Source organism: Pleurodeles waltl, chromosome 1_1 (assembly GCF_031143425.1).
Source record: "Pleurodeles waltl isolate 20211129_DDA chromosome 1_1, aPleWal1.hap1.20221129, whole genome shotgun sequence".
Lineage (NCBI taxonomy): Eukaryota > Metazoa > Chordata > Amphibia > Caudata > Salamandridae > Pleurodeles > Pleurodeles waltl.
The window spans coordinates 592,689,479-592,833,657 of NC_090436.1; positions in this window are offsets into that span (position 1 = coordinate 592,689,479).

Here is a 144,179-nt window from a genome sequence, read left to right on the forward strand (position 1 = left end):
AATGTCCCTCCCACCAACCCTGATGACAGAATGTTAGAGAGGGAACTCAATAAGTTGAGAGTGGAACAAACCAGACTGAAGCTTAAAAAGCAACAGCTGGATTTGGATAGACAGTCTTTTGAACTAGAGAAAGAAAGACAGAAGTTGGGTTTAGATACCCATGGTGGCAGCAGCAGTATTCCCCATAGTCATCCTGCAAAAGAGCATGATTCCAGGAATCTGCATAAGATAGTTCCCCCTTATAAGGAGGGGGATGACATTAACAAGTGGTTTGCTGCACTTGAGAGGGCCTGTGTTGTACAGGATGTCCCTCAAAGGCAGTGGGCTGCTATCCTATGGCTATCATTTAGTGGAAAAGGTAGGGATAGGCTCCTTACTGTGAAAGAAAATGATGCTAATAATTTCCAAGTTCTTAAGAATGCACTCCTGGATGGTTATGGCTTAACCTCTGAACAGTACAGGATAAAGTTCAGAGAGACCAAAAAGGAGTCTTCACAAGACTGGGTTGATTTAATTGACCATTCAGTGAAGGCCTTGGAGGGGTGGTTACATGGCAGTAAAGTTACTGATTATGAAAGCCTGTATAACACAATCCTGAGAGGGCATATACTTAATAATTGTGTGTCTGATTTGTTGCACCAGTACCTGGTAGACTCTGATCTGACCTCTCCCCAAGAATTGGGAAAGAAGGCAGACAAATGGGTCAGAACAAGGGTGAACAGAAAAGTTCATACAGGGGGTGACAAAGATGGCAATAAGAAGAAAGATGGTGAAAAATCTCAAGATAAGCATGGGGATAAGGGTAAAACCAAAGATCCCACTTCAAATCTTAAACACTCTTCAGAGGGTGGGGATAAAACAAATTCTTCCTCTTCTTCCCAACCTGCACACATTAAAAAGCCTTGGTGCTTTGTGTGTAAAAACAGAGGCCATAGGCCAGGGGATAAGTCCTATCCAGGTAAACCCCCCGAGCCTACCACCACTAATACATCAAGCTCTAGTGCCCCTAGCAGTAGTGGTACTAGTGGTGGACTGCTGGCAACAGTCAAGCAAAGGGTGTAGTTGGGTTCACTTATGGGTCCATCATAGAAACTGGGGTAGTCAGTCCCAAGACAGTTTCTGTCACACCTAGTGGCATTGGCCTTGCCACACTGGCTGCTTGTCCCCTTACAATGGATAAGTACAGGCAGACAGTTTCAATAAATGGTGTTGAGGCCTTGGCCTACAGGGACACAGGTGCCAGTATCACCTTGGTGACTGAAAACCTAGTGCACCCTGATCAACACATCATTGGACAACAGTATAAGATTATTGATGTCCATAACTCTACTAAGTTTCTTCCCTTAGCTATAATTCAGTTTAGTTGGGGTGGAGTTACTGGCCCTAAGCAGGTGGTGGTATCACCTAGCTTACCTGTAGACTGTCTCTTAGGTAATGACCTAGAGGCCTCAGGTTGGGCTGATGTAGAGTTTTATGCCCATGCAGCCATGCTGGGCATCCCAGAGGAATTGTTCCCTCTCATTTCTACAGAAATGAAAAAGCAAAGGAGAGAAGGCCTGAAAACTCAGGATCCCTCTCCATCAACAGGTAAAAAGGGTATCACAGTATCCCCTAACCACCCTACCATTCAGGATACCATTCCTGTGGTGGGAGAAACCTCTCCTGGGGTGGCACCTGTTCCAAGGGAATCATCAGCTGGCAAAGCTGAACTCCCTGAGGTAGAAGTACCTCTCTGTGGGATAACTAACATTGGTGACAAAAAGAGCACCATTTTAGTTAACATGTAGCATCCCTCCAACCCTCCCAGAGAAACTTTAGTGCAGAAACCCTGCACTGCCTCACAACACGTAGGACAGCATCCCTGCCCTAGTGTGGAGCTCATAGGACAGCATCCCTGCCCTGCTCCAACTCAAGAGAAACAGCATCCCTGTTCTCTCTTCCAGCCATATGGACAAAGTTTTTGCCCAGCTATGGCTTTTCTGAGACAGCATCCCTGTCTGGCATTTCCATCACTACAAATAGGTTCAGTGGACAATTCCCACTGCTCTAAACTAAAACTTACTGATAGAAACTCTGAAAATACATCTTCACATTGTTGCTTAGCTAAAAAACTTCAAACAGGGTGGTTTACATCCCCACAGGGAAGTAACCATAGAGTGGATGATAAAGGGAGTAACCAGTCTATTGCAGAGCTACTCTCTACTTATCACCACTTAGACAATAAAGTCTCAACTGGCCAAGGTTAGCCTTATTGTCCTTCGTTTGGGGGGGGGTTGTGTGAGAAAGTAGCCTCTTTCTAGCCTTGTTACCCCCACTTTTGGCCTGTTTGTGAGTGTATGTCAGGGTGTTTTCACTGTCTCACTGGGATCGTGCTAGCCAGGGCCCAGTGCTCATAGTGAAAACCCTATGTTTTCAGTATGTTTGTTATGTGTCACTGGGACCCTGCTAGTCAGGACCCCAGTGCTCATAAGTTTGTGGCCTATATGTATGTGTTCCCTGTGTGGTGCCTAACTGTCTCACTGAGGCTCTGCTAACCAGAACCTCAGTGGTTATGCTCTCTCATTTATTTCAAATTGTCACTAACAGGCTAGTGACCAATTTTACCAATTTACATTGGCTTACTTGAACACCCTTATAATTCCCTAGTAAATGGTACTGAGGTACCCAGGGTATTGGGGTTCCAGGAGATCCCTATGGGCTGCAGCATTTCTTTTGCCACCCATAGGGAGCTCTGACAATTCTTACACAGGCCTGCCACTGCAGCCTGAGTGAAATAACGTCCACGTTATTTCACAGCCATTTTACACTGCACTTAAGTAACTTATAAGTCACCTATATGTCTAACCTTTACCTGGTAAAGGTTAGGTGCAAAGTTACTTAGTGTGAGGGCACCCTGGCACTAGCCAAGGTGCCCCCACATTGTTCAGAGCCAATTCCCTGAACTTTGTGAGTGCGGGGACACCATTACACGCGTGCACTACATATAGGTCACTACCTATATGTAGCTTCACAATGGTAACTCCGAATATGGCCATGTAACATGTCTAAGATCATGGAATTGCCCCCTCTATGCCATCCTGGCATTGTTGGCACAATTCCATGATCCCAGTGGTCTGTAGCACAGACCCTGGTACTGCCAAACTGCCCTTCCTGGGGTTTCACTGCAGCTGCTGCTGCTGCCAACCCCTCAGACAGGCATCTGCCCTCCTGGGGTCCAGCCAGGCCTGGCCCAGGATGGCAGAACAAAGAACTTCCTCTGAGAGAGAGTGTGACACCCTCTCCCTTTGGAAAATGGTGTGAAGGCAGGGGAGGAGTAGCCTCCCCCAGCCTCTGGAAATGCTTTGTTGGGCACAGATGTGCCCAATTCTGCATAAGCCAGTCTACACCTGTTCAGGGGACCCCTTAGCCCTGCTCTGGCGCGAAACTGGACAAAGGAAAGGGGAGTGACCACTCCCCTGACCTGCACCTCCCCTGGGAGGTGTCCAGAGCTCCTCCAGTGTGCTCCAGACCTCTGCCATCTTGGAAACAGAGGTGCTGCTGGCACACTGGACTGCTCTGAGTGGCCAGTGCCACCAGGTGATGTCAGAGACTCCTTGTGATAGGCTCCTTCAGGTGTTGCTAGCCTATCCTCTCTCCTAAGTAGCCAAACCCTCTTTTCTGGCTATTTAGGGTCTCTGTCTCTGGAGAAACTTTAGATAACCAATGCAAGAGCTCAGCCGAGTTCCTCTGCATCTCTCTCTTCACCTTCTGATAAGGAATCGACTGCTGACCGCGCTGGAAGCCTGCAAACCTGCAACAAAGTAGCTAAGACGACTACTGCAACTCTGTAACGCTGATCCTGCCGCCTTCTCGACTGTTTTCCTGTCTGTGCATGCTGTGGGGGTAGTCTGCCTCCTCTCTGCACCAGAAGCTCCGAAGAAATCTCCTGTGGGTCGACGGAATCTTCCCCCTGCAACCGCAGGCACCAAACAGCTGCATTACCGGTCCCTTGGGTCTCCTCTCAGCACGACTAGCGAGGTCCCTCGAATCCAGTAACTCTGTCCAAGTGGCCCCCACAGTCCAGTGACTCTTCAGTCCAAGTTTGGTGGAGGTAAGTCCTTGCCTCACCTCGCTAGACTGCATTACTGGGAACCGCGACTTTTGCAGCTACTCCGGCCTCGTGCACTTCCGGCAGAAATCCTTTGTGCACAGTCCAGCCTGGGTCCACGGCACTCTAACCTGCATTGCACGACCTCCTAAGTTGTTCTCCGGCGACGTGGGACTTCTTTGTGCGACTTCGGGTGAGCACCATTTCATGCATCTTTGTAGTGCCTGTTTCTGGCACTTCTCCGGGTGCTACCTGCTGCTGAGAGGGCTCCTTGTCTTGCTCGATGTCCCCTCTCTCTCTGGGTCCAATTTGCGACCTCCTGGTCCCTCCAGGGCTACAGCAGCGTCCAAAAACTGTAACCGCACGATTTGCAGCTAGCAAGGCTTGTTGGCGTTCTTTCGGCGGGAAAACACTTCTGCACACCTCTCCACGGCGAGAGGGATCCGTCCACCAAAGGGGAAGTCTCTAGCCCTTTTCGTTCCTGCAGAAACCTCAGCTTCTTCTGTCCAGTAGAAGCTTCTTTGCACCCGCAGCTGGCATTTCCGGGGCATCTGCCCATCTCCGACTTGCTTGTGACTTTTGGACTTGGTCCCCTTGTTCCACACGTACCCTAGATTGGAAATCCACAGTTGTTGCATTGTTGGTTTGTGTCTTTCCTGCATTATTCCTCTAACACGTCTCCTTTGTCCTTAGGGGAACTTTAGTGCACTTTGCACTCCTTTTCAGGGTCCTGGGGAGGGTTATTTTTCTAACTCTCACTATTTTCTAATAGTCCCAGCGACCCTCTACAAGGTCACATAGGTTTGGGGTCCATTCGTGGTTCGCATTCCACTTTTGGAGTATATGGTTTGTGTTGCCCCTATCCCTATGTTTCCCCATTGCATCCTATTGTAACTATACATTGTTTGCACTGTTTTCTAAGACTATACTGCATATTTTTGCTATTGTGTATATATATCTTGTGTATATTTCCTATCCTCTCACTGAGGGTACACTCTAAGATACTTTGGCATATTGTCATAAAAATAAAGTACCTTTATTTTTAGTATAACTGTGTATTGTGTTTTCTTATGATATTGTGCATATGACACTAAGTGGTACTGTAGTAGCTTCACACGTCTCCTAGTTCAGCCTAAGCTGCTCTGCTAAGCTACCATTATCTATCAGCCTAAGCTGCTAGACACCCTATACACTAATAAGGGATAACTGGGCCTGGTGCAAGGTGCAAGTCCCCCATGGTACTCACTACAAGCCAGTCCAGCCTCCTACAGTAATATCCAAAGGTAACGTAAAGTTGAGCAGTGCGCTGCCTTGCTGTACTTTGCATCAAGGAGGCGTTCCATTGGTGGTGCATGGCCATTCCCATTTAACTAACTGCTTATAGATTTCCATTCAAATTCCTATCAACAAAGAATTGTAGACAAAACTCCTGCGCCTTTTGAGGCAGGCGTAATGGGGACTAATGTTTTCATTTCCCCTTGTTTTTCCTACTTTGCATGCATAATGAATTGAACAGCACACATACAAAATGAGACAACCCTTAAAGAATAGTTTTGTACTGGAACAGACACCTTCCAGTACAAAACCTAGGCTTTAGAAAATGCAGGTAATCTTGCACTATGGCACAAGGGTGTTTACATTGGTACATGACTGTCAAAAGTCTCCCTGCACAGGGAGAGAGTAGAAAAAGGCGACATCTTAGTAGATATGGCACTGTTCTGTTTTCTTCTTTTCACACAATGCAGTGCAGTCCAAGTATTTTAGTTAGATGTGCTACATTGCATGACTTCTTAGTAAACATGGCCCTTTATAAGCAGCTTTTCAGAGGGAACGTGCTTCTATGTGTTCTTACACAGTGTTTGCATCAGTGCAAAATGTGGAGGAAAATGGACATGACTATTTCGAGGCACAGAATTGCGCCAACAAAAAGCAGTGCCCAGCTGTTACTGTCATTTCATCTTTCTCAACATTCCCATATCATGGGGAATACAAAATTAATTATAGATTGATAATAGAATTGGATATTGTATCAACAGAACACAACCAAGTCGCCACCAGACCACCAATGTGGAGGGACCGCCGCATCCGGTGGCAGGCAGGATGAGGCTGTTTTCCACGACCCTATTATGAGGCTGTACACAGGCGGGATTTCCAGGGCAGAGGTGCCTGAGTGAAGGAAATGCCCACCCTCCTGGGTGAGTGGGCACGGGCAACTGGGTGGGAAGCTACAGGGAGAGTGGTGCTGGAAAGTGGGGTGGCAGACAAGCAAGGTGCTGCATGGTCACAGATGGGTCCACCGCCTCCAGGGAGCTGTCATCGGAGGAGTAATCTGAGGATGGTATTATCGATCCTGTCTCCCCTGTGGCACTCCCCTCTGTCCCACTGGTCCCTTTGGCTCTGCTGGATTGAGCCCCCTAGTTCCTGTGGGATGCAGCTACCCCACTCGCCGGTGCTCCTTCCCCTTCACCAGATGATGCTGATGCACACAAAGACAAAAAAGGAGATGGAGGGAGGGAGAGACAGGGTGCAATGGGTCAAGGCCAGCTCAACAGTCTCACAGAATAACAACATCATCGTCTGCTGCCATGCCATTGCACGCCATGCCCTTACAAATATATGCTACAACAGTGGGACACCATGGGGGAAACTAGAGCTATGCTGATGTCAAATGCTAATGGTGGTACAATTGTACTCATGTACTTGAGGTGAGTCATACTAATCACACTTGCACAGTACTTGGCAACTACACATTGTCGTTTAGGTAAACAATTCCTGTACTCCTGAATCAAATTAATCCTGCATGGGTAGGTAGCATGGACAATTAGCACAGTGATATCTTAGTCCACTGTGCCTCATTACACATACAGTAGATGCCAGCAGACTGAGTTCTCACTGATATCCCCTGGCACAGTGGTAGGCAAATACAGATGTCAATGCCCTGACATCTCAGGTGTACTGATGACGTAGCCAGGATATGGGTTCAGAATACTAGTTTGAGGGTGACCACACATATTACTCATTGGAGGTAATTGCCCTCATAAATCATTCTCGGCATGGTATGGGATCACATCTGTGACACTAACCCTGCCAGGGTGGCTGATGCCCATAGTGGACAGGCATCTTCCTAGTATCTATGCTACAGCCTCCCTATACTACTCAACCCAAACCTACCTAAGCAACACATTAATGAGGTGAGAGTGTGTACTTACGCCCGTGTGGTTGCGGTGCTGGCCTCAAGCACCCATCCACCTCAAGGTAGGCCACCGCCTAAATGCTGGCCACTAGGGGGGTCAGGGTCCGATGGGCACCCCTCCCTCGTTGGGAGGACATTCCCAGCTGGGCCTTTGTGGTCTTCTGGGCCCAGCATCTCAGGTCCTTCCCCTGCTTTCTATACTGGGTGCTCCACCAACTGTGGACTCCCAGGGTCTACACTTGCTTGCCAATGGCACGCAGGTTCCCTTTTTTGATGGGCGTTGACCTGCATGGATGACACAGACAAAAGGAAAAAGTTAGGTCCACATGCACCATACCAACATAAGTGGGCATAACACTTCAGTAGGCAAACATTACCATTCTCCTCCGCGGTCTTCCGGACCCAGCATCTCAGGTCCTCCCTCTTTCTGCAGTGGGTGCTCCACTGGGCATGGACCCCCAGGGTCCTCACTTGCTTGGCGATGGCCCACCGAATCCCCTTCTTCTGATATGCACTGACCTGCATAGGTGACACAGACAGGAGGACAAAGTCATGTAGAGTGGCATCACACATACAGCAGTGGACTTCAGACACCTCTCGCATCTCATGCCTACACTCACGTGTCTTCACGCCTCTTACGCTCATACTCCTCACCTATCTCCATGCATCCACACTATCTGCCACGTCCGACAGCCTTCCATCCCCATACATATCACTGTCAATCAGGACAGTCACATTTGACGCACCTGCTGCTCTGATGCCCCATACACCTGTCCATACAGAGGTAGGGCCCCATCCACTGGCTTCTCTAACTCCTCCAGGGTGAAGGCTGGGGCCCTATCCCCTGCAGTTTGCGGCATCTTGGCTACCAGAGTCAGAACACAGCAGCACAGGCAGTGGACGTCTTGTGTGTAGCAGTGTCAGGAGTCTAGTGAGCAGTGCCACATGAAATGGCGGTCACCGCCGCTGCAGACATCACCATCATCTCTGGTGCAGTTCACCATTGAGTCCAGTCTCCCATAGACAACCATGTTAACCAATGAAGATTTGCACAGCGGTTGCGACCACCTATGGCCATGACATCTAATGCTAGCAGTATGAGGTCACTTCCATCTGTCCTGTGCATGAAGGACAGGCGGCTGCCATTTTACATGTATCTCGTGAATAGTGGACAATGTTAAGTGCGTCATCAGTGACATAATGTGAAGATTGCACAACTGTGCTGTGTCCATTCTGTCAATGCAGCTTCTTGTGACTTCTCCCTCACCTTTTCCAAGATACTGTGCAATGCTGAGGATGAGACATGCTCCTATGTACCGGCCCCAGTCGACCTTGCCACCCAGGAAGAGCGACATGTCATTCAGATGTATAGTCTGAACCGTCAGACCATCATGGAGCTGGTGACCCAGTTGGACCCTAATCTGTTGCCTGCCATACATCATCCCAATGATACATCATCCCAATGCCATCCTTCCCACAGTACAGGTGTTGTCAGTCCTCCACTTTCTTGCAACAGGCTCTTTCCAGGCTACAATGGGCTTGGCAGCAGGGATGTCACAGGCGATGTTCATACCGTCTTGAGGGATGTACTATGTGCCTTGCTAAGACACCTGCCCTGCTATATCAGGTTCCCCCAATGTGAAGATTTTGCCACTGTCAAAGCTCCCTTCTACGATTTGGCACATGTCCCTTATGTGATCGGGGCCATAGATGGCACACACATTGCCTTGGTGCCACCCTTGGTGAATGAACAAGTGTTCAGGAACCGAAAACAAATTAATCTATCAATGTGCAGGTAGTGTGTCTTGCTGACCAATGTATCTCCCAAGTGACAGCCATGCCAAGTTCTCTGGTTCTTTGCATGACTCCTTCATTCTACGAAATAGCAACATACCACACATGATGACACAACTACAGAGGGACTGGGCCTGTCTTATCGGTATGTATGCATTTGAATGTGTGCCCCTGTACACTCAACTCTCTTCACACCCTGCCCTGTCTCCCTCCCTGTCTTGACATGGGTCCTACCTCTGTGCACACAGATGACTCTGGCTATCCCAACCTTCCCTGGCTACTGACACCTTTGAGACATCCGACTACAGATGCTGAGAACAGTTTTAATGTGGCCCACAGTAGGACAAGGCATGTGATCAAGAGAACCTTTGGGCTACTGAAGGCGAGATTTTGGTGTCTACACATCACCAGAGGTGCACTAGTCTACAAACCACTGAAGGTGTGCCAGATCATTGTTGTTTGCTGCATGCTACACATCTTGGCCCTGAGCTGTAACATCCCATTGTTGGATGCAGAGGAGGTGGCAGCTGAACCAGTGGCTGATGAAGGGGACATAGTGAATGATGAGGAGGAAGGTGATGAGGATGCAGCTGACTCCAGAGCAGAGTTGATATTACAATTCTTCCACTGAGCTACAGGTATAATTCAGATGTATGGTATGTGAGCTGCACTCCTGGTTGCCTTGTGACATTAATCCTCCTGGTGTCTGTTGACACTGGTGGTATTGGGTTAAGCTATGCCTCAGGGTGGATTTAGGGATCACTTTTGCCCATCATGGGAGTAGTTATTGTGCATATTTCAGTGCACTACTCACCCTACTGTAGCGTTGCTTCACTTGTGACATGTTTGTGCATTTTCCTTGTTCACTGCACTGTCATGGCATCTGCTATATGTTTGCTGAACATTGTGGGGTCAACACTATTGCTATCTATCCTAAGAGTCCACATTGGGAGACAGTGCAAACTTACTGTTTCTGATTGTGGAACATGCCTTATGTTTTGCTGTGATGGTAGGGCCATTGGGGTTGGTTGTCTTAGCCATGTTGATACGTCACAGGCATATGGTTATAGCTGACACAACTGCCATCACACCCTAGGGACTTTGTAATTGTAGTGCATGTGTGCTGTGTGAGCATATTTGACATCCATAGTGATTGTTGTCCCTGTCTTGTTCTACTTTAAGGGCATTTGAGTGGTGCACACTGGTTCCTGCATCAGCTGTTGCCTCCCATGAACCATGTCTCCAGGCTCTACCTGCTCCACTAAGTTTCTTACTGCATATTGCCCCCCTTCTGTCACTCTCACAAACTTTTGCAGGGCAATGGGTGGACAGTTAAACATGTCATGCCACAGTAAAGGGTACTTCTTACAATAAAACGCATAGACAGTAGTTGTACTCAGATGTGTTTATTTGTGACTGACACGTGCAAACGGTGATGAGTGGGGTCATGGTGGGTGAAATCATCAGGCCAGTTGGGCCAGGTGTGGGGAGTCCAGGTCCAGTGGGGAGCGGAGAGATGACATTGGACAGTCAGCAGGGTGTCTCAGTGGCACACAAGGGAGAATGTTCAGAAGAGGATCATTTCCTGGAGGTGGTGTTGGTCTTGGCATCAGTTTGTGCAGGATGTCTGGTTGGATGTCCTTCCTTGCGAGGGGTCCCTCAGCTACAGGGGTGGGGTGCTGGTGTCCGTGGGTTCTCTGGCAGGGTCTCCATTCTACTGCATAGTCACGTGGATCTGGACCATCATGTCCTGGGTTTGGTTGTATGCAACCATGACTTGGGAGAGGGGGCTGCCTGTGCAGTCCTTTGTTGTGGCTGCCCCGTCCCTTGTACCACATGTCCCCTCCCACTACCCCCAGCCCAGCCCCCTGTGGCTGTGCCCCTGGCACAGTGTGCCCACTCCCAGTAGCAGCAGGACCTTCATTGTCTTGGGTCTGTGCCCTTGACTCTGTCCCCTGTACTGTGGAGCACTCTTCTGATTGAGCAGTACCTAGGGCACTAGTTTGGGGATGAGGGGCTGGCTAGTTTCCACATGGGAGTGGGAGTCTGGTGTGTACAGGGTGGGGCTGCTGGGTGGCATGAGTGGTTGGTGGCTGGGGGGTGTTGTTGACGTACCAGAGTCGATCCCTCTGATCATTCCAGTCAGGCCCTCCAGATGCATGATGTCCAATACCTTCTCCTTACAGGATTTTAACTCAAGGGGAGGAGGTAGGGGCCCACCGCCAGTCATGTTCAGGGCAATCTGGTGCCTGGACGCTACGGAATAAAGTGCCATTGCTCCAGCAAGCAGGGAGCTGCTTTGACAGGAGGTGGTGGTCCCGGGGGCGCAGGGGGACTGCACAGCCCCCACTCACATTTCAATATTCACCACGGTGAGGTGATGGTTCCCAAGGTTGTGGGGGAGGCATAGGGCCTCCCCACTTGAAAAAGCAATTTTGCCCCAGGGGGTTGTTGCTCCTAGGAGCACAAGTGGGGCCGTGCAGCCCGCTCATATTTCTATATTCGCCCTAGGAAGGTATTGGCCCTGGGGCTGTGGGTGAGACAAAAGGGCTTTCCCTACTTTACAAAAGCATGTTGCCCTGGGGGGTGGTTGCCCCTGAGGTACGAGCGGCCACACTGCCCCCCGCTCACAATTCTTCAGTCGCCCCAGGAAGGTGGTGGTTCCCAGGGATTATTAAAGCCCAAGGTGGGGGGCCCTGTGCACCCCCCATGCAATATTAATCTCCAAATGCCACCAGGACCTGGCCCACCCAGAGGAAAAAAAATAGAAAGTGCTGGAGACTGGGTATTGTTTTTAAATGTCTGAAAAATATGCAGATAGATCCTCAGATTTTTCCGATATTTAAAAGAATGCTTTTTACCCCTGGCCTAGGGATAAGGGTTCAGGGTGACACTACCCTGGACCCTTTTCATTTTTTTTTACTTTTCTTTCTGGGCCGAGCCCCAAGATGGCTACTAAAACGTCCTTGTTAAAGTATGGGCAGCTGATCAGATAAATAAGTACGGGGACAGTTTGATCGGGGGAGAATCTGCTGTGCTAGATATCTACATTTTTTGCCTTAAATTACTCCAAAACTACTGAACAGATTTACATAAAATCACAAGAAGTCTGATCTGTGAAAAATAATCTAGCTTCGTGCCAAATTTGGTGTCATTCCGTTCAGCGGTTTGGGCTGTAAGAGTGTCTAAAGAATTGAAAATTCCCAAAGACGCAGAAAAGTGAAAAAGTGTTTTGGGACCCTCCCTTTATTTAGGGCCCCACTTCAGGGATAACCCCAAAACTTTCAAGACAGCAGCTGAACTCAGCAAAGTATGAGTTTTTGTGAAGATTCGTCAAGTGGTGCCAAAATAATGGGCAAAACAAAAAATTCTCTATATATGGAAAAAATGGCCCAAGTATAACTACCCAGTGGCGACTGCCACTAGAGGAACTCTCTCTCTCTCTCTATATATATATATATATATATATATATATATATATATATATATATATATATATATAAATATATATATATATACATATATAGACATTGATATTCAGTTATTTATTTATTTATAAAAATCTCTTATGAAATATGTTGAAAATATTTAAAATATTTATCCTGAAAATATTTATTGTGTATATGAAAAATATTTATGTTACAATTGACATTTTTATATTAGGGAGGTAAACTTAACAGTTGGCAGATATATATGATTATAATGACATGGTTTTGATATCTATATATGGTTGTTTTTTAGCCATTGTGATTGATAGTAGTTACGTTTCAATATGGCCACCATGTTTTCGAAATACACATGGTGGTGGGGTAATCAAATGTACAGTTGAAGGCGTTTGCCGAAACGCATTGACATTTTGGCCGGGACAGAGTGATTTGGATTTATTATTTTTGCCCTCAATTCCTGATATTTATATATTAAATTTTTACATAATAAACAGTCGACGAACTTTACTTATACAATTTTTTGGATTTCCTTGTTCTGCTTGTTATACACAACCCATGGGACATTGTGCAGCTGCTTGGTGATTGATATGTTTCATAGCTTTTTTTTATTTATTGTTCCGCGTGCGTCCAGTACACGGTTGGGCTAGCATGCTGTTTGAAGTGCGTGTGCAATACTATAACCGGAGCTGTTTTGAAGTTGATTTGCACGCTGCACCGTGCCTGAGCTGTACATCGCCACCCCGCTGAAGGATATCCTGGTTGCTGAAGGGAGTCGGAGGACGCCCCTGGGTAAGAAGGATTTCCTACAGGGGTGTATAAATGTGGATTGACTTATATCCGATTGGCGCACTGCTTGGATGGACTAACATATTAAAGTCGTCGATCTGAAATGTCCAGCAAAAGTGGATTCTAGTGCATAATGGGATTGTTAGAACGAGTGCAAATAGAGATAGACATTTGTCAAGTTTTGTTGGCTTTCTCAGCAATTTTAAGACTATGGGGATCATTACAACATTGGCGGTCGGCTAACGCCGCCTGCCAAGCTGTAACCGCTGTGCGGCCGCCAATGCGGCCGCACTCCTGCGGGCCCCATTACAACATCCCCGCTGGGCCGGCGGGCGTAAACCTAGTTTACACCCGCCGGCCCAGCGGGGATGCGGGCGCAACATAGGAGCCGGCTCCTAATGGAGCCGGCGGTGTTGCGGCCGCGCGACGGGTGCAGTAGCACCCGTCGCGCTTTTCACTGTCTGCTATGCAGACAGTAAAAAGCAGCACAGGGCCCTGTTACAGTGGCATGGGCAGTGCAGGGGCCCCCAGGGGCCCCAGGATTCCCCTTACCGCCAGCCTCTTGCTGGCGGTGCAAACCGCCAGAAACAGGCTGGCGGTAGGGGAGTCATAATCCCCAGGGCAGCACTGCTTGCAGCGCTGCCCTGGCGGATTATCACCGCTGGGGCTAAAACGGCGGGAAACCGCCTGCTCCGGCGGTGCGACCGCGGTGCTACCGCCGCGGTCAAAATATGGGTCTCCGTACTGCCAGCCTGTTGGTTGTACAGACGCCACTTAAGCCCTGGCGGTCTCAGACCGCCAGGGTCGTAATGACCCCCTATATTTTTTCATGCTGTCCTGTGGTATACAGCTCGGGTCGTTTTTGAAGAACTGTATACCATGTCTATGCTTTACGCTCTTGCACTTTGCAACATATAATCCTTTTGGATCTCTTATTAATCTCTAGAAAGATATACATTTTTGCATCGGTCTCTTCTTTATTTTTCAAGTTTTGTGTATTTATGGTGTTTTCTTTGAAGGCTACCTTTCCAACTTGCTGAGCATTTCATGTGTAATAATATAGAATGTGGCTTCTCACTTTGATTATTGAAGCTCTTTATGACCGATCAAAGAGCTTTATGGGAACAAGCAGCTGTTACATTATTTGATGACACTCAAGGGGCATCAACAACTATAAATTCTCAAAGCCGCACTGTATCCAATATAATTTTTGAACTGAAAAAAGCACGTATCTTAGAATTAAAAAAATGGTGGGAAATGACCTGATTGACCAAATACATAGAGAATGGTTGAGTACCACGAGGTCTACGAATTCTAATATTGCCCACTCTTGGTGATATGGATCCTGACCTATTGGAGCAGTGGAGATCACATACAGCTGATTGTTCAGTTAAACTTATGGGCACCCTGTTTACTCAAGCAAAACGATGGATGGAGGAACAGACACAGGTGATTGATCGGTTAATGAAAGAATTGGAAAAAATGGGTAACTCACAAGAAGTACAACAATTATTGATGAAATTGGAAGAACGAATAAAAAAGAAAGAAGATGAAATTAAAACACACAAAGCATTGAAATTTAATAGAGATAAAAAAGACTATGAACTTGGAAGGATCTATACTTTCGCTCTAAGTGTAATACCCTCAGAGCGCAAGACAAGATGAATCTAAGCGAAACTTCAAATGTACAATCTAACTCCGTAGATGAGAGTTTGGATCTAAGTTCATCAGCAGATGAAGCCTCTTCCAATAAATTCAATTTTCACGGGGAAATGCGACTCATGCAACTAGTCACGCCACAATCAAACAGAAACAGAGGACAAGGTCGAGGAGGCACAATACACGGAGGGGGAAGAGGAAGAAATTGCAAACACCAGGATTAGAGGGTGGTTCTATTTCGGATAATTCTAACATCATTGTCAATGTCTCCAAGGTCGATCTGGCTCAAAACTAAGAACGTATTCTCAATTTGGGGGTGAGCTTCTGTCCTAATGTGCATTGGGATTATGTTAACACACAAACTGAATTATATAAATTTACTTGCAAATTACGTCTAATATATATATTATATAAATATACAGGTGAACCAGCTGGCGTCTAACACTAATGTGATAGAATTCTCGGGGTTTCATATTGATGATATTCCTGACTTGGTTGAAATTAGTGACTTAACCAGTACAGATGGAACAATCAGTGAAAGCAGAGGTACTGATAAGGAAGTTCTGATGAACATGGGATTTAAGTTGATCATACTATTACCAGTTAATTGAAACCTCCTAGTAGATTTAATCCTCAGTTACCCAGTGGCAACTTAATTGATACCTTTTATGAATTAGTAGTTGATGATATTGAAATATTTCGTAATAACTGGAAATCAGGTAAACCCAAGAGAACTAATTTTTATGCTGCTGTTTGGAATTATTTAAATGCTCTGAAATCTAATACTGCCATTATAATCAAGCCCTCTGATAAAGGAGGTAATATTTTGATCATGGACGTAGCCAGTTATATCAAGGAGGCACATCGCCAATTATCCAACAGGGAACACCATGAGAAATTACGTGTCAATCCTTATGCTGAATATCAGGCCATCTATTGGGAGATGTTGGATACATGGCGTGCTTGTTGCCTCATTGACCAAGACGAGTATTCTTATCTAAAAGTTGAATTTCCAAAAATCCCTTGCGTTTACTTTTTACCTAAAATTCATAAAAATAAGAAAAATCCTCTTGGTCGACCCATTGTGAGTATGAACTCTTCCCACCTAGAAAACACTTCACGTTATTTGGATCTCTTTTTGTGCCCCTATGTGACTGAACTACCCTCCTATTTGCGGGACACCAATGATTTTTTATCAAAAATACATAACATTCCTTGGCAATCTAGTTTTCTATTGGTCACCATGGATGTGACCTCACTATATACCTCCATTATGCATGAGTTTGGCATCCAGGCCTGCAGACATTTCTTAGGCACCTGCAAGATTGAATTTCTTCAGCATACTAACATGCTTCTGATCATGTTGAGATTCTGCCTCACCCATAATGTTTTCCTGTTTGATAATGAATACTATCTTCAGAAACAGGGGATAGCTATGGGAGCCCACGTATGCCAATCTATATATGGGGTGGTGGAAAAAGGAAATAGCTTGGTCAGATTTCTATAAGGACTACATGGCACGAGTTGTGTTGTGGGTCAGATATATTGATGACCTCTTTCTCATTTGGGATGGTGATGAACAGTCCCTCACACAATATGTTAATGCACTTAACAATACTGAGTTCAATATTCATTTAGATTTAAAATACAGTACACACACTATTGAATTCTTGGATGTTCTGTTAACTGTCCAAAATGAGACTTTGCAGACAACCATATTCCATAAACCAACTGCGTACAATTCTATTTTGCACGGGAATAGTGGCCATCCAAAAGCTCTGAAATGGAGTATTCCTTATAGTCAGGTTCTGCAGGCTCGTAGAATTTGCTCAGATGATCATAGCTTCAAAATTGAAATTACCACTATGATCCAAAGATTTTTGAATAGAGGATATCCATTAAAGATTTTAAATGATGCTCATCTTAGAGTAATGAAGATGTCCAGGGAGAAATTACTCTTTAAATCAGAAGTTACACAGGGGATTCCTCAAGGACATAGAGCCCCTCCCAGACTGTTTTTTTAATTCAATCAACAACATATAGAACTTAACAATATAATTTGTAAAAATTGACATGTTCTGCGACATGATCCACATATTAAAGAGATCATTGGTTCACATCCTCAGATTACATATCGTAAAACTCAGTCACTAGGAGATCATCTCACTAGGAGTTTGTTCTGTTCTAAGGCCAATCGATCATGGCTATCCAAGAAAAGTTTGGGCTTCTGGAAATGGGGTTGTTGCAAATCTTGCAAATTTGCTTAGAATACACATTCTTATGTTACATTTGATGGCAGGGTTTGCGAAATAACTGACCGTATAACCTGTGAGACTGAGTATGTTGTGTGTGTTATAGAATGTGGCTGCCACAAAAATATGTGGGCAGCACCATTCATAAATTGAAAGTGAGATTCTTACAACATCTCAGAGCAATAAAGAATCAGTATCGATCATATCCATTAGCCAAACATTTCTGGGAAGCTCATAATGGAGATTGCAGTTCTCAGATTTTTATGGGATAAAGACCATCATTGTTAACCCCAGGGGAGGGAACAGAACAGCAGAGTTGAGACAAATGTAATGGTTCTGAAAATCCTTGGGGACATAATTTACATGCTGAACTTTATGTCCATTTGTGAGATTCTCATCTAATATGTACATTTGATTTATTCCTAGTAGATTTCATATATATCATGGCATATACATGTATAATAAAACTCTTGATATAGGCCGGGAACAATCTAATCAGATTTTTTGAATAACTTTGTTTTTAATAGTTCATCTTTGCACTTTAGGGTTAGTATCTTGCAGATTAGTATTGATTGCACTTCACTTAGCACTTTATGGTTATTGGCGGTTTGATGGGCTTTTTACATATGCATAAAAAATTAGTTTCTTCCCCTATATAGGAATTTCTAGATGGTTAAATTAAGTTTTTCATATCTATGAGATGATTATTCCAGTTAGGGTCATTGGATTCATTTTGGAGTCGGATATGATATTGTTGAAGGGTTCCATATGTCATTTTGATTGTATCCATTGTGGTTGTTATTGTGATTATAAAGGGACCTCATTTACTCTACATGAATACTAACGTATCTAGAAATAATTGAATCTTAATGATTGTAATTTGGACAAATGGATTTGAGATCAATGTGTGAGATGATAGATATTTGAAAAACTATATTTTTGTATGATGTATTTAGACATTGACATTCAGTTATTTATTTATAAACATATCATATGAAATATGTTGAAAATATAAAAAATATTTATCCTGAAAATGTTTATTGTCTATATGAAAAATATACATGTCACAATTGACATTGTTATATTAGGGAGGTAAACTTAACAGTTGGCAGATAGATATGATTATAATGACATGGTTTTGATGTCTATATATGGTTGTTTTTTAGCCATTGTGATTGATAGTAGTAACGTTTCAATATGGCCACCATGTTTTCGAAATATATATGGTGGTGGGGTAATCAAAGAAGGACTATACGATTTAAATAGATGTGTGCAAAAATGTCACCCAATGTCCAGTTGAAGGTGTTTGCCGAAAGGCGTTCACATTTTGGTCAGGGCAGCATAATTTGGATCTATTATTTTTGCCCTCAATTCCAGATATTTATATATTTAATTTTTGCATAATAAACACTCGACGAACTTTACTTATACTATTTTTGGGATTTCCTTGTTCTTCTTCTTTGTTATACATCACCCATGGGACATTGTGCAGCCGCTTGGTGATTGATGTGTTTCACTGCTTTTTGAAGCTTATATATACATATATATATCTATATATCTATATATATATATAGATATATATATATATATATATATATGATACAATTCAAAAAGACGATCAAGGCGCTCCTTACAAGTTTATTGCATTGTAAGGTTAGGAGGGACATTGCGTTTCGGCTTAGCAACATTTCTCAAGTGCGGGTTCAATCACATGTAAAGGTTGTATTTTGCAACCAATCACAAACTTAAAAAAACATAGGTGGTCATTACAACCCTGGCAGTCGGTGTCAAAGTGGCGGTAAAACTGCCAACAGGCCGGCGGTAAAAAATTGGAATCGCGACCGTGGCAGAAACCGCCAACATAGACAGCCACTTTAACACTCCGACCGCCAAGGTGGTGCAAACAAACACCGCGGCAGTAACCGCAAACAGACAGCCGGAAGACAAGGTTCCGCCCATTGTATTACAACAGGCCAATCCGCCACCTTTTCCGGGGTGGGTTCACCATGAACAAAAACACGGCAGAAACAGGACTTGGAAGGGAAAACGCTAACCTCTACACACCCCATGAGGAATCAGGACGCCATGGAACCCGAGCTCCAGATACTCCCAGCCTTTATCTTCCTGCTTCTCCACCAGGAACAACAATGATGGCGGCGAAGACCACAGTGAGTACTGCACCTACGACACAGGGGAGGGGGAGGGAAAAAAGAGTGACACACACACGCAATACGCAACACTCCCACCCTCACCCACTACAACACACACACAAGTACATGTTGATACATTACATTAACAACTCCCAACCCCGCTGGAGGAATGCAAGGACAAAAGGAAATGAGTTGAACGTTTGTAATCTATTCAAATACAGTAATCAAAAATGTATACATATATATATATATTTACACTAGAAACAAATATATACACCAAGATTACAAGTCCAAGGTATTCCACCATCATAGTCCGTGGACCACTGGGCCCAAAATGCATGGACGAGGCCCACACTCAATACCCGATCAAAATGGAGAGAACACTGCTGGGGCATCAAATAGAAATACAACAGGCACCTCAGGGGGAAGGGAAGGGGGGACACCGCAGCCGGATGAGTGCACAATGCCATATCCATGAGGGGGCTCCATGCCCACTGCTATATCCTGGGGAGTGCAAATCCACAGTCTCTCAAGTCTCTCCAGTGGGTGGTATGCCCACTGCTGCATCCTGGGGAGTGCAAAGCCACAGTCTCTTAAATTCTCTCCAGTGGGTGGTTTGCCCACTGCTTTATCCTGGGGAGTGCAAAGCCACAGTCTCTCAAGTCTCTCCGGTGGGTGGTTTGCCCACTGCTTTATCCTGGGGAGTGCAAAGCCACAGTCTCTCAAGTCTGTCCAGTGGGTGGTTTGCCCACTGCTTTATGCTGGGGAGTGCAAAGCCACAGTCTCTCAAGTCTCTCCAGTGGGTGGTTTGCCCACTGCTTTATCCTGGGGAGTGCAAAGCCACAGTCTCTCAAGTGGATGTCAATCTCCACTGGTTCTGGAGGGGGCCTTGTGCTCAGAGTGCTTCATCCTGCCAAGGACAGAGGTAGTGGATGTGATACTCCACTGGTTCTGGAGTGGGCTTTGTGCCCAGAGTGCTTCATCCTGCTTGTGGCGGCCTCAGTAGCGTCGGAATCTTTGGCGCTCACTGGCCTGCGGTGCTTGTTGCAGCGGTGTCCTGTTCAGCGGTGCTGGTGGCGGCGGTGTCCTTGGCAGCGGTGCTGGTGGCAGCGGTGTCCTGATCAGCGGTGCTGGTGGCGGCGGTGTCCTGTTCAGCAGTGCTGGTGGCGGTGGTGTCTTTGGCAGCGGTGCTTGTGCGGTCTTGTCCGCGGTGCAGGTTTTCCCTGACTTGCTGGTTTTACTGTGCCCCTTCCCCACCTTTGATGGTGGCGCAGCTGTCTCCACACTCCCAACTATCCCCCTGGGAGCGACTTTGGTGGCAGATTTGTTTCTTCTTTCCCGCTGGGCACTGGCCAACTTTTTATGCTTTTGAGGTGGGGGACTGTCCGTGCTCTGGCTCCTTGCCACACTGGCTGCCCTGCTGCCTGCTGCACTCCAGAAGCCGGTTACTACTGGCACCACTGTTCCCGCAGATATTGTGACAGAGGTGCTGGGTTGGGACCTGGAGAGGCGGGCCCTAGGAGACTGAAGGGTTTGGGGAGGTGAAGGAAAGAGGTCAAGGTTGGACAGAAAAGGTTTTTTGGGCACACTGGGACGGGTAGATGGAGGGGGTTTGGGAGTGGAGGAAGAGGTAGTGGTTGTAGGAGGTGTACGTTTGCTGACTTTGGGTGAAGGTGCATGGGCTGGAGGCTGTCGCGAGGTGGATGGCTGTTGGATGGGTGTGTGGCTGCGTTTGTGTACCTTGGGAGGTGGGCTCACAGACACACTGAGAGAGGACACAGGGGATGTGTGAATGGTAGTGGGGGTGGTGAGTGCACATGAGCGGGGTGTGGTGGTGGGTGTGCTGGTGATGGAGGATGTGGCTGACGATGTAGTGCATGCAGGTGTGAGTGTAGACGAGACTGGGAGAGAGGAGGGAGACAAGGAGAAGGGGGATACAGTCGAGGCAGTGGCTGTTGGTATGTCTGCATGGGTATGATGCTTGCGTGAGTGCCTGTGGGATGTATGGTGCTTATGTTTGCCTGCTCTTCCCTTGTGTGTTGAGGTGTGTGCATGCTGGTCTGATGGTGTGCTTGGGATAGGCTGAGGTACAGGGGTTTGGGTCTGGGTGGAGGAAGTTGGAGGGGGGAGGCTAGAGACGGGGACAATGGCTGCCATCAGTGCTGAGGCCAGAGTCTGAAAAGCTCGCTGCTGGACTGCCTGACCAGAATGAATGCCCTCCAGGTATGCATTGGTCTGTTACAACTGCCTCTCTACACCCTGGATGGCATTCAAAATGGAAGATTGCCCAACAGTGAGGGACCTGAGGAGGTCAATGGCCTCCTCACTGAGGGCAGCAGGGCTGACTGGGGCAGGGGCTGAGGTGCCTGGGGTGAAGGAGATGCCCACCCTCCTGGGTGAGCGGCCACAGGGCACATGCTGAGGGGCTGCTGGGAGGGCGGTGCTGGTAGGGGGGGTGGCGGCTGTACCTGTAGATGCGGGGGGCACAGAGGAGCCCACCACTGCAAGGGAGCTCCCATCAGAGGAGGAGTCGGTGTTGCTGGTCTCAGCTCCTGCCCCCGCCGTGGAGCTCCCCTCACCCTCTGTCCCACTGGTGGCTTCTGACTCCATTGTGTCACCTTCCACGGCCATGTGGGATGCAGCTCCCTCCTGCTCTGGTGGCAGTGCTCCTCTGCCTGATTATGCTAATGCACACAAGAACAGGGAGACCACAAAAAGGGGGGGAAAGACAGAAGAAAGACATGTTGAGTGCATCCAATACCGCTACTGTTGACGGACACTACAGACACAGAAGCCCCCTGCACTTCGCTGTGCACTTAGAGTTCCCTAATTAATCACAGGGACATGGGTTACAAGGCCTATGCCCGATTGCTGCACACATGGAAGTGACTAGGTGTAGTTGGCTCTGAACACAGGTGGGGTGCAGTGCCACAGGGCCTGCCTTAAGAAGGGACCTAGCCTACTAAACTCGCCCTGGCCTAGGGGAACCCACAGCCCACCTCCCCCACCCAGACACCTACAATGCGCGCTGAATCAGCAGAATGAGAGTGTACTCACCCCCTTGTGGCTGCTGTGATGCCCTCAAGCGCCCAGCCAACTCCGGATAGGCCACCGCCAGGATCCGGAACATCAGGGGGGTCATGGTGTGACGGGCATCCCTCCCTCGTTGGGAGGCCATCCCCAGCTGGGCCTCCGCCGTCTTCTTGCTCCAGCGGCGAATGTCCTCCCATCTTTTACGGCAGTGGGTGCTCCATCAGGGTCCGGACTTCCTTGGCGATGGCATGCCAAATATCCTTCTTCTGGTGGGCGCTGACCTACAGGAATAGTACAGGGGAAAATGCGAAGATATAACCATCCGCACTGTCAGTCATTGGCCGGCATCCGTACCCTTGCCATGACGCACATGCACTCAACGTCGTATCATGCACACCTCATTCTCCCCCCCATCTTTCTTCAACACCACTCCAAACAGGCATTGCCCATACAGCATGCTCATAGTGTACTCACCTGTTTGTCTGGAGGACCGTAGAGTAGCGTGTAGTGGGGGAGGACCCCATCTACGAGTTTCTCCAACTCCTCCGTGCTGAAGGCAGGGGCCCTTTCCCCAGACACTCGAGCCATTGTCTCTTCGAAACCGAGGTCACAGCAGCACTTGCAGTGTAGGTCCTCTCCTGTCGAAGATCAGGTATCGAGTGATTGAACAGATAGAAAATGGCGGTCACGTCCACGACGGTGCGTACCGTCACTGCCGGCGTACATCGTCATTGGCTCCTGGGACCCATAGAGTCCAATATTAACCAATGCAGCATTGCGCCGTGGTCTTCGACCGCCTACCGCGACGGTGTACAACGCCAGCGCAGTTACCTCACATCCCATTGTCCCACTTTACAGGTCAGACAGCAGCCATTTCAGGGGCCCACATGGCTTCATTTTTAACTGCGTCACACATACCTAGGCCTAGACTCAACACACATACAGGTCACTTTTTGGATTATGACTGGTGTTCTGTGTAAGCTGTGGGTACGTATCTCTGAGTTGTTTGACTCTGTGCTCGCTGTTGTCATTCATAGGCACTGTCCGCTGGAACATGTGAGGAGATGGCGGCATCCTCCGGTGTACCGACCGTTGGTGGACCTGTCGACAATGGAGGAAAAACATGTGATCATCACCTACAGGCTTGACCGTGCCACAATCCAGGAACTGTGTACCCAGCTGGAGCCAGGACTGAAGTCAGCTATCCGCCATCCCACAGGAATCCCCCCTCAAGTGCAGGTGCTGTCAGTGCTCCATTTCCTTGCAAGTGGGTCATTTCAAACAACAGTGGCCATAGCATCAGGGATGTCCCAGCCTATGTTTTCCAACGTGTTGTCCAGAGTGTTGTCTGCCCTGCTAAAACACATGCGGAGCTACATCGTTTTCCCTCAGGTGGAGGATTTGCCTACATTGAAAGGTGATTTCTATGCCCTGGGACATATCCCCAACATCATAGGTGCCATTGATGGGACACATGTGGCTTTGGTCCCACCTACAGGAGTGAACAGGTGTACAGAAACCAGAAGAGTTATCATTCGATGAATGTACAGATGGTAGACTAGTACATCTCCCATGTGAATGCCAAGTTCCCTGGCTCGGTGCATGATGCCTACATCCTGCGGAATAGCGGCATCCCTTATGTGATGGGTCAACTCCAGAGGCACCGTGTGTGGCTATAAGGTGAGCCCCTGGAAGCAAGACAGTGTGAATGGTTGTCTGGGTCTGGGGATATCCCTACAGGTTAGTGTGTGTCTAACAGTTGTCTCTCGCCATTTACAGGTGACTGTGGTTACTCCAACATGTCATGGCTACTGACCCCAGTGAGGAATCCCAGGACAAGGGCAGAGGAATGCTACAATGAGGCCCATGGGCGAACTAGGAGGGTGATCGAACGGACCTTCAGCCTCCTGAAGGCCAGGTTCAGGTGCCTCCATATGACAGGTGGATCCCAATTCTACTCACCAAAGAAGGTGTGCCAGATCATCGTGGCCTGCTGTATGCTTCACAACTTGGCTTTGAGACGACAGGTGCCTTTTCTGCAGGAGGATGGTCCAGATGGCAGTGTTGTTGCAGCTGTGGAGCCTGGGGACAGTGAAGACAAGGAAGCAGAAGAAGAAGACATAGACAACAGGGACTCAGTGATCCAGCAATATTTCCAGGTAAGAGTACAAACCTGCCTACTACATGTACTTAAACACTACTACCTCCCTACTGTCCGTCGTTTTCACCCAGTGTATGGTCACTGAGTTGTCACTTTCCCTTACGATTTCACAGGTGTGGGTCCCAATGTGTGACATCTGCTTTGATTTCTCATGGACTACAGTTGTGTGACTTTGGTATGTTGACATTACAAATGAAAGAGCTTTTTGCCACAGTAATTGCTAATACACTATTCCAAAATCACAGACTGACTCCAGATTGTTTTGTGCTTTAAGGGTGTTTATTTTAGTGCTCATTATTGGAGGGGGTAGTAAAATGGTGAGGGGTGATGGCGGAGGATTGTCCATGGCAGAGTCCAGTCTATTAGTCTCACCGGTGCATTGCCCAAATGGGCATAGGAAGTGGAGCTGGGGCAGTTTAAGGATGGACAGGGTGACAAAGTGGGACAGAAGGATGACATTCAGGGTGGTCTCATTTCTGGGCGGGGGTCTTGCATTGTTCTCTGTCTTTGTCCTGGATCTCAGGGACCGTTTGCGAGGTGGTTCTCCCTATGCAGGGGGTGGGGTGCTGGTGTGGTGGTCCTGTGGCAGTGCCCCCTGTCCACTAGCGCCGGCGGCAGTGGTGGGCAGTTAATCATACAGGCTAGTGTCAGGGGCCCTTTGTAGTGCCACAGTGTCCCTCCTGATGTTGAGTACTTCCTTCAGCACCCCTACGATGGTGCCCAGGGTGGAATTGATGGATCTGAGTTCCTCCCTGAAGCCCAAATACTGTTCGTCCTGCAGACGCTGGGTCTCCTGAAAGTTGGCCAGTACCGTTGCCATTGTCTCCTGGGAGTGGTGGTAGGCTCCCATGATGTTGGAGAGGGCCTCGTGGAGAGTGGGTTCCCTTGGCCTGTCCTCCCCCTGTCGCACAGCAGCCCTTCCAGTTCCCCTGTGTTCCTGGGCCTCCGTCCCCTGGATAGTGTGCCCACTACCACTGCCCCCAGGTTCCTGTTGTTGTTGGGGTGGTGGGTTAGCCTGGGTTCCCTGTAGTGGTGGACACACTGCTGCTTGACGTGTCCTGGGGACAGAGGTATGGGTCCGCTGGGGGGTGCTGTGCTGGTGTTTCTAGAGGGGGGAAGCTCTGTAGTGGCCTTTGCCAGTGTCAGGGTAACGACTGTCCCGAGGTCCCCGATGGGCCGGGCTGGTCATCTAGATCCAGTTGGACAGAGGTGCTGTCATCATTGTGCGCCTCTTTTGTTGGTGGTGTGGACATGTCTTGACCCTCCTGTCCGGCGACGTTGGGTAGGGGTCCTGCAGGGGTACAAAAGGATGTTTATTACATCTCTATGTGCCATGGTGTGCAATGGGTGGGTGACCGTGTACCCCAGTGCTTGCATTCCTGTGTGGGACCTTGTGTGATGATGGTTTAGGGGGGTGTATGGGAATGTGCAGTGGCCATGCTTTGGTGATGGGTGTCCATGCTTTGTTGTTGCTTGCAGGGCTTGGTGTTAGGATGTGTGGTTTGTGATGTTGGAACATTTGTGAGGAGTTAGAGTGATGGAGTGAGGGTGAGGGTGGGGGTATGTGCTGGCATGCAGGTAGGGTGGGGGATGTAATAGTGAAGATTTGCCTTACCAGAGTCCATTCCTCCACCTACTCCTGCTAGGCCCTCAGGATGCAGAATCGCCAAGACCAGCTCCTCCCATGTTGTTAGTTGTGGGGGAGGAGGTGGAGGTCCGCTGCCAGTCCGCTGAACCGCAAGGTGGGGTCTTGTGACCACGGAACGCACCTTCCCTCGTAGGTCGTTCCACCTCTTCCTGATGTCCTCCCGATTTCTTGGGTGCTGTCCCACTGCGTTGACCCTGTCCACTATTCTTTGCCATAGCTCTATCTTCCTTGCAATGGAGGTGTGCTGCACCTGTGATCTGAATAGCTGTGGCTCTACCTGGATGATTTCCTCCACCATGACCATGAGCTCCTCCTCCGAGAACCTGGGGTGTCTTTGCCGTGCCATGGGGTGGTGTAGGTGATGTGTGGGTGTGTGTGTGTGGGGTGATGTGTGCTGATATATAGTGGTGTGTAGTGTGAGGTGCATAGAAGTTATGGGGGTGATGGTGTAGAGTGCCTGTGGAAGCTAGTATTGTTGATGGTGGCATCTCTCTCTGGCCTTCTCTCAGTAATTGTGGTCATAGGGGTTTGTGGGTGATGTGGGTGTGTGTTTTATATTGTATTGGGTGTGTGGGAGTGGTGTGTGTATGTGTATCAGGTGTGTGTATTTAGATTTGTCCAATGTGGCAGTGTTTTGTATGTGTGTGTGTATTTTAAGCATGGCGGTGTGTACCGCCAATGGAATACCGCGGTTGAAAGACCGCCGCGTGGATTTGTGGGTCGTGATGGTGTGGTCATATTTCTGTTGGCGTGACGGTGGAGGTTTTGTTTTCGCCAGTTTATCACTGACCTTTGGTGTGGCGGAATTGTGTGGGTGTCTGAATATTGGCAGATTCTGTGCTGTGGGTCATAATAGCTGTGGCGGAATTCCACAGCCGCGGCAGTGTGTTGGCGGTCTTCTGCACGGCGGTAAGTGGCTTTTACCGCCATTGTTGTAATGAACGCCATAATCTGCTCTCACCAGCCCTTAAAGAGCAACAACTCATTCACACATAAGGGATGCAATGCATCGAAATCAATTCTGTCAGCACATTTCCGTGTTGGGATTCATCGCATTAACATCAAAACTGTCCTGTTTGTCACATTTATGAACAACATTCTTGCTCAAGACAATAAACTGACGCATGGAAGGAGGGTCCATTGAGGCCCCATACAAGTCATTTGGCAAGGGTTACTTCATGGCCAAGGGGCTCATATGGCCTGATGGTAATAGTGATAATTAGGCCCTCGTGGGCATATTCACTTTTTATAAAACCCTTTATGCATGCACAAATGTTCTGTGAGGGATACAGTGTATTGAGTTCATATCCGCCAACATTCGCTGCAGATGTAATAAGTGGACTAGTTTGAGACAATTATCATGCCTCAAGCGGATAGTAATTAAAACCCAATATTGATTATTGAGGAAGGGACTTATTGGCATTAGTCCTCATGGGCATAATATTGTTTGATGGTACATCCTCTCCCCACCAATGGAAACCTACTGTTCCACAAGATACCATGTGATTTACTTGGTTGACATCTGTGCTGATAGGCAAAATGTCACTAGAGAATGGGAAGAGCCCCAATGGGCACATAGTTTTAGGCATGATATGAACATGTCCAAATGTGACAATCACAGTCAATTAGACAATAGTGTACATGCCCATTATTTAAGGGGGTGTGTGTACCAATATCTAAACATGCCTTACAATGGGCTCAGGTGCATCGTGGGTATTTAACAACACACATAACACATGATAGTCATAGACCCCAAGTGGGCAATGCATTACACTACCATCCTATGTATGTATAAACATATGCAACAGTAATACACACATTCCTGACAGTAAGGCAAATGGAAAACATAATAGAATGACACACTGATGGTGGGGAGTAGGAGAAATATAGATCGAAGTCATCAGGAAAAAAAACTGCTGACATCAATGTAGGCAACTGTGGAGATAATGGCGTCAAATGTTTACAGTCAATTCTCATCCATGTTAAGCCCTCAAGAGAATTGGGTATTCAACCAATTGATGAGACATGACTCCATGTTGCAAAGCAATTTTTCTCTATCCCCTCCTCTTGGTGGTTTGTCAATCCTCTTGATACCATATAAATTCAGAGGAGATCAGGGCTACTCTGATGTTTAACTCAGAAATGTTGTTTAACACAGTGGTGGTCATTCTGACCCTGGCGGTCTTTGACCGCCAGGGCGGAGGACCGCGGGAGCACCGCCGACAGGCCGGCGGTGCTCCAATGGGGATTCCGACCGCGGCGGTAAAGCCGCGGTCGGACCGGCACCACTGGCGGGGTCCCGCCAGTGTACCGCCGCCCCATTGAATCCTCCGCGGCGGCGCAGCTTGCTTCACCGCCGCGGGGATTCCGACCCCCCCTACCGCCATCCAGATCCCGGCGGTCGGACCGCCGGGATCCGGATGGCGGTAGGGGGGGTCGCGGGCCCCTGGGGGCCCCTGCAGTGCCCATGCCACTGGCATGGGCATTGCAGGGGCCCCCGTAAGAGGGCCCCTACAAGTATTTCACTGTCTGCTGCGCAGACAGTGAAATACGCGACGGGTGCAACTGCACCCGTCGCACAGCTTCCACTCCGCCGGCTCGATTCCGAGCCGGCTTCATCGTGGAAGCCTCTTTCCCGCTGGGCTGGCGGGCGGTCTGAAGGCGACCGCCCGCCAGCCCAGCGGGAAAGTCAGAATTACCGCCGCGGTCTTTCGACCGCGGAACGGTAATCTGACGGCGGGACTTTGGCGGGCGGCCTCCGCCGCCCGCCAAGGTCAGAATGAGGGCCAGTGTGTCTCATCATTATTCGTAATTGCTTGGAGATACTCAAATGTTCTCTTTTTCACAGGGAATGTATCACTTCCACCATACCAAACTTTGCATGGACATTCCAAAATATAAATGCAATATTCAGATGTTCATGTAATAAATGTATAGCTCAAGCTTTCCCTACCATTGGGTAACTTGTATGAGTTGCAGTTGCTTCTATGCTTGCAAGCTTTGCACTTGCTGCACCAGAAAAAAAAACAAAATTTTTAAGCCAACCTCTTTACTGAGTTTGTTGGAAATGGCTATGCGTGAGGGTGTCGCCGAGCGATCTAACTCGCCTACACGTGTGCTTACATGGGATCCCACTACAGATTTGAGTATGAGACCTGCTTTCAAAATTGTCCAGTGTTTGTTCATCAGTCTCTTAACATCATTTGACATATTGTTAGTCAGTGATGAACTTTATGATGTGAGCATCCCCAGTTTTCTTCTTCTTGCTAAAAAGAAGATCCTCCCTTTTTGTAAATGTTACTCTTTGTTTTTCTAATTTTAATGCCCTATTATGTATCCCCTGTCCTGCAATCTGTCTATCATAGTGTGACACTCCATCTCAAATGTGTAATTATTGAGCAATTCCTTTTGGCTCAAAGCAATTCAACAAAGGGAATGCTCCATTCAAGATTAGTATGGTGATGGCTAGCTGCATGTAATATGCTGTTACCAGCTGTCTCTTTCCTGTGTAACTTGGTAGCAAGTTGATCATCTTGTACTGTGAGGCACGTTAAAATATTCCAAGCTGGCATAGCTAATTCTATGTGTGAAGTCCAAGTTGAGATTGCTATTACATAAGGTATTGATGAATTATACAGCTAGTTCTTCATCCCCATCCAATATGATGAAGAGATCATCAATATATGTTATCCACATGACAACATGAGAAGTACATACCTCTAGCTCCTCTGTCCATACCACCTGCTTCTCCCATTAGTCAAGGAACAAGGCTGCAAAGCTGGGGCGAAGCAGGTGCCCATTACAGTAACATACATTTGACGGTAATAGGTGCCATCAAAACAGAAAATATTTTGATTGAAACAGAAGGACATCACCTTGCTGAGCATATGGGTGTGGTCAAGACATTTTAATGCTTTCCCTAGAGAAAAGAAACATGCATCAATCCCTTGCTGTTGGTCGATGCAAGTATGTGTCCTCCCAGTGTATCTCATGGATCTTAGTAAGGAAATCAGTAGTGTCCCTGCAATGCATTGATGATGCTAAGGCATTTGATGTATGGAAATTATTGAGATATATTGCTGTTGGCTCGAGTAGACCCCCATTAGGTAAAACTATGGGTCTCCCTGGCTGTTGTGTGGAGTGCGTACAACTTAGGTAAGAAATATATAGTGAGTATTTTAGGATAGTCCACCTTCGAAAAATGAAACTCATCATCATCATAATACACATATTGAACTAAGTTGTCAAAATGGTGTGTTACTTCACAATAGATTTATGATATTTAGAATGATTAATCACCACATAACATTTCTTATCACCCAACTTTTTATATCTCTCTCCACAGTACTTCTCCCTGTTTAGAATGACAACATTCCCCTCCTTTGTCAAAGGGTTTTATTACAATGTCATTGTCTGCACTCAAGCTATCTAATGCCTTTTGTTGGACTATTGTCAAGATAAAATCAACAAGATATTTTTGGTGTCTTAGGTTCCTCAGTTCTGTGCTCATAGTTTCCTGGAATAAATTGATAGCATCATGTGGTGTGTTTGGGTTACTACGACTCATAGGTTTGAATACACTGAATGCAGTGGTATCAACGACAAAACCCATCTCTATGAGAATGTCTCTGATGGCTTTGTCATTGCACCCTCCATGTTCAGTATTGTCCCAGAATTCTTGTTCACATGCCTGGGAACCTTGTGAATGTCTCATAGTCTGTTTGTAACTGCTCCCTTTGTAGGTGTTAAGTCCATAGATATTCGTCAACTGGGTGATATCATCAATGCAGAAAATGTCAATCTCTGTGTATGTCATAAAAGTGTCCTCCTTAATGGTCATTTTGCACATTTTATGTAGCTTCATGAGCTTCAGTTTGTGACAGAACAAGAACAGATCAATTGTGCACTGTGCGTAATTAAAGTTTGCTGGGGGACAAAATTTAAAGCACAATTCCAACACACTTCTCTCATCCTCGCTTAAGGTTCTATTATGTAGGTCAATTATGGTTATCTTAAAGCTCGTTGTCCTTGATTTCTTTTTTTGGATTTTCACCATGGTCTTTGTCCAGGAGCCACCTACCTCTTGTTTTGTTTTTCTCAATGTCTTCCTCCTTGTCTTCCACCTCTGCCACACTCTCTCAGTTTGCCCCATTTATATGGCTATAAATAGCATTTTAGAAGTTTGAACTCCTCTAAATAATTAGCTGGAATAATGATGCCACCTACTAATGTGCTGGGTGCATCCTCCATGAGTGAACTTTTATAGGAACTGGACTCCTTTGAGCATAGTTCTTGTGATGGCTCTGTGGACGTCATTGGTGAGGTATATAGAATCTTTTAGCAAATGTCAAAATGTGTCTCTCCGCATAGGCTTGCTTGTCTCTTAGAAATGTTCTCCTTTTCTTGATTTTATCCTCATACAACTTGAGCCTTTCCCCCAGTGTGATCAGAAATTTCATTACAAGCTTTTCTTTTTTTTGTGGTTCAATTTTAGTTTTAAGTGCAGCAACCTCAACTCGGGTGGTCTTAAGATCAATCATGGCGTATTTCACTAAGATCTCAAGCATGTCCTTTCACAACTGGCCCTCATTACAACCCTGGAGGTCGGTGTTAAAGCGGCGGTAATACTGCCAACAGGCTGGCAGTAAAAAAAATAGAATTTTGACCATGGCGGTTACTGCCATCCAAGACCACCACTTTAACACACAGATTGCCAGGGTGGTAACGGCCACTGGGCTGGAGACTTCAGTCTCCAGCCCGGCGGCCATCACAATTCCACCCTCGGGATTACGACCCGGCCTACTGCCATGGTTTTCATGCCAAACTTACAACCACAAAAAACATTGTGGTAGTCACTATCAGTGCCAGGGAATCCCTTCCCTGGCACTGATAGGGGTCTCCCCCGCCCCCACCCTCTCCCCAAGGTCTGCCCTCCCCTTCCCCCTCCCTCTCCTGCCCGCACATATACACACCCACACACGCACCCATATTCACACATGCACATAAGCATACCCACCACCACCCACGCATGCACACATACATACCCACACACCGCAACACACACCAACATACCTTTTCATACACATGCATTCACAACACACAACACTAACAATCACTCATTCACACATACATCCTATGCGACTCACACCCGCATGCACGCATACCGAAACATACACCCCAACCCACATATACACAACACTCCCCCCACCCCATCTCCGATTTACCTGCTTGCAGGGGGTCCTCCGGCTGGAGACGGTCCGCGGTGCAGCTGTCAGCAGCAGCGTCCGCAAGCAAAAACCACCAGGCCGTATCATTCCTCATGATACTGTTGGCGGTGTTTTGCTGGCGTGGCGGTGCTGCTGTCAGCAGCGCCGCCTTACCGCCGTCGGCGGCCATGACCGTCTGCAGTGTTCCACCAGCATTCTGGTGGAATACTGTTGGCAGGTATGACACGCGTAGATGGCTGGTAGCCACGGCGGCGGTATTTTGACGGCCGACGTCGTGGCAGTAGGCGATCAATACCCCAATGTTGTAATGAGGTCCTTAATGTTGGAAAGTGGATTATTAGTAAGGTTAGTTGTCTATCTAAACTTAGCTTTAGGACACAATCTCACACAAAGTCCAGTCAAGGTTTCTATGAATTAATCCTTGTTCAACCATTGGTAGCTTGGTCCACAAGCAGGTAGGCTTAATTTAGGAGAAACCTGTGTAAAACAACATCATCAAAATAGTAAATAAGTAAACACATGATAAAAATCCAACAACAATCTAAAAACATAGGAAATAATCACACCATAATGACAACAATCCAATATAGGAAACCATGGATATGAGTTTTTAAAGATTATGGTCCTCTTTAGGAACATGGCAGTAAACACCGCTCCGCTGGCGGTAAAAACACTGCCAACAGTCAGGTGGTCTGAAAACCACTCACCGCCAGCAGAGGAGTGCCGACAATGACAGCAGAGGCCGCCCACAGGCCGACGGAAAGGCCCTACCCGCCCATCAAGTCATGCTCTAGACTGCCGTCAGTTCCGGGGCGGGAACCACCGCCACGCAAAGCCAGATGGAAACTAACCAAATAAAAGGAAACACTCACCGGAGGCATACACAGCACCCCGAAGCAGACATGGATAGAGAGAGGCAAATCATGCCAGTTCTGCTCCTTGCCATATACCTCCATGACCGAGGTCAACGACGAAGATGACGAGGGTAAGTACCGCAACCTACTAAACAAGGGAAGAAAGGGCACAGTTACATACCCACCCACTCCACCCACCCCCCACTCACCTACAACCCCTCACAACGGCATAAGCCATACACCCCACAACAAGATGTAATTACCCGACACAAGGCAAATCAAACCTGCCCAAAGTACACACATGTGCACAATACCCCCACACAAAGTAACGATGAACCATGGATCCTGAGTGTGCCAAAACCAACACTGGCCACACAAACTTTAATGAAGCTCCATGAGCAATAGAAGTCCAACAGAAGGCCAAAGACCAGTCCGTACTCCAAAGTCCGATGGGCCCAAAAGGCCCCAACTTGACTCCCACAAGTGCAAAGGTACTCCAACTCATAGGGGCAACAATGGTGCAGCCGGGAACCTCAGGGAACAGGGGCAGGAGGTGGTGGGGGTGGGGACTTACGACTGGGAGGGGGGGCTTGGCTTTAAGTTTGGGAGGTGGAGGGGCCTGGGTCTGGTTTTAGAAGCTGGTAGAGCAGCCTGGGACTGGGGTGCGGCAGATGTTCCTGGGTCAGCACAGGGTCTCTTGCTCACAGGTGAGGTAGCACGGGAATGGTAAGGGCGGAGAGGGGCGGGCTGTGATGTGGGAGGAGTGGACAGGGCAAGGAGGTGGGCATATTTAGGGACGAGACGGGGTGGGCCAGTGGGTTCAAATAGGTCAACACAGGATAGGAAACGTTTTTTAGGGGCAATCGGGGTGGACCTTGAGGAAGGTGTGGGAGTGAAGGTAGAGGGAGTGGTCGTGACAGGTGTAGATGTGCGTGAAGTGGGTGCAAGTGACTGTACAGTATGCTGAGGTCTGGTGGATGTGTGTTGGGTGGGTGTCTTGAAGCGTTTGAGTATCTTGGGAGGAAGGGGGGTGGACACAGTGGGACAAGACAGGCTGCCAGTGTAAACTTATGTTGTCTGTGTGTCTGCAAGTTTAATGAGTGTGCTGCATGTGTCAACTAAAGTCGTTGTGGTGAGTGCAGGTGTGGTGTCTGGGGTGCATGAATGGATGTCTGATTTTGTGGTGACTGCAAGAATGGGGTCAGCAATAGTGAATGAGGGTGCAGTGCCTGTGAGTGTGCATGTAGAGGTGACAAACAGGGAGGAGGAAGAGGTGGACACACTGGGGGAAGTGGATGTTGTTGTGTGTGCCTTTGTATGTTGGCTGTGTGTATGCCCGCGGTGGAAAGTGTGGTGCTTGTGTTTTGCAGTGTGCTTCTTGTGTGTTGAGGTGTGTGCATGGCTGTCAGAATGTGTGCTTGGGTGAAGGGAGTGAGGTGCTGAAAAGGGTAGAGGGGGGACGGAATGACCAGGGACACTGGCTGCCATCAAAAAGGAGGACAGAGCCTGAAAAGATCTCTGTAGGCCAGACACAGCACTGTAAATGCCATCCAGGTAGGCATTGGTCTGATGCACCTCTGATGCTAGCCCCTGGATGGCATTGACAATGGTGGCCTGCCCTACAGATATGGTCCTCAGGAGGTCAATAGCCTCCTCTGTGAGGGCAGCAGAGCTGACTGGGGCAGGGGATGAGGTGCCTGGGGCAAAGGAGCCGCCCACCCTTCTGGGTGAGCGGGCACAGGCAACTCGGTGGGGAGCAAATGGGAGGGCAGTGATGGTATGGGGGGGCGGAAGATGACACAGAATCGGTGGGCCCACTAGTGTCCGCCACTGCCAGGGAGCTCCCATCGGAGGAGGTATCAGAGTCACTACCTCCAGTGGTAGTTGCCTCCCCCTTTGTACTCCCCTCGCCCTCCAACCAACTGGTCCCCTTGGTGTTGCTCGACTCTGCATCCATGGAACCGTGGGCCGCTGCATCCCCACTCGCCGGTGCCTCAGCTCCCCCACCAGATGATGCTGATGTACACAAGAGAACAGGGATGGGGAGACAAAACAGGAGACACACTTGTTAATAGCTGAACAGAGGTACATAACTGGTTCACACATACACTCACCCTGCAAATATTCCACCATGCAGCACCTACCACTATACATATGGCTATGCCCCTGACAAGTGGCCACAACCTTGCTCTACAGACATTCCCTACATCACTGAAGAACCAGAAGTACTGCAGACCTTGGCCTTACAATCCAATTCCCCACAGAGGACATTATGTAAAAGGATATCAGTCAGAGTCCCTGCCACTAGACAGCATGCATACCACAGCCAGCCCAAACATCCATCAAGGAGGCATGCAATGGTTTCTGTACTCACCCCCTTGTGTCTGCTGTGCAGCCTTCAAGTGCCCATCCAGGTCTGGATACGCCACCACCAGAATGCACCGCATTAGGGGGGTCAGTGCCCGACGGGCACCCCTTCCGCGTTGGGAGGACTTACCCAGCTGAGCCTCGCAGATCTTCCTCGCCCAGTGCCGCAGGTCCTCCCACTGCTTCCCGCAGTGGGTGCTCCGCTGGTTGTAGACACCCAGGGTCCGCACCTCCCTGGTGATGGCATGCCAGAGTCCTCTCTTCTGATGGGTGCTGACCTATATGGGACACACAGAAAAAGTAAAACAGAGGTCCGACAATGCCCATTAGATACAGCGGGCTATACATCCCCTACGGGACGGAAACCTACAAAAGCATAACACAACCTCACAAACGCAGTATGTCATGAATCCCACGACTGTACAGTGTCAAACGTGCACACGTCTACAGCCATCTACCAACATTACACACATCCATGCCCCCAATCCACCTACTCACCTGTACCTCTGGTCGACCGTAGAGCTTCGCGTTCAGGGGCAGGACCCCGTCCACGAGTTTGTTCAGTTCCTCGCTGGAGAAGGCCAGGGCCCTTTCCTCTGCTTCTCGTGCCATTTCCAGGACCAGAGGCAGGACACAGCAGCACACTGAGTGGAGTACCTCCATGCACGTAATCCGGGAGTCAAGTGAAGTTTGAGTGACGAGATGGCACACGCTCTGCGGTGGTGTGCACCGTCACCGCCGATCATGATACGCTAAAAATCCCCATAGACAACCATGTTAACCAATGAATGACTTCAGGGTGGTGAACACCGCCTTACGATATTACGACAACTGCTAGAGGTATGAGGTCACTTCCACTACAACATTTCTGTATTACAGGGGTCAGACATTTTGGCCATTACTACACAGTTATTCATTCCTCATTTGCCCCATGCAGGCCCTATTGTCCCCAACCCCCATAGGCATTAACAAATATAACAGTCCTCATGTATCATTGAGGACATGTTACTCCAGCTTAACATCCTATTATGCATATGTGTCATTGACTAGTATGCCAGCAGTGCTGAATATTTAACATTGTGGGCAAATGCATGTGTGTTCCTCACATGTGTTCTCCACTCCTCCTAGGTACAGACCCACGTGGCGTGGGAAGGCCCCATCGGTGTATAGACCACTTGTTGATTTGGGGACCATGGTGGAGCGTCACATCATTATCAATTACAGGCTCAACCGTGCTACTATTCATGAACTTTGTGCATTACTGGATCCAGCACTGAGACCGGCTAATCGGAATCAGCATGCCGTCGCTACTGAAGTACAAGTGCTCTCTGCACTCCATTTCCTGGCCACAGGCTCATTTCAACTGACAGTGGGCATGGGTGCAGGTTTTTCACAGCCAATGTTTAGCATTATACTGGCAAGATTCCTGAATGCATTTGTATAACACCTGCAGACATATGTGAGGTTTCCCCAAAGTGCTGACCTCCCTGCCATCAAGTCAGACTTCTATGCCTGTGCCAACATTCCCCATGTGAAAGGTGCCATTGATGGAACCCACATAGCTCTCATCCCCCCACGAGTAAGTGAACAGGTGTACAGAAACAGGAAGAACTTTCACTCCATGGACATTCAATTGGTGTGTACTGCAGACCAGTACATGTCACATGTGAATGCCATGTTCCCTGGAAAAGTCCATGATTCCTTTCTGCTGAGGAACAGCAGTGTGCCACGCATGATGGAACAACTACAGGGGGACAGAGGATGGATCATAGGTAAGTGTTTCTGACACTTTTTGGCACATAGCTGATAGCCAGGCTGTCTGTAAATGAGGTTTGTCCGTGACAGTCCTGTTTTGTCCCCTTTTTCTGTTGATTCTAGCTACCCCAACATGTGTTGCCTCCTGACACCAGTGAGGAATCCTAGGACGATGCAGAGAGGAATTACAATGAGGCCCATGGACGTACTAGGAGGGTGATAGAGCACACAATAGATCTCCTGAACGCTGGATTCCATTGCTTCCATATCTTTGGGGTATCCCTGGCCTATGAGCCCGAAAATGTGTCGAGAATAGTGGTGGCATGCTGCATGCTGCACACCGTGGCTGTGAGGAAATCTATTCCCCTCTTGGAGGAGGAGGGTGCTGCATATCCAGACCAGCTTCCTCAGAGAGGGGATGAGAGTGATGGTGATGATGAGCAGGGGGAAGATGTACACTCCAGGAACCAACTGATCCAACTGTACTTCCAGTAACTAAGTGGTACCATTTGCTGGTCCTCTCCGACAGAACACAGAGAGTCCGCCTCCCTCCATTCCTATCGGAAGCCACCAAGACCATCTGTGGCGTACCACAGGGCTCCTCCCTCAGCCCGACACTCTTCAATGTTTACATTGCACCGCTCGCCAAAATCGTCCAATCTCACAACCTTAACATCATCTCTTACGCCGATGGCACCCAGCTGATCCTCTCCCTCATGAAGGACCCTGCCACAGACAAAACCAACTTCCACAAGGGTATGAAGGCCATCGCCAACTGGATGAAGAACAGTCGACTAAAACTAAACTCAGATAAGACAGAGGTCCTCATCCTCGGCCCCAACCCCTCTGCTTGGAATGCCTCCTGGTGGCCGCCCTTGCTGGGGGCCGCACCAACGCCCACCAAACATATCCGCAACCTGAGTTTCATCCTTGACTCATCACTCTCCATGACCCAACAAGTCAACGTCGTCTCATCCTCCTGCTTCAACACCCTCTGCATGCTCTGCAAAATCTACAGATGGATCCCTATCGAAACCAGAAGGACGGTTACCCAGGCCCTCGTCAGCAGCAGACTAGACTACAGCAACGCTAACCTACGCGGGAACCACAGCAGCTCTCCAGAAAAGACTGCAACGGATACAGAACGCCTCCGCACACCTCCGCACGCCTCATCCTCAACATCCCCCGCCACAGCCACATCACAGCCCACCTGAAAGACCTACACTGGCTTCCCGTCAACAGAAGGATCACATTCAAACTCCTAACCCACGCCCACAAAGCACTCCACAACGCCAGACCAGCATACCTAAACGATCGTCTCACCTTCTACACCTCGAACCGTCAGCTCCGCTCCACTGACCTAGCCCTCGGCCTCCATCCCACGGATCCACAGGACAACAACCGGCGGCAGATCTTTCTCCTACCTCTGGGCCAAGACCTGGACCACCCTCCCCATCCACTTACGGCAGACCAAGGACTTACTGACCTTCAGGAGACTCCTCAAGACCTGGCTGTTTGAGCAGTAGCAGCTCCCCCCCTCCCCCCTTCAAGCACCTTGAGATCCTCACGGGTGAGTAGCGTGCTCTACAAATGCATTGATTGATTGATTAATGCTGTTGCTGTCTGTGCAGCATACTGTCAGTATGCCTTATCCTCTATAGGGGTGTTGGGTCTATAGACATTGTCACTGTGACCAGGTTTGCATGGGACATGTGACATTATGGACAACTTGTTTGACAATTCTGTTGGCACATCCACATGTGATATGAATAAATGATTTCAGAAACAATTGTATGCACACTTCAATTTCATTCAACATAATGACAGGGGACATTTACATTGGTGAACAGGTGTTTGATTTGGTGTCAGGGATGCCATGGTGCTCTTTACAGTAATGGGAGACGGCTACTGGTGGATGTCCATATTGGCTACATGGTCTCAGTGATTGTTGGCAGTGGTAATAAGTCCATCTGTTATTTAACGTTTTTGGGATTGTTATTGCACAGTGTGGATGGTGGTTCAGTGGCACACTTGGAGGACAGTTCTTGGCAGAGTCACTTTTTAGAGGGGGCCTTGGTCTTGGCAGATGTTTCAGTGCCAAATCTGGGCCTGAGGAACCGTTTGGGTGCCTGGTGTTGGCCTGTACGGGTTGAGGTGCAGGTCTCCTGTGTGTCCTGAGATGGTAGCTCAAGTCCAGCTGCTGCTGCTGTTGGCCAGTCTGTATCTTGGCCTGTAGTAGGAGCTTCCTGGTCTGTGGGGGTCTCAGGATGGGTTGGGACAAGGTGCAGCAGCGCACCTGCCATGGTTGCCATGGTGGCATTGTGCAGTTTCCACTGTTCCATGGTCTCTTGGTGTTGGGCTCTCTGCAGCCTCTCACTCTGCTCCAGGGTGGCAACAAATGGTGGTATGCTCCCAGGACCTCAGAGATCACGTCCTGGGCTGAAGCATCCATCCTATGGCCTCCCCCCATGCCACTGATGCCCTCTCACTGGGCCTAGCCCCCTGTGCCCGGGTCCCCTGCACAGGTCTAGTGGTACCACTTGTACAGGTGCCATTTTCTTCCTGCCTGTTGGAAGGTGGTGACTGTGGCCTCTGAACTTGTGTTCTACAAGTCTGTGGCCTGGATACGCAGGTGTGGGGCCGGTTGCCCTGGCCTGATGTTGGTGGCTGGGTGGTAGGGGTGTCAGTGGTGTCCTCGTGGGGCTGCTGGTTGGTGACTGTGTGAGGGGCCAGGGCATTCCTCACTGTCCAGGGTTCCCTCTGCAGTGTCCTGGGTGGTGCCTCTGTCTCCATGTGGGGCACTGCCACTCCTTGTCCTGTCCATCGGGGTGGCATGGGCGGTGGTGCCTGTTGGGGGGAATGGACATGTCTGTTTCAGTTGCATGATTGGATGGGGGCACAGGGCTGGGCGGTTTTGTGCTGGTTTTCCACTTTTTGACCATGCAGGGTGCCTTTGTGAGGTTGCCGTTGCATTTTGCTTAGGATGTGGTGGTGCATTGTGGGTGGTGTAATGGCTTTGTGATTCCAAGCAGGAGTGTGTGGCTGTGCACAGGGGGAGGTACGTGGGCCTGTTGATGGATTTGTGGGCATGCAGGGTGACTGGCTGTAGTGATTGTGGCCTGGGTGGTGTAGTGGTCCTGGTGGATATTGGATGGGTGAGGTGGTGCATGCATTACAGGTGTGGTGGATAAGGGGTAATTATAGATGACTTACCCGAGACCATTCCTCCAGTGAGTCCAGTGAGACCCTCAGGGTGCAGGATGGCTAGTACCTTTCCTTCCCAGTCAGTGTAGTCGGGTGGTGTTGGTAGAGATCCTCCCCAGTCTTCTGGACTGCAATGTTGTGCCTCGATGTCATAGATGTCACCTTCCCGCATAGGTCATTCCATCTCTTACGGATGTCGTCCCTTGTGCGTGGATGGTGTCCCACTGCGTTGACCTTGTTCACTATTGTCTGCCATGACTCCATCTTCCTGGTGATGGGTGTGTGCTGGACCTGTGCGCCGAATAATTGTGTCTCGACCTTCAGTATCTCGTCCACCAGGGTCCTTGGCTCCCTTTCTGTGAAGCGTGGGTGTTTGGGGGGTGCCATGGTGTGTGTTGTGAGTGGTGTGTTGTGTGGATCTAGGTGAGGGTGCTGTTGTAGGTTGGGTGTGTGATTCATGTATTGTGGTGTTCAGTGTCTGCTTGTAGTGTTCTCTATCTGAGTTGCCCTATTGGTGATGCAAAGGATTGTGGGAAGTGTCTATGAGTGGTTTATAGTCTTGTGGATGTGTGTCAGGTGTGTGGGTTTCAAACTTGCCAATGTGTGCAATTCTTACTGTTGGGTTCCATTGCTGGCCGTGGTGGTCTGTACCGCCAGTGATCATTCGACTTCCACTGACCGCTGCGGTGATTTGTGCATCATTATTTGGAGGGTGGGAAGTTTGTGTGCTTGGCGGTGCCGTGGTGGGATGTCCTGCATTTTCGCCCACAAGGTCCTGGTGGTGACTGGTGGCTGTGAAAATGTTGGCAGATTCCGATTTTTGCCTCTTTATGTGGCAGGTTTCTGTTCACCGCCAATGATGGGATTCTGTTCAGCGTCATCACGGCGGGGAACGGGGTTTACCGCCATGTTCATAATGACCGCCTATATGTAAAAAATTTGCTTTCCGGTGCCTAAAAGTGAAAAGTGCCAACCATCTGATCGCGCTTGACCGGGACAAAGTGAAAATTTGAGCCTAACAGCGATGGAGCCCAAGTTGGATACACTGAGCACGAGGACTGTTTCAATGTTTTACCTTCAGACTAAGGCCCTCATGACGAGTTTGGTGGTATTCAGGCAAGACCACCATCCGGCAGCGGTTGCAGAATAGCGACTGCCGGATTACGAGTCACAAAGCACAGTTCTGTGTGCACCTGTACAGACACAAAACCAACATCGCCAGGCCAACCCACGGCAAATGAGTGACTGATCAATCGCCGACCCACCACGCCGAGACCTCCAGCACAGTGTAACATATACAGCGGACACCGTAGGCGGTTCGCACTGTAGCCGAACAAAAAGGCACTGCGGAAAGTAGCTAACACCACATTGGCTATTTCAAATATCCCACACCCGATAGCCATACACACACCACGCACACCAGACCATGCCGCCATATAACCCCCCCAACAATCTGTTGCGACAAATAGGAGCAGCCATAGCCACACTCGAGACAAAGCACACACTAAACACAGCAAACAAAGATCACACAGCTCACATTGCACAAAGCAAACTGCAGCTCACCAGCACACACAGCCAAACACCCCCACATCACCACACAACCCGCACTCCACCCAACACACAAAACACATTCCCACCCCCACAACATGTCAGAACCAGAAGCACCCATGGTTCACCAACAATGAGTTGCAGGTCATGGTGGATAAGATCATCGTGCCACAGCTCGTGGGTGTCCAGGTACAACAAAAATCAATAGCCAAAAAGACAGAGTTATGGCAGAGGATCGTCTACAGGGTCAATGCAGTTGGCACATACCCACACACCTCTCCTCCTCATGCCACATCACCCAACTCGCTCCATCCCTACTCACACACCCCGAATGCATGGCTATCAACTACAATGTGAAGAACCACAGCTGCCACATTACAATCCAAACCAATGTCTGCAGTGCAGCAGCTGTCATTGCTATCAAGTGGAGCCACTGCATGCTTTCACAACAGGGACACAGCAACAACAGTCACAGAACTAACATCTGGCATATCCATCCACAGGTACCCCTGCCACTGCCACACTGCAGAGGATTCCAGGCTCAGGCAGCCCACCCCAGGATGAAGGACCCACTGGATTTCTGGATGAGGACATCTTGCCTAGGCCATCTGGGGCCAGTGGGCAGTCCACCAATGGCACACCCACCCTGTACACACCAGAAGACCCTACCAATGTGGCAACAACACCACAGCCAGACCCAGAACCCCAAACCTGTGCCCCAAGGACCCATCAATCAAAGTTGTGTCTCATAGTATAGCAGCCAGAGTCATGGGCACCCACCCCAGACAATGACGGCCCTGCTGCTACTGGGAGTGGTCACACTGTGCCAGGGGCACAAGCACAGGGGAAAAGGAAAAGCAGGAGATTAACCATGACCTGCGATCGGGACAGCCACACCAAATGACTGTACCAGCACACCCAGGACACAGTGTCCCGGATCCTCGCCACCATGCAGGAGATCAAGCAGCTCCAGCTGCAAGGACCTGACCACTGACATGCATGAGTCCACCACCCACCAGCAGGCCCCTACCACTGGCCACATCCCATCACAGCTCTCCACATCAGCGGCAGCCAGAGGCGTGGAGGCCCCGCCACAGGACTCGTAGGACACCAGCACCCATACCCCTGTAGCTGAGGAACCCCCATGCAAGCGAGAACATCCAAGTAGACATCCAGCCGGACATGATGCCCAGACCACGACCACCACCAGGAACCGACCTTCCCCTGAACATTCTCCCTTGTGTGTGACACCCTGTCGACTGTCTACCTACAGCTTAGCATTCTGATGATCTCTGCCGCCATGACCCCAATCATCACCCCTCACAATTGTACATCACAAATATACTACAACTGAGCATAGCCCATTTCTACATGTTTATTTGCCATGAGAATGCATGGAACTGCCAGTACGTGTACAAGTGGCAACCCATCGCCCAGCACATTCATGGGAGGATGACAGCAGGTGTAGCAAAAGGCCAGGAGGTCGATCGTGAAGCAGGCAGTGGCTGGACGTATGCGTCAATGGAGGCATCAGCCCAGGCAGGGAGTGCAGAACCCCACAATATTGTCCTGAAAGTAGAGCAAGACAGGGACAATAATCACTGTAGGAACAGGTATCCAGGGTAGATATGCCAGGCAGGTCCACAACTATATGGCCAGTACCAACACATGTACACAACACATACCAACCCAATGGTCCCACCCTCACATGGCCCAGCGCCAGACCTGGGCCCATGCCCACTGCCACCAACAACAATGTTGCACTGCCACCCAATATCGACTCCCAAGGTGTATGCTGCACAGATGCAACAACCATGTGTGGCACATTTGTGACACTAGTTCACCAGCACGACACTTGCCTGACCATAAGGCCTGACCTGTACACTGTGACTACCTCAGTCTTGGGCACATGACATCCCCCAACCCACCCAGAGTCATATCTGCAACCATCACCATCAGTGCTCACAGACAATAGCTGGCATCAGGGACAAGGCAAACAGTTGTAGAGGATACATACCACACAGTTTGCATATACCTGCATCTCAGCCACAGTAATTTTGAATCACCTCCGCCCTGGAGTAAGCTGCATCCTCATCATCCTCCTCTTCATTACTCCCCATGTCCCCTTTATCAGCCACCGGCACAGCTACCCCCCTCCTCTGCATCCAGTAATGGGATGTGATGCCTCAGGGCCAGATTGTGCAGCATGCAGCAGGCCACAATGATGTGGCACACCTTCTGTGGGTTGTAGAGCAGGGCACCCCAGAGGCATGCAAACACTGGAACCTGGCCTTCAGCAGACCAAAGCATCTCTCAATGACCCTTCTAGTAAGACAGTGGGACTTATTATAATGTTTTCCTGCAGCTGAGTTTGGATGCCTCATGGGTGTCAGGAGTCAGGGCAGGTTCGAATAGCCAGAGTCACCTTTGTGCATAGAGGGAAGAGGCATATCTGGACCGGGAGGGCAACAGGGCAGGGACACAAAGGTGCAGTGAGCTGAGGGGCACACATGGGCAGGGGTACATATCGATGAGCCAGGCCCGGTCCCTCTGGAGTGGTGCCATTATGTGTGGGATGCTGCTGTTCCACAGGATGTAGGAATCATGCACAGAGCCTGGGTACTTGGCTGTCACCTGGGAGATGTACTGGTCCGCGAGACAAACCACCTGCACATTGCCCAAATGAAAGTTTAGCGGTTTCGGTACAGCTGTTGATTCCTCCTGGGTGGCACCAGGACAATGTGGGTGCCATCAAGGGCAACTCTGACATGTGGGACATGTGCCACAGTGTAGAACGCAGCCTTGACAGTGGGCAAATTTGTACATCAGGGGAACCGGATGTAGCTGGCCATATGATGAATCAGGGCACAAAGTAATCCCTCAGGACATTGCTGAACATGGGCTGCAACATCCCACTTGCGAGGCCCACTGTGACCTGGAAGGAGCCTGAGGCAAGGTAGTAGGGGAATGACAACACCCGCATTGTGGGAGAGATGGCATTGGGATTGCGTATGGCAGGCAACTGATCCGGCTCCAATTGGGACACCAGTTCTGTTATGGTCACATATATAAGGTGATAGGTATGGATGATGTGACGCTCCTCCAGTGTGACAATGTCTACTAGGGGCTTTTACACCAGTGCATTCCTCAGCCTCAACCATGCATAGTACCTGGGAACAGGGGAGAAGTGTTAACATGTCGTGCAGTATAGAGGTATGAAGCACTTAATTTCACACACATCACTCATTCTAAATTTGAAATGGTTGCTGCCTGTCTGCATGCATGGGACAGGTGGAAGTGAGATCATTCCACCGGCATAACATGTCATGGTGGTAGGCGGTCACAACCACCGTGCTACTCACCTTTGGCTGACACTGTTTGCCAATGGGAGGTATGAGCCAATGGTAATTGCCGCAGGCGGTGACGGTGATGTCCGCGTCGGCCATGACTGCCATTTCATGTACTTATGCTCACTTGACTCCTGAACCTCGTGCACTGAAGACTTCCACTGCATGTGCTGCTTTATACTGACTTTGGTTGCCAAGATGCCGCATTCAGCAGGACACAGGGCCCCAGCCTTCACGCAGGAAGAGTTGGAGTGGCTTGTTGGCGGGGTCCTGCCCCTGTATGGACAGTTGTATGGGTACCAGAGTAGCAGGTGAGTCCATTGTCATTGTCCTGTATGTGAGTTTTGTGCATGGGGGGATTGGTAGGAGGCAGTGTGAATGGAACATGGACATGGGTGAGGGGCCGAGGGCTACATTGGCAGATGACGAGTGGGTGTGGAAGTGTGATGTGTGCTGTCCACTACTGTCCCAGGAATACCACCCTACATGACTGTGTTCTTCTGTCTGTGCCACCCATGAAGGTCAGCGCCCATCAATCAGAAGAAGGGGATTTGGCGTGCCATCACCAAGCAAGTGTGGACCCTGGGGGTCCATGCCCGGCAGAGCACCCACTGCAGAAAATGGTGAAAGGACCTGAGATGCTGGGTCTCGAAGATCACGGGGACCAAGCTGGGGACATCCTCCCAATGAGGGAGAGGTGCCCGTCAGACCCTGATCCCCCCAGTGGCCTGAATATTGGTGGTGGCCTACCCTGAGGTGGATGGGTGCTTGTAGGAGGCTGGACTGGCTTGTAGTGAGTACCAAGGGGTACTTGCACCTTGCACCAGGCCCAGTTATCCCTTATTAGTGTATAGGGTGTCTAGCAGCTTAGGCTGATAGATAATGGTAGCTTAGCAGAGCAGCTTAGGCTGAACTAGGAGACGTGTGAAGCTACTACAGTACCACTTAGTGTCATATGCACAATATCATAAGAAAACACAATACACAGTTATACTAAAAATAAAGGTACTTTATTTTTATGACAATATGCCAAAGTATCTTAGAGTGTACCCTCAGTGAGAGGATAGGAAATATACACAAGATATATATACACAATAGCAAAAATATGCAGTATAGTCTTAGAAAACAGTGCAAACAATGTATAGTTACAATAGGATGCAATGGGGAAACATAGGGATAGGGGCAACACAAACCATATACTCCAAAAGTGGAATGCGAACCACGAATGGACCCCAAACCTATGTGACCTTGTAGAGGGTCGCTGGGACTATTAGAAAATAGTGAGAGTTAGAAAAATAACCCTCCCCAAGACCCTGAAAAGTGAGTGCAAAGTGCACCAAAGTTCCCCTAAGGACAAAATAGTTGTGTTAGAGGGAAAATGCAAGGAAAACACAAATCAGCAATGCAACAACGATGGATTCCTGACTGAGGGTACCTGTGGAACAAGGGGACCAAGTCCAAAAGTCACAAGCAACTCGGAGATGGGCAGATGGCCAAGAAATGCCAGCGGTTGGTGCAAAGAAGCTCTTACTAGGCTGAAGAACTGTGAATACTGCAGGAACGACAAGGGCTAGAGACTTCCCCTTTGGAGGATGGATCCCGCACGCCTTGTAGAGTCGTGCAAAAGTGTTTTCCCGCCGGATGGACGCCAACAAGCCTTGCTACACGCAAATCGTGCGTTTGGCATTTTTGGACGCTGCTGGGGCCCAGGAGGGACCAGGAGGTCGCAAATTGGACCTGCAGAGAGAGGGGACGTCGAGCAAGACAAAGAGCCCTCACTGAAGCAGGTAGCACCCGGAGAAGTGCCAGAAATAGGCACTACAAGGATGCGTGAAACGGTGCTCGCCGAAGTTGCACAAAGGAGTCCCACGTCGCCGGAGACCAACTTAGAAAGTCGTGCAATGCAGGTTAGAGTGCCGTGGACCCAGGCTTGGCTGTGCACGAAGGATTTCCGCCGGAAGTGCACAGGGGCCGGAGTAGCTTGCAAAGTCGCGGTTCCCAGCAATGCAGCCCAGCGAGGTGAGGCAAAGACTTACCTCCACCAAACTTGGGCTGAAGGGTCACTGGACTGTGGGGGTCACTTGGACGGTGTCGCTGGATTCGAGGGACCTCGCTCGTCGTGCTGAGAGGAGACCCAAGGGACCGGTAATGCAGCTTTTTGGTGCCTGCGGTTGCAGGGGGAAGATTCCGTCGACCCACGGGAGATTTCTTCGGAGCTTCTGGTGCAGAGAGGAGGCAGACTACCCCCACAGCATGCACAAGCAGGAAAACAGTCGAGAAGGCGGCAGGATCAGCGTTACAGAGTTGCAGTAGTCGTCTTTGCTACTATGTTGCAGGTTTGCAGGCTTCCAGCGCGGTCAGCGGTCGATTCCTTATCAGAAGGTGAAGAGGGAGATGCAGAGGAACTCGGCTGAGCTCATGCATTCGTTATCTGAAGTTTCCCCAGAGACAGAGACCCTAAATAGCCAGAAAAGAGGGTTTGGCTACCTAGGAGAGAGGAAAGGCTACTAACACCTGAAGGAGCCTATCAGCAGGAGTCTCTGACGTCACCTGGTGGCACTGGCCACTCAGAGCAGTCCAGTGTGCCAGCAGCACCTCTGTTTCCAAGATGGCAGAGGTCTGGAGCACACTGGAGGAGCTCTGGACACCTCCCAGGGGAGGTGCAGGTCAGGGGAGTGGTCACTCCCCTTTCCTTTGTCCAGTTTCGCGCCAGAGCAGGGGCTAAGGGGTCCCTGAACCGGTGTAGACTGGCTTATGCAGAATTGGGCACATCTGTGCCCAACAAAGCATTTCCAGAGGCTGGGGGAGGCTACTCCTCCCCTGCCTTCACACCATTTTCCAAAGGGAGAGGGTGTCACACCCTCTCTCTGAGGAAGTTCTTTGTTCTGCCATCCTGGGCCAGGCCTGGCTGGACCCCAGGAGGGCAGCTGCCTGTCTGAGGGGTTGGCAGCAGCAGCAGCTGCAGTGAAACCCCAGGAAGGGCAGTCTGGCAGTACCAGGGTCTGTGCTACAGACCACTGGGATCATGGAATTGTACCAACAATGCCAGGATGGCATAGAGGGGGCAATTCCATGATCATAGACATGTTACATGGCCATATTCGGAGTTACCATGGTGAAGCTACATATAGGTAGTGACCTATATGTAGTGCACGCGTGTAATGGTGTCCCCGCACTCACAAAGTTCAGGGAATTGGCTCTGAACAATGTGGGGGCACCTTGGCTAGTGCCAGGGTGCCCTCACACTAAGTAACTTTGCACCTAACCTTTACCAGGTAAAGGTTAGACATATAGGTGACTTATAAGTTACTTAAGTGCAGTGTAAAATGGCTGTGAAATAACGTGGACGTTATTTCACTCAGGCTGCAGTGGCAGGCCTGTGTAAGAATTGTCAGAGCTCCCTATGGGTGGCAAAAGAAATGCTGCAGCCCATAGGGATCTCCTGGAACCCCAATACCCTGGGTACCTCAGTACCATATACTAGGGAATTATAAGGGTGTTCCAGTAAGCCAATGTAAATTGGTAAAATTGGTCACTAGCCTGTTAGTGACAATTTGAAAGTAATGAGAGAGCATAACCACTGAGGTTCTGGTTAGCAGAGCCTCAGTGAGACAGTTAGGCACCACACAGGGAACATATACATGCACACCTATGAGCACTGGGGCCCTGTGTGACAGGGTCCCAGTGACACATACATATAGGCCACAAACCTATGAGCACTGGGGTCCTGACCAGCAGGATCCCAGTGACACATAACAAACATAGTGTTTTCACTATGAGCACTGAGGCCTGGCTATGAGGATCCCAGTGAGACAGTGAAAACAGTGACAAACACCCTGACATACACTCACAAACAGGCCAAAAGTGGGGGTAACAAGGCTAGAAAGAGGCTACCTTCTCACAGTGCTTGAGGGCAGCACAGCAGCCACATGGGGATGAGTATTCACTCTCACTTGTGACGTGTTGACATGGTGGCTATGGGTTGGCACCATAGGGTAGCTGTGGAGTGGACGCTAGGTACACTGTTGTCCACCATAGGTTGTGTCCATCTGGGCAGGATTGACATCACAGGTGTAAGTAATACCATGCAGTCAGTGGTAGCAGGGCAGACTCCTTCAATGAAAAACTGTGTGGCCACCTACTTGCTAGCACATGGCAACTGGATCTACAGAACGGGGGTGTATCCATGACCTCAGTCTGCTGGCAAGCACTGCATGTATGGTGGGGTGGGTGCACAAAGTGGTGACAGTGCTTCTTGACAATAGACAAGGGGGCCTGCCAACTAGCCATGCAGGATCCTGTTGGGTGTCTAGTCCTTTGCATGCTTGTCTCAACAGCCATGGGTAGTGGGCAGGTACTGGACAGGTATGACACTCCTCATGTAGAGCTATGCGATGGTCAGACCATCAGCAGATGACATGTGCATTGTTGCAGTTTCCCCCATGGTGTCACCAAGTAGTAGGATGTTCAGAGGTGGGCATAATGTATAATGTCATGGCATCAAATGTTGATGTTCTACCCTGTGTGACGGTTGTTCTGGCATTGACTGACTGCATCCTGAATCTCTTTCTCTCCCTTCCTGTCCTCCTCTGTCTTTGTGTGCGTCAGCATCATCTGGCAAAGGAGAAGGGGCACCAGTGAGTGGGGAAGCTGGAGCCCACGTGACCCAGGAGGCTGACACTAGCGGAGCCGAAAGAGGACAAGTGGGATGGAGGGTGAAGGGACCACCCCAGCACCATCCTTGCCCGGGACCCCTATACCAGCACCACCCTCCCTGTAGCCCCCCACCCAGTTGCCTGTGCCCGCTCACCCAAGAGGGTGGGCATCTCCTTCGCCGCAGGCACCTCTGCCCCTGCCCCAGTCAGCCTTGCTGCCCTCACTGAGGAGGCTATTGACCTCCTAAGGTCCATCTTTGTGGGGCAGACAACTATCAAGAATGACATCCAGGGACTGGCATCCCAGATGCAACAGTACAATGCATTCCTAGAAGGCATTCACAGTGCCTTGTCTGGCCTACAGAGTTCGTTTCAGGTTCTGGCCTCCTCATTGACAGCAGCCAGTGTCCCTTCTTCTTCCGGCCCCCCCTCCAACTACCTGTCCCAATCCTACATCCCTCTCCCCTCACCCATCCAAGGTACACCTACTCACCCAAATGCATCCACATCAACAGACACAGTACGCAAGGACAAACATAGGCACCACAGATGCTACCATCACCATGCATACCCTCAACCCACACATACAGACATGTCAACATCCACACCCTTACCTGACTCCCCCACCATCTCCCTCCTCACAGTTGACACAACACTCACACCTGCAGTCAGCATCACATTAGTCACTGTTCCTACCACATGTGCCCCAACTGCCCCCGTCACCACATCTTCTGACACCCATTCATGCACCTCATACACCACTGGCACAGACACCACAACTATCAACACACCGACATGCAGCACATCCACCCTACCTGCAGACACCATCCCAACATACACTCACACTTCCCTCCTGCCATCTCCCTGCATCTCCTCCCCACCTATTCCAGTACATCTTAACACGCACACTCACCCGTCCAACAGTCCTTCAGCATACACATTTCATCCACCCACGTACCTGCACCCATGGCACATTCACGTACACACCTCACAACCATACCCACTCCCTACACTCCCAAACGTCTTTCTAGTGACCTTCCATGTGTTCCTAATTTTTTCCTCTGTGAGTTTTGCCTGTTCCTCACGACTGACCCAGTTCCTGTTCCCCCAAGCGCCCTACTAACCTTCCTCGTCCCCAGCCTTCCGAATCCCAGTCAGCCACAGCCCCTGCCCTTCCACCACCTGCCACTTCTTCCTGTCATGTCCACTGCTCCTGCTGCCAAACCCAAGCCCACTTCCTCCTTTTCCCAGGCCAAGCCCACTCCTTGCACTTCCAAGGCCAAACCCCTCCCCACCCTCCTTGCTAATCCTCCACATCCAAGTAAAAGCCCAAAATCCTCCCCTGTTTCAGCCCCCCCATCCAAGGACAAGCCCTGGGACCCCCAACTAAAGGCACCCCTAAGTGCCCCCCATCCACGCCCAGATGGTAGGACTCCTCCTCCAAGCCCAAGGACCCCTCACCCCTGAAGTGCCTGCATTCCCCATTGATGCCCCTGCCCCTTGGAGGTCTGCACTTTGCAGTCAGTAGTCAAGTTGGGGCATCATCTTGTGCTCAGTGTGCTTGGGGCACTATGGATTTTGGACTGGCCCTTGGGCATGTATGTACATTTGTTGTTGCACATTTTTGCAATATATGATTCTCATGTGACACTGCACTGTTGGTGTCGTTGTTACCTACCTAGTCCTGGCTTTCATTCACCATGTATGTGTGATGGTGGTGGATATTGGTGTTTGTGTGTGTTGGTACTGGTGTTTGTTTGCGTGTGTGTGTATGTGGGCATGGCTTCCTGTGTCGTGTGTGTGTTATTTGTGTGTGTTCTAATGTCGTTCCCTCTAGTTTGTGCTAGGCTGGTGTACTTACAGTTGGCATTGTGGTCACTGATGCTGGTCCGGGAGTTGCAGGGCCAGTTAGAGAATTGGAAAGAGTTGCAATCTGAGTGCCATGGCGCCTATGGACATGCCTGTGATCCTGAAGGTGGGTGTTCCCTTTATATTGTTTCTTTCTGCCAGGCTTTTGGAGGCTGTGGCTCCACCCCGGAAATCCTGGCGGTGTGCAATCTTGTAATATCGTCCTGGACGCCAGGCAGGAGATGGCTGCTGCCTGTCGTGCCAGCACTTCCGCTGTGGCGGCCCGAACGGTGACTTAGCTGTGTTCTGCAGGTACCTTCCCAGGACTTGTAATATGACGGTCTTCACTGCCAACTCCACTGCGTCGGTACGCTGACCGCCAAACTCATAATGAAGGCCTGAGTCTTTTTTCTGGAGCTTTTTCTCTCATCATCGAGTGAGGCTCCTCTTCAGGCTGATTTGCAATGCAATGTCATCGACATAGATCAGCTAGAGGTCCCAGTCAACTCTAGGAAGCGTCTTTGGACAGAAAAAGCTCCAGAGATTCAGCTGGACAAACCTGAAATTCTGGCTGGGTCACAGTTCGACATAGCCGGATTGACTTGTGTCAACGGGCCAGTCTCCTTAAGGATATTTTTTCCAAAGTTGCTCCAAACTTCTGGATCTTCTTCAAGAAGTCCTTTTTTAGGGTCTGTCAGTGTCCACAAACATGGTCCAAAGGTTTCAGGAGCTGAGTTGCTCCTTGGGAGTTGGAACTACAATTTCTAGAATCCTGTACGCTGGTCAACTGGACACCTTTTGAAGGACTTGATGCAGGGGACTTTTAGTAGCTCCTTCTTACCTGCTGCTTATATGGAGTCAACTCCTGTATCTTTAGAAGCAAGGGAAAGTCCTTTTTATGGTGAAACCCATAGTGTGCAGCTGGTACCGTCCTTGTGAGTGCAGTCCTTTGGGTGCAGACCAGGGGTTCAGCAAGGCAGTCCTTCTTTTTCTGATTTTCTTCCAGCAGGGATCTGAATTGCTGAGCAGCTCATCCATATGTATGTTGGTTTTTGGGACGGCAAGCAGAGGGAAACCCCTGACCAATGGGATGCAGGGTGCCATCTTCAGTGATGAACACTTCCTGCTAAGTGTGACATATTTCAATTCCAAAAAGCATTGTTACTTAGAAATCTCTCCTGGAGGTGCTGATCTGATTAGTCCCACCCACTGGTAAGACTAACATTCTCTAACACTTCCCTTGTAGCCATTTTCCTAACCTATTTACTGCGGCTACCATCTAGCTGGGGTGCAGGAATTGGGGGAGTTCAGGTTTCTGTTAGTAGTGTCTTTTCCTCCTTTGAAGAACAGTTTGGACACCCAGACCCCATCCTGCTCTGCCATCTGCTGTTGCAGATCTCCACCTACTAGATGCTTCTACAGTCTAAGCCTAGGCCACTTCACACTTTATTAAGGTAGCTTTGCTCAGCCTGCCAGAGGCAGACCAATCATGAAAGACTGCTTCAGGGCTGACTTCAGGATACTTTTAGGAAGAGCTCAAAAACTCTTTCCTGGTAATAGTTATATTATCTTTAACATTAGCGAGTTGTTGAATTTATTCTAACCATTCATTTCATATCTTTAATTACATGTTTAGCAAATTCCTAGCCACAGTAGGACTATATACATTTTTTAAAAAGCCTTTCAATGTTTGCCTATGAAGCTAATGCACTACAATTTCCCTCACTTCGGGCTTAGAAAACAGCTTTTATAATGTCCCTGGTTATATTTAGGCTGCACTCTACCATTGGGGAACATAGGGCAGACCTTAGGGCTAAGGTATATGTAATAATAAGGTTGTTTATGACTTTGTAAGTACTTTTAATTCCAACTTCAAATTTGTGCTTAATTTTATGTTAAAAGCAACCATCAAGGCAGGTCGGCCAGCCTTTAAAATGACACCAGACACCAGATCAGTGCACCTATGTGTGCCCAAACTTCACTGTAGTCCCTAAGTATAAGGTACATGCCCAACCTTATACTGGGGACATACAGGTAGGTTGTCAGAGCCAATTATAATTATGCACAATTAGCATATATCTTTTAAACAGAGCACTGTCCCTGGGCCTGGTTACCAAAGCCAATAACCAGCAGTATCAGTCAAAAAATGGGGGTGGTCAGGGCCAAAAGGATGGCTTTCTCACATTTAGCCATGTACTGGGCCCATTCTTTTAAGAGCTTTCATACATAGGGATAATTGTAATACATAGGCCTCTGGGTACCCTGTCAACATCAATATGATTCTACAAACAGTAGGCCTTCCACTATTTGTTTATTTCACATTTGGATAATTTCTCCAACAATGTGAATTTCTGCTTCAAGATCTTTTCACCTGTTTGATTAATGTTGTCCTGTTTGTTCCCACGTAAGGGATACAGTGTATCAAAATCATTTCTGTCAACAAATTTCCACAGTAGGATACAAAGTATCAACATCAAATCATTCTGATTCTTCGCAGATATGAACAACTGACTCACTCAAGACAATAAAAGCATATGGTTCATTTAAACATAGGGGCAGATTTAAGAAAAGTGCAGCTCCACATTCTGTGCGCCCCTTAGCGCCCTACAACCGCCACCATGTGTGCACCATATTTAAAATACAGCGCACTATGGCGCAGGGTAGGGCACATTAGCGTCAGAATCTTTGATGCTTTTGATGTACTGTTCAGGGTCAGGGCTAAAGTTTTGGTGCTAACGGTGAACAGTATTTAGGGGCCCATAATAAATAATGCTGTGCCTCCCTATAACGCCTGCTTGGAGCAGGCATTAAAAATGCCTAAAAAAATGACACAAAGAAATCTTTTTGATTTCTTTGCGTCATTTTTTAGCCTCCCTAAGGGGGGATCTCCCCCCTTGCATACATTATGTCTGGCACAGGCATATTGTGGCACCTGGGTTTACAAAGTGGAGCCATTCATGCATTATGCCACATTGTAAATCTGGTGTGGCATCTTTGCCATATTATTGCCACATTAACAAAAAAAAATGATGTGGTGATATTATGGCGCAAGGGGCTTTTAAATCTGCCCCATAGTCTGCCTACTATATGTGTAAGTAAGTGATTGGTTGCAAGAATCAACCCTCAAGGAGCCACAGATTACCCTGCCCAATCCTGGGACATAGCTGTTTGCTTGGGCTTGGCTAGAGCTTTGACAGCTGCTGCCAAGCAACAACAAACTCTCTGCTCAGAGCAAGCGAGAGCTATCAAACAGCTCTCCCTCACTGCGAGCAGCGGCTTCTTCTGTGTCCCTGCTCGCAGGATGCAGGCAGGGGCACAGAGGAAACTGCTCTCACAGAAAGGGAGCTGCATGTTTAGCAGCACTTTGTATGTGACAGCAATGCTGGCTCCCTGCTTCCTGTGGGAGCCTTCAAGATCCCTCGACAGTCCCCAACAACGTCACTGGCTGCCCTGGGAACACCCAAGTCACATGGCCAGGCCCCAGGGGATGAGGTCCCCGGGGCCAAGATGGATGGGGAAAGGGACTCTTGGAGCAGAAATCAGCCCTGGGAAGGGGAACCATGAGGCTCCTTTTCCCTCCCCTCAAAAATTAGGCTGCACCCCAGGGGATGAAGTTCCCAGGGCAAAGATCAGTCTGGGGAGGGGGGTCTGCAAGTTGTTTCCAGTCACATATGTGGGTTGACTGTCAAAGGTATGTCTGTAAACTTCACTGCAAGAGTTACTTATGGCCTAAAGGTTAAGGTCACAGACACTCACACTGATAGTTGAGGGTTCTACTCCAGGTGTGCCTGTGGTCATTTTCCTTCTTTAATTTCTTTTAAACTTCAAAAGATTAACACCCAAATGTAAGAAAAGTGGTGCTGCATTATATGCAGCGCCACTTTTCCTCCGCCCATCAGTGCCCCCTACTGCCACAATGTATGCACCGAATTAAACATACGGTGCACCATGGAGCAGGTTAGGGACTAAATTGTCAATGTTTACGATGCTATTGTAGTACATTGAAAGATTAGCGCCAAAATTGTTGGCGCTAATCCTGCAAGGTACATTGGGCACTTAGGTACATTAACAATAATGGTGTGCCCCCTTTTAATGCCTGCTCTGCGCAGGCATTAAAATAGTCACTAAACATGGTGCAGTGGAATCTCATAGATTTCGCTGCACAATTTGTGTGGCCCCCCGTAACATAGGAAGACCCACCTTGCATACATTATGACTGGCACAGGCATAATGTGACACAAGGGGTTACAAAGTGGCACAATGCATACATTGCACCAATTTGTAAACCTGTTGATGCAAATTCGACCTTGTTGAGCCACACTAGCGTCATAAACAATTATACTAATGTTGTGCAAGAAAGCACTTGACCTTCTTAAATCTGGGCCTGTGGTTTATACTGAAAGGCGATCTCACTCTTTGTAATTGACAAATACATGTTTCTTTTCAGTTTATCCAGATGTGTCATTCTAAGTATATCATTCATCAAAGCCTAAAAAACTTTCTCTCCCTCTCACTCTCTTTCTCTCCCTCTCTTTCTCAGTTTCAATCTCTTTCACCCACTCACACACCCACTCAGGCCCTTCAGCACTCACTCACAGACCCACTCAGATACTCATGCACCCACTCACAGGACCACTCAGACCCTTGTGCACCCATTTACAGCTGCACTCAGACCCGCATGCACCCACTCACAGACCCATTCAGACACTCACAAACCCACTCACGGACACACTGAAACCCTCATGCACCCATTCACAGACCCACACAGACACTCTAACAGTCAATCTCACAACCCGATACTTCCTGTCACACCTATTCTCCCACCCAGAGAGACAGGCCGCTGCCTACTCCTTCTGTGCATGGACAAAGGCTGTGTACACTTTGGGGTTGTGTACTCAGATGGGTTGGCCGCAGCATCTGCCCACAGACCAGGCCCTGAGGCCAACTCCTGCCACACACATCCAAAGGCCATTGGCAACACATATTTGGGTGGTTATAGGGGTAGGCTTCAGGGTTGGCCACATACCAGGCCCTGTGACGAAATGCGACCATGCATGGGCCAAAGGCCATGAGTGGCATTGGTTGGATTAACGTATAGTAATGAAAATTACTTTATGTTAAAAAACAGAAATTCACTGAAAAATACAAGGTTACAGAGTTATAGTTAGAAAATAGTATTTAAAAAAACACTATCTAGCTCGGCATGGATAGCACTGTGCTGATCTAATGCTTAAAAACTTTGCTAGATAAACAGACATTTGAGGTGAGCAAATGTCACTGGTGTTGCAGGGTGCTTCTTACTAGAGCTGCTTTCCACCTAAACTTGGGAACTACCCAGAGTGCTCTATTCTTTTTTGCGTAATTTATGCGCCACTCTTATACAGGGTGCTTCCTTGTGTCTGGACAAAGCTAAACCTCTCTTATGAGGTCTAATGAGAGGGAAACACGTGTCAGGGGTTGCTTTTACTCATTCCAGGTTGGCTTGGATGGTATTTTACCAGTCCAAAGCTGTAATAATGTGCCTGGAGTGGTAAATGGCTTATGTCATTTTACAGCTCGGCAAGGTTGACACTGTGTTAAACCTATGCTTAATGACTTTGCTGTACAAATGGCAAAATACATTGTCACTATCTAGCTCGGCATGGATAGCACTGTGCTCATCCAATGCTTAAACACTTTTCTAGCTAAACAGACATTTGAGGTGAGCAAATCTAGAGTGTTGCTGGTGTTGCAGGGTGCTCCTTACTAGAGCTGCTCTCCACCTAAACTTGGGAACTACCCAGAGTTATATATATATATATATATATATATATATAATATTAATACATATATATATATATACATATATATATATATATATATAGATATATGCATATCTATATATATATATAATACAAGTGGTCTGAGGAGACTTTCGATAGGCGCACTCAGCTCCCGGTGCCGGTGACAGAGGAGACCACCTTCGGATCAATAGTAGTTACATGAGTAATTCTCCTTTATATAAGATGTTGTCATTGTAACTCAACCTTTTAAATACTCACAAATGATGTCACTAAATAATAAAAAAGTTTTTTTATCTTGTTCAACTATAACATGTATCTTGTGTAATTAAACTGAAAATGGTCCATAGTATAATGGTTAAAAAAATAACAGCTAAGTGGTAATATACAATATCACCACCTTTAGTCCTCAATATTTCTCTTATACATACTCAAAAATAATAATTTATTGAAAGATACTCTTTTTAAAAATGTCATCCTCATATAATCTTCACTTAGAGTGAGTATTAGGTGTAGATAATCAACGCAATAGAAACCAACATACTATTTTACCTAGTGTCCTTATACTTCACATTAATTTTATTCACAAAATGCTCATTGTCAATCCATCTGGTACTTGTTTTTCCAATCTCTGATCTAATTAGTGGCCTCACTGTAATGTTTTAAACAGTGATAACACCTGAGGGTGCCTCGAATTTCTATGGTCCCATTTTTCTGAGTTCTTGTATTTGCTTATTTATATATGTACATAAAGTTCCTCATCCATGTTCAATCCGTAAGTTGTCTTAGTTCAGAGTTTAATTATATATTTGCTCTCAGGTTACTGTAATTTTAAAGTTCTGTCACCACTACGTTCATTTTTGCTGACCTGAGCTATTCCTAAAAATTTCAGGCTTCTCCAATCTGGGTGGTGTTTATTATGATGTTTTGCCACTGCATAACTTTGATCCTGATGTTGTACTGCCCTTATACGTTCCAAAATCCTCATTTTTAGGGAACAAATTGTACTTCCTATGTATTGTAGGCCGCACTCACATTCAAATAAATAGACAACAAACTGACAATTACATGTTATTCTTTGTGAGATAATTATTTCTTTCCCCTGGTAGTTCTTTAAGGTTTTGACATTGTTGGCTATTGTGCAGGCCTTACAGTTGTTACATTTGTAAAAGCCCAAGGACCCCTCATCCATCCAATTTCTTTTTGGTTGTATGGAAAAATTACTTTTTACCAGCATGTCTCTGATTGAAGGTTACCTCCTGTATGTTACTTGTGGTCTCATGCCTATTACTGATGCAATGTCCAGGTCATCCCTCAATATTTTCCAATGTTTTTTGAAGATGTTCACAATCTTTCTGCTCTTTTTACTATAAGTTAATATCAGGCAGGGGCCTTCGTTATCCATCTCAGTAATGTTTTATGATTTTTCAATAAGGAGTTCTTGACGATTTTTGTCTTTTGCTTTTTTGGCTTCTAATTCAATATGAGATTTATAATATTTTCTCTGAACAAATAGTTGTTTCACATTCTAAAATTGAGATTCCATTTCATTGTCATTTAAGCAATTTCTTCTGATTCTTAAAAGTTCCCCAAATGGGATACTTTTAAGTAATGGTTTTGGATGGAAACTTGTGCCATGTAGAATGGTATTCGTAGCATTTTCTTTTCTGTACATAGTTGTGTGTAGTTGATTGTTTTCCACATAAACACTGATATCTAAAAAGATAATTTGTGTGACTTTAATGTTGAAAGTAAATTGAAGGCCACAGTCATTTTGATTCACCCTCCGGAAATATATGTCAAACTCTTCAATTGAGCCATTCTATACAATGAATAAATCATCTGTATAATGGAGCCATAGAATGATCCTATTGAGATCTTCTTGATAGTTGTCCTGCCAGGCCACTTCTCTTTCCCACCACCCCATGGTGAGGTTCGCACAGCTTGGAGATAGAAAAATGCCCATGGCAGTACCGTGTAACTGTTTAAAGATCTGATGATTAAACAGAAACACATTACTCTCAAGACATATTTGCACCATCTCCAGGAGCATTGTTGAATGTTTAGTCTCCTTTATATTTCTTTGTCGTAAAAAATATGCCAAGGCATGTAAACCGATATCAGGATCAATAGATGTGTACAATGATACCACGTCTATAGTAACTAGATGATAGTTGGGTTGCCATGTTATGTCTTATATGGCCCTCAAAAAATCTCTAGTGTCCTTGATATATGAGCTGAGTGAAGTTACTATTAGGGCAAGATAAAAATCCACATATTTTGAAATGTTTTCAATTATCGAGCCACAGCCTGAAACCACATTTCCACCTTTATCCACAGGTTTGATAACTATAACAGGTGAATTTCTATGGTTTTGTGTGTTCAAAATGTAACTTTTTTTTAAAGTGAATTTCTATGTGTTTTTTAAAATTCTATTTCCTAACTATAACCTCACTGTAACCTTTGTGTTTTTTTCAGTAAATATATATATAAATATATATATACACTTAATAATCCAAAGATTACAGGGACATTAAAGTTAGGTTCTTAATTTACTCACACAAAAGTAACTATACCTCGCAGCCTACGGTAACTATGACTTGTGCATGAGTCATGCACAGTTTTTTGTTCAATAATTTGACTGCTAATGTTTCATTGATATTTTTACTGGTGTTAGAAAAGTTGTCATGAGTACTGTAATATCTGGGGTAATTAGCAGTGCATAGTGATGGCATGAGTTATAGTTACTTTAGGCTGCGAGTTATAGTTAATTGAAATAACTCTAACAATAACTGCTGAATTTCTCTGGTTTTGTGGGAGTAAATCTAAAACCTTACCATAACATCCCTGTAACCTTTGGGTTTTTTAAGTGAATTTCTATTTTTTTTAATATTATTTCTTAACTATAACATCCCTATAACCTTTGGCTTTTTCAGTGAATTTCTATGTTTTTTTAACATAAAGTAAAATTTGGTTGCAGAACCTGTCTCCTTGGTTGTGAAAGGGAGGCTCTGTGTGTTGGAGTGGGTGTGAAAGTGTCTGTCTGGGTGTGAGAGGGTCTATGTGGGTATGAAAGTAGGTGTGAGTTTGTCTGGGCGTAAGAGTAGGTGTGAGAGGTTTCCCTGGATGTGAGTGTAGGTTGGAAAGTGTCTCTGTGAATGGGTGTGTAAGTGTCTGGGTCTTTGAGTTGATGTGCAAGAGTCTGAGTGGGTCTGTGTGTGGGTGAATATCTGTGAGTGGGTGCATGAGTGTCTAAGATGGTCTGTGAGTGACTGTGTGAATCTGAGTGGGTCTGTGAGTGGTTGTGTGAGTGTCTGAGTAGCTCTGTGAGTGGGTGAATGAGCCTCTGAGTGGGTTTGTGAGCCTCTGAGTGGGCCGGTGAGTGGGTGCATGAGTGTTTCAGTGGGGCTGTGAATGGGTGTGAGTTTCTGAGTGGGTCTGTGGGTGGGGGTAGAGGTGGGGGTGTGAGTGTCTAAGTGAGTCTGTAAGTGGGTACATGAGTCTCTGAGTGCATTTGTGAATAAGTGCATTTGTTTCAGAGTGGGTCTGTGAGTGAATACATGAGTTTCTGGGTGGTCTGTGAGATGGTGCATGAATGTCTAAAGGGTCTGTGAGTGGGTGCATGAATGTTTGAATGGATCTGTGAGTGGGTGCATGAGTGTCCAAGTTGGTCTGTGAGTGGGTGCATGAGTGTCTAAGTGGATCTGTGACTAGGTGCATGAGTGTCTGAGTGAGTGTGTCTGTGAATGGATGTGTCAGTGTCTGTGTGGATGTGTACTGGAAAGTTGGTTATTAGTAAGGGCAGGTAGGTACCTACACATAGCAATAGTCCCCAAACCCCCTACTAGGTCCAGTCAAGTTCTTAGTAAATGAATCCTTGTTCAACCCTTGGTAGCTTGGCACATGAATATTTAGGCTTAACTTAGGAGACAGATGTGTAAAGCATTTAATATCAACTAAACAGTAAATAAGTAAAACACAACTCACAATAAAAATCCAACACCTATTTGTAAGAATAGGAAGTATATTTATCTTTAAAATGACACCAAAATGTCAAAAATCCAATGTACGGAGCCAGAGATCTAAGTTATTAAAGATTAAAATTAAAATTAGCGCTTAGAAGCCGATAGCGCTCACAGGGTTATAAAGGTTGCACTGGACAGGAACAAAGTCCAGAGTTAAGCCACCCACGATGTAACGCTGTTTAAATCACTTTCAGAAATGTTTCTTGATTCAGGAAAGTGGTACACAGCACCTGCCCATGGTTCCAAGGCTCTGGTTTTCCTCTTGGGTCTGGGACTACAACTCCCACAATGCACCTCTTCAGCTTACGGGCCTTTCATAACAGTTGCTCCAAGCATCTCCAGACTTCTGGATCTTCTCCCAAAGGTCCTTTTTGGGTCCTTGAAGTGTCCACAAACTCGATCCAAGGTTCCAGAAGCTCTGAGTTGCTCCTTGGGATTTGGGACTACAATTCCTTAGAATGCACATGGTCAGAAGCCTCAAATGGCCACTGAACGCTGGTCAGCTGGGCTCTTCTTGCGGAACTTGATGCAGGGGACTCTGGTCAGCTCGTTTGTACCGGTAGCTTACAGGGAGTCAACTGCTGGAGTTACAGAAGCAAAGCCATTTTCTTGGTGAAGCCCATAGTGTGCAGCTGGTGCAGTCCTTGGGGGTACAATCTTTCAGGTGCAGACCAGGGATTAAGCAGGCCAGTCCTTCTTCTCCAGCAGCTCCTTCTAGCAGGGATCTGAATTGTGGGACAGCTCTGCAATATTTACCCTTTCTCCTGGGTTGGGAATCGGGGGGGTGCTTCTGTCCAATGGGATGTAGGGCAACACCCTCTGAGGTGACCATTTCCAATGAAGTGTGGCAAAAATCAGTCCCAGAAAGCAACATTCTTCAACAATCTAGCATGAAGAAAATTCCTCCTTGGAGGTTAGATCTGGATGAGTCCAACTACTGTTGTGGCTGTGTCTCTTAACACACCTTTTCCAGCCCCTCTTCTAGACTAATCACTGGGGCTCCTATCTACCTGGGTGAGCAATAAATGGGGGAGATCCAGTTTCTGTCCCAAGTGGCTTCCCCTGCTTTGAAGATCATGTTGACTACTCTTCCCCTATCATGCTCTGCCATTTGCTGCAGCAGTTCTCCTCCCACCAGATGCTTCCTTTGTCTCAGCCCAGGCCACCTCACACCTCATTAAGGTAGCTTGGCTCAGGCTGCCAGAGGCTGAGTAATCAGGACATTTAACCTTGGCAAGTTATTTGATGTATTATAACATTTAATTTGATACCACATTTGATATATTTAGCTCAGAAATAAGACTTTATTATTTTTAAATAAAGTCTCCCAATGTTAGCCTTTGGAACCCGTTGACTAAAATTGGGAAAACAAATGTGGATGTTTTCCCTCACCAGGGCTTATTAAAAAGTCTTTTATAAAGTCCCTGCCTATATTTACACTGCACCCAACATGTGGGAAACCTGGGGCATACCTCAGGGGTGACCTATAGGCAAAAATAAGGTTGTTTGAGACTTTGGAAGTACTTTGAATCCAAAGTCGAATTGTGGGTTAATTTTAACTTAAAAGCACACTGCCTGACTTTAAAATGACACCAGGGACCACAGCAGTCCACCCAGGGGTGTACTATCTACCCTGGGACTCATAAACCTACATGTATACTAGGGACTTATAGGTACGATGTCAGAGCCAATTTGCATATGCCATTTTTAACAGAGCACTAGCTCTGGGACTGACTAGCAGTTTCCAGGGGACAGTCAGAGTCAGAAAACACCATTATCAGCTACAAAAGGGGGCAAAAAGTGAGGAGGGCTTCTGCAATCAGCCCAGTTTTCCCACAGTGTGTCAGTAGCTGTATGATAGACATGGCAACAAAGGAACCTCACCTGCCCTTTTATCCAAGAAGAGTTCAGAGCTTTGCATAATATATCTACCCAAGTGGAGTTCTTTCTGCCTCCTTGGGAAAATGTCCAGTACGTATTCTACACTACAGCTGTGTAATAAAGCAGAAGGAAATGTCACTAGTGACCCTGTGTGCGTTTTGGCAACATGATTGTTCCTGTTGCCTCTTTCTATAGAATTCTGTGGTAACATAAATCCTTCTATGGGGAGGCCAACAAGACTACAAAGACATAAACCTCCACCAAACCAGGGTCCTTCCTCTTATCTTCATGACAAAAGGGCTTCTCTGCTTTGTGGAGAAGACATCATATTCCTCATCATTAAGAACGTGTCACCAAAATGAGCGGGAAACACACTGGGGGGTCCTTTGGTAAGCTGTCCTGCATCATGGCAAAAACATGGGAAGACATATGCACACTACTAAGGTGGATAGTGTGTGGCCTAGTAGGAAGAGCTTCCAGGTAATTTGCACATGTGCATTCTTATAGCAATTTAAAAGGTGAACCATGGACTCTAGGGGAGGGGGCTCCGCGGCCCCCTTCCCAGGGCTGATTTTCGCCCAGGGTACTCTGTCCCCTCGGGCCTGGCCATAAACAAATGGAGGAGGGGGCCTTCATGTCTCCCTTCCCTAGGCTGATTTTGGCCAAGGGGACCCCATCTCCTGGGGCCAGGCTTTCATTCAATAGGGGAGGGAGGACCCTATGGCACCCTACCCTGGGCCCGATCTCGACCCCGGTGCCTTATTCCTGGGGCCTGGCCTTCATTCAATAGGGTTGGGGGGGCCACGTCACTCCATCCCTGGGGCTGTTTTCAGTCCCAGTAACCCTATCTCTGAGGGTTCAACTATGACTCCTGGGGCCACCCAAAGGGCACCTCTTGCCCAATCGACCCCATCCCCCAGGGCCTGGCAATAAACAAATGGAGGAGGGTGGCCACAAGCTCCCCTCCCCAGGCTGAGTTTGGCCCAGGGGACCCCATCACCTGGTGCCAGGCCTTCATCCCCCTCCCTGAGGTTGATCTCGGCCCCAGAGACCCATCCCTGGGTCACAGCCTTCATTCAATGGGGGAGGGGGACTTTCAGCCCTCTTCCCTGGGACCGACACCAGCAATGGGAACCTCATCACCAGGGCCCAGCAATGTCTCCTGGGTGTCCCAAGTGCACCCAGTGTGCAATAGGACCATGGGAGGAGTCTCAAGGCTTCCTTGGTCCCAGCCAGCATACTGCCTCCTGCAGGAGCCAGCATTGTTCTTGCACACAGGGAGCTGATAAACATGCAGCTCCTTGTGTGCAAGAGCAATCATTTAATTTTTTTCCCTGCCCACATCGCTGCACGCAGGGAAAGAGATGAAACCTCCACTTCCGGCTAGTGAGAGCACTTTGACAGCTCTTGCCCACTGGAACCAAAGTGTTTGCTGTGAGCTCCCACTAAGTCAGAGCAAACACCTATGTCCCGGGGGGGGGGGAAATCCCCAGGACATAGTAGGAGCGGACCCTGGGTGGTTGTGGGCCCCCCTCCAACTTTAATTTAGCCTCAAGGAGGTGGTGGTCCCGGGGGTTGGGGATCACAACTGACCCCTTCATTATTTTATTTCAGCTCTGGGGAGTTAGTGTTCCTGGGAATGTGGGGGTTCTGTGCAGCCCCCCCTTCATTTAAATAAATGACCTGGGGAGGTCACTGGGGCTGCATGGAGGCCATGTGTGCCCCTACATTACCTTTGATATTTACCTCCAGGAGGAGGCAGTCCTCAGGGCTGTGGGGCAGGCCGTATAGGCCTCCCCCATTACAAATTATTGTTTTGCACCAGGGAGTTGGTGGTCCATGAGGCTGTGAGTCAGGCCATATGGGCCTCCGCCATTACAAATTACTGTTTTGCCTTTGGCAATTGGTGGTCCCTGGGGCTATGAAAAGCCTAGGAGGAGGCCCCCATTTGCCCCCCTTTTTTTACACCCTGCAATTACCCCGGGACCTGGCCCACCCATTGGTAAAGAAAAGGAAAAGCGCGGCAGACTGCACTTTAAAAGAAAAAAAAACCTCTGCAAAATCTGTGAAACTAGCTGCGGATTTGTCCATGATTTTTTAAAATAAAATGCTTTTTAGCCCTTGCAGGGTCTGTGAGTGACCCCCTAGACCAAGTCCAGAGGCTCAGGGTGTCACTACCGTGGCCCCTTTTCTTGTTTTTTACCTTTTTTCAGAATGCTGAGTCCCAAGATGGCTTCCAACACTTCCTTGTTAAAGTGTTTGCAGCTAATTTGCGTCTCTATATATCTATATTTTGTAAACTCTAATATCTCAAAAACTACTGAATAGATTTGTACAAAATTACTACAAGCATGCTTTCTGGACCAGGAGCTAGTTTTTTGCCAAATTTTGTGTAATTCTTTTGAAAGGTTCGGGCTGTAGTTATTTTAAAAATCCGTACAGAAAAATGCATTGGGAAAATGTGTTTCGGAACCCCGTTTTTTCTTGGCCCCTACTTGACAGATCGCACTGAAACTTTCAAGACAGCAGGTGGACCGACTAAAGTATAAGCTTTGAACATTTCCTGAAGATTCAAAATCAGCCCTGTAGTGCCCTTTCCTGATTGGTCAGCCTCTGGCAGTCTGAGCCAGGCTGCCTTGATGAGGTGTAAAGTGGCCTGGGCTGACTCAAAGGAAGCATCTGGTGGGAAGAGATCTGCCTCAGCAGGTGGTAGAACAGGATACAGGATGGGGAAAGAGCAGCCAAACTGGTCTTCAAAGGAGGGAAGGACATTTGGGACAGTCACTGTACCTCCCCCATTTCCTCCAAACTCAGACAGCCAGGTGCACCCTGATTAGATTAACGAAGAAGTGTGTTAAGTGAAACTAAGCCACACCAGTGGGTGGGCTCAGCCAGACCTAAACTCTAAGATTGAGTTTTTGCCATCTTGGATTTTGGAGGAATGGTGTTCCCTGGGATTGATTTTTGCTACACTTCCCAGGAAGTGGTCACTCAAGAGGGTGGTGGCCTGCACATGATTAGTCAGAGGCTCCCCCCTGATTCCCACCCCAAGTGCAATGATAAAACTGGCAAAGCTGTACCCCATCTTGGTTCCCTACAAGACAAGACAAAAAGAAGAAGGACTCCTGCTGGATCCCTGGCCTGCACCTGGATGCTGCACTCAGAAGGACTGAACTAGCTGCACACTTGGGCTTCACCTCTAAAATGGCTTTGCTTGGCTTCTGCTGCTTGAAGAAGGGACTCCCTGTTTGATACATGTAGAAAATAGCTGACCAGAGTCCCCTCATCAAGCCCTGAAGAGACTGACCAGCTGACCAGTGAAGCAGTAATTATTGGATTTGAACCTGGTTAATTCCTAACCCTGAAAGACAAACTCAGAGCTTCTGGAACCTTGAGGTGAGTTGTGGACTCCTAAAGATCCCAAAAAGACCTTCAGGAAGAAGATCCAGAAGTTTGGAGATGTTTGGAGCAACTTTGGGAAAAAGCCCCAAAAGTGGACGGTCCCGATGTTGTGAGCCAAGTTGGCTTACCTGAACCACGACCCAGCCTGACTTGCAGGTTCATCCTGCTGAAGAGCTCCATAGCCCCACACTTGTAGGAATTTACCAGGGGCTCGTGGAAATGCAATCCTACGAGATTGATTAAAATCCAGCTTCCTGTAGAGTGTCATCCGAAGTCAGAGAGAAAAATCTCCAAAAAGGTTTCTAAGTCACAACTTAAAAAGTTGACTGACGCTTCCCATGCAGTGGATCCGGGGAGGGCTCCAGGGAGGGTGGCTTCAATTTCAACTTGGTCCCAGATGAAGATTTCCTTCCCAAAAAATCCTCTAAGTCTGAACGTAGAATCCTTGACTGCGGTCTTCTGTGATGCATATCCGAAGAGGGCTCCAGGGAGTACGGATGTAACTTGTGATTTCGACCCGGTCCAGAAAATTTTCAAGAAAAAGACTAAGGCCCAGATTTAAGAAGAGTGGTACTTCAGATTGTGAAGCACTACTTTTCTTGCACCCCCCTAACACCACCATGTGTGCCATATTTTAGATATGGTGCTCCATGGCTCTATTAGGAATGATAGCACTAAACCTTCTGACGCAATTGTGGCGCTTTGCTCCAATACGTCAAAAATTCTGATGCTAGAGGAGCAAAGTGCAAGGAGGCCTGTTAATTCCAATGGGTGCGTCCTTTTAACACCTGCTTTCATCAGGCATTAAAAATGATGACAGAAATTGTGCAATGCAATCTTGTAGATAGCATTGTGCAATTTTTGTAGGCCCTCCTTGCGCTGGAACACTCACTTTGCGTACATTATGAATTGCACATGCATAATGTGGAACAGAGGCTCGCAAAGTAGCGCATTGCATGCATTGCACCACTTTGTAGATAAGGCATGGCATTTTTGGCAGTCTAGCACCACATTACAGTCAGAAAACTGATGTCAATACGGTGTTAGATGGTGCAAGGCCATCCTTAAATTTGGGCCTAAAAGTCAGAAGGTCAAACTTTGACCAAGGCCTCCCACTCACTGTAGCCGAGCAGGGCTGAATTCAATCAATCAATCCAAAAAATTTGTAGAGCCCGCTACTCACCCGTGAGGGTCTCAAGGAGCTGGGGGCGAAATAAAGAGGGGGCAGGGAGGGTCACTGATAGAACAACCATGTCTTGAGGTTCTAAAAAATTTGTAGAGCGCGCTACTCACCCGTGAGGGTCTCAAGGAGCTGGGGGCGAAATAAAGAGGGGGCAGGGAGGATCACTGATCGAACAACCATGTCTTGAGGTTCTTTCTGAAGAGCAGGAGGTCTTTGGTTTAGCGAAGGTTGGTGGGGAGGGAGTTCCAGGTTTTGGGGGCGAGGAAGGAGAAGGACCTGCCTCCTGTGGTGGTGCGTTGGATGCGGGGGACTGTGGTTAGGGCGAGGTCGGCTGATCGGAGGTTGCGTGTGGGAGTGTGGAAGTTCACTCTTTCGTTGAGGTAGGTTGGGCCGGTGTTGTGGAGGGATTTGTGTGCGTGGATGAGGATCTTGAATGTGATTCTCTTGTCTATGGGGAGCCAGTGAAGGGATTTGAGGTGTGGTGAGATTCTTTCATGGCGGGGGAGGCCAAGGACGAGGCGGGCGGCTGTGTTCTGGATTCTCTGGAGCTTGCGTTTGAGTTTGAGTGTGGTGCTGGCGTAGAGGGTGTTACCGTAGTCCAGTCTTCTGCTGACGAGTGCGTGGGTGACTATCTTCCTGGTCTCTGGGGGAATCCATTTGAAGGATTTTTTTAGAGTGCGGAGTGTGTGGAAGCAGGACGAGGTTAGAGCATTGATTTGCTGTGTCATGGAGAGGGAGGGGTCCAGGATGATGCTGAGGTTGCGTGCGTGGTTTGCAGGGGTGGGTGCGGGGCCTAGGGCGGTGGGCCACCAGGAGTCGTCCCATGTGGTTTTGTTGGGGCCGAAGATGATGATTTCGGTTTTGTTGGAGTTGAGCTTGAGGTGGTTAGTGGTCATCCAGTTGGCGGTGTCGAGGACATCAGTGTGTAGGTTGGTTTTGGCGGTGGTGGGGTTGCGGGTGAGGGAGAGGATGGTGTGTCATCTGCATAGGAGAGGATAGTGATTCCGTGTGCTCGGCGGATGTTGGCTAGGGGGATCATGTAGATGTTGAAGAGTGTGGGGCTGAGGGAGGACCCCTGGGGGACTCCGCAGGTGATGGAGTGTTGGAGTGGAAGGGTGGAAGGCGGACTCTTTGGGTCCGGTCGGTGAGGAAAGAGGTGAGCCAGTCTAAGGCTTTGTGGCAAATTCCTATGTTGTGGAGGCATGTGCGGAGTGTGTGGTGGCAGACGGTGTCAAAGAATTGCGGTTGGCCTCCAATTTTGACACTGCCCCAGTCGAGTGTGGCCAAATGTCTAGATTGATACTTTTAGTTTCTATGTGCTAAAAACATCTAATCTTTAAAAAATCATATTTCTGATTTCCTTTATTGGATTTTTTTCTTTTTAGTGTCAATATATAGATAAAAATATCATCTATGTTGGATTTTTATTGTGTTTTACTTATTTACTGTTTTGTGATTTTTAAATGCTTTACACACCAGTCTCCTAACTTAAGCCTACTGATCATTGCCAAGCTACCAAGGGTTGAGCTGGGATTCATTTATTGAGACCCTGACTGGACATAGTGGGGGTTTGTGGTCTTTTGCTAAGTGTAAGTAATTACCTTCCCTTCCCTAAATCCATGTTCCAATAGAATTACTCTATGTTAATTCAACCATTGCCACACATGGTCTTCAGCCGTGCACACTGGGAGTTGGGTGCAGGACCTGGCCTGAGGCTAGGCCTTCAGGCCCCGTGGCCAACCCAATCCCAGGTCACGCATGGCATGGCATGATTCCTGCTGCCAGGTCCTGCAGCCACCCCTTGTTACCTCCCAAACATGTACCACACTCTCTCTTCTGCCAGGTGCCTGCCGGGGTTGGCTGAAGGGCCTGTCCTGGGGTTGGGTAGTTATAGGAGGTCAGTGCACAACCCAAAGATGTTTCTGGGAAAAGTCTTCAATGTTCCATCACGACGAATGTTTAACATTCAAAACGCTAGTTAATAAACAGACACACCACCATGAGATATGAGGATTTGATTCCTCAACCTACTGAGTGCCAGTCCAAGAGCTTCAATGATTGTCCACAAGTGCCTATGCTATACTGTGCATTTAAACATAGCTATAACATTCAAGCTAGACATCTTGCTAGTGTGACACTTTGAAGTCATTGTATATAGAAACTATTTCAATACCAAGCTCTCTCACTCTCTCTTCTGTCCCATTATGGAATGGAGAAGAGAGAGAGAAAAAGTGAGAGATTGAGAGAAATATATATTTAAAGGAGGACTTTGACAGAGAGAAATTGAGAGGGAGAGTTTTTCTAGAATTTTGATGAACGATATTCCTAGAATTAGATATTTCAGGACACATTGAAAAGAAAAATGTACTTGTGAAGTAAAAAGAGTGTGATCACATTTCGGTATATACCTAAAATATTTGAATTTGAAAAGTAATTAAAGCAGGTATGTTACTACTGATGTAACTAGACTGCAACCGTCAACCCCACAAGCAGGGAGCTGCATTTAATTGCAGGTCCCTGCTTGCAGGAACAATGCTTTTAATCTGTTCCCTTTCATGCATATTTCTGTGCAGGGAAACAAATGAAAACTCTGCTAGCTGGCTCCCGCCTCCTGTGGGAGCTGGCATTGCTTCCACAAGCAGGGAGCTGCTTTTGATAGCAGCGCTTGTAGGAACAATGTTTTTATCTGTTTCCCTTCATGCATATTTCTATGCAGGAAAATAAATGAAAACTCTGTTGTCTGCAAGCAGAAGCTGTTTGACAGCACACACTTGCAGAAAATGTTTTCTTTAGCTTTGTGGGAGCTGTCAGCTCCATCCAAGCAAAAGCAAACATCTACCTCCCGAGCGTGGGTACCTTTGAAGGTAGCACGAGCTAGCCCTGGGGGGTGGCTGTCTCCAGGGCTGCCCATGGCTCCATGAGGGGGACAGTGTGGCCCCACTCTATAATTTAATTTAGCCCCAGGGAGGTGGTGGTTCCAGGGGCATGGGGTCCGTGACAGATCCCCTACATTAATTTATTTCAGCCCCAGGGAAGTGGTGGTCTCTGGGGCTGCAGAGGGTCATGTGCCCCCCCATAAACTGTATGAATAACCTCAGGAAGGTGGGGCTGTGTTGGGACAGCAGACACCACACTTTAGTTGATCAACTTTTGCCCCAGGAAGATGGAGCTCCTTTGGGCTGTGGGGGGACGCCTGGGCACCCCTTTTAATTGATCAACTTTTGCCCTGAGGAAATGGCGGTCCCTGTGGTGCAGGAGGGGACTCTCAACAAGCATAAGAAGCAGTACCCTGACGAGGTGCTTTCATAAGCAGTAGGAGGGGGACTCCATTTCCCCCTCCTATTTTATTGCTAGGTCCCCGGGGCCTGGCCCACGAGAGGGCAAAATAAAAAGCAAATGGATTTGCCACGATTTTCACCATGATGTAAAAAAAAATCTCCCTTTTTTTAACATGTGTTTTGGAGAGCTAAAGTCATGTCTCAAAATGACTGCTAACACTTCCTGGTTGAAGTATTGGCAGCCAATCAGATCTCTGCATGAAATTGGGAGTATTTGCATAGTCTTTGTGCCTCCAGATATACAAATTTGGATTTATTTTAATATTTCAAAAACTATGTGTTGGATTTACACCAAATACCAAAAAGCACTCTTTCTGGGCCAATAGCTACCTTTCTGCCAAATTTGGTGTAATTTTGTCCAGCAGTTTGGGATGTAGTTGTGTCTAAGTCTAGAATCCCTATGGAAATTAAAATGGGAAATGCACTCCCCCCTTTTTTCTCAGCCCCTATTTGACAGATGCACCCGAAACATATATATATATATATGTATATATATATTTAATAATATACATCTAAATATATCTATCTATATATTTATATATATGTGTGTGTGTCTGTGAGAAAAAAATGGGCTTATTGCAGAAGCCCCCTCACTTTTTAACCCTCATTTTTAACTAATACTCGTGTTTCCTGACTCTGATTGTGCCCTGGACATTGCTAAACAGGCCAAGGGCCTGTGCCCTAATTAAAATGCTATATGCAAATAATGCCTAATTCCAATTGCCTCAGACAACCTATCTGTGAATCCCTACTCTTGGTAGGGCATGGAGGTTGAGGTACCCCAGCAAAGTTAGAGCACCCCTTGGTGCACTGTTGTGGTGTCTTGTGTCATTTCAAATGCAGGCATGCCTTGCTGGCTACCTTTAATATAAAATTAACCCCAAAAACGACTTTGAAATTAAAAGTTCTTCTAAAGTCTTTGACTACCTTATTTTTGTATATAAGTCACCTCTAAGATCTGCAAGGTGCCCCAAGCAGTGTACATATAAGCAGGGACATTATAAAAGCTGCTTTATGAGCCCTTGTGAGGGACAAACTGCTAATTCCATTTTCCCAATTGTAGTACATTAGCTCCGTAGGCTAACATTGGGAAGCTTTAATTTCAAATAATAAAGTCAGATTTTTGCTCTGCTAGGACGTGCACTGCCACTCCACAACACCCTTGTGTCCCTGGCAGATGCACTACTGACAGTGCAGCCCTCCTCACTATCTTGAGGAGTGTCTGCCGTGCCCCTAGCCACCTGTCTTGCCTCCATCATGTCCACAGCGTGGCTTATCTGTCCCAGTCCACGAGCCACATCCCCTGCAAAGTGGCCCAAGTCTACTTGCAAACTGACTGTCCAGCGTGATAGCCCTGTTGTATTGACAACCAGGCAGACGATTGAGGCAGCCATGCGGTCCAAATTGTGGATGAGTTGGCGTTCACGGCACCTTGCACTCTCTCTCTCTGAAACAAGTTCAGTCACTAGTTGCCTGATGGAGAGTGCAAGGTCACCAACATGACTGTTCAGGCTTTGGAAGTCTGTGTGCACCTGTGCCAGCCCTGTTGTGACATTTCTCTCCATACGCTGCATGGCCCCTGAAATGACTCTCATCTGCCTTGTTTGCAGGCGCTGACTTTTGATGAGTGCTGCCTCGGCGGTGGACATGGAGGAGTCCCATACATCTCCCTGGGACACTGCAGGGACATGGACACGTCGTCTGCGACGTGGTGGAGCATCAGGGTCCTGTTGGCTGGCACTGTGGCTGGGACCTGGTGCTGGGTCAATCTCCACAGTATCCAATGGTGCATCTGGAGGGGACTGTGGTTGGGTGGTGCTGGGCCCTGTGGTGGCTGCTCCTGAGTCTTGTGCTGCCTGTTGGCTGCCCTCTGCACCCTGGACGGACTGGCTGGTGGGGATGTCTTGTGGGAGACCTGTGGGACATAGGGTACACACTGTCAGTATCTAACATCTGTTGTATGCTTCCTAATAAACTGTTGCCTATCATCTGCCTACTGGACTACATTGCCCATAATGCACCATTCTGGTGGTTGCTGGGACTCATTTGGTTGTGCATGCTGCTGTGTACTGGGTGGGTGGGGGCATGGCAGATATGGGTGTACATGCATGTTTCATGGTACTCACTTGTTGATGTTCCTGGCGCTGACGTGTCCAGCTCTCCTATTCCAGCCACTGCCTCTTGCTCCAGGGTCTGTTGCACACATTCCTCCATGGGTGTGGGTGGTGGGACGGTAGATGGGCCTCCTCCTGTGCCCCTCATCTCCCGTAGTTGCTCTGCCACCCTCTCCTTGGTCCTGGAGCGCAGGTCGTACCATCTCTTTTTCAGCTCTTCAATGCTCCTGTGGCTCACCCCGATTGCATTTACCTTCTCCTGGATGTCAGTCCAAATCCTCCTTTTGTCAGTCTCTGGCACACTGAGGGCAGCCCTTCCAAATAGCTGGTCATGGTGCTGGCAGCATTCATCTGTCAGCACCTCCAGTTTCTTCTCTGAAAATGTAAGTTTCTTCTTCTCTCTGCCAGAGTCCTCCATTCTTGCTGCTGTTCCTCCTGGTGGTTGTTCAGCAGTTGGAAATGGGTGTGGTCCTCCCTCCTCCCAGGTGTATTTGTGATGTCATCAGCAAGAGCCAGGAAGTGTTTTCCAAACTGTTCTGCTGCACCTGCATGCAATTTGCGGCACAGTCGCAATTTGCGACACCCTCACGCAAATTGCGTGTTCGTTTTTAGCGAGGTCGCAAACAGCGACCTCGCAAACAGCGGACTCGCAATCTGCAGTGCGGCTTCATTTGCGAGTCACAAAATGAAGTCGCTTTTTCTTGTTGGATACCTGTTTGCGTGTCGGAAATTGTGAGTCGCAACGACTCGCAATTTCCGACTTGCAAATTTTTACCTACCTACATCTGGCGCTAAGTTTCCTTCTGTGAGTCGGGCCTATAGTGAACAGCAAAGGAGGAAGAGGATTTGCTATACTGAAAATATAGTTATTTTATTAAGCCAATATGAATGAATGGGTTTGAAATTAAATGTGGATGTTTCCTCACAGTATGTAATTGAATCGTGTGACATTTGTACAAGCAGGCACTTACACACCCAGTTACACTCCCACAAAATCACTTATCTACCCACCACTCTTATAACCAGTTAGTGACTTACACACTCAGTCACACATGAATTAAAGCATACACATATACACCTATACATCTACATACATAGTCATTCACACACCCATACTGACACTGCCACACCCACTCACACACCTATACAGCCATTCATGTACCCAGCACTCAGTCAGGAAACACATGCACTTACACACACAAACACCCAGTTATGCATCCAGTCACCCACACATATAGCCACTTATACGCCTATTTACAAAACCATAGAGACACTCCCACACCCAGTCATACAATGACAGAGGCACTGACATATCCACTCATACCCATACAGCAGTTATGTATGCACCACAGAGTCAGTTGCACACAAAGTTACACACCCAAACCCTCACTAACACAGCTGATTATTTATCCATACAGCCACTTACATATCCATTTAGACACCCATACAGTCACTAACACAGTCACTCACATACCCACACAGCTACTTACACATCCACTGACACATGCGCAAAGGCACTGATAAACTTACTCACATATCCACGGAACCACTTATACACCCAGTCACCCATCCGTACAGCCACTCATATACCCATTCATACATCTGTCGCCAAATACTTACACAGCCTCTTGTATAGTGACATAATCACCTATGAAGCTACCCATTTGTTTATAGCATGTAATCCAATAGTATGTAATATAAAGTTAAATGGATTCTAAATTTGTTTCTGAGATATCTGCTTGTGTTTAAAGAGGAGGATTTGGAATGTCAACAAAGTTTCTTAAAACTGTAAGTAGAAAATAGAAAAGTTTCAAATAAAAATTGAGGTTTAAACTCAACTCCAAAAGGAGAAGGGGTAAGTCACATTGAAAGTGAAAAATCTTATAAGAAAATACTTACTGTGACAGGGAGGCAGAAACAATTTAAAGAAATAGGATGGAGAATCTTTTGAAGTAGGGAAATACAGATTTTGGTATGAAACATGAAGGAGTATGAGAGGAGAAGGGCAGCACTTAAACAAAAACAATATATTGAGAGTTTGGTTGATAATGTGTTTGCCCTTCAGTGCAAATTATTTATTTTGATACTAAACCGAATGAGAAAACTGGATAAAACAGTGTTGCCTATGAAGGATGAAGCCACAAAGGCTTATTAATGAAAGTCATTTTTGCAAAATTTTCGAAGGAGAATTGGAGCATACGTTTAGAATTGAGGCTTTCTTTTATGAAGAAAGTTACTTACTCATTGTTCTATTGAAACAACTGGCCCATGCTATGAGGTAAAAGACGGTACTCCCACTGCAAAAGATGAGATTATTCCTAGAAATGTAGAGGAATCGATAGGTGAAGAGGTACAAGGAAGGCATAGACATGCCCCCGTGTATAAATGGAACTGAAGTAATGTTTGTAGTGTTGGCCAGAACTTAATTGATATAATAAGAAATTTTCTATCTCATTTTCCAGTTAAAAGTGTTAAGTGGAAACTTGCAATGTTGCAAGCATTACATCCATGCAAATATTCAAATTTCCAAGGACACTTCTGGAGTGTCTATCCAGGAAAGTTTGCACATGTACTTTTCAGCATTTTTTAAAGTTGGCTGTTCATCATTCAAAAAGGGGAAATTTAGTTGCTTCATTTTGTAAAAAGTCCTGCATTGAGTTTAGGAGAAATAAACAAAGTACTTTTGTGTTGTACAGTGTTAAAGGTTTAAATTATTCGTGCAGCTATTAATTTACATTTATTTAGTCCTGAAATGCAGTCTGGGCAAAATAAGGAGTTGGTATGTTCAGTTGTAGAGGAACAAAACAGAGATATTAGTACTGATAACTTTAGACAAGAAACAGCAGAGTTTAATGCAGTTTCTACAGAGAAAACAAAATATGTGTGTATTTGTTGTTGGCACATCCACTACAAAGGCCAAATTAGAAATGTTGATGTGTCTAGAAAACTGAAGAAGAAAACAGAGAAAAGAGACTGGAATTTGCAGTGTATTTATTTGTGGAGGATTTTTTAAAATGTTCAACATGCCAGATCATGTGCAACTATTGCTATGATAAATTAAAGGGCAACAAAATGCCTGCCAGAGCAATACACAATAAGTTAGAGATAGTTGATATTTCAGAGAAAGTTTGACATTTGAACGTTTATGAAGGAATACCCATACAATCTATACACCCTTTTTAAGCAATAGTTTGTATGGAACTAGAGACTGGGAAACTACCACCCACTGAGCTTGAGAAAGGGCATAAAGGTAGAGTTGGACATTTGTCTTTAGATTTCAAACACAATATTGAAACTGTGGGGGCAGAGAGAGACTTAGATGAAATGCTTGCTATTCTAGTAAATGTGCCCATGAAAAACACAAAAATCTGGCAAGAACTAGTGGATGTAAATAAGATGAAGAAAGAAAGCTACATTATATGATAAGGAAAATAACATGTACTATTAAAGATGTAGATATTGTCACACATGGAAGTTACATTGAGGAAGAAATGTCGCCTTCAGGTGGACAGTTTAAAAACATGGGCGGTCATTACAACCCTGGCGGATGGTGTGAAAGCGGCGGTAAGACCGCCAACAGGCTGGCGGTAAAAAATTAGCAATTACGACCGTGGCGGAAACCGTCAACAAAGACAGCCACTTGAACACTCCGACCGCCACGGCGGTACAAACAAACAGAGAGGCGGTCACCGCCAACAGACAGGCGGGAGACAATATACCGCCCACACTATTATGACAGGCCAATCCGCCACCTTTTCCGGGGCGGATTAACCGCGGATAAAAACACGTCAGAAACAGGAATTTAGAAGTGAAAATGCTCACCTCTACACACCCCACTAGGAACAAGGACACCATGGACCCGGAACTCCAAATTCTACCTGCATTAGTCTTCCTGCTCCTCTACCAGGAGCACGAACGTCGCCGGCGAAGACCACGGTGAGTACTGCACCTACGACACAGGGGAGGGGGGAGGGAAAAAACAGGGACATACACACGCAACACCCCCACCCCCACCCTCACCCACCACAACACACACACTAATGCATATTAATACATCACAGTTACACCCCTCAACCCCCCCGGAAGAATGCAGAGACAATAGAAAATGAGTGTAACCACTGTAATATATAAAAAAAAAGTAGGCAAAAATATATATATATATATACACCATTTAAAAAATATATACCAAGCATAGTAGTCCAGGTAGTGCTCCAATTAAGTCCGTGGAACACTGGGCCCACACAGTATGGGCGAGGCCCACACAAGATCCCCGACCATGACGGACAGAACACTGTACGGGCATCAGAGAACAACTAAACAGGCACCTCAGGGGGAAGGAAAGGGGGGGCACCTCAGCCGCTTGAGTGCACAACGCCAAATCCACGAGGGGGCCACATGCCCACTGTTCAATCCTGGGGAGTGCAAAGCCACAGTCTCGCAAGTGGATAACAGTCTCCACTGGTTCTGGAGGGGACCTTGTGCCCAGAGTGCTTCATCTTGCTAAGGACAGAGGTAGTGGATGGATCTCTCCACTGGTTCTGGAGGGGGCCTTGAGCCCAGAGTGCTTCATCCTGCTAAGGACAGAGGTAGTGGATGTATCTCTCCACTGGTTCTGGAGGGGGCATGGTGCCCAGAGTGCTTCATCCTGCCAAGGACAGAGGTAGTGGATGTATCTCTCCACTGGTTCTGGAGGGGGCATGGTGCCCAGAGTGCTTCATCCTGCTAAGGACAGAGGTAGTGGATGTATCTCTCCACTGGTTCTGGAGGGGGCATGGTGCCCAGAGTACTTCATTCTGCCCGTGATGGACTCAGTAGCATCAGTGCCCTTGGCGCTCATGGGCCAGCAGTGCTTGAGGTGGCGGTGCCCTGTTCAGCGGTGCTTGAGGTGGCGGTGCCCTGTTCAGCAGTGCATGAGACGGCAGTCTCCATTGCAGGGACCTAGCTGCTGACGGTCCTTCATGGCACAGCGGGGCTTGTGCTGGCGTTCCTTCATGGCCCAGTTGGGATTTTGCTGGCGGTGGCCTCCTGGGCAGCTGGGCTTGTGCTGGCGGTGGCCTCCTGGGCTTGTGCTGGCAGTGGCCTCCTGGGCAGCTGGGCTTGTGCTGGCGGTGGCCTCCTGGGCAGCTGGGCTTGTGCCGGCGGTGGCCTCCTGTGCAGCTGGCAGAGGGGATGATGCTGGCGGTGGCCTCCTGGGCAGCGGGGATGATGGCGGTCTTCTCCGCCGTGCTGCTCTTCCCAGACTTGCCGGGTTTCTTGTGGCCCTTCCCCACCTTGGAAGGTGTCACCGCTGACTCCACACTCCCACCGGGACCCCTGGGAGTGGCTTTGGTGGCTGGAGTCTTCCCCCTGTCCCGCCGGGCACTGGCCAACTTCTGATGCTTCACAGGTGGCGGACTGATGTGGCTCTTTGCCACACTAGCTGCCCTGGTGGCCGGTGCACTCCAGATTCTGGTGACTACAGGCACCACTGGTCCCAGAAATGTTGTGGCTAAGGTGCTAGTTCGGGACCTAGGAGACGGACAGGGTGGGGGAGGTGTGGGAAAGAGGTCAAGGCTGGACAGGAAAAGTTTTTTTGACACACTGGGACAGGTAGCTGGAGGGGTTTTGGGAGTGGAGGAAGAGGTTGTGGTTGTAGGAGGTGTTTGGTGACTTTGGGTGAAGGTGCATGCGCTGGAGGCTGTTGTGAGGTGGATGGCTGTTGGGTGGGTGTGTGCCTGCGTTTGTGTATCTTCGGAGGGGGTGTCACAGACACACTGGGAGAGGACACAGGGGATGTGTGAATGTTAGTGTGGGTGGTGACTGCACGTGAGTGGGGTGTGGTGGTGGGTGTACTGGAGAGGGACATAGTGGCTGTAGAGGTAGTGCATGCAGGTGTGAGTGTAGATGAGACTGGGAGGGAGGAGGGAGACGAGGAGGAGGGGGACACAGTGGAGGCAGTGGATGTTGGTGTGTCTGCATGTGTGTGATCCTTGCGTGAGTGCCTGTGGGATGTGTGGTGCTTATGCTTGCCTGAGCTTCCCTTGTCTGTTGATGTGTGTGCATGCTGGTCTGTAGGTGTGCTTGGGATAGGCTGAGGTACAGGGGATTGGGTCGGGGTGGAGGAAGATGGAGGGGGGAGTCTAGACACAGGCTAGACACAGGGACAATGGCTGCCATCAGTGCTGAGGCCAGAGTCTGAAAAGCTCGAAAGCTCACTGAAGGGCCTCTTGACCAGAATGAATGCCCTCCAGGAATGCATTTGTTTGTTGCAACTGCCTTTCTACACCCTGGATGGCATTCAAAATGGTAGACTGAGCAACAATGAGGGACCTGAGGAGGTCAATGGCCTCCTCACTGACAGCAGCAGGGGTGACTGGGGCAGGGCCTGAGGTGCCAGGTGAGCGGGCACGGGGCAAAGGCTGAGGGCTGCTGGGAGGGCGGTGCTGTAAGGGGGGGTGGCGGCTGTACCTGTAGATGGGGGGACACAGATGTTGCTGCCACCACAAGGGAGCTCCCATCAGAGGACGAGTCCGTGTCACTGGTATCAGCTACTCTCCCCGCCGTGGAGCTCCCCTCGCCCTCCATCCCATTGGTGAACTCAGAGTCCGTAGTGTGGCCCTCCATGGCCATGTGGGATGCAGCTCCCTCGTGCTCCAGTGCCACTTCTCCTCTACCTGGTGATGCTAATGCACACAAGAACAGGGAGACCACAAAAAGGGGGGACGACAGAAGAAAGACATGTTGAGTGCATTCATTTCCGCTACCGTTGTAAGACACAACAAATGAAGAAGCCCCCTACACTTCGCCGCGCTCTTGGGCTCCACTGTTCAATTCCTGGGAAATGGCCTACAAGGCTATGGACAACATCTGCACACATAGATGACACAGGGGCATGACTAGGTGTACTTGGCACTCTACAGAGGTGGGCTGCGGTGCCACGTGGCCTGCCTTACGGAGGCACCTTGCCTACGGAACTCGCCCTGGCCTAGGGAAACCCACAGCCCACATCCCCACCCAGACTCCTCCACTGTGCGTAAAGTCAGCTTGTGGCTGCTTTGATCCCCTTCCGCGCCCATCCAACTCCTGGTACGCCACCGCCAGGATCCTGAACATCAGGGGGGTCATGGTTGGATGGGCACCCCTCCCCCAGCTGAGCCTCCGCCGTCTTCTTGCTCCATTGGTGAATGTCCTCCCATTTTTTCCGGCAGTGGGTGCTTCGTCTGTGGTAGACCCCCAGGATCCGGACGTCCTTGGCGATGGCACCTCAAATATATTTTTTCTGGTGGGCGTTGACCTACATGATTTGTACAGGGGGAAGAGAAAGTTCTTACCAACTGCACCGTCAAAGTGATTGGCCCCCATCCCTACCCTTGCCATGTGGCACATGCACTCTCCGTTGTTTCATGCACGCCTAAATCTACCCCCCCCAAATTTCATCCACCCCACTCCACACAGGCATAGCGCATACAGCATGCTCCCAGTGTACTTACCTGTTTGTCTGGAGGACAGTAGAGTAGCGTGTACTGGGGGAAGACCCCCATCCACGTGTTTCTCCAACTCCTCTGATGTGAAGGCAGGGCCCCTTTCCCCAGACACTCGAGCCATTGTCTCTTCCAGACCAAGGTCACAGCAGCACTTGCAGTGTAGGTCCTCTCCTGTCGAAGATCAGGTATTGAGTGATTGAACAGATAGAAAATGGTGGACACGTCCACAGCGGTGCGTACTGTCACCGCCGGCGTACATCGTCATTGGCTCCAGGGACCAATAGGGTCCAATGTTAACCAATGCAGCTTTGCGCTGTGGTCTGCGACCGCCTACTGCGACGGTGTACAACGCCAGCGCAGTTACCTCACATCCCATTGTCCCACTTTACAGGTCAGGCAGCCGCCATTTCAGGGGCCCATATGGCTTCTTTTCCAACTGCATCACACATACCTAGGCCTAGACTCCACACACATATAGGCCACTATTTAGATTATGAATGGTGTTCTGTGTAAGCTGTGGGTACGTACCTCTGAGTTGGTTGACTCTGTGCTCACTGTTGTCCTTCATAGGCACCGTCCGCTGGGACATGTGAGGAGATGGCGGCATCCTCCGTTGTACCGACCGTTGGTGGACCTGTCGACAATGGAGGAAAGACACATGATAATCACATACAGGCTTGACCGTGCCACAATCCAGGAACTGGATGTCAGCTATCCGCCATCTCACAGGAATCCCCCCTCAAGTGCAGGTGCTGTCAGTGCTCCATTTCCTTGCAAGTGGGTCATTTCAAACAACAGTGGCTATAGCATCAGGGATGTCCCAGCCTATGTTTTCCAACGTGTTGTCCAGAGTGTTGTCTGCCCTGCTGAAACACATGCGGAGCTACATCGTTTTCCCTCATGTTGAGGATTTGCCTACAGTGAAAGGTGATTTCTATGCCCTGGGACATATCCCCAACATCATAGGTGCCATTGATGGGACCCATGTGGCTTTGGTCCCCCCCCCAAAGGAGTGAACAGGTGTACAGAAACCGGAAGAGTTATCATTCGATTAATGTACAGATGGTATGTTTGGCAGACCAGTATATCTCCCATGTGAATGCCATGTTCCCTGGCTCAGTGCATGACGCTTACATCCTGCGGAATAGCAGCATCCCTTATGTGATTGGTCAACTCCAGAGGCACCGTGTGTATCTATTAGTTGAGCACCTGGAAGCAAGTCAGTGGGAATGGTTGTCTGGGGATATCCCTACAGGTTAGTGTGTGTCTAACAGTTGTCCCTCGCCATTTGCAGGTGACTCTGGTTACCCCAACCTGTCATGGCTACTGACCCCAGTGAGGAATCCCAGGACAAGGGCAGAGGAACGCTACTATGAGGCCCATGGGCTAACTAGAAGGGTGATCGAACGCACCTTCGGCCTCCAGAAGGCGAGGTTCAGGTGCCTCCATATGACAGGTGGATCCCAATTCTACTCACCAAAGAAGGTGTGACAGATCATCGTGGCCTGCTGTATGCTTCACAACTTGGCTTTGCAACGACAGGTGCCCTTTCTGCAGGAGGATGGTCCAGATGGCGGTGTTGTTGCAGCTGTGGAGCCTGTGGACAGTGAAGACGAGGAAGCAGAGGAAGAAGACATGGACAACAGGGACTCAGTGATCCAGCAATATTTCCAATGAGACACAGGTAAGAATACAAACCTGCCAACTACATGTACTTAAACACTACTACCTCTCTACTGTCTGTCATTTTCACCCAGTGCATGGTCACTGAGTTGTCACTTTCCCTTACGATTTCACAGAAGTGGGTCCCACTGTGTGACATCTGCTTTGTTTCCTCATGGACTAGAGCTGTGTGACATAGGTATGCTGACATTACAAATGAAAGAGATTTTTGCCACAGTTATTGCTAATACAGTATTCCGAAATCACAGAAAGACTCCAGATTGTTTTGTGCTTTAAGGGTGTTTATTTTAGTGCTCAAATTTGGAGGGGGTAGCAAACTGGTGAGGGTTGATGGCGGAGGAATGTCCATGGCAGAGTCCAGTCTATTAGTCTCACAGGTGCATTGCCCAAATGGGCATAGGAAGTGGAGCTGGGGCAGTTTAAGGATGGACAGGGTGACAAAGTGGGATAGTAGGATGACAATCAGGGTGGTCTCATATCTTGGCAGGGGTCTTGGCATCATTCTCTGTTTTGTTCCTGGATCTCCGGGACCGTTTGCGGGGTGGTTCTCCCTCTGTAGGGGGTGAGGTGCTGGTGTGGTGGTCCTGTGGCGGTGCCTCCTGTCCACTAGCGCCGGCAGAGGTGGTGGGCAGTTCATCGTCCAGGCTAGTGTCAGGGGCCCCTTGTAGTGCCACAGTGTCCCTCCTGGTGTTGAGTACTTCCTTCAGCACTCCAACAATGGTGCCCAGAGTGGAATTGATGGTTCTGAGTTCCTCCCTGAAGCCCATATACTGTTCCTCCTGCAGGCGCTGGGTCTCCTGAAACTTGGCCAGTACCGTTGCCATTGTCTCCTGGGGTTGGTGGTAGGCTCCCATGATGGAGGAGAGGGCCTCGTGGAGAGTGGGTTCCCTGGGCCTGTCCGCCCCCTGTTGCAGAGCAGCCCTCCCAGTTCCCCTGTGTTCCTGGGCCCCCATCCCCTGGACTGTGTGACCACTACCACTGCCCCCAGGTGCCTGTTGTTGTTGGGGTGGTGGGTTAGCCTGGGTTCCCTGTAGTGGTGGACACACTGCTGATTGACGTGTCCTGGGGACGGAGGTATGGGCCCGCTGGGTGGGTGCTGTGGTGGTGTTTCCAGAGGGGGGAAGCTCTGTAATGGCCTGTGACTGTGTGATGGGAACCGACTGTCCTGAGGTCCCCAAGGGCCGGGCTGGTCATCTAGATCCAGTTGGACAGAGGTGCAGTCATCACTGTGGGCCTCTTCTGTTGGTGGTGTGGACATGTGTGGACCCTCCTGTCCGGTGACATGGGTAGGGGTCCTGCAGGGGCATAAAGGCATGATTATTGCATCTGTGTGTGTCAAGGTGTGCAATGGGTGGGTGACCATGTACCCCAGTGCTTGCATTCCTGTGTGGGACCTTGTGTGATGGTGGTTTAGGGGGGTGTATGGGTATGTGCAGTGGGCATGCTTTAGTGATGGGTGTCCATGCTTTGTTTTTGCATGCAGGGCCTGGTGTTGGGATGTGTGGTTTGTGATAGTGGGACATTTGTGAGGAGTAGGAGTGATGGGGGTGAGTGATAGCATGCTGGTGGGTGGGGGATGAAGTAGTTAAAGGTTTGACTTACCAGAGTCCATTCCTCCACCTACTCCTGCGAGGCCCTCAGGATGCAGAATCAGCAAGACCTGCTCCTCTCATGTTGTTAGTTGTGAGGGAGGAGGTGAGGTTCCGCCGCCAGTCCGCTAAACCGCCAGGTGGTGTCTGCAGACCACGGAACACACCTTCCCCCGTAGGTCGTTCCACCTCTTCCTGATGTTCTCCCGATTTCTTGGGTGTTGTCCCACTACGTTGACCCTGTCCACTATTCTTCGCCATAGCTCCATCTTCCGAATAGCTGTGGCTTTACCCTGACGATTTCCCCCACCATGACCCTGAGCTTCTCCTCTGAGAACCTGGGGTGTCTTTGCCATGCCATGGGGTGGTGTGTTGTGATAAGTGTGCTGATATGTAGTGGGGTGTTGTGTGAGGTGCGTGGAAGTTATGCGGGTGATGGTGTTGTGTGCCTGTGGATGCTAGTGTTGTTGATGGTGGTGTCTCTCTCTGGCTTTCGTTCGTGATTTGTTGTTGTAAGGGTTTGTGGGTGATTTGGGTGTGTGTTTTATAGTGTATTTAGTGTGTGGGAGTGGTGTGTGTATGTGTATCAGGTGTGTGTATTTTGAATTGTCCAATGTGGCTGTGTTTTGGAGATGTTTGTGTATTTTGAGCGCGGTGGTGTGTACCGCCAATGGAATACCGCGGTTGAAAGACCGCTGCGTGGATTCGTGGGTCGTGATAGTGTGGGCGTATTTCTGTTGGCCTGACGGTGGAAGTTTTGTTTTCGCCAGTTTATCACTGACCTTTGGGGTGGCGGACTTGTGTGGGTGTCTGAATTTTGGCGGATTCCGAGCTGTGGGTCATAATAGCTGTGGCGGAATTCCGCAGCCACAGCGGTGTGTTGGCGGTCTTCTGCACGGCGGTAAGCGGCTTTTACCGCCAATGTTGTAATGACCCTCATGGATAGAAATTGATCTATAGAAATATATGAGCACTACAGCATCCTTCCACTGCATTTAAAAGAGGTTATTGGGGATGCTATTGAACTGTATCAGGTAAAACAAGCTAAGGGCGCTCCGATGAGTGTTTGAAAAAAAAGCGTAGAAGCTTAATGGTTTCCACAACTATTTCTAACTGCAGTAGGTGGACAGTAGGATAACCACCCTGTGCAAATACCGGCAGCTTAGTATAGATCAAGAAAATTATACTCAGAGCCCCCTAGATTTCCTCAATGTATTCAATATGTATTCTACCTCTTATTTGAAAGTCATTTGTCTAGACCGTCATAAGCTGTTATCCATATATTTAGGACAGATGTTAATCTACAAAATATACCTGAAAAAGACTTTGTTGAAAGAATTCATGGAACAGATGAAACGTTTGAGTAAATTCTGATCGATCTGATAGCATGCCAGTGTGGTACCAATGAGTATTGGTATAGTCATCATGGTGAGCTCAAGTGTACGTTGCCAAATTTAGGTCCACCAACTTGGTTTGTAACACTGAGTTGTGCAGAGTATGCATGGGACGGTTTACCTGAGTTTTTGAGAGAAGCAAACTCTAACATTAAAGGCATCAAATTGAAGATTGTTATTTGCATCCTGCAAATGTTTGCAGGTACTTTAACCACAGATTTCAAGCTATGTTGTCCTTCATCTGAAACAAAACAACACCTTTTGGAGAAATTGCTTTTGGCAAAAAAGAGTGTGAAGCAAGATGTGTTCCTCATATTCATATGCTGTTGTGGGTAAAAAAAATACACTTAAATTTGGAAGAAACACAGATGAGTCTCTACTTTATTTCATAGAAGAGTATACCACATGTAGCATTCCAAAAAACACTGAGGAAAAAGGTCTTCCAAAAGACACTGAGGAAAAAAAGCCTAAAGTAGCAAGTACCGCGTTTCCAATCCCAGAGATGTGGAAAGTACTGTCAGTGGAAATACAGAGCAAAAAGACAATTTTACACAATTTCCAAGACATGGTTTTTCAAAAGGAAGAGTGAACAGTTTCATGCCTGTAGTGAGGCATACACTTACTTGTAAATCACGAAAAAACACCTACAACTTAAGGAGAACAGATGCTTCAACTTATATTAGTGACCACAATACTGCTATTTTGAAAGTGTGGAATGCCAATATGGAAATTCAGTTTGTGGAAAAGAACTCTATTGTTATTGATCGTTATACTACTACATGCAAAACAAGTTCTGAGAAGAAGGAGATGAAAGATGTATGAGAAGAGATTTTTGCTGAAAAGTCTCTAAGAAAAAAAATATACAACTTCTGTTTGCCATGCTTTTGCACAGAGAAATTGTATCCTATGAATGCTGAAACCAATTGAGTACTGCATATTTATATTCTAAGTTGAAAATAATTGTTTGGATAAGTCTAGGCTTAGTATCAACTTGAAAGAGAGTTTTGAAATCTTTTCCAGAAATTCAATTTCTTGCTGAATTTGAGATAGTGCAGACATTGTAAAAACAAATAAGTTGGACACCTACATCCAAAATGTTGCGCACATCTTGAGAATGTTTGTCTTTATGAAGTACCCTAGTACTTCACTTATAGAAACAATATAAAAACAATGTGATTGAAAATGTGTATGAAGGTAAATTTGCAGTAGTTGATTGCAAAAGGCATTTGGTGTGACATAGAAAAAACCTAATTAACCATAGAAATCTTAGTTCCCAGACTTGGCACTTTTGTAGCTGCTTAAACCCTTGTGTTGTGAAACAGAATTACTAAAAGAGTTTGACTGCTATGAAGCCTCATTCAATGCTGCAAAGGACAGGATGGCATTGAGCGGTCAGTATTTCCAAACTACTTGAAAATGTTGAATGATGAAATTCAACAGGAAGATGCAATTACTGCTGAGGTAGCTAAGGAGACCTCACAAAGCAGCCAATGTCCAGGCCCTTAAAGTCAGGACCCACTCAGAGAGCCAATAGTTAAAAATGAGGCTGCTGCTGCAATGAAGGAGCTGGTGACTGAAATGGAGCAAGCAAGAGAGAACACAATTGATTTGGCAGGTTTAGTTACAAAGCTAAATGATGGGCAAAGGGAAATGTACATGGAGGAGAAAGCTATAATTGAGCATGAATTGCTTCATAGCAAGAAACAGTGTGCATGCTTAACATTTGAACCTGTACTGGTTAATGTCTGTGGTCAAGTTGGTACTGGTAAAAGTCACTTAAAACAAGTTTTTACTGGTTTTCTCTAGAATACTGCAAACTGCAGTTTCTCGAGTCTGTTTGCCACACCAACTAGATTAGCTGCATACAATATCAAAGATATCTGTGGAACATGACTACAAACTTTAATACCAAAAGTTATCTGATGAAGCTTGTCATGATGTATCATGTTCAAAAAGTTGAAACTTGTAATCACTGATGAGGTGAGCATGGTCTCAAACTTAATGATTGCCTTTGTACATTTGAGAATGCAAGAGTTTCTGAGACTAAATCATGATGCCCTATTTGGAGGAATTGATTGTCTTTTGAGATCTACTACAACTTACTCCTGTGAAGGGCCAGCCTGTGTTCAAAACACTGCTGCTTGATAAAACTGGGAATTCTTTAGGAAGAATTGGAAATGTGAATATTTGATTCACTTTTGAATACAATTAATTAATCACAAATATGCAACAGGCATCTCACATTTAATATGGTAATATTGTGAAAGAAATTGGAGCAGGAATTCTTTTAAATGAGGGAGGGCGTGCATTAGAAATTCATTTTCTTAAAATATGTTATCCAATAACAAAAACAGCGGCAGAACTAATACAAGATTGTAAATATATTGAGCCTGATTCACAAATTACCTCACAGTCATGGTGGGGGTCCCGCAGTTGTGGCAGGACCTCTGTACAGCAGTTTCCCATTGCCTAGGTCCCACTACGAGTGTGGAAGCCAGCCACGAGTGCAATACATCCACCATGATTGCAGAGTCCATTTGCGAATCAGGCCCATTATGTGCCTAATGCCTACATTGGAAGAGTGTGCATCTTTCTGCACTGAATTGCTGGAATTGGTAAAAGAAGACATTTTACAACTGAAGGCAATAGATAAAATGGAACACCAGAGTGTCATTGTATTTCTAAGTGAAAAGTTACAGGCAAAACTGAATCAGTTAGAAAAATCTGTTTCACAAGCTGCAGGATGGGAGAAATGATTAAGCTTATGCAAAAACTGTAAAGTGATTTTGTGCGGAAATGTAAAGGTTTGGTTACTGGTGCTCTGGGTAAAGTTGTTGATTTATTAATTTTGCTAATAGGAATGAGGTAGAATACCTTGTGATTTAATGTGATCTTATTGACAATGCAAGGCAAACTGGACAATCTACTACATGTTTTTTGCCTGTGAAAGATTTTATATGAGACAGAAACAGTTTGCAGTTTCTCTAGCATGTGAGGGTATTATTAATAAATGACAAGGTTTAATTTAGATGCAGCATTTATTAATATTCGTAGTACAGTGTTTAAGGAAAGTTATGTCATATGTAGTTTTGTCTTGAGTTATGACATTGTCTGGTTTGTCTCTAGTTGCATTTATGGAGAGCAGAGTAAAAACAGACTCAAGTTGTGTGGAAGAAACCAATCAATGAAGAAGCTTGAATGTTCCTCATTTAGGAAAGTATCCAATTTATGAGAAACCTTCTCTATGTTCAAAGCAGAACGATTCAAAGCAATGTAATGATGGTGTTGCAAGGAAGGAAATGAAAGAGAAGAAGGAAGTTCTTAAGAAACAAAATATTGAAAATGAGGAAGATAAAGGGCCTGATGTAGATCTTGGTGGAGGGGATATCCCTCTGCTGTTTTACTATCCCATTATATCCTATGGAGATCGCAATATAGCAGGCAGCAGGCCTGAGATGTTTCAGCCGGAGTATTCCTTCTGCCAAGATCTAAATCAAGACCACAGTTAGTTGCCAATTGGCAAACCCCTCTGTTGGAAACTGCTGTGTTAACATTGTGTTAAACATAGTGTTTGAATTACCACCTATTGTAGACGCAATTCAAGAGAAACAACAGAAGGTATTGTGTTCTGCACTGTGTGCTTTATTGAACGAACTGGATAGTGAGAGAACGAAAATGCATTCCGCATGAGTAACTCAAGACACTGCACGTATATGTAGTGGATCTGTGCAGTTTACTTGTAACAATCAGGAGGATGCGAATGAGTTTTTAACAGGGTTGATTGTTGTTTTAGAAGAATAGGAGATACCTGAATTATTTGGACTTAGTTAATCATGGCATCTTGAATGTGAAGATTGCTCATACATATCAACTAAACAAATAGAATAGGTGTGTTTTATTTATTTAACATTACTAGATTGCAGAAGTGTGAGTTTTAAGAGATTAGCGAGAAAAGCTACACAAAATAATGTATGTCCGTATTGTCAAACAGATGTTGTGTTGACTTTATGTGTAGCAAGAATTGGGAAGTAAGTCATTTGAATGCTACAAAGATATAGACCATATGGTGCTAAATTAGATACTAAGGTTACTAACTTTGAAGCAGGACGAATATCTGTTTCTGGTAAAACATACACTACAATTCCGATCATGTTTTTTGAAGGGTTTAATATCAGATCTGGTCATTGTACTGTCTATCTAAAAAGTAGAAGTCGAAGGAAAGAATGCAATGATAGGAACCTTAAAGTCGGAAAAAGATTATGTTAGCCTCGGCATCCTTAGCATAGGTCAGACTGCTTTGGAAGTTAAAAAATTCCTATCTTTTGTTTTAGGATCGGAAATTCAAAAGACTGTCACAGTTATAAAAGTGGAATTGTCTAGTTATAGTAGATGCATTATTAGGATTTACGACATAATACAGCCTACCAAAAGTGATGACTTCATTATGCTTTGCCCAAGCACGTATGTCAGGATACTTCAATTCGATTTCCTCAGAAGCAGAAGATAACTCCTCAGTCCCAAACCGAGCTACTCACAACGAATATTAATCCTTCGTGCTGAGTACCCCGGAGGGGGAAAGGGGAATGTGATGGTAGAGAGACTGCCACAGAGATGATGAACGCCAGTACTCAGTCTGCCTCTTCACATCTAAGATTGGATACAGCACCTGCAAGAGTACCAGTAGCAATTACTAGGGACATACAACATCAGTTTTTCACTTTCTACTCTCAACACTTAATTCTCTTTAATTCTATTATTTCCTCACTCACCCTGAGTTCTCTGTAGCCTTGCTTCTCTCTATAAATGATAGCTCTTCTTAGAAAAATGCTTATTAATGATTCTGGAAGAACTTCTCAACCTTTGTTAGAGATTGGTTTTATGTTGCTATATATATATATATATATAGTTGGTGATAATGCGTTCTTCAAATCAGCTGATGTTATTTAATTTCTCCTGTCTTATTGTGACTTCTGTCAATACTTGTATTTGTAAATGCTTGTTTATTAAAGTTCGTTTCTCCTTTCTTACTTCGACATTTGTTGATAACTTGTATTTGTAAATGCTTGTTTATTACAGTTAGTTTCTCCTTCCTTACTTCGACATCTGTCGATAACTTGTAGTTGTAAATGCTTGTTTATTTAAGTTTGTTTCTCTTTTAAACTCTATTTTGGTTTATTACCATTGAATTTGTAAATGCTTATTTGTTAACAGTTCGTTTCTCCTTTAAACTTGGCCTTTGTTTATAACCTTGACATTTGTAGATACTTGCTTTTTTAAAGTTCGTTTTTTCTTTGACTTTAATATCTTAAACAAGAACCTTGTAAACATAAGGTTAATTCATACATTAACTCTGTAGCCTTGCCGACTTCCACGGGAACGGTCTACTATCAAACTCTTTGAATAAACCTTGACAATATTTATCCGTTTTCTGTAATATAATCTTCAAATGCAATTTTACCTCACAGGAGTTTCTGTTCTGAAGCGCGCTCTCTCTCCACACAGCTGATTCCTGTCAGACCTCAGTTGTAGTGCAAGGCTTCCAGCTGGAGAGCTCGTAACCTAGCAACCAACCGATTGCAAGACTAGAACTGTAACTAACCTTCAGGACTCACAGCGGCCATCTTGATCTTCTCTTCTTGATTCTTCCTTTGAAATAAGCGCAAGATTACTCTGCAAACCTTCTTCCAGTTTGGGCTTTGCTGTCTCCACTGAGGATATCTCTTTGCTTTTCTCATGCACTTCTTTGATTTGACTTGGCAAGTTTGTGTGGTCATGACAACGTATGCCTTGTATCTAGTAGTAATACTGTAACACTTAATGATGAAGTTCGCATTTTAAGCATATGTTTCTTTGGATTAGCAATGCAAGTATAAATAAAATTATCGTTAGAAAAAATTGTACTCAGTGCAATGTCCAGTGTTGCTTATTTACAGTAACATACTGTGAAGTTGTGGGGGGTTTTACACAGTCTATATCATTGTTTTTCCCCACTGTTCAAGGATGATTCTTTATTAAAGCACATCATTTATGTTGTATATTTCTAATATCTGTGAAAAGTAAAAAAAGGAAAATGAACTGTTTAGTTTTATTATAACATGGCATTAGAGCATGGGAAATGTGTACTGATTTATTGCTATTATCAAGTTATGCATTGCTAAAATTTCTAAGTTTAATTTATAATTTTATAAAGGGTATTATTAACTCATAATAGTTTTTTCCTTTTTATGTAGATGAATGGAACAATCTATTGGAGTAATTATTGTAAATTAGTTTTTCCAGTGTAGTTGTATTTTATTACATTGTGAGGGTGGGCTACAATTTTAATAAAAGTATACCTGCTTTCACAGTCACCCACTTACAGTCCCATACAACCACTCACATATTCACTCACACATCTATATCGACACTAATTTCTCACATATTCACACAATCATTCGAATACCCGCTTGCACACCCATACATAAACTCACACTGGTACTCATGCAACCACACACTCACTTGCAAACACAAAAACACAGCCATACAGGGACTCACAGATGAATGCACAGAGCCATACACCCATTCACTCACCAAAACAGCCACCGTCATACCCACTCTCAGACTCACATGAACACTCATACATTAACACACCCACTTAGAAAACCCACAAATAATTTACATCCCCACTTGCACACCCATTGAGTCACTCACACAGGTACAAATACACTCACACAGAAACTCACCCACCCACTCATGCACCCATTTACATGTGCACACTCCTTATTACATGGACTTACATGGACTCATACACCTGTACAGACACTCACACACCAACTCAGGCATCCACACAACCACTCCGAAACACCTACTCACCCATTCAGCCATTCTCATATCTCACAGACCCACACGGACACTCACATACCCACTCACACACTCAGAGACACACTTACACACTTACACACATACACAGACAGATATATCCCCAAGTATTGATCTTTGTCAATAGCAGTAGTAAATAGAATGACTTCTGGTGGCCATCTGACTTAGGACCCACACCCACTCCCTCGGACCATGCCAGAAACCTTGGAATAATCATTGACATCAAGCTAACCAGGAAATCACAGATCAACACCGTCTCCTCCACCTGCTTCCTCACTTTGTGCATGCCACGTAATATCTTCAAGTGACTAGCCCTACACACGAGATGCACCATGAAACAGGTCCTCATCACCAGTTGACTGGACTATGGCAAAGCCCGTACATAGGGATCACTGCACACGTCCTACAGAGGCTTCAGACCATAGAGAATTCCACAGCCAGACTCATCCTCGGCCTATCCTGACATTACACCCCACCTCAGGCAACTCCACTGGCTCCCCGTACAGAAGAGATGCCAGGCTGCTGACCCACACACACAAGGCTCTACACACCCAAGGTCCCATACACAATAACCACTGCCTTAACTTCTACCATCCTTTGAGAAGACTACACTCTGACTGCCTTTTACTTGCCTATACTCCCAGCATCTACCTAAGCAGAAGTGGAGGATGCAGCTTCTCTGACATCACAGCAAAAACTGAACACAGCCTCCCCACATACCTCCAGACCATCACCAGAATTCCAAATGGCCCTCAAGATCTGGCTGTTCGAATAAGCCTCTGGGACCTGCATGTGCCAGGATACCCTGTCGGGTGATTAGCCATGCTTTATAAATCCTGATTGATTGATTGACTAACACACTCATACAGTCACTCACACAAATGCTGACACACTGACACAGCCACTCAGACACCCACTCACACACCCATACCCCCACTTTCACAGCCACTCACAGATCTACTCAACTACATACATACCCAGTCACACACCCACTCACTTACACACCCACACAGACATTTGCATCCCCACTAACACCCCAATGTGGTCTCTCTCACAGGTACTGACACAGCCATACAGACACTTACACACCCATTCACACTCCCATACAATCACTCACACACCCATTGCACATGCACACACCTACTCACATAGACTCATACACCCATACAGACACTCACACATTTATCACACATCAACACAACCATTCACACACTCACTCATAGATCCATACAGATACTCACACACCAAGAGAGCCACTTAAACAAGCACTGATTCACCTATAGAGTCGCTCACACATCCACAGAGACACCGATACAGCCACTTACACATAGATTTTCATTTTAGCATTCTATATGACATTGCAAAACATTTGCTAGTGTCTTCTTTAATACTTTATAAATTTGACCCCCTTGGTAATATCAAAATTAGGCGTGGGCAAAGAATTCTGCTCTGCCAGCAGAGTTCGCAGAGTTTTCTTCACTCTGCACTTCGCATGGAGTGCAGAGTTCCGAAGAACTCCGGGAAGTGACGTGAAGCGGAGTTTTTTCTCTTGCTCACGCTTTCCAATATTAGGTTAGTGACCATGAGTGAGAGAAATCGTTAAGTTCATGAGCGGAGTGAGATTTCTGAACGTGAGATGTTGCGGTAGGCCTCGACCGCTCACAATGAGAAAGCTGCCGCTCACATTGAGGAAGCTGCCACTCAAGTATAAAATCTTCTTGAGTGACAAAAAGAAGATAGCAACTTCTGGGTCTCCCCATGATGTCGTTTGCACTGATTTTACTGCATGGGAGAAACCCCTGCACTGAAAATCAGTGCAAACAGTGCACTTTACTCAAACTCCACCGCTCGCGGAACTCCGCACAGCGCAGCAGAGATTTTCTGCCACTTCATAGAGTTCCGCTAATGCCAGTCAGGCCTAATTAAAATTGTCAGGTGTGCTACTTTGATTTAACTTATGTGGGGTATGATACATGTATAACAAAAAAATTAACAAACACACAATTGCACCATCTACCCTGGGCCTGTATAATAAATGTTAACAGTGGTCTGCAGTACTTATTGTGCCACTCACATAAGTAGAACCTGTCTCAGGCCTGCCATTACGGCCTGAAGACAGCATGCTACTGCCATGTCGACTTGGCATTCAACACCCCTTGCTAAGCTTAAATTCCCCTTTTCTTACATATACGTCACTCCTAAGGTGGGCCCTAGGTAGTCTATATGGCAGGCTGCTGTGTCATTAAAAGGTAGGGCATGTACTTTTAAGATTAGTGAAAAACTCCCAAATTCATTTTTCACTGCTGGGAGGCCTACCCCTCTCATAGAATAGCATTGAGGATACCTTATTATATTTAATAAGCTGTAATTCCTAAAGCAGAGGAGGTAACTATGTCAAGTTTGGTACTTATGAACTTGTAATGATAAACATTCTTTAATGGTTAGGTCAGACTTATCATTAGAAATTTGAAAATGCCACTTTTAGAAAGTTGCCATTTTCATGCCTTTAGCCCATTGTGCCTACAGCCTGGCTTAGGTCACATGACTGGGTGTAACTGACACCTAGGACTTTGTGAATTCCTCCAAGACAGTCACACAATAGTGGGTGGGATAAGAAGAGTCTTCATGGGCCACTAACTGACTTGGTGGGCTTAGGGACCAACTTTGCTGTGGAGCTCTGCCTCTTCACCTGGTCCCAGGACTTCCAGAAGGGACTTCAAGGGCTGGTGTGCTGGCCAACTGTTCAGACTACAGGGTCATAACAGACTTTCACCATCTTGAACCCACACTTTTTCCTAGACTGAGTGAGTCTTGAACCCCCAAAAGGTCTCCATAAACTCCTGGACCGTTGGTTGTGAACCTAAAAGTGCCCAGGTGGCCATTTTCAAAAACAGAGGACTTGCTATTTTGAACCTCAAACTTCAAACTCCAGTTCTACTGATTGGCTTTTGATAGTGTTTATTAAAATGGTCTCTCGTCTTCTAAATTGGTTTGGGAATTTTCTTGTGTTGTGCTTTCATGTTATTAATGTGTGTGCACTGCATAAATACTTTACACTTTGCCTCTAGGTTTTGACTGACTGCTTTTTGTGCCACATAACCCAGGATTGAGCACAGGTTAATTTAGTGACTTTTTTGGTTCACCCTGCAAGGTATTGTGAATGATGCTTGACCAGAGCTCACACCCTAGTCAACCATCCACCTAATTTCTCACAAGCATGATGCTAAAATTCTTGTTGATTTATTCTCAACATTTCAGCAGTCCACTCAGAAAAAAAGTAGGCATCTAGAAGATTTCCTGTATGTTGCAACTCAAGATCAGGCGTCAACCTGAGAAATAAAAATAGAAGAGCAAATATATCAAAAATTCATGCAACAGGGCAATTTAAGATTGATGCTGAATAGTATTATCAACTTCCTTGCAATTGTCTGAGAAGATTTCATGACAAAACTGCGGTACCTCCCTACATGACCAAAACATGTGTAAACCATCAATTTTATTGTTACACAATTGCCTGTAAAAACAGAGGATATTTTGTTATTGTACATGGGGTATAAGAATATTTAATCATTAATCATTAAATATCAACTTGCGATAAAAAGTAGCATCTCTGAGATGGTGTAACCCAAATTATGATATTCTTTCCAACATCTGAGAGCTATGATTACACTAATACGTTTACCCATTACTCTTTAATCTCATTACACATCTGAACAGATTCTAGTGACACTTCTTTGTAACAAAAATCTAATTATCTAATAATATTCTGATTTATCAGTGAACAGTCTATTAACCACCCCTGGGCCATATCCCCTGTAGGAACTTACAGATGATAGATTTTATTTGTCGATTGCAGTGACATTTAGGAGTTTCTGGTAATTAGGATGTTTCAAAGTCTTCAAATATATTATCTGCAATCAACTCCAAATTTGATTATTCACATTTGCATCCATCTTTGTGCTATCCTTTTTGTGATATATGTAATACTTGATGCCAGCTGCGCACAATCTTGGAAATAGACTTTAGCACAATGATGTGGAATCTTAAACTGAAAAAAAAACTAAGGGACTCATTTACAAGCCTCTAGTGACACGAAGGGTCACCTTCAGCGATGCTCCAGTGGCGCTGTGCCATGTCTCATATTTACAAGGTGATAATAAGCCACTTTGCGTGGCTTAACGCAGCCTTATTATTATGGACCGATGCTGTTTTCCACAGCATAAGGGGCGCACAATGGGTATTGCTGTTGGTGTTTCCACGCAACACCCATTGCTTTTGACACTGCCCCCAATTTACGAGAAATTGTAAACCTGAAGCAGCGCCCAAAATCTAATGCCACCCCAGAGGTGGTGTACGAGTGGGGGACCAAGGAGAAATACTTTTATTTCTCCTTTTGCTTTTTCTGTATTCTGTTTTCTGTATTCTCCATCACACACAGAAAGAGCAAAACTCCACCAATGATGGTTTATGTGCAGGAAGGTGTCCCTTGAGTTCCTTTCATGATTCCTCTGTTCTACTTACTATAAAATTACTGATAATTGTGTTAATTTCTGATACTGATGCAATATTGCAATATTACATATTTTGTTGTGTGATGTTTTACTTAAATGCTCTGCTCTTTGCTCCTGTTGCTTTTTGCTTATTTTCTTTCTTTTCTCTCCACATGTTATTCCTTAGATGTCTTTTAAGTATTAAACTAGCTTTTTATAGGTTGATACGTACTTGAAGTTGTACGGTTTTCATTTGATATGCTTATTCAGCATTATATTTTTGTGGATTGGCATCATTGTTATTTCATGTTTCTTTGTATTCTCAAACATTTGACACTGAAAAATTGCATAGTCTATGGAGGCTTGAAAATATACTAAATGAAGAGATCCCCAATTAGTTTCCCAATTAATTCAAACGAATCAATCATATATTAAATCAAAACAATGCATGCTGATTACCTTAACCGGTTCTGTGCCGCGGACGTAACGGTTACGTCCTGCGGCACAGTGCTCTCGCTCCCTCTGTGTGCTTCCCCCCCCCAAGGCAGGGATGGAAGGGGAAGCCCTTTCCCTTCCACCCCGCCCCCCCACACCCCCCCATAATGACATCAGCGCACGATCACGCGCTGACATCATTACAGGGTGCCTGTCGCGCAGGAAGCCATTTGCTTCCTGTACGCGATCGAGGAAAAGGTGAGTTTCTCTTCCCGGTGGGTGGGGGGTTTGAAAGAAAGAGGCACTGAGGGAAAGGAAAGGGTTATCCTTTCCCCCGGTGTCTCTTTGAGCATTCCCGCTGCCCGATCGCATTGCGATCGGGCAGCAGGAATGACCACTAGACGCCAGGGATTATTATTTTTATTTATTTATGTAAACTTTGGTATCGGGGAGCGGCCCCTTGGGCAAGGGTCGGTCCCCATTTGGGGGGCAAGTTGGTAACGGCCATTTCTGCCCCCCTTGGGGGCAGATCGGCCTATAATTTTAGGTTGATCTGCCCCCAAGGGGGACAGAAACCACTGGAACGCCAGGGATGTTTATATTTTTGTTTATTTATGTGGGGGGGTGCCCCTTGGGGGCAGATCGGCCTATTTTTTTTAGGTCCATCTGCCCCCAAAGGGGGGCAAAAGCCACTTAGGCACCAGGGATTGTGTGTTTAGTGGATGGGGGGGCGGCCCCTTGGGCAAGGGTCGCTCCCCTTTGGGTGGCATCTCTTTTAGGGCCATTTCTGCCCCCCTTGGGGGCAGATCAGCCTATTATTTTTAGGCTGATCTGCCCCCAAGGGGGGCAGAAACCACTAGAACGCCAGGGATTTATTTTTATATGTTTATTTTTGTGGGGGGTAGTCCCCTTGGGCAAGGGGTGCTCCCCCAAGGCCCATCTGCCCCCAAGGGGGGCAGAAGCCACTTAGACACCAGGGATAGTGTGTTTTAGTGAATGGGGGGGCGGCCCCTTGGGCAAGGGTTGCCCCCCACTTTGGGGGGCACATGTACCAGGCCATTTCTGCACCCCTTCGGGACAGATCGGCCTATTATTTTTAGGCTGATCTGCCCCCAAGGGGGGCAGAAGCCACTTAGACACCAGGGATAGTGTGTGTTAGTGAATTGGGGGGCGGCCCCTTGGGCAAGGGTTGCCCCCCCCTTTGGGGGGCACATGTACCAAGGCCATTTCTGCACCCCTTCGGGATAGATCGGCCTATTATTTTTAGGCTGATCTGCCCCCAAGGGGGGCAGAAACCACTAGAACGCCAGGGATTTTTTTTCTATATGTTTATTTTTGTTGGGGGGCATTGACCTTTTGGCCATTTCTGCCCCCTTGGGGACAGATCGGCCTATTATTTTTAGGCAGATCTGCCCCCAAGGGGGGCAGAAACCACTAGAACGCCAGGGATTTTTTTTTATGTTTATTTTTGTGGGGGGCATTTACCTGTTGGCCATTTCTGCCCCCCTTGGGGACAGATGGGCCTATTGTTTTAGGCCCATCTGCCCCCAAGGCAGAAGCCACTTAGGCACCTGGGATATTGTGTGTGTGTTTATTTGTTTTTTTGGCTTGGGGGTGTCCCCTTGGGCAAGGGTCCCTCCCCATGGGGACACACTACTAAAGGTATTTTCTGCCCTCCTTGGGACAGATAGGCCTATTTTTTAGTAGGCCCATCTGCCCCTATGGCAGAATCCACTTAGGCACCAATTTCTAAATGTTTGATGGTGGGGTGTTTGTCAACTGATGAAGTATTTGCGATAAAAAATGTTTTCCTCCTTTTTGTTCTAGTTCAAAGCTTTTGCTTTCTTTGCTGTGGCTCCTTGCGGTTTTGGAGGTGGTTGACCTGCAGTTTGCATAGTTGCATGTTTTAGGTAAGTAAAAACAATTTACTCCAAAGGAGTTTTGTTGCCATGCATGAATGACATGTTTGTAGGGGGTGTACTAAATGCAGGATTGTGTGTGAAATTGTCCTTAGATTTGTGCACAATGATATTTGTTTTGTCTTATTTCTAATTTGCTTTTCTTTCTTTCTTTTTAGTGGGATATCATTGTTGATTGCTGTGTCTGTACAGAGTAGTTGCTGGTGATTCAAGCTTTTTCAGGCAAGTGAGTGGTATAGTTTAGTTTATAACTCTTACTAATAAAGCTACACTTTATTACTTATCTTACACAGTGCTGGTTGTTGGTGGTGCATTTGTCCAGTTAATTTTAGTAGGAAAGATCATGGCTAGCCGCAGGATGACTGCTCAGCAGGTGTTTGGTATGCTTTTTGAGTCATTGTCTGATCATGATTATGAGACGGACTCTGCATCTGAGGCAGAGGAGGAAGTGAGATATTCTGGCAGTGATGTTCCTGTTGGAGAGGAATCTTCTGATGAGGAAGCCACACTCAGTGCAGATGAAGGGCCTGTTTTAGAGGAGAACACTGACGTGCCATTAGTGCAGCAACCTGAGGTTGAAAGGTTTCCTGTTATAAGACCTGATCTCTGGGTTGCACAAAACATGGAGCAGCCAGAGTTGCCTGCCTCTACTGGTCTCCCGGGGTGTAGCGCCAATACAGAGAACTTTTTGCCTGCCAGTTTCTTTGAGTTATTCATGGATGATGTGTTTTTGGAAGAGATTGTTGAGCAGACTAATTTGTATGCGGACCAGCATTTGAGGGACAACGCTGCTAGACTTAGGCCACACTCTAGAGCTGCCCAGTGGATTCCCACAAATTTGGAGGAGATGAAAAAGTTTTTGGGTTTGACTTTTTTGATGGGGTTGATAAGGAAGCCGTCACTCGCTTCTTATTGGTCTACTAGTCCCTTGATGGCAACAGCTATATTTCCTGCAACCATGAGTCGTAATCGGTATTTGCTTCTTCTTAGGGTGCTGCATTTTGTTGACAATGCATTAGCCTTGCCACAAGATCACCCTGATTCTGACCGTCTTTTTAAGATTAGGCCTGTCCTTGATCATTTTGTAGATCGGTTTTCAGAGGTCTATGTTCCAGGCAAATAGATAAGTGTGGACGAGTCTGAGGTCCTCTTCAAAGGTCATTTGGGTTTTAGGCAGTACATTCCTAGCAAAAGGGCACGATATGGAATTAAATTGTATATGCTGTCTGAAAGTAGTACAGGATATGTGTATAGTTTCCGTGTCTCCACTGGTAGGGATTCCAATATTGACCCCCCTGGTTGTCCTCCCACTTTTGGAGTTACTGAGAAAATTGTGTGGGATCTTAGTAGACAACTGTTCAACAAAGGTCACCATTATGCCTACAGCTGCACCACCTTCCAGCACTGGTGTAAGGAAAGCATGGCATGAACATGTCACTCAGGACCTGCGTGATCATTTGGTGCATAAACTGTAAGTATTTTCACATATTTGGCATTTCACCATAAGCTTTGCATTTGGAAACCATCTCCAGCTTCTCTCTCCATTGTGAATCTCCTCTAGGGCAATTTGGTGATAATACCACAGATTATATCTAGATTTTCGTATTTTAAATACATTGGCCCTCATGGAAGTTTGGAGAAATGTCGTGGGCAGGGTCAAACCATTTTTAAAACTTGTGGAGTATAAATCTGTTTAGGGCTTGGCTTTTTGTTCTTGCGTGTTTTTTTCTGCACTTTCTCAATCACAGGAAGAGCTAAATTAACATTAGCGAAGTATAAATACCAGAAATGCCGGTGTGGCTGTAAATACACATGCTCTGCACAATCCTGCCTTCTAGTGTTGGGTCCGGAGCTATGCAAGCTGTTTTTCTCCGAAGAACTCTTTCGAGTCATGAGGTAAAGTGACTCCTCCTGTCACTGATATTGCACATGGGCATCGACTCTATTGTTAGATTGTTTCCTCTCTGCTGTCTGGTTCGGACTTGCGTGCCTCCGCTCATGCTTCGACTCTGTTCGGATATACTTTTCGGTTCTTTACTGTCCTTGACATGATTGTTTTCGATTGCTCTTTTCCACTGTTGAGCTTCTCCAAAAATCTGTTGGTTTGGGCTACTTCGACTGATTTTGCCCTTGGGCGCTGCTCATTCAGACCTGTCTTTTTGCTTGTTGGCTGCTACATTAATGTGGTTATGGTCATGGAATGCACAACCTTCAGATTCTGAGATGCTTGCAAGTCCTTCCAATCAAAGAAGACCCTCTGGGACAGCAGGACCATTGGCTCAAAGTCGTAAAATGCCTTGAACGACCTTCAAGAACTCATTGGCGAGGAACACATCACAGGAAGAGCCAACAGCCAAGGAAGATGAGGCCTTCTCGATCGAGGATAGCTCCGGCTTCGATGAAGAGGTGACTTTGGAAATGCAGCAAATGCCATCTCCCGAGCATGTGAGTACCGTGGCCCCTGCGACAACACCCAAGCTTTTCACAAAATCTGTGGCTTCCTCACTCCCAGAGGTCGCAGGACAACCACTGCCTTCTGGCCATGGTTGGATCTGAAGACTGGTTTGGGTGCCCTGCCCTCGGGTCCAGTGTCGAAGTTTGCTACAAAGGGCAATGCTTCGGCATCGTCCTCCACCTCCTGGGACCGAGAGCATGTTTTGGCATCGACCTGATGTAGGAGGCTGGACTGGCTTGTAGTGAGTACCAAGGGGTACTTGCACCTTGCACCAGGCCCAGTTATCCCTTATTAGTGTATAGGGTGTCTAGCAGCTTAGGCTGATAGATAATGGTAGCTTAGCAGAGCAGCTTAGGCTGAACTAGGAGACGTGTGAAGCTACTACAGTACCACTTAGTGTCATATGCACAATATCATAAGAAAACACAATACACAGTTATACTAAAAATAAAGGTACTTTATTTTTATGACAATATGCCAAAGTATCTTAGAGTGTACCCTCAGTGAGAGGATAGGAAATATACACAAGATATATATACACAATAGCAAAAATATGCAGTATAGTCTTAGAAAACAGTGCAAACAATGTATAGTTACAATAGGATGCAATGGGGAAACATAGGGATAGGGGCAACACAAACCATATACTCCAAAAGTGGAATGCGAACCACAAATGGACCCCAAACCTATGTGACCTTGTAGAGGGTCGCTGCGACTATTAGAAAATAGTGAGAGTTAGAAAAATAACCCTCCCCAAGACCCTGAAAAGTGAGTGCAAAGTGCACTAAAGTTCCCCTAAGGACAAAGAAGTCGTGTTAAAGGAATAATGCAGGAAAGACACAAACCAACCTTGCAACAATGCTGGATTTCCAATCTGGGGTACCTGTGGAACAAGGGGACCAAGTCCAAAAGTCACAAGCAAGTCGGAGATGGGCAGATGCCCAGGAAATGCCAGCTGCGGGTGCAAAGAAGCTTCTACTGGACAGAAGAAGCTGCAGTTTCTGCAAGAACGCAAAGGGCTAGAAACTTCCCCTTTGGAGGACGGATCCCACTCGCCTTGTTGAGTCGTGCAGAAGTGTTTTTCCGCCGAAAGAACGCCAACAAGCCTTGCTAGCTGCAAATCATGCGGTTAGCATTTTTGGATGCTGCTGTGGCCCAGGAGGGACCAGGAGGTTGTAAATTGGACCAGGAGGTAGAGGGGACATCGAGCAAGACAAGGAGCCCTCTTAGCAGCAGGTAGCACCCAGACACGTGCCAGAAACTGGCACTACGAGGATGTGTGAAACAGTGCTCACCCAAAGTTACACAAAGGAGTCCCACGTCGCCGGAGACCAACTTAAAAAGTCGTGCAATGCAGGTTAGAGTGCTGTGGACCCTGGCTTGGCTGTGCACAAAGGATTTCCGCCGGAAGTGCACAGGGGCCGGAGTAGCTGCAAAAGTCGTGGTTCCCAGCAATGCAGTCTAGCGAGGTGAGGCAAGGACTTACCTCCACCAAACTTGGACTGAAGAGTCACTGGACTGTGGGGGCCACTTGGACAGAGTTGCTGGATTCGAGGGACCTCGCTCGTCATGCTGAGAGGAGACCCAAGGGACCGGTAATGCAGCTTTTTGGTGCCTGCGGTTGCAGGGGGAAGATTCCGTCGACCCACGCGAGATTTCTTCAGAGCTTCTAGTGCAGAGAGGAGGCAGACTACCCCCACAGCATGCACCACCAGGAAAACAGTTGAGAAGGCGGCAGGATCAGCGTTACAGAGTTGCAGTAGTCGTCTTTGCTACTATGTTGCAGGTTTGCAGGCTTCCAGCGCGGTCAGCAGTCGATTCCTTGGCAGAAGGTGAAGAGAGAGATGCAGAGGAACTCGGATGAGCTCTTGCATTCGTTATCTAAAGTTTCCCCAGAGACAGAGACCCTAAATAGCCAGAAAAGAGGGTTTGGCTACTTAGGAGAGAGGATAGGCTAGCAACACCTGAAGGAGCCTATCACAAGGAGTCTCTGACGTCACCTGGTGGCGCTGGCCACTCAGAGCAGTCCAGTGTGCCAGCAGCACCTCTGTTTCCAAGATGGCAGAGGTCTGGAGCACACTGGAGGAGCTCTGGACACCTCCCAGGGGAGGTGCAGGTCAGGGGAGTGGTCACTCCCCTTTCCTTTGTCCAGTTTCGCGCCAGAGCAGGGCTAAGGGGTCCCCTGAACCGGTGTAGACTGGCTTATGCAGAATTGGGCACATCTGTGCCCAAGAAAGCATTTCCAGAGGCTGGGGGAGGCTACTCTTCGTAATGAAATATAATACACTGTTCCAAAGCTGACACAAGGAAAAGGAAAGAAGTCCTGATAATCAGGAGCAAAAGTCCTCACACACCACATATGGTGTCATGCTTCATCATCGGACAGCTCCTCGTCTGGCCGGCGCTGCAATGCCTGACGGGCACCCCCGAAGGGGGGCTCTTTGCCGGAGATCTTTTTATTAATGATGAAGCCGCTGAACCAAATGTGGGTCCGAGAAGAAGGAGGAAAAAGAAAAGGACAAAGTAAAATTGGCTCAAAACCCTCACTAAATGGTTTATTATTTGCTGTTGGGAATTGGTCAAGATTAAAAGAAGTTACAAGGGAGTGAAACAAGAGATAATGCTCAGGCACTCGTACAAAAAATCAGGGTAAAGGAAGAAGGTATTTATCCGAAATCCCCCAGTATATGGTCAATATGCGGTCGACATGTTTCGCGTCTCTTATGGTCCAACAGGATCCCCTGACGATTCTTCAGGACCTACTAAATCATTGGATTATTCCAATAGAAAACAAAGGAAACAAATATTATTATCCCTTTTCTCAGCTCCTGCAATTAAACGCTCACAGTCAAGACGTCATCAGTCACTTACTAGAGATAAAATGGACTGGCTTTCCTTTCCTATCAGTCACCCTAGATACAAGGAAAAGAAGTTAAAATGAATAAATTGCATAACTACTTCATCTACACTCTGAGAGTAGTACACACATGTGAGGACTAAAACAGAAATATTTGTGACAAACTGTGCAACTCATAGTGATGAAGTGAGTGGTAACAACCCATGCTCGTGATGTATAGGGGGGCTTACCAACTCCATTCTGAGAAAGGGTATCATGGGATCACGCAGGCCTGTTGCCCGGTTCACAGTGAATCTAGTTGCGAGATGAGCTACTCCTCCCCTGCCTTCACACCATTTTCCAAAGGGAGAGGGTGTCACACCCTCTCTCAGAGGAAGTTCTTTGTTCTGCCATCCTGGGCCAGGCCTGGCTGGACCCCAGGAGGGCAGACGCCTGTCTGAGGGGTTGGCAGCAGCAGCAGCTGCAGTGAAACCCCAGGAAGGGCAGTTTGGCAGTACCAGGGTCTGTGCTACAGACCACTGGGATCATGGGATTGTGCCAACTATGCCAGGATGGCATAGAGGGGGCAATTCCATGATCATAGACATGTTACATGGCCATATTCGGAGTTACCATGGTGAAGCTACATATAGGTAGTGACCTATATGTAGTGCACGCGTGTAATGGTGTCCCCGCACTCACAAAGTCAGGGAAATTGGCCCTGAACAATGTGGGGGCACCTTGGCTAGTGCCAGGGTGCCCTCACACTAAGTAACTTTGCACCTAACCTTTACCAGGTAAAGGTTAGACATATAGGTGACTTATAAGTTACTTAAGTGCAGTGTAAAATGGCTGTGAAATAACGTGGACGTTATTTCACTCAGGCTGCAGTGGCAGGCCTGTGTAAGAATTGTCAGAGCTCCCTATGGGTGGCAAAAGAAATGCTGCAGCCCATAGGGATCTCCTGGAACCCCAATACCCTGGGTACCTCAGTACCATATACTAGGGAATTATAAGGGTGTTCCAGTAAGCCAATGTAAATTGGTAAAAATGGTCACTAGCCTGTTAGTGACAATTTGGAAAGAAATGAGAGAGCATAACCACTGAGGTTCTGATTAGCAGAGCCTCAGTGAGACAGTTAGTCACTACACAGGTAACACATTCAGGCACACTTATGAGCACTGGGGCCCTGGGTTACCAGGGTCCCAGTGACACATACAACTAAAACAACATATATACAGTGAAAAATGGGGGTAACATGCCAGGCAAGATGGTACTTTCCTACACCTGACCCTCTGTACCAACCCAGCAGCTGACTCCATCTACCTCGGTGCTAACGAAGCGTCAGTCCACCATACCTAAACTCTCAGGCCCGAAACCTTTGGAGCTGAAAGAGACTAGACTATCTTCGACTTCCACATCCCTTGTCAAGCTCATTTTCAAAAAAATGGACATTCGCCAGAGGAAGATACAAATTAAAGTGGGGACTGGCTGTCTCATTGCTACGCCTTCCTCTTCACCTTTAAAAAGGAAGCTGACTTTTGAGGAGACACTGGATCTCCCCTATCCTTCCAGGAAGAACAGGAAGAAAACTAAGGACAAGGCCACCAGCCATGCCTACCATCCTCCTTCTACACCAGCTCCACTGGGCTATTAGGTGAGCCTGACCCTTAGGACATGTATGACACAAATCCCACACACCAAATGACCCAGATTTATACTCAGCTGGTCCCTCCCCTCTTCAGGATATCACCTCATACTAACAGTTCATTGCTAGAGCAGGAGCCTTTCATAATGCCGAATTGCACAAGGAATCCTTGGAACAGGATTTATTTTAAGAAGTTAGCCTCTACACACAGGGATGCTCAGTGTTTGGCCATGATACCAGGAGTGATGAGCCATGCTGAAGACGTCTTCAAAGATCCCGTCAGAGCTGGGTTTCTCCTTAGGGCAGACAAGAAATATAAAATAGCGCCATATCCAACATGGCTATTGTCTAAAGCTCATTACCACACCGCTCAACATTCTACCTCGCTCTCACAGGTTATCATTAGAACATCAGTCACTTCTCAAGCAGGAGGTCCAAGCCCTTCTTCTCAGAGGGGCAATGGAACCTTTTCTTTAACACCAAGACTCAAGGGTATACTCACTATTCTTTCTGATTCCCAAAAATATCGTATTCCTAAGACCAACGTTGGATCTCAGACCTCTAAACAAGTTCATCCTATCAGAACACTTCCATTTGGTCTCCTTACAGGATGCCATTCTACTTCTTCAACAGGGTAACTTTATGGTAACAGTAGACCTAAAGGGTGACTACTTCCACATACCAATACACCCTGCTCTCCGCAATGCTTGATTTGTCATAGAAGGCAAACATTACCAGTTAAAAGCTCTTCCATTCAGGGGGACTACTGCACCTCAAGTATTCACAAAATGCCTGGCAGTGGTCACAGCACACCTGTGAACACAAAAAGGTTCATGTATGTCCCTACCTGGAGGATTGGCTCATCGAGGCCTGTACACATCAACAGTACCAACAACACACTCAGGTGACAATGGATCTACTTCACAGCCTAGGGTTTACCATCAACGGTTCCACGTCTCACCTCTAAGCTCGACAAATTCACCCTTACTTGGTTGCAATCTTAAACACACAGTTAGGATTAGCCTACCTCATGCCTGCTTAAATACAGAACTTTTACAGGCAACCTTGCCCCAGTTTTAGACAAATCATACACTTGGTGAAGACGGTTATGCTTCTGCTATAAATGATGACCTCCTGTATTGCCATATTGTTTGTTTCAGCTACCTGTGTCTGTTTTACTGTGGACTCTGTGTTTCAGGCAGCCTGGCCTCTTTTAAAGAGGTGTTTTTTTTTATTCGTTTTTGCTGTGACTGTGTGAATTGCCTTGCTAGTTTGTGGCACCCCCCCCCTCTTTTTCCTCTTCTAAGTAAAAAGGCTACATACATCTTACAGAGTGTGTTTTTAGGAGACTGTTTTAATCGGTTTCTGTGATTTAAATTGTGCTTAAAAACTGTCTGCCCCCCTGTATTTTTGCCTTTAAAAAAGCCCGATTTTCGAGTGCGCGCCCAGCACTATTGCAGTGTTTGTTTCTTAAACAATCTCTCCCTTACCTGGAAAGTAGACTCTGCTAGCTTGGAAGTGTGGATTCAGCCTGTCTGTATCCAAGGAGATTCTGAATAGAGCAGCAGTTGCCTTTTCCCCTGACCACAGGGACTGGACTTCAGTTAACTTGCTCCTTATATAAATTCCTATTGGTAGTTGCATATGTTGTTGTGATAGGTTGTTGGGAGATGGTCTTTCATTGGTTGCTGGCTCCAGGGCTGCAGTTTTGGTTGGTGGATAGGGCTGGGGATATGATTGGCTGTTGGTTCTAGGGCTGATATTCTGATTGGCTGTTGGTTCTAGGGCTATGATTGGTGGATAGGGCTGAGAATTCTGATTGACTGTTGGTTCTAGGGCTGTGATTCGTTCTAGGGCTGATATTCTGATTGGATGTTGGTTCTAGGGCTGTGATTAGTGGATAGGGCTGATAATTCTGATTGGTTATTGGTTCTAGGAATGTGATTGGTGGATAGGGCTGAGATTCTGATTGGCTGTTGGTTCTAGGGCTGTGATTGGTGGATAGGGCTGAGATTCTGATTGGCTGTTGGTTCTAGGTCTGTGATTGGTGGATAGAGATGAGACTTTGATTGGCTGTTAGTTCTAGGGCTGTGATTGGTGGATAGGGCTGAGATTCGGATTGGCTGTTGGTTCTAGGGCTGTGATTGGTGGATAGGGCTGAAAATTCTGATTGGTTGTTGGTTCTAGGGCTGTGATTGGTGGATGGGACTGGGACTCTGATTGGCTGTTGGTTCTAGGGCTATGATTGGTGGATAGGGCTGAGATTCTGATTGGTTGCTGGTTTTTAGGGCTGTGGCTGTGATTGGTGGTCAGGAATAGGGCTATGATTGGTGATTAGGGCTGGGTCTCCCATTAGTCGGTTGAAGCAGGGCTTGAAATTGGATTGGCTAGGGTTAGGACCAACTTCTTATTGGCCAGTAGGGCTATAAAAGGCTAGGACTCAGGGCGTCGAGGCAAAGGGCGGAGAGGACAAGGGCAGTTGCCTGTTTGGGCCTGTTCTGGACAGGTAGGGACTCAGGACTGGGACCAGTAATGCTGCCCAACTCACTTTTGACCTGGAATGGTTCCAGCCCCTACACATCCCTCAACATGCAAACACATATTCTACAAAGGCATCCAACTCATGCAGCACAAACCGACCACAGACAAATTGCATTGCCCCTTCACCCAACACAATACCCTATATACAACACATATACACATATCCCCCACAACTACTACAGTCAAACACCTGCATTCTCACAGCCAACACTACTCTGTCCACTCTCACTAACACAACCTGCCATCACCCACACAATACAAAACTACAGCATACATTTCTCTCAGTCTCAGCCTTCCAGATACACACTCTCTGCTCATACTAACCAACAACACTATCCGCTGTTTGCTCCACACAGACCACCTGTCATCAAAACAATGCCGAAACCCTGCCTCAAACACACCATCTACAAACACTCTTCCCCTCTCTTCACCAATTACACAGAACCATACAATCCCCACATTTCACTCCACCACACATATTACCTCCTCCAGTCATTGCAACGAATACTAACTCCCCTGACACACACCCATCACCTCTTACACACCTCGTACATTCATCTCCAAAACACATCAACACCCCATATAAAACTCAAATTCCACTTACCAGCACTAACTCACATACAAATCCCTCACCAAAAACAACTACACCAATATCCCCCCTCACTATTCCACAAAAACAATACCGACCACAAACATCAACACATCAGAGCAACACAAACTTACATTACACCTATCGTCATACCCTCTCCCACCCTCAGGACTACACAAAGAATACAAATTCCATCCTATCTCCACTTCTACTTTCTCACTATTCACAAACACCTACCACAAGCACCCCAACCCAGCAACTTTCATTCACTCGCCTCTCCTCCATTGCACAATTTAGAGCCTTACATCATGATCCACATGCTCTTCCACCACCCCTAACCCATACTCCATCCACTCTAAACAAACGCAAACAAAATAAAAAAACATTCCACTCATAGCAACCTCGCATCCCCTTGTCTGTTACATAATAAAACTACCCTACAAAAAACACTACACTCCTCATGGCTCTCTCAGCCACCAAGTCCATCATCCACACACATAGACCCAACAAAATGCCTCCTTAACCTGCTGGAAGAGGAACACTATATTGAAAAGCAAGACTATTGTGAGCCTCAAACGGTTATCACAACTAGCAACACCCCTGCTTCAAGCTCACATTATACTACTTACCCTTCTCCTAAACAAAACAACACTACCACTAACACACCTTTTCTAAACTGCCAGCTCATAAATGCTCGATCACTCTCAAAAAACAAGCACCACATATACGACCTGCTCACAGACACACAACCTGACTTACTATTCATAACGGAATCCTGGTTGGGAGATGACATGGCACCAGTGTTGCACGAAGCCGTTCCTCTGGGCTATCAAACCATCACTCAAAACCGTATAGGCAAGAGAGGAGGTGGACTAGCTATTATAATCAAACAGGCAACGAACCTCAGTAAAACAGACAACATCTCCATACAAAGTTGTGAAGCCCTCCTTACCAGATGCCACCCTACTCCAACTTCCACCTGTAACTTTCTCCTCCTTTACAGACCTCCACCTAACAACTCCACATTCCCAGATGCTTTTCTAGACACAGTCTCAAACCTTATTACACTATCTCCAACCTATGCATTCTTGGGGATCTAAACATTTGGTTTGACAATCCCAATATGCCCCATCCAAAAGCTATCACCACTGGCCTAGTCGCATTGAACCTACATCAGATTGTACACAATCCCACACACATTGCTGGTCACATCCTAGATGTCATTTCTGCTAAGCCTGAACTAGTTACTATTCATAGCATCACGCCAATCACTTGGTCGAACCACCATATGATAACTTTCTGACATAAAACTCCACAAATCAACACACCCCACAACTACTTACTTACATACACCTATCAACCATGGAGCAAACTCAGTTTGGATCACTTAGAAACACAACTAACAGCAAACACAGATCTTGATACAATTAATTCTGTGCCAAAACCTTGAGTGGCTACAGGAAGCTTTTGATATCCTAATACCACTCAGAAAAACTAAACACAACAAAAGAAAACTAACACCTTGGAGAAACACAGAACTTAAAAAGATAAAGCAACAAATCAGAATGTTGCAGCGGACCTGGCTCAAAACAAACAACAGTCAAGACATACTGCAGCTACTCAAACTTAACAGGATATACAAATCATCAATCAAACAAGCTAAAAAAAGATAATCTCAGACAGAATTCAAAATGCTCAATCTACAACCAAGGAATTTTATAAAATTCTCAATGAATTTCGAAAACCTACATGCATGGAAGAAAGTCATCCCACTACTCAAGATTTCACAAACAAATTGGCAACTCACTACACAACCAAGGCAGACACATTGGACTCCTATTTAAAACAGAAGAAAACCATCAGCACCAACCCCTTTCCTAAAATACCCTTTAAGAATAAACCAACCCAACCTCTACAGTCCTTCAAACAAATATCCCAGGATGAATTTACGGATTTGGTCAAAGCAAGCAGACCTTCTGGTTGCCCTTCTGACCCTTGCCCACCACTAATCTTCAAGAACATTCTTCTATCTACTTCTGCTGCCACACCTGTAAGAAGAATCATCAAAAACTTCAGGAACTTTTCCTGCAGACCTGAAAAAGGCATACATACGACCTTTATTAAAGAAAAATAACCTAGACCCGCAATACCCCAACAACTACAGACCAATCACAAATGGACCTTCCCTGGGCAAATTGATAGAAAGAGCAGCATTCACCCAGATGTCACAATTCATTGAAGACAATTCTATACTTTCAGACTTCCAAACTGGATTCCGCCCAGGAAGAAGCACTGAATCAGCACTCATAGCAATCTGGGATGATCTTAAAAACACAGTCGACCGAAATGGAGTTGCTGCACTACTTCTCTTGGACCTCTCGGCTGCCTTTGATACGGTTGACCATGGCACCTTAACTCAAAGACTCCACGGAGCCGGCATACAAGGGATTGCTCTCGACTGGATAACTTACTATCTTCAAAAAAGATCTAATATCATCCACTCGCCCTCCTTCTCGTCTGAACCCTACCGCACAAAAGCAGGCGTACCCCAAGGGTCAATCATCTCACCTTTGCTTTTCAACATCTACATGATATCTTTACCAGAACTGATCAATGAGTTCCATCTCACATGCTACAACTATGCAGATGATACACAAATACTACTTAAATTATAATGCCCCAAAAACATTGAAAACTCACAAATCTTCAGTTGCCTCAGAGCCGTTGATCAGTGGATGACCTGGAGCCATCTCAAACTAAATACCTCCAAAACAGAAATACTCATATGTGGTGACTGGAAAAATTATGACCCTCTCTGCGTCTGGCCTGACGATCTCGGACCACCTCCTCAATTATCCAAGGAAGTTAAAAACCTAGGAATCACCATGGATTCCAAGTTAACTATGAAAGCCCAAGTGGACAAATTAGCACGAACAAGCTTCATCACCTTGAAGACTTTACAACGCATCTTCCCCCACCTCGGATTTCCACACAAGGTGCAAGCTACTATCTCGCTTGTACTATCCAAACTGGATTATTCCAATGGCCTCTACCATGGATCATCTCTATCTGTTATGAAAAAAGTACAACGTATCCAGAATTCCGCAGCCAGGCTACTATTACATGTAAAGCCACAAGCCCACATCTCCCCTGCCTTGAGAGCACTACACTGGTTACACGTTGCCAGAAGATGCACTTTCAAGCTGCTTTGTATCACCCACAAAGCTATACATGGAACAGGACCGCTTTTTATCAGAAAGAAAATTACCAAATACATCCAGCAAAGAAACCTCCGCTCAAGATTGGCACCCCACCTTAGAACACCACCATACAAGAAAAAGACTATAGGTGGTACATCCTTCTCCGTTCAAGCAGCCAAACTATGGAATTCATTACCCCCAACTATAAGAGCCACAGATAACTTTCTTGTCTTCATAAAACTACTCAAGAGTTGGCTCTTTCCTTCATAACCACCATATTCAAACAACTATGAACTGTATATGCCTATGTTGATAAATATTTTTTCAGATTATGTGTATATTTCTATTTATTTATAGTTTCTTTAGAAAATATGTATGCTACTATGTCATAACAATAAAATACACACACACTCTTTAAACCTGTTTGACTAAGTATTTTTACCCATGGTTCTAATTATGTATTGTATGTGCATATGTGTGTGTATTCATGTGTGTGTATGTGTGTGTAGATATATATGTATGTATGTGTATATGTTGTTTCTGTGCTTGGCATGTTTGTGGATCATTGCATGGCTCCTGGGTGGGTTGTTATACTAGATATCTATGAATTCCTGCTCTCATCTTATCACACTTATCTACTCATCATCATATGTTATGTCTCTTTCAAACTATCCTCCATTCTCACTCTGACTCATCCCAAATCCCTTCTACTACTTTCATCTCCTAAATAACTCTGCCTAAGCTCTTCCCTCTGCTTCCACATCTAACTCACCAAACCTCACTCTACTACTGTGACCTCCCACAGAACCCTACTGAATTCACCCACATTTATCTCGCCCTGCTACTATGCTCTCCCTTAACCCTTCCACATACTCTTCCCTCCTCCACCCCCCTTTACTCATCCCAAGCCTTTGGGTTGAGTAAATGAAGGATATACTCTCAATTAACACTTCTGGATTTCTTTCCTCCTCCACCCCTCCATTACTCCAGTCAATCTAACTAACAAACTCTCATACCCGCGGCTCAAATTAACTCATAATAATACTAAAACTGTACTCATTATTTCCCGATACTAATCCATCACTAATTCTTGTTGGGTTCCAGAGTAGTGTGCTACTCATCGAAAAGCGCTTTGACGCCTCGTCAGGGGGAGTAAGCGCTCTATAAATACGATTACTATACAATACAATACAACTTGTATGTAGATAACTTTTACACTGGAGTGCAGTTGTCCAAGGAATTGTTTAGAGTGGACACTGTTGCTTGTGGCACAATTCGCTGTAACCGGAAAGGCTATCCAAGGGAGCTTGTTAGTAAAAAACTTGAGAGGGGACAGTGCTGTGCCTTGCGGAATGATGAGCTGCTAGCTTTGAAATTTTCAGACAAGAGGGATGTCTACATGCTAAGTACCATCCATGATGAGAGTACTTCCCCCGTGACTGTTTGGGGCCAGGTTGCTGAAGTGCGCAAACCTGTGTGCATTTTAGATTATAATAAGCACATGGGAGGTGTAGATAGAGTTGATCAGAGGTTGGAACCTTATACTGCTATTCGTAAGTCTTACGTTTGGTATAAGAAGTTAGCAATTCACCTCTTCCACTTAGCAACCTTTAATGCTTTTATTGTGTTTAAGGATAGGTCTCCAGAGTCAAAGATGACATTTGTGAAATTTCAGGAGTCAGTGATAGAGAGCCTTATTGTGGTGGAACAGGCTAGAGTTCCTAGAGAAGCAGTGGTGGAGGATGTGGCTAGCTTGAAAGATCGCCACTTTGCTGAGCACATTCCTCCCACACCCAAAAAAGACTTTCCAGCTAAGAAATGTAGAGTGTGTTTTCGAAGAGGTATCCGGAGGGAGACTCGAACGTACTGCCCAGATTGTCCTTCAAAGCCTGGGTTGTGTGTGGGTGGTTGTTTTAAGAATTACCACACCCAGAAGAATTACTGGGAACAACCATGAGTGTAAACTCATGTCTGTTTTGTATTTTCATGTGTTCAGTTTCATGGTTAGCATTTCTGTCATGTACTTAGTTAGAGCTTTTGTGTTTGTAGTTTTGTAATTATTTCTACTTAGTTAGGGGTTCCTTTGTTTAAAGAAAAAAACAAATTATGCCATTGTGTGTGGAGTGGGGCTTGGCTGAGGGTGTACATAGTGTACATATTGACTTGCTGTTGGCTACTGCAACACACTGCCAGCCAAACACCAGTCCACACACTCCCATCAGCTGGTGTGATTGTTGTATCAGGCATGTGGGCGTATGTAAGTGATGGGCCCTTGAGTGGCGCTGTATGTCGATGTTAGTGTTGTAATGTGCTGGGCCCGTGGCTGGCGGTGTGAATGGTCTTGAGCGTGTCATGTATGAAAGGTGTGTGAATGGACTGTAAAGCGGTTGGTGCCTTGTCGCGGCTTTACAGCTCACGAGCTGTGAGTCATTGGTTCAGTTTTTTGCTTTTCAGTTATTAACAGTGCATTTAATTTTTGTGAAATCTCTTGTTAACAAAATTGTATCCACTGAACCATCACTCACCCTCGTGCCAAATCCAACCAGTATGTGTGGTAAAAATGACAAAACCTACTCCGCTGTAATCAGGCTAGGTGCTTCGGGTGGGACCCTGATGATGAAGCATGCCACCAAGTTGGTTGGTGGGTGAGGGGTCTTTTTCACATAACCTAAGTGCGTTTCTTTTCACAATTTTAGTATTTGGCACATCACAGACGTATGTGGACACATCAAAATGATATATTACAAAACTACCTGTGTTTGGGGGGGAGGTCCTGGGTGTGGCCTTCATCTAGGTAAACCTACCAAACCCAGACATTTTTTAAAACTAGACACCCCAAGGAGTCGAGGGAGGTGTGTCTTGCATGGATCCCCCAACATTTTCTTGCCCAGACTGCTCTGCAAACCTCGAAATTTGCTTAAAAATGCATATTTTCCTGACTTTTGTTTGTACAATCACCGCTCCAGCACAAAATTCCTACTCCCCAGTGTTCCCCTCAGTCTCCCAAGTAAAATGACACCTCACTTATGTGGGTCCCCAAAGCAGAGTCAGCCTAAAGATGTATAAAAGAAGAATATGTCCTTATAAATTCGCTGTGCTATCCCCTCTATCTCTACAAGTTTTGGGCCTTATTCTGTTGCAGGCACCTGGCCCACCCACACAAGTGAGGTATCATTTTTACCGGGAGACTTGGGGGAATGCTGGGTGGAAGGAAATTTGTGGCTCTTCTCAGATTCCAGAACTTTCTGTCACCGAAATGTGAGGAAAATGTGTTTTCTAGCCAAATTTTGAGGTTTGCAAAGGATTCTGGGTAACAGAACCTGGTCAGAGCCCCACAAGTCACCCCATCTTGGATTCCCCTAGGTGTCTAGTTTTCAAAACTGCGCAGGTTTGCTAGGTTTCCCCAGGTATCGGCTGAGCTAGAGGCCAAAATCCACAGCTAGGCACTTAGTAAAAAACAGCTCTGTTTTCTTTCTGAAAATGTGATGTGTCCACGTTGTGTTTTGGGGCATATCCTGTCGCGGGTGCTAGGCCTACCCACGCAAGTGAGGTACCATTTTTTTCGGGAGATTTGGGGGAACACAGAATAGCAAAACAAGTGTTATTGTCCCTTGTCTTTCTCTACATTTTGTCCTTCCAAATGTAAGACAGTGTGTAAAAAAGACGTCTATTTGAGAAATGCTCTGTAATTCACATGCTAGTATGGGGACCCTAGAATTCAGAGATGTGCAAATAACCACTGCTTCTCAACACCTTATCTTGTGGCCATTTTGGAAATACAAGGGTTTTCTTGATACCTATTTTTCACTTTTTATATTTCAGCAAATGAATTGCTGTATACCCGGTATAAAATGAAAACCCATTGCAAGGTGCAGCTCATTTATTGGCTCTGGGTACCTAGGGTTCTTGATGAAAAACGTGGAGAAAAATGGCTGCTTTTTTCACCACAATTTCAACCTTTTTTTATTTCAGCTGTTATTTTCTGTAGGAAACCCTTGTAGGATCTACACAAATGACCCCTTGCTGAATTCAGAATTATGTCTACTTTTCTGAAATGTTTAGCTTTCTGGGATCCAGCATTGGTTTCACACCCATTTCTGTCTCTAACTGGAAGGAGGCTGAAAGCGCAAAAAACAGTAAAAATGGGGTATGTCCCAGTAAAATGCCAAAATTGTGTTGAAAAATGGGTTTTTTTGATTCAGGTCTGCCTGTTCCTGAAAGCTCGGAAGATGGTGGTTGTAGCACCGCAAACCCTTTGTTGATGGCATTTTCAGGTGAAAAACCACAAGCCTTCTTCTGCGGCCCTTTTTTCGCATTTTGTTAAAAAAAACGAAATATTTGCTGTGTTTTGGCTAATTTCTTGGTCTCCAGGGGAACCAACAAAGTCTGGGTACCTCTAGAATGCCTAGGATGTTGGAAAAAAGGATGCAAATTTGGGATGGGTAGCTTATGTGGAGAAAAAGTTATGAGGGCCTAAGCGCGAACTGCCCCAAATAGCCAAAAAAAGGCTCGGCACAGGAGGGGGAAAAGGCCTGGCAGCGAAGGGGTTAAAGGATGTTTAACAGTCCACTTCAGTTGTAAAATCAATATTTTTAACATCCCCAAGCGTTTTCTTTTGTCAGTGGATTTCTCTTGGGTTGTAGATATTTGCACCAAGTCATGACATGCCCAGGATTTCAACAAGAAAACAAAAGCACGTCACCAGTTTTTTCACGAGGAAATCTCCTTCCTCCTGGGGTGTATTCGATAGTAGGTAGGCCCCAGAGAGCAATCCCCAAAGCTATGCCTATCCTTACGTTCTTACTTTACACGTCACCGAATATACATATGTAAGAGTCGTCTCAATGCTCCAGTGTGCTTTTTATGTTCATGTTCGGAAAAACATAAACAGAGAGACCTGTGTTAGTTTCCTTGTTACATAGAGACCAGGAAGTAACATCTCTCCATAACTGAAGGATTTTATTACATGTGAGGTGCTAGAATGTCTAATTCAGGTTGCAAAAGAACTGAGATAGCACCTTTTTCAAACTGCCATTTACGTATAAGTAATAATTACTAGTACAACGTATAAAAAAATAACCATGTGCTAAATTTTTAACAATATCAATCAATATATATCCGTTGCAGTCCTCACACAATAGAAGTTATAGATTTAATTGAGGGCACCATTCTATTCAAATTAATTACTTACTCAACCCCTCATTTTTCACCACGATTGAGCTTTAAGGGCCTGATTTATACGTTTTTAGCGCTGCATTTGTGTCATTTTTTTTATGCAAAACCAGTGCAAACTTACAAAATATAATTGAACTTTGTAAGTTTGCGATGCAAATGCGGCGCTAAAGAAGTATAAATCAGACCCCAAGTATCCCCCCTTATACTACAGTATACACAGAACACGAAACATAACCTTTTACCATAACTTTGTTCTCTGCAAATCACGTTCTTACTCAGCATTTATCTAGGAAGTAAAAATGTTCATCAAAATGTAACTCATTCTGTTGATTGAATGATTTATACTCATGACACTATCGACATTTTCACCTTCGAACCTTCAATATATGGTTATATATATTAAAAAACAGATTAAAGGGCTGTTATATCTAGGTGCAAATTTAATTGAACATGTAGTGTTTTAAACTCAAAATGCCACTTAAATCCATCAGTTATAGATATCTCAAGTAACTTTGGCCCACATTAAGAGTCTGGCAGTCTTCAGACCAAACCAACACTTTCCCGTTCCTACCACCAGGGTCAGAGATAAACATCTCCGGCCCGGCGGTCTTAGGTCTTAGGTTTTCAAAAACCCTGGCGGAAAGGCTCCTGGTGTCAGAAATTTGCGTTCTTGTAACCGGTAGATGACTCCACCACCCCTCCCCACATCCAAGAGCCCCCCACTCCCTTTCCCTTACAATATTCTTACCCCCCCCACTCACTGTAGTAATCGCATTGCACCCAGGTCGTCTAGGTGGTCCTGGTGCTTGCACTGCCGCCACACCGTTTTTCGAATTGAAATACGGCGGGCAGTGTTTTGTTGGTGTGGCGGTGTCGGCAGTGCAGCCGCCACTAGACCGCCGACTACAAATACGACTGCTGGTGGTTTTCTGCCTGGAAAATAGTGAAAAGCCACCAGCAGTCGTAATATGGCGGTCTGAGGTCCGCCGTGCTGGAGGTCTTTTGATGCCCGCCAGCATCGTGGTCGGCAGTCTTCCCTGCCGAAGTCGTAATGAGCACCTATATCTTGTGCTCTAAAATAGCTATTACTCATGCCCCCGTCATGCACAATGTTGTCATCAGTGGTGTAATTTCAGGTGCTGTAGTGATGTTATCAATGATGTCACAGAACATGTCATGAATAATGAAAGTTGGAGGGTAAATAGCTGTGCATGGCAAGGGCAAGAGTTGTAAATACTTTAGGGCACAAATTAAAGTTACTTGAGAGAATTATAACTGTAGAATTTCAGTGTTTTTTTAGTTTAAAATGTTACGTTTTCACTAAAATGTTCACCTAACTGTAACGTCATATTGATCTTTAGTTCTTCCATTGAATTTATAAGCTTTTTACAACTATATTAATATATTTTTACAATTATTATTACATATTTCTAACTATATTTTACTTTAACCTTTGTTTTTTTCTGTGAATTTTTTTACGTAAAATTAATATTTTATTTCCATAAGTAAAGCCAAACCCATTCCACCAATACTTTTAATCTAGTGTATATTTCAGTAACACACACAACACATTATTAGTTGATAGTGATTATTATAAAAATATTTAATAACGTTTTAATAAAACAATATGCCTGTGAGTCTTTATTTTATAATAGTTTTTATTATTGCATTTTGTAGGCAGAACATTTTTAAAAGCAAGACTCATGGACATGCTATTTCTTTAAATGAAACAAACATGTCTCTGAGTCATTCTTTTAATGTTTTTCAGCACCCAAAATGCAATCATAAAAACAACTACAAGATGGCCTCACACTCTAGATGAAGACCTTAGAGGTCCAAATGCTATTGCTTTTTAAAAATATGGTAACGTCTTACTGGGGGGTCATGGTTTAATGTCCCATGATACTTAAAGTTTTTTATGTTGATTGGGGGCTGCTTCACTTTCTGCACCCCCTACAGAGGCACCACAAGCATTAAATATTGTATATTACAATGCCCTTGGGCATTATGGGGGCACTTTATCCTAGGAGTAGTGAATAATACATGAATGACTACTGACTCTCATTTATTATTCACTTTTTAGGTTGAGCGGGCAAGCACTCTGGCCTGTTGTAATCTATCTGTGGGCTTTTAACCAAGTCCACCTCATGCCCATCACTATCACTTATTCATGGGTTTACCTATCAAAACTCATTGGTAAATGCTTTACGTTTGTCCCTTCTTGGGGCGGTTTTGTTACCACCCTGCAGACTTCCCCTGTTGCATGGATAATTGCACAATTCCTGATACGTTTGATGGTGAGCAAACTTCTTTTTCCTTTTGTGTCTCTCCTTTGCACTCATGCTCATGGCAGCCGTGGTGCTTTGAATCATCTTACTTATGTCAACTGTTTTACTTTTAATTTTCAGTTTATGTGGCCAGAAAAGTCCACTTAGGAAATTATAACATTAATAGCTCTAACTCGAGCAAACATGAGACCCATTGCATTTCAAATATTGGTTTTAGCTTTATTTTGGGTATCCTCGTGACCACTGGTGCGGCCCCTTCCCCATGATATTGCAGGCCCTTGTGGTACCATCCCTTGGGGTCAGTTCTTTTCATTAATGGGAGGGTATGTCTCCCCCTCTTCCTAAGCCTTTGCAAGCCCCAGGGACCCCATCACCTAGGGTCATTTTTGCAGAAAAAGGGGGAGGTGGGTGTGTGGTAATGATCAATGTCCCTCTGAGAGACCCAAGTAAACCATCCTCTGTGGCTGATTTTCCTCATTAAGGGGAGGAGGGCACATTGTCATTGTCCCCAAGCCACCAAGGGCCCCAGTGACTTAATCTGAAATCCCTTTTTTTAATTACAGGGAGTAGGCGCAGTGACCCTCCCTGGGCCTTCAATGCTCTGGCGACACCATCACCTGGGGCTTTTTTTTAATTAAGGGGGTGGAGGCATATGGCCGTCCTCTCTGAGCATTTACAGCCCACGTACCCCTCATCCCACAGGTGCCCAGTGACCACCCAGGTCACGTCACCCACAAAACACTACATCGGGGACAGAAGGGTAAGCCATTGGGCCCCCGCATCCCCAGATGGCTCCCCAGCCAGCACTATACTGGGTGCTAGTGGGAGTCTTGTGCCTTTACTTTGCTCTCACCCATGTGTGAGCAGCATTTTCTTCACTGCTCCTTCCAGTCGGGATCAAGTTGGAGTTTCCTGCCCAGGCAGGGTATGTCCGTACTCACCCAGGCAGGAAACCAAAGTGTCCCAGGTTGCGCTCCCTGATACATTGTGTAGTATCATGTCCTGGTGTTTAGTGTTCCTGGGTCAGATACGAGCATGGAAAGGGGGGGACCAAAGTGTCCCAGGTTGTCCTCCATAGGACATTGTGCAGTATCATGTGCTGGTGTTTAGGGTTCCTGTCTCAGATACGAACATGGAAAGAGGGGGGAATGGCCTCCTTCCCCACTTTGTAGTATTTTGGCACTGCGGGAGGGAATTCCCTGGGCCCAACAGAGGCTCGGAGGGAATGTCCCCCCTTTGTCTAGTAGAGGGACCAATAGAGGCTTGAGGAGGGAGGATGCATGCCCCCTCCTCTTGAATATGATTTTGGCCCCAGAGGATGGAGTCCCTTGGGCCCACAGTGGCTCAAGGAAGGGGCCCCAAACACACACACTCTTATTTATATTGAAATCGACACCCAGGCCCTGGCTCACCCCGGGGGTCAATATTTTAAATGCCAGCATTTGTTTTGGGCCCTGGGGGTTCCCAGATGTCTAGGTGGGAAGGTTATCCCAACCCTGCCCCTTTAAATCTTTTTCTGAAAAGAAACTCAGAACAAGGGACTAAGGCCCTCATTACAACATTGGCGGTAAATGGCGCTTACGGCCGTGCAGAAGACCACCAACACACCACCGCGGCTGTGGAATTCTGCCACAGCTATCACGAGCCACAGCTCGGAATCCACCAAAATCTAGACACACCAAAGGTCAGTGATAAACTGGCGATAACAAAACCTCCACCGTCACACCAACAGGAATACGCCCACACTATCATGACCCACGAATCCACGCGGCGGTCTTTCAACCGCGTATTCCATTGGCGGTACACACCGCCACGCTCATAATACACACACATTTACAAAACACAACCACATTGGACAATTCCAAATACACACACCTGATACACATGCACACACCACTCCCACACACCAATACAATATAAAACACCCGCCCACATCACCCACAAAGCCTTACTACCAAAAATTTCGACGAAGGCCAGAGAGACAGCACAGCAAAGACAACACCAGCATAAAGAGGCACACAACACCATCACACATACACATCCACACACAAAACAACACACACCCCTAAACATCACCTCACACATCATAACACACATCACCCACACCACCCCATGGCACTGCAAAGACACCCCAGGTTTTCTGAGGAGGAGCTCAGGGTCATGGTGGAGGAAATCATCCGGGTAGAGCCACAGCTATTCAGATCACAGGTGCAGCATATCACCATAGCTAGGAAGATGAAGCTATGGCGCAGAATCGTGGACAGGGTCAACACAGTGGGACAGCAACCAAGAACTAGGGATGACATCAGGAAGAGGTGGAACGACCTATGGGGGAAGGTGCGTTCCGTGGTCTCAAGACACCACATCACGGATCAGAGGACAGGGGGCGGACCCCCACCCTTTGTCCCCAGGAAACATCAAGCAGCAGTGTGTCCACCACTACCGGGAACCCAGGCTAACCCACCACCCCAAGAACAGCAGGGACCTGGGGGCAGTGGTAGTGGGCACACCGTTCAGGGGACAGAGGCCCAGGAACACAGGGGAACTGGGAGGGCTGCTGTGCGACAGGGGGAGGACAGGCCCAGGGAACCCACACTCCACAAGGCCCTCTTCAGCATCATGGGAGCCTACCACCATTCCCAGGAGACGATGGCAACGGTACTGGCCAAGTTTCAGGAGACCCAGTGGCTGCAGGAGGAACAGTATTTGGGGTTCAGGGAGGAACTAAAATCCATCAATACCACCCTGGGCACCATTGTAGGGGTCCTGAAGGAACTCGTGAACACCAGGAGGGACACTGTGGCACAACAAGGGGCCCCTGACACTAGCCTGGATGATGAACTGCCCACCATCTCCGCCGGCGCTAGTGGACAGGAGGCACCGCCACAGGACCACCACACCAGCACCCCACCCCCTGCAGATGGAGCACCACCCCGCAAGCGGTCCCTGAGATCCAGGACAAAGACAGAGAACAATGCCAAGAGCCCGCCAAGAAATTAGACTAACCTGATTGTCATCCTTCTGTCCCACTTTGTCACCCTGTCCATCCTTAAACTGCCCCAGCTCCACTTCCTATGCCCCTTTGGACAATGCACATGTGAGACTAATAGAGTGGACTCTGCCATGGACATTCCTCCACCATCACCTCTGACCATTTTACAACCCCCTCCACTATTTAGCACTTAAATAAACACCCTTAAATCACAAAACTATCCGGAGTCAGTCTGTGCTTTTGAAAATGTGTATTTGCAATAACTGTGGAAAAATGCTATATCCATTGTATTGTCAACATACCTATGTCAACATACCTCAGCTCTAGTCCATGAGGAAACAAAGCAGATGTCACACACTGGGACCCACATCTGTGACATCGAAAGGGAAAGTGACAACTCAGGGTCCATACACTGTGCGAAAATGACAGACAGATGAAAGGTAGAAGGATCAAACAGATGTAGCAGGCAGTGTTGTCTTCTTACCTGTGTCTCACTGGAAGTATTGTTGGATCACCGTGTTCCTGTTGTCTATGTCCTCTTCTTCTGCTTCCTCGTCTTCACTGTCCACAGGCTCCAAAGCTGCCACAACACCTCCATCTGGACCATCCTCCTGCAGAAAAGGCACCTGTTGTCGCAAAGCCACGTTGTGAAGCATACAGCAGGCCACGATGATCTGGCACACCTTCTTTGGTGAGTAGAATAGGGAACCAATTGTCATATGAAGGCATCTGAACCCGGCCTTCAGGAGGCCGAAGGTCCTCTCTATAATCCTCTTAGTTCGACCATGTACCTCACTGTAGCGTTCCTCTGCCCTTGTCCTGGGATTCCTCACTGGGGTCAGAGCCACCTGCAAATATCGATGGACAACTGTTAGACACACACTAAATCTTAGGGACATCCCCAGACCCAGACACCTAGTCACACTGTATCGGGTCCATGTCCTCACCTAATAGCCACACACGGTGCCTCTGGAGTTGCCCCATCACATAAGGGATGCTGCTATTCCTCAGAATGTAAGCGTCATGCACTGAGCCAGGAAATTTGGAATTCACATGGGAGATGTACCGGTCTGCCAAACACACCATCTGCACATTCATTGAATGGTAACTCTTCTGGTTTCTGTACACCTGTTCACTCCTGCGTGGGGGGACCAAGGCCACATGTGTCCCATCAATGGCACCTTTGATGTTGGGGATATGTCCCAGCCCATAGAAGTCACCTTTCACTGTCAGCAAATCCTCCACCTGAGGGAAAACGATATAGCTCCGCATGTGTTTCAGCAGGGCAGACAACACTCTGGCCAACACGTTGGAAAACATAGGCTGGGACATCCCTGATGCTATGACCACTGTTGGTTGAAAGACCCACTTGCCAGGAAGTGGAGTACTGACAGCACCTGCACTAGAGGGGGGATTCCTGTGGGATGGCAGATAGCTGACATCAGGTCTGGCTCCAACTGGGCACACAGTTCCTGGATTGTGGCACAATCAAGTCTGTAGGTGATGATCACATGTCACTCCTCCATTGTCGACAGGTCCACCAGCAGTCTGTACACCGGAGGATGCCGCCATCTCCTCACCTGCCCCAGCAGACGTGCTCTATGGAGGAGAGCAGCGAGCAGAGAGTCAACCAACACTGAGGTACGTAAACACAACTTTCTATGAAAAAATTTCAAAATCGACATATGGCTGTCTTAGTGTATAATCAAGGCCTATGTATGTGTGACGCATTTAAAATTAATGCCATGTGGCCCCCTGAACTGGCGGTTGCCTGACCTGTAAGGTGGGACAAGGGGATATGAGGTAATTCCGCTGGCGTTGTACACCGCCGTTGTAGGCGGTCGAAGACCGCGGCGCAAACCTGCATTGGTTAACATTGGACCCTACGGGTCCCAGGAGCCAATGACGATGTACGCCGGTGGTGATGGTACACACCGCCGCGGACGTGACTGCCATTTTCTCTCTGTTCAATCACTTGATACCTGATCTTCGACAGGAGAGGACCTACACTGCAAGTGCTGCTGTGACCTGAGTCTGGAAGAGCAATGACTCGTGTGTCTGGGGAAAGGGCCCCTGCCTTCAGCATGGAGGAGTTGGAGAAACTAGTGGATGGGGTCCTCCCCCAGCACATGGTACTCTACGGTCCTCTAGACAAACAGGTGAGTACACTCTGAGCATGCTGTATGGGCAATGGCTGTTTGGAGTGGTGTGGTTGAAAAGTGGGGGGGGAATGAGGCGTGCTTGAAACGACGGTGAGTGCATTTGTGACATGGCAAGGGTAGGGATGCGGGCCAGTGACTGTGATGGTGCGGGCACTTATATCTTCTCCTTTTCCCCTGTACTATTCGTGTAGGTCAGTGCCCACCAGAAGAAGGATATTTGGCGTGCCATCGCCAAGGAAGTCCGGACCCTGGGGGTCTACCACAGACGGAGTACCCACTGCCGGAAAAGATGGGAGGACATTCGCCGCTGGAGCAAGAAGTCAGCGGAGGCCCAGCTGGGGATGGCCTCCCAACGTGGGAGGGGTGCCTGTCGCACCATGACCCCCCTGATTTTCCGGATCCTGGTGGTGCCGTTTCCGGAGTTGGATGGGCGATTGAGGGCATCACAGCACCCACAAGGGGGTGAGTACACTCTCGTTCAGCTGATTCAGTGTGCAGTCTAGGTGTCTGGGTGGGGGAGGTGGGCTGTGGGTTCCCCTAGGCCAGGGCGAGTTTAGTAGGCAGGGTCCCTTCTTAAGGCAGGTCCTGTGGCACCCCACCCCACCTGTGTACAGAGCCAACTACACCTAGTCAGGCTCCTGTGACATCCATGTGTGCAGCAATCGGGCATAGCCTTGTAAACCATGTCTCTGGGATTGATTAGGGAACTCCAAGTGCACGGCGTAGTGCAGGGGGCTTCTGCGTCTGTAGTGTCCGTCAACCGTAGCTGTATTGCATGCACTCAACATGTCTTTCTTCTGTTCCCCCCTTTTTGTGGTCTCCCTGTGCTTGTGTGCATTAGCATCATCAGGCAGAGGAGCAGTGGCACCGGAGCAGGAGGGAGCTGCATCCCACATGGCCCTGGAGTGCGAGACAATGGAGTCATAAGCCACCAGTGGGACGGAGGGCGAGGGGAGCTCCACGGCGTGGACAGGAGCTGAGACCAGAGATACAGACTCCTCCTCTGATGGGAGCTCCCTTGCGGTGGCTGGCCCCTCTGTGCCCCCCGCATCTACAGTTACACCAGCCACCCCACCTACCAGCACCGCCCTCCCAGCAGCACTTCAGAGTTTGCCCTGTGGCCGCTCACCCAGGAGGGTGGGCATCTCCCTCACCCCAGGCACCCCAGCTCCTGCCCCTGTCAACCCTGCTGCCCTCAGTGAGGAGGCCATTGACCTCCTCAGGTCCCTCATTGTTGGCCAGTCTACCATTTTGAATGCCATCCAGGGTGTAGAGGGGCAGTTGCAACAAACCAATGCATACCTGGAGGGCATTCATTCTGGTCAGGCAGCCCATCAGCAAGCTTTTCAGACTCTGGCCTCTGCACTGATGGCAGCCATTGTCCCCGCCCTAGTCTCCCCCTCCAACTTCCTCCACCTAGACCCAAACCCCTCTACCTCAGCCTATCCCAAGCACACCCTCAGACCAGTATGCACACACCTCAACACACAAGGGAAGCTCAGGCAAACATAAGCACCACACATCCGACAGGCACTCACGCAAGCATCATACACATGCAGACATACCAACAGCCACTGCCTCCACTGTGTCCCCCTCCTTCTCGTCTCCCTCCTCCTTCCCGGTCTCGTCTCCACTCACACCTGCATGCACTACATCGTCAGCCACTACCTCCATCCCCAGCACACCCACCAGCACAACCCTCTCACGTGCAGTCACCACCCCCACTACCATTCACACATCCCCTGTGTCCTCTGCCAGTGTGTCTGTGAGCCCACCTCCCAAGGTACACAAACGCAGCCACACACCCACCCAACAGCCATCCACCTCACGACAGACTCCAGCCCATGCACCTTCATCCAAAGTCACTAAACGTACACCTCCTACAACCACTACCTCTTCCTCCACTCCCAAACCCCCTCCATCTACCCACCCCAGTGTGTACAAAAAACTTTACCTGTCCAACCTTGACCTCTTCCACTCACCTCCCCCACCCCTTCAGTCTCCTATGGCCCCCCTCTCCAGGTCGCAACTCAGCGCCTCAGCCACAACATCAGCGGGAGAAGTGGTGCCCGTAGTGACCAGCTTCTGAAGTGCGCCAGGCAGCAGGGCAGCCAGTGTGCCAAGGAGCAGAGCACGGGCAGTCCCCCACCTCAAAAACACCAAAAGTTTGCCAGTGCCCAGCGGGAGAGAGGAAAAAAATCTTCAAACAAAGCCGCTCCCAGGGTTACAGGTGGAAGTGTGGATCCAGCTGCGCCACCATCCAAGGTGGGGAAGGGGCACACTAAAACTGGCAAGTCTGGGAAAACCTGCACGGCCGACAAGACTGCCACCAGCACCGCTGCCAAGGACACCGCCGCGCCCAGCACCACTGAACAGGACACCACCGCCACCAGCACCGCTGAACAGGACACCGCCGCCACCAGCACATGTCCAAGGACACCGCCGCCACCAGCACTGCCGCCAAGGACACCGCCACCATCAGCACCGCAGCCAAGGACACCGCCACCAGCACCGCTGAACAGGAGACTGCCGCCACCAGCACCGTTGAACAGGAGACCGCTGCCACCAGCATCGCGGCCAAGGACACCGCCGCCACCAGCACCCCTGAACAGGACACCGCCACCACCAGCACTGGTGAACAGGACACCGCCGCCACCAGCACCGCAGGCTACTGAGCACCAAAGATTCTGACGCTACTGAGGCCGCCAGGAGCAGGATGAAGCACTCTGGGCACAAAGCCCCCTCCAGAACCAGTGGAGAATGACATCCACTACCTCAGTCCTTGGCAGGATGAAGCACTCTGGGCACAAAGCCCCCTCCAGAACCAGTGGAGAATGACATCCAGTAGCTCAGTTCTTGGCAGGATGAAGCACTCTGGGCACAAACCCCCCTCCAGAACCAGTGGAGACTGTTATCCACTTGAGAGACTGTGGCTTTGCACTCCCCAGAATGCAGCAGTGGGCAAACCACCCACTGTAGAGACTTGAGAGACTGTGGCTTTACACTCCCCAGGATGAAGCAGTGGGCAAACCACCCACTGTAGAGACTTGAGAGACTGTGGCTTTGCACTCCCCAGGATAAAGCAGTGGGCAAACCACCCACTGTAGAGACTTGAGAGACTGTGGCTTTGCACTCCCCATGATACATCAATGGGCATGGAGCCCCCTCGTGGATCTGGCGTCGTGCACTCATCCGGCTGAGGTGCCCCCCTTCCCTTCTCCCTGAGGTGCCTGTTTTATTTATATCTGATGCCCCAGCAGTGTTCTCTCCATCTTGTTCGGGTATCTTGTGTGGGCCTCGCCCATGCATTTTGGGCCCAGTGGTCCATAGACTATGATGGTGGAATCCCTTGGACTTGTATTCTTGGTGTATATATTTTTTATAGTGTGAACATCTTTCTATATGTATATAGTTTTGATTCATGTCTTTGAATATATTACAATCATTCGACTTATTTCCTATTGTCCTTGCATTCTTCGAGGGGGTTCGGGGTGTAACTGTAATGTATCATGATGTATTAGTGTGTGTGTTGTAGTGGGTGAGGGTGGGGGTGGGGTGTTGCATGTTGCGTGTGTGTGTCACTCTCTTTTCCCTCCCCTCTCCCCTGTGTCGTAGTTGCAGTACTCACCGTGGTCTTGGCCAACAGCGTTCGTGCTCCTGGTAGAGGAGCAGGAAGACAAAGGCAGGTAGAATCTGAAGTTCCAGTTCCATGGCGTCCTGGTTCCTCGTGGGGTGTGTCGAGGTGAGTGTTTTACCTTCCAAGTCCTGTTTCCGCCGTGTTTTTGTTCACGGTGAGTCCGCCCCGGAAAAGGTGACGGATTGGACTGTTGTAATTCTGTGGGCGGTACATTGTCCTCTGCCTGTCCGTTGGCGGTTACCGCTGCAGTGTTTGTTTGTACCGCCTTGGCGGTCGGAGTGTTAAAGTGGCTGTCTATGCTGGCAGTTTCCGCCACGGTTGTGATTCCAAATGTTTTTCCGCCGGCCTGTTGGCGGTTTTACCGCCCCTTTAACACCGACCGCCAGGGTTGTAATAACCACCTATATGTTGTAACTATCGCCGTATGTTCAGATGATATATAGTGAGGGTCCGGCCTATTAGTTCTAACACCCCCCGAGGATATGATAAAACGTTGGTGACACCCATTGCTATCTACTGGCCACAATAACCACCCACCAGGACATGTCAGTGAAACATTAAATGTACCATTCTGGACCCATTCGTCGAGCTGATCTTCAGTTGCATTTATATATTTTTGCCATTTATAAAACTTTGCAGGGGCAGGTATACTGGGCATGTTTCATTCTTTGATCTTTGCTAAGCCTAAACAACTTGTTTGTTGTCCTGTTTCATTTAAGAATATCATTTGTACAGGTGTCAGGCATGCTCTCAATAAAGCTTCCTTCAGCCTTATTTGTTAATTCTAGTTCCCCATACACTTTTCAAGTCAATCGACTTCAGCCAATATTCATAGCCTTCAATAGACAACCTGGAAACAAAGGATTCTGAATATATACATTTCATGTTCGTCAATAGTATATGCATATCTTTAGTAAGTTGCAATTTAAAATAATATGACTCAGCATTTTTTACATTATGCCCAGAAAAATATTGAAACTTTCAAGAATATGTTTTGGAACTCCCTTGTGGTGGAGTTGGACAATGTTCCCATTGTGTATAATTAAAAGCAGTTTTGGGGCTGCTCGCTGTATGCATGAAATGGTGCCCATAATAATTATTGCAAAACATATCACCATAACTTTCTTTAGATTGATAAACATATTCATATTCAAATACAGTATAAGACTGCAATTCAGTCATCATAGAATCAACTGTTTTCACATCCCAATCATCAGAAACAATGCCTGGTATTGTAATATCATTGACAGGTTGAACACATATGGTATTTGAATAACTTCCGTGGGACCATATATATAAAATATTACTTTATCCCAAACAATCCCATCAGTTATTGGTATTGTGGAAATGTTCACAAAAGATAAGTCTCTCCAGACCTTATGTGAAGAAAAATGTGGTTTTAGGACCTCATCCACCAGTTCAACTGTTGATTTCTTGGGAAGAAAATGACCATGTATTAAAAAGAAAGTGATAACTAAACCAATCCAAAGTAGGAAAGCTAGTACTGTGAAGGAAAGTCATAGATAGTTCCATGGAAAAACAAAATATGTTATTTTAAACCATTTCAATAGCTTACGTGTGTTTGACAGTTCAGGTGTCGAAGAGGCGAATGAGTCAGTGACGTCATCATTGATATCGGCAAAATATCCAGAAGCAGTTTGTAGAAAAGCTGGAGTTGTGTTCATTGGTGGAGTTGGTGTTTCTCGCGGTGGTACAGAATAAATCGGACCATCCATTTGTGTTGAAGCTGTATCAAAGCGATCAACAATTTCTGTATTATTATTATTGGATATTAGTGCAACCAATGCAAGATCATTTTCCGCCCTCCCCAAGCACGGAGAGGTCGGTGTTGCTGTTTACAACTTGTAGAAGAACATCTTGACCAGTAGTAAGAGGGATTCGGATACTAACAGGTGTTCCTCTTGGTTTGCTGTGCAGGATCGGCCACATGTTGTAGTTTGACATTGTCGATGGAGACAAAACGATTTTCTGGTACCGTGGATCGCCAAGACTGGGACTGGTGCTCAATAGGAAGGGCCAAATTCCTTTTTCACAGCAACATTTTCACGTACTAGATCCCAAACCCTGGGAATCCAGCCAGTATGTGTTACAGGTACATCCTTGATTCCTGTGGAGGCAGCACTGATAGAAGAATTGTCATCACGGAACTGTTGCAAGTCCTGTAAGACATTGACATGTTCATTTATGTCAAAAGGTGTTTCTGCCGCATCCATGCCAGGACCATCAAGATCAGGAACATATGTTTGAGTTTTGAATAGGCACTAGTATGACCCCCCCAGGGACCTTCTAGGCAGAGTGTTAAGTGCTCGCTGAACTACATACAGGTGACTAAGCCAACTACAACCTGTACCTAAGACTCTGGCTGTTAAGGATTGCTTTAAATCACAGTTTAATTGTTTCACAACACTATTTCCCTCGGGATGAAATGGAGACGGAGTTGGACCCCCAACTAAGTCATGGCGTCCCTGAATGCCCTTGAGGCGAAAGCAGGGCCCTGGCCGAGTGGAAAGCTGCAACCGCATATGTACCGATAAAGACTCGCAAATCTTTAATAACAGTCCGAGCGTCAGCCGAGTGTTGTGGCAACACCCATAAAAATCTGGAGCAAGAATCAACAGCGACCAATATACACTTATATGCACTATCTGGTGTTAGAAGACCACAATGGTCCAAGTACACACATTGTAATGGTTTATTGGAAATCAAGAGGGGTGTCTGCGGCGGGCGTTTGGCAGTGGAAACTTTGATTTGTTGGCAGATGTCACAGCAAAGGACATACTGCTTGGTCTCTTTGTAGAGGCATAGCCACCAATAGCGGGCTTGTAAGATTAAAATTGGAGCCACCACACCAGCATAGGCAGATGCCACCCCTTCATGTGCTGCTTTAATTGATTGTGATCTTATATCTCTGTTGGGAATGTCTCGTACCCCTACGCCTGGTATCTTAACCTCAGCGTTCAGCATACCTCCCGTGCTGTAGGAATATTTGTCAGGAAATCCTTTTGGATAGGGCATACCATCCGTCATAACTGTCACGCAGCCCATATGTCTGCGTCCGGTTTTGAACTCAAGCGAGTTACTGCAGCAACAGTAGCCACAGCCACTGCTGACTTTGCGGCTTCATCAGCCAATGTATTCCCAGCAATGTGTATTCCAACGCGCTAGTGTCCAAGTGTGTGTACAACATCTACTTTCCCCCACAGAAGTCTGTGTTTAATGGTGTTGCCTTTTGAATCTTTAAACCCATTCTGGCACCAGTAATGCAGGTATTCATTGAAGGACTGGACACAATAATATGAATCACAAACAATCAGCGTTGGCTGTGCAGGATCCGTATGTTCCAGTGCCATCAGCAGCACTTTTAGCTCTACTAATTTTGCAATGCAATCCCCTAGGGTTTCCGTAAATGTATGTAGGGGACCAAATTTATTGTCCTCCATATAACCGCTTAAGACAGCTCAAGCAGCAGAATATTGGTGTTTTGTGGCAATTGCAGATTGTGCAGAGCCATCGGTGTGCATGACTCTATGATATTGTTCGATAGGCAGTGTATTTGCTGGAACCCGGTATCCTAATTCATACTGCAAAAATTCTTGAGTTTGTAATTTTGGGTAAAAAATGTAGTCTACATCAGTGGCTGTCAAAGATGTGGCCCATTGTATCCAACGTGGATGTAATGCCTTTGTGTTTGGAAAACTGGCTTTTGTAACAGCCCCCTGTGCTGGGATTGGAGAAACAACAATAATGCGTTTTCCTTGGGTCAGAGGTCGTTATTTAATAACAGCTACTTGTACAGCAGTGATGATTTTCTCAGTGGGAGCAAAACATTGTTCTGCCACTGAGCATAAGTGTGATTTGTATGCAATCAGGACTGTCTCACCTTCTTTAAATGTCACATAGGTGAAACCGATCGCACCGAACAATTACTCTGATGACCATATGTGTTTTATTGTCCCTTGTATATAAATTTGTGCTGTAAGCATGTCTGTCTGCAGTACTCTAAGAATTAGTGTATAATCAATTGTCCTAATTTTACTTGAGAAATCAGGACGTATTAAATCACATAAAGGTTTTATGCGTGTGGCATAATCTGGAATGTAAGTTCTGCCAAAATTTAGAAAACCCAATACAGATTGGAGTTTTTTTATTGTATTTGGAGGTTGTAGTTGTGTGCATTCTTCTAAGAATTGTGGCGCTAGACTCTTTCCTTCACTTGACAGCTCATATCCCAAAAACAGGACGCTGAGGATGTCAATTTTTGTTTTTTTGAAGTTGAATTTGTAACCAAATTCAGAAAATCTGACAACAATGCGGGCTACCCATCTCAAATGCTGTAGCAATTCATCATCCGTAAGATAAAAATCATCTACATAGGACAATGCTTCGGGTTCAATCTCATGCAGAATTGCAGTAGCACGAGCTGTGAACAGTCCTGGGCTGTTCTTATACCCCTGAGGTAAACAACAGAATTTTTTCTGGGAGCCTAGTGCACTGAAACTTGTTAAGTCTCTACTCTCAGGCACTCTATTCTGGCAGACAAAACCATTGGAAATGTCCTGTGTTGTTTTGTATTTTTTACGCACTATATTGTTAATCAGTGCTGTGCTATGTGAGTTTTGTATAGCTTATGTGCGTGTATGACTGTTTAAGTGTCTGTAGCCTAAGACTATTCTGTATGAATGGTCTGGTTTTGCTACTGGGAATAACAGATTATTCTTTGGGGAGACACAGGGTTCAATTACACCCTGGTACTCTAATTGTGTGAGTATTTCCCTCACAGGTGCCTTTGCATCATGTTTTATTGGATACTGAGGTTGTGGTTGGGGTTGATTTTTAATAGGAATTACATGGTAGGGGGATTCTTTACCCCATCCTACGTGACTGTGGTATAATGCAGGTGCCTGTACCAAAGCCCAATCAATGGCATAGGATTCAACGAGTTCCCCTGGAACAAGGGGCGAAAAGTAAGGTTTAATAACGTCTTCCCCATATGGGCAGGTACGGACAAATTCAGGTGGCCAATCTTGTTCGGCCAACAAAGCATCATATATATTTACTATGCGATCCCAGAAGATTGCGTCTATTATGCACTCAATGTCTCCTTCTTACTGAGGCGTTACTTTAAACACCCTATCAGGTGTGGAGACACGCATGTCCACAGTTTCTACTTGTATAAAGTCATATGTTGCTTTCACCTCCAGAAGCTATAGAAGACTCCAGCAAACTATTGTGACCTCTGCCGCGCTGTCTAGCAGTGCTAGTGCCCACTTCTTGTTCTTCAAGAGGATCCTCTTCCTGTGTGGCATGTCGAACTGCGACTGCTACCACTTTTTTCTTTTTGAATTTGGGTTTTTGTTAGGCAGGTTTCTCATCCTTTTTAACAGAAACCTCCGATGAGCGTTGTGATTCCTGTCTCAGTTTCACGCACTCTGTTCTTCGCTCTGACCGCCCACCTCTCTCATTTCATTTTTCCGATGAGTCCTGAAAGGAAAAAGATTGGCATGTATTAGTATACTGATATCTATCAGGCGTTTATATATTATCTCTATTTCTGAGATTATGGCGGTCATTACAACATTGGCTGTAAAACCCGCTTACCGCCGTGCAGAAGACTTCCGCCACAGCTATTATGACACACAGCACAGAATCCACCAAAATTCAGACACCCACACAAGTCCGCCACACCAAAGGTCATTGATAAACTGGCAAAAACAAATCCTCCACTGTCACGGCAACAGAAATACGCCCACACTATCATGACCCACGAATCCACGCCGCGGTCTTTCAACTGTGGTAGTCCATTGGCGGAACACGCTCAAAATACACACAAATACAAAACACTACCACATTGGACAATTCGAAATACACACACCTGATACACATACACACACCACTCCCACACACCCAATACAATACAAGACAAACACATCACCAACAAACCCCTACGACAACAATTATTGAGAGAAGGCCAAAGAGAGACACCACCATCAACAATACTAGCAACCACAGGCACACAACACCATCACCCACATAACTTCTACGCACCTCACACTACACATCACTACATATCAGCACACTTTCACCCCACACACCACCCCACACATCACCTATACCACCCCATTGCACGGCAAAGACACCCCAGGTTCTCGGAGGAGGAGCTCAGGGTCATGGTGGAGGAAATTGTCCTGGTAGGGCCACAGCTATTCGGAGCACAGGTGCAGCACACCTCCATAGCTAGGAAGATGGAGCTATGGCGAAGAATAGTGGACAGGGTCAACGCAGTGGGACAGGTGCGTTCCGTGATCTCAAGACACCACCTAGTGGTTCAGCGGACTGGCGGCGGATCCCCTCCTCCTCCCCCACAACTAACAACATGGGAGGAGCAGGTCTTGGCGATTCTGCATCCTGAGGGCCTCGCAGGAGTAGGTGGAGGAATGGACTCTGGTAAGACAAATCTTAACTATTACATCCCCCACCTTACCTGCATGCCAGCACATGCCCCCATCCTCACCCTCACCCCCATCACTCTAACTCCTCACAAACGTCCCAACATCACAAACCACACATCCTAACACAAAGCCCTGCATGCAACAACAAAGCATGGATACCCATCACCAAAGCATTTTCACTACAGATACCCATACACCCCCCCTAAACCACCATCACACAAGGTCCCACACAGGAATGCAAGCACTGGGGTACACGGTTACCCACCCATTACACACCATGCCACACACAGATGTATTAAACATCCTTTTATACCCCGGCAGGACCCCTACCCAACATCACCGGACAGGAGGGTCCACACATGTCCACACCACCAACAGAAGAGGCCCACAGTGATGACAGCACCTCTGTCTACCTGGATCTAGATGACCAGCCCGGCCCATCGGGGACCTCTGGACAGTCGATTCCCCTCACCCAGTCACAGGCCGCCACAGACCTTCCTGCGTCTGGAAACACCAGCACAGCACCCACCCAGCGGGTCCATACCTCCGTCCCCAGGACACGTCAATCAGCAGTGTGTCCACCACTACAGGGAACCCAGGATAACCCACCACCCCAACAACAACAGGGACCTGGGGGCAGTGGTAGTGGGCACACAATCTAGGGGACGGAGGCCCAGGAACACATGGGAACTGGGAGGGCTGCTGTGTGACAGGGAGCAGACAGGCCCAGTGAACCCACTCTCCACAAGGCTCTCTCCAACATCATGGGAGCCTACCACCACTCCCAGGAGACAATGGCAACGGTACTGGCCAAGTTTCAGGAGACCCATCACCTGCAAGAGGAACAGTATTCGGGCTTCAGGGAGGAACTCAGAGCCATCAATTCCACCCTGGGCACCATTGTAGGGGTGCTGAAGGAAGTACTCAACACCAGGAGGGACACTGTGGCACTACAAGGGGCCCCTGACACTAGCATGGACGATGAACTGCCCACCACCTCCGCCGGCCCTGGTGGACAGGAGGCAACGCCACAGGACCACCACACCAGCACCCCACCCCCTGCAGAGGGAGAACCACCTTGCAAACGGTCCCTGAGATCCAGGACAAAGACAGAGAATGATGCCAAGAACCCCGCCAAGAAATGAGACCACCCTGATTTGTCATCGTACTGTCCAACTTTGTCACCCTGTCCATCCTTAAACGGCCCCAGCTCCACTTCCTAAGCCCATTAGGGCAATGCGCCTGTGTGACTAATAGACTGGACTCTGACATGGACATTCCTCCACCATCAACCCTCACCATTTTGCTACCCCCTCCAATATTGAGCAGTTAAATAAACACCCTTGAAGCACAAAACAATGTGGAGTCAGTTTGTGATTTCGGAATACTATATTAGCAGTCACTGTGGCAAAAAGCTCTTTCATTTGTAATGTCAACATACCTATGTCACACAGCTCTAGTCCATGAGGAATCAAAGCAGATGTCACACTGTGGGACCCACATCTGTGAAATCGTAAGGGAAAGTGACAACTCAGTGACCATACACTGGGTGAAAACGACAGACAGTAGAGAGGTAGTAGTGTTTAAGTACATGTAGTAGGCAGTTCTGTATTCTTACCTGTGTTTCACTGGAAATATTGCTGGATCACTGAGTCCCTGTTGCCCATGTCTTCTTCTTCTGCTTCCTCGTCTTCACTGTCCACAGGCTCAACAGCACCAACATCACCGCCATATGGACCATCCTCCTGCAGAAAAGGCACCTGTCATCGCAAAGCCAAGTTGTGAAGCATACAGCAGGCCACGATGATCTGGCACACCTTCTTTGGTGAGTAGAATATGGATCCACCTGTCATATGGAGCCACATGACCCTGGCCTTCAGGAGGCCGAAGGTCCGCTCGATCACCCTCCTAGTTTGCCCATGGGCCTCATTCTAGCATTCCTCTGCCCTTGTCCTGGGATTCCTCACTAGGGTCAGTAGCCATGACAGGTTGGGGTAACCAGAGTCACCTGCAAATGGCGAGGGACAACTGTTTGACACACACTAACCTGTAGGGATATCCCCAGACGCAGACAACCATTCCCACTGTCTTGCTTCCAGGTGCTCACCTAATAGCCACACACGGTGCCTCTGGAGTTGACCCATCACATAAGGGATGATGCTATTCCGCAGGATGTAGGCATCATGCACTGAGCCAGGGAACTTGGCATTCACAAGGGAGATGTACTGGTCTGCCAAACATACCATCTGTACATTCATAGAATGATAACTCTTCCGGTTTCTGTACACTTGTTCACTCCTGTGGGGGGGGACCAAAGCCACATGTGTCCCATCAATGGCACCTATGATGTTGGGGATATGTCCCAGGGCATAGAAATCACCTTTCACTGTAGGCAAATCCTCCACCTGAGGGAAAACGATGTAGCTCCACATGTGTTTCAGCAGGGCAGACAACACTCTGGTTGACACGTTGGAAAACATAGGCTGGGAAATCCCTGATGCAATGGCCACTGTTGTTTGAAATACCCCACTTGCAAGGAAATGGAGCACTGACAGTACCTGCACTTGAGGGAGGATTCCTGTGGGATGGCGGATAGCTGACATCAGGTCTGGCTCCAACTGGGTACGCAGTTTCTGGATTGTGGCACGGTCAAGCCTGTATGTGATGATCACATGTCTTTCCTCCATTGTCGACAGGTCCACCAATGGTCGGTACACCAGAGGATGCCGCCATCTCCTCACATGTCCCAGTGGACGGTGCATATGAAGAACAACAGCGAGCACAGAGTCAAACAACTCAGAGGTACGTACCCACAGCTTACACAGAACACAAATCATAATCTAAAAAGTGGCCTGTATGTGTGTTGAGGCTAGGCCTAGGTATGTGTGACGAAGTTGAAAATGAAGCCATGTGGGCCCCTGAGATGGCCGCTGCCTGACCTCTAAAGTGGGACAATGGGATGTGAGGTAACTGTGCTGGCGTTGTACGCCGTCACGGTAGGTGGTCGAAGACCGCGGCGCAATGCTGCATTGGTTAACATTGGACCCTATAGGTCCCAGGAGCCAATGACGATGTACGCCGGTGGTGACGGTACGCACCGCCGCGGAGGTGACCGCCATTTTCTATCTGTTCAATCACTCAATACCTGATCTTCGACAGGAGAGGACCTACACTGAAAGTGCTGCTGTGACCTCGGTCTGGAAGAGACAATGGCTCGAGTTTTCTGGGGAAAGGGCCCCTGACTTCACATCGGAGGAGTTGGAGAAACTCGTGGATGGGGTCCTCCCCCAGTACACACTACTCTACGGTCCTCCAGACAAACAGGTAAGTACAGTGGGAGCATGCTGTATGGGCTATGCCTGTATGGAGAGGTGTGGATGGAAGAAGGAAGGGGGGAGAGTGTGGCGTGCAAGAACCGACGGTGAGTGCATGTGCCCCATGGCAAGGGTAGGGATGGGAGCCAATGACTGTGATGGTGCAGTTGGTAATAAGTTTCTCTTGCCCCTGTACAAATCTTGTAGGTCAGCGCTCACCAGAAAAAAAATATTTGGCGTGCCATCGCCAAGGACGTCCGGACCCTGGGGGTGTACCACAGACGGAGCACCCACTGCCAGAAAAGATGGGAGGACATTCGCCGCTGGAGCAAGAAGATGGCGGAGGCTCAGCTGGGGATGGCCTCCCAATGTAGGAGGTGTGCCCGTTTCACCATGACACCCCTGATGTTCAGGGTCCTGGCGGTGGCGTACCCGGAGTTGGATGGGCGCTTGAGGGCATCACAGCAGCTACAAGGGAGTGAGTACACTCTCATTCTCTGATATAGCATGCAGTGGAGGTGTCTGGGTGGGGGAGGTGGGCTGTGGGTTTCCCTAGGCCAGGGCGAGTTCCGTAGGCAAGGTCCCTCCGTAAGGCAGGCCATGTGGCACCCCACCGCACCTCTGTAGAGTGCCAAGTACACCTAGTCATGCCCCTGTGTCATCCATGTGTGCAGATGTCGTCCATAGCCTAGTAGGCCATTTCCCTGGAATTGAACAGTGGAGCCCAAGAGCGCGGCTTCGTGCAGGGGTCTTGTGTGTCTGTCGTGTCCGCCAACGGTAGCGGTAATGAATGCACTCAACATGTCTTTCTTCTGTCGTCCCCCCCCTTTTTGTTGTCTCCCTGTTCTTGTGTGCATTAGCATCATCAGACGGAGGAGCAGTGGCACCGGAGCACGAGGGGGCTGCATCCCACATGGCCATGGAGGGCCACACTACGGAATCGGACTTCACCAGTGGGACGGAGGGCGAGGGGAGCTCCACGGTGGGGACGGGAGCTGAGACCATCAACACTGACTCATCCTCTGATGGGAGCTCCCTTGTGGTGGCAGCAACATCTGTGCCCCCCCATCTACAGGTACAGCCGCCAATTCCCCTTCCAGCACCACCCTCCCAGCAGCCCCTCAGCCTTTGAACCATGCCCGCTCACCCGGGAGGGTGGGCATCACCTTCGCCCCAGGCACCTCAGGCGCTGCCCCTGTCATCCCTGCTGCCCTCAGTGAGGAGGCCATTGACCTCCTCAGTCCCTCACTGTTGGGCTGTCTACCATTTTGAATGCCATCCAGGGTGTAGAAAGGCAGTTGCAACAAACAAATGCATTCCTGGAGGGCATTCATTCTGGTCAGGCGGCCCTTCAGCAAGCTTTTCATACTTTGGCCTCAGCACTGATGGCAGCCATTGTCCCTGTGTCTAGCCTCCCCCCTCCAACTTCCTCCACCCAGACCCAATCCCTGTACCCCAGCCTCTCCCAAGCACACCTCTAGACCAGCAGCAACACACACCAAAAAACAAGGGAAGTTCAGGCAAACATAAGCACCACACATCCCACAGGCACTCACGCAAGCATCACACACATGCAGACACACCAACAACCACTGCCTCCACTGTGTCCCCCTCCTCCTCGTCTCCCTCCTCCCTCCCAGTCTCATCTACACTCACACCTGCATGCACTACCTCTACAGCCACTACTACCATTACCAGCACACCCACCACCACACCCTGCTCACGTGCGGTCACCACCCCCACTACCATTCAAATGTCCCCTGTGTCCTCTCCCAGTGTTTCTGTGACGCCCCCTCCCAAGATACACAAACACAGGCACACACCCACCCAACAGCCATCCACCTCACGACAGCCTCCAGCGCATGCACCTTCACCCAAAGTCAGCAAACACCTCCTACAACCACAACCTCTTCCTCCACTCCCAAACTCCCTCCAGCTACCCGTCCCAGTGTCTCCCAAAAACTTTTCCTGTCCAACCTTGACCTCTTTCCCACACCTCCCCCACCCCGTCTGTCTCCTAGGTCTCGAACTAGCACCTCAGCCACAACATCTCCGGGACCAGTGGTGCCTGTAGTCACCGGAATCTGGAGTGCACCAGCCACCAGGGCAGCCAGTGTGGCACAGCACAGACAGTCCCCCATCGGTGAAGCATCAGAAGTTGGCCAGTGGCCGGCGGGAGATGGGGAAGACCCCAGCCAACAAAGCCGCTCCCAGGGGTCCCGGTGGGAGTGTGGAGTCAGCTGCGACACCTTCCAAGGTGGGGAAGGGCCACAAGAAACCAGGAAAGTCTGGGAAGAGCAGCACGGCGGAGGAGACCGCCAACATCCCCGCTGCCCAGGAGGCCACAGCCGTCATCCTTGCTGAACAGGAGGCCACAGCCATCATCCCCGCGGACCAGGAGGCCACAGCCGTCTTCCCCGCTGACCAGGAGGCCACAGCCGTCATCCCTGCTGACCAGGAGGCCACAGCCGTCATCCCCGCTGACACAGAGAGGACCACCAACGCACGCCTCGCTGGGCTAGAGAGGACTGCCAGCACAAGCCCCCTGGGCTAGAGAGGACCGCCAGCACAAGCCCCGCTGGGACAAAGAGGACCGCCAGCACAAGCCCTGCTGGGACTGAGAGGACTGCCAGCACAAGCCCCGCTGGGCTAGAGAGGACCGCCAGCACAAGCCCCGCTGGGACAGAGAGGACTGCCAGCACAAGCCCCACTGGGCCATGAAGGACCGCAAGCAACTGAGTCACTGCAAAGGAGCCCGCCGCTCCAAACACTGCTGAACAGGGCACCGCCGTCTCAAGCACCGCTGAACAGAGCACCGCCGTCTCAAGCAACGCTGAACAGGGCACCGGCGTCTCAAGCACCGCTGAACAGGGCACCGCCGTCTCAAGCACCGATGAACAGGGCACTGCTGTCTCTAGCACCGCTGAACAGGGCACCACCGTCTCAAGCACTGCTGGCTCATGAGCGCCAAGGGCACTGACACTACTGAGTCCGTCACGGGCAGAATGAAGCACTCTGGGCACAATGCCCCCTCCAGAACCAGTGGAGAGATCCATCCACTACCTCTGTCCTTAGCAGGATGAAGCACTCTGGGCACAATGCCCCTCCAGAACCAGTGGAGAGATCCATCCACTACCTCTGTCCTTAGCAGGATGAAGCACTCTGGGCACAATGCCTCCTCCAGAACTAGTGGAGTCTGTTATCCACTTGAGAGACTGTGGCTTTGCACTCCCCAGGATTGAACAGTGGGCAAACCACCCACTGGAGAGACTTGTGAGACTGTGGCTTTGCACTCCCCAGGATGGAACAGTGGGCAAACCACCCACTGCAGAGACTTGTGAGACTGTGGCTTTGTACTCCCCAGGATGGAACAGTGGGCAAACCACCCACTGGAGAGACTTGAGAGACTGTGGCTTTCCACCCCCCAGGATTGAACAGTGGGCAAACCACCCACTGGAGAGACTTGAGAGAGTGTGGCTTTCAACTCCCCAGGATTGAACAGTGGGCAAACCACCTGCTGTAGAGGTGAGCGTTTTCCCTTCGGAATCCTGTTTCTGCTGTGTTTTTGTCCGTGGTGAATCAGCCCAGGAAAAGGTGGCGGATTGGTAGGTTGTGATACTGTGGGCGGTACTTTGTCCTCCGCCTGTCTGTTTGTTTGTACCGCCATGGCGGTCAGAGTGTTAAAGTGGCTGTCTTTGTTGGCGGTTTCCGCCACGGTCGTAATTGCAACATTTTTACCGCCGGCCTGTTGGCGGTCTTACTGCCGCTTTAACACCGACCGCCAGGGTTGTAATGACCACCTATATCTATTCTGTGGGGTCTCCATACGTGGAGATTCTCCCCTCTCTTTTTTTGGAGTTTGCTGTTTTTTATCCCAGCGTTTCTTATTACCCTCAGGGGCTTGCTTGGAAAAAATCTTTATTAGGTTTGCCCTGAAATTGTGGTTTAGTTGGTCTGGCCCCTAAACTATCTCAACCAATGCTGGAATAGGTCTCTGCGATAATCTTAGGCAGCTCGCGCTCCTGATCCTGTTGAGGAACGTCACGGAGCCTCATGCGCACTGCTAGTGCAACCACTTCCCCTTCAAGATTACTTAAAATGATTGAGGATACTGTAGCAAAATTGCCCATTAATTGCATCCCCAAGTCAAGAGCCGAGGCAGCCCCATATTCATCTTGAATTTGTTTCAACTCTTCCAGCAAATTGGCACGTGTCGATGTACCGTGTGTGGTTGAATAGAGCACAGCAAAAACCGTGCCCCAAGTATTACAGTTATCTACTGTAGGGACCATCCCAAATGGCAAGCACATCGTTAGAATTATATGTTTATCCTAAGTTCCTGTATGGGGAAATACTGCTTCCAGCGCATTAATTTTTTATGCTAACCAAAACAGAGTTTCCTCTCGTCTGGTGGGTACTTTACCCATGATCGACTGTACAGTAGCAGGGTTTATACCTTTATTTATTTATTTATAGAATTTTTACAAAGAAAACTACAACAACAGCCCCAGGAGCCAGGGAATACAGCACAAGGAGTCCATAAGTGTGCACACAGTATCGCTAGGGACAACCAAAAGCATAGTACAATGAGAACCCGGTTTCCAGCATGTCCAGATCAACAACTTCAAGCGACATCCCATACGCTTGGCAAGAGTAACTACATGGAGCACACCCCTAGGGAGAAAATCTGGATGCTAGAGCTCTCCAGGGTATAAACTCAACAACAGCCACAACAGTATAAGAATGGAGGCGGCAGAGCAGGCTCATGTAGCAGGATCGTCCACCAAACAGCACATTCTACGCTTGCGAGGAACAACATCCAATCCGGTCAGTCATGTGCCTGGCCACTCATATGTAGCCGCGGCCCTCTCAATTCAGCCGTGAGACTCCAAAAAGGAGCAGAGGGGTGCCCAAATGTCTCTAGGGTGAGAGCACGAAGGGGCCAACTCCCAAAAAATTGACAGCTGCTCCTGGCAGAATGCAGCATCACGTAGCCAATCAGACCTCCGTGGAGCCCTGCCCCGCCTCCAGCACATCGCCACTCTTCTCTTTGCCAGCAAAAGCAGCATACCCACCAGACGCCTCCACTCCGACGGCACCCCATCCAGCACCCCATTCAACATCAACAAAGGGGAGAAAGGCAAATCCAAGCCAGTCATTCCAGCTATCACATGCATCACCTCTCTCCAAAAGGCTCGCACCTCTCCACAATTCCACGGCAGATGCCAAAAATCAGCGTCCGGCTCATGACAGCGTTCGCAGCGTGCATCGTCACGCAGCCCTATAGTGCACAAACCGCGAGGG